This window comes from Dermacentor andersoni, chromosome 10 (genome assembly GCF_023375885.2).
Source record: "Dermacentor andersoni chromosome 10, qqDerAnde1_hic_scaffold, whole genome shotgun sequence".
Taxonomy (NCBI): domain Eukaryota; kingdom Metazoa; phylum Arthropoda; class Arachnida; order Ixodida; family Ixodidae; genus Dermacentor; species Dermacentor andersoni.
Genome location: NC_092823.1, coordinates 56,022,735 through 56,145,490, shown reverse-complemented (window position 1 = coordinate 56,145,490; position 122,756 = coordinate 56,022,735). Strand labels below are relative to the sequence as shown.

Below are 122,756 nucleotides of genomic sequence, written 5' to 3'. Positions count from 1 at the left end.
ACGCAGAGTGTATTCTAAAGTGCACCAAAGAGTTATACACGGCGCACTTTTGATCACGATGAAGCCAGACGCGGATCGAATTTCTCAGTCGTGATTGCCTCCTTTGTGCAAGTTGCACGAGGGAGCCAATCGCAGTCGGGAATTTCGATCCGGCTCGTGTTTGATCGCGATCAAAAGTGTTCATGTGACACCGGTATTCGTGGGCCTCTTCGATTATTCGCCCTTAAAAGTCCCAGACTCTCTGAGACGCTGCATACACAACGCTCATTGGCTGAAAGAACCTCCTCAGACAGTCCGGGGCTGCCATATAGAATAATCGAAGAGGCCCAGTTAGGGTGGTTAGACTAGCCATTGGTCTAACCCACGGTCTAGACCAACGTTGGACTAGCCCATATGTCTATGAGGTGTTTCCGGCTGTTGAAATCGCTTCCACCGCGTTCCACCAGCGAAAGCACAGCCTTTAGGATGCGCATTTTAAATCCAGAGGACGTAATTCTCAGGGACGTGGATTTAAATATCACTGATTCCGGAGGTCATGCGCTGAATGGCTGCAGTTCCACTAGATGGAAGACACTCGCCTTCAGTCAATCATAAAAAGAAAGGCGGGGATAATGAACGCATGAACAATAGGCCACTTATTATATGGCACTTATAGGTGACGTCCAAAACACGATTTCTATGACGTGTTTTCGGCTCCCTCAATCGCGTCTGGTGCCTTCATCGAGCAAAAGGTAGAGTGCATTGGATTAAACAGCCTTTAAGACCCACATTTTAAATCCAGAGGGCGCCACCCTATCAGTCGTGAATTTGGACGCCATTGCATGAATAGCGATACGCCGCGCGACTTCGAAGAACGTTCACTTGACGTGCCGCTCAGCAGCGCCTATCGTACCTCTCACATCAATTAGTGCGCAAACAGTGATGAATGATCATTACACACTCATATCACACACATTAGTTTGTATGGAGAGACCGTTCATAATTTAACCAAGCGAGGAAGTGCGAAAGCGAAGCGTCGGTACAAGCCTGCGGGAATAAACCGAAGCCGGAATATTTTTTGTCGACAACAGCGACACGCAAGTGCGGGCTGATGAACTTCTTTAAATTAGAACTTTTTAAAATTAATTTCTCTTTTTATTTTATTCCGATAACAATTATGTGGACACTCCAAGCGCATTTTTACCGTCGCCGTCGCCGTGATGTTCCATATAAAGTACAAGGGCGATAACACTGTCGCCGCGCGTAGTGGGCTGTATGTGCGAGGGAAAGCACGCAAGGGAAGCCGACGATCGCGGCTCAGTCTGGCGCGCGGGTACGAAAAAAGTGGAGAGCAAACGCGCTGTTTTCAGTCGCGCGAAAGGCCGTGGGAGGATGGGATGTCCGCTTACATATTAGGTTATTTGGAACTGTTATTGTAATGCTAGGCTAATTAGAATATAAAAGCTGGTTGTTCCCAACGAAAACAGTAACTTCTGTATATTGATGACGTTCTCCCCAATACAATATGCCGGCACATTCAGATTTCACAATAAAATCAGTAATACAGAGCTACACGCAGGTAAGTATTTGTCTAGTAAAACGAGCCATGATTAACCAAAAAGGTTTAACACGTGAGAAGTGTTCGAAAAGCGCTTCACAATTTTTATCGTTTATTTCTAGTTTTGTCGTGTGGCTTCACATTCATGATAGAATGTAGTTTCCACTCCAGCAGTTCTTAACTTTCTTGTTTTGTACGGACCCGTGCGGTCGCGCGCGCCGTATCTCAAAAATGATCTGCAGACGGCTCATGCCTTCGTGCGCCCTGTGTGCTCGCCGCTCTTGCGTGGAAGCGATAGACAGCACGAAGGTCACTTCGCTCGCTGCTGCTGCCGCGCTTGCTCACACCAGCATTTTGACAGCGAGTGTCCGCGCTCATCGAGTGTGATGTTCGTCATGTTATCTCCTGCGCGCTGACACCATATCTTTGTTAATTCAGTTAGTAAGCGATAAAAGTACTATATTTACTTCGCATAGCTCTCTGCACTAATTTGATATCGCAATGGATGCTTCGCCTTGAGAGCGAAACTGCGACTTTTTTCATCGCGGGACCGTAACCGGGACCGTGCACATACCGCGGCCGCTTATGCTGGAGCCGCACTCTTTTGCCTCTAGCAATATGGCCGCCGCCGGCTTTACTCGCTCCCGTAGGCGGCGGCTGGGACTGCCACTCCAGAGCGTTGGCATATAAGCTATTATATGAAACTCTATGCTTAAGCAGGAACCCGATGAATGGATGGATGCTATGAGCGTTCCCTTTGAAACGGGGTGGTAGGTTGCGCCACCAAGCTCTTGTTAATATATCGTCTAATGTAAAAATATTTCACATAGTGTTCTATGTTAAAAAAGAAAAAAGGAAATGAAAAAAACGCCACGATGAATTCCCACGACCAAACTTTCTTAACCCCTATTGTGAACTTTGTTTTTGCACGCCTCCGTTGTTTGTCGTTCCCTACTTTCGTTCCACTAATCTTCCAATCGCTGCTTACTAATCTCGACTGCGGACATGTTTACTTTCCCCCTGCTCTCCCTGAACCCAAGGGCTTCAAGGATGCCAGAGATCCCTTAATCGACCGCTGGGCTTCACATTCTAATAAAACATGCTCCATTTCTCGCTTTATTTATTTATTTATTTATTTATTTATTTACCTATTTATTTATTTGGTCATACTGTTAACCCTCCAATGAGGGTCGTTACAGGGAGGGAAGAAGAACATATACATTTCATAAGCACTTCAATGAGCAATCATGAATCAGAATTCAAAATTTGTGCACCATTTCTCAAAAACATATCGACACCCAGCTCACATTGTTGCACGTTCGCACTCTTCACAATATCACTTAGCAGTTTGTTCCATAGTTCAATTACATCAGGAAAAAAGGAATACCGATATACATCCATACGTGTTTAATAGGTTGTAGTACCCTGCTATGGTTTTTTCGTGAACCACGTTTTAGAGGCGCTTTCACATAATGTTCTTTATTTATTTTTAATGCGCCTTGCATTATCTGCAAAAACAGTTTGAGTCGATGTTTGATTCTTCTCATTTCCAGCGTTTCTAATTCACACTGCTGTATCATCTCTGTAACCGAGTCAGTACGGCGATACTTGGAGCATATAAAGCGTGCTGAAATCCGCTGAATCCTTTCCACCTTCTTTTTTAAGCATTTTTGGTCAGGGCTCCACACAGCATTCGCATATTCCAGAACTGGTCGTATAAACGTTTTGTAGGCGACCAATTTAATTTCTTTAGTCCCATCTGGAAGCTTTCTCCTAAGGAAGCAGAGCTTTTGGTAAGCCTTCGAACAGATATTCTCAATGTGAATACGCCAGTCTAGATTATGCGTCACTGTCACCCCTAAATATCCGAAACTCTGTACCTCGACCAAGGCATTTTCTCCTATATTATATTCAAATCTGATAAAGTTCTGTTTTTTACTTACGTAAGTGTATGTAGATTTTCAAAAATTAATTACCATGCCCCAACTTTGGCACCCCGAGTTTGATGATTGCAGGCATCTGTTTAGTTTAATGTGATCTTCCGCGCAGGTTACACGCGTGTAAATTAAACAATCATCGGCAAATAGTTAAACTTTTACAGACGGATGAACATTAGAAGGAATATCATTAATATACAATAAAAACAATAGCGGACCTAAAACAGACCCCTGCGGCACTCCAGACACAACTTCACACTTCCCCGATTCACTTTTCCCGATTCTGACCCTTTGATAACGATTTGTTAAATATGCCTGAATCCGCAATACTATATTTTCACTAATTCCTAGGCTTCTCAATTTGGAAAGCAGTTTATGATGTGCAACTTCATCAAATGCCTTCGCAAAGTCTATACATACAACATCTATTTGTTGGCATTCATCTATAACTTTACAAAGGTCATGTACAGTTTCGACTAACTGTGTCACTGTCGAAAGGCCAGATCGGAAACCGTGCCGAACTGGGCATAATAAATCGTTTTTTTTTTCTAAGAAATACAGAATATGTATAGCTATTGCATGCTCTAGGACTTTACAGCACACAGAAGTGAGCGAGACTGGTCTATAGTTGTTTGCACATAGCCAATTGCCACCTTTAAATATCGGAATGACGGTGGCATCGCGTCAGTCCTGAGGTACTGAATGATCCCGCAAAGATTTTTCGAATAAAAGCTGCAAATAATACGACATCCATTCAGCGTACCGTTGAAGAAATGCCGTCGGTATTTCATCTGGGCCACACGATTTTTTTTGCGTCCAACGTAAGCAAATGTTGGAACACCTCGTGGGTTGGGTTTCCTTTGTAGCAATTGCTACGAGCGGGTGGATGTCTGATTTTCCCTTTATTCATTACTTCTCTCCACCTTGCGGGTTTCCGCAGAACTACTACGTCAAACTCTTGCCTTTGCTTCGTGTTGTCGACAAATTCGACTTCGCCCGCCATCTGCCAGCCGCCTGGTTAGCTCAGATGGTAAAGCGGCTGCCCCGGAAAGGCGGTGGTCCCGGGTTCGAGTCCCGGACCAGGACGAATTTTTCTTCAACTATGAGGCTTTTCTTTCGAGGAAACCGTATGGGTTTCCTTTGTAGCAATTGCTACGAGCGGGTGGATGTCTGATTTTCCCTTTATTCATTCGTTCATTGTGGACAAGGCACCGGTATTGGGCGCCTAAACGTCAATCTGTGTTTTGATTTTTTTCAGTTGACGAGTGACGTTTATTCAGCCACAATCGCATTAACAGTTTAAACCGCAGCTGGTGCAATTAAAGCCTCTCCATCGACGCGAAAGTAAACAACGCTAAAAAACATAGTGTCACTTCCACTCGGAACAGGAAGCTGAAGCTACGTAGGTTCCGCTTGACGCCGGAAGCTAAGAGACTGAGTGGCAGAGGAACGTGGAGGAGGGTAGGTTGGCGGTATACAACCTGGTCGGCGGAAACGTGTGTGGAGGGGCTTTAAGGTGGATAACCAAGGTATAAACGTGTAAAATCAGGATGGAACATCTTATTAAGATACAAGAGCCATATTTGCTCTGGTGCAACAAGAATGTAACAAGTGATTGGTATACAGGTTTTACAGTGGAGCTGTTAGGACCTCGCTGGGTTTCTCATTGCGTGCGCAGCTTCGCCTGGCTGGGGAGAGAGCTCAGAGAGAGTGAAAGTTGAGTATAAAAATAGCATTGCGCAGCACAGTGATGCGGCGTAGGTCGGTGGAGCCTAACGGGGGAGAAGGAGCAGCGCGCACGTGAGCAAGGAACGCAGCCCTGATGCGTTCCGTCTCCTGTGGTGCGCAAGGCACGGAGGTCAGGCGAGGGAGGGGAGTTCTACGGCGGCAGCAAGGTAGGTTGCCTCGATGTCCACCTCGCCCGCCGCTCCGTAGAGTGGAGACAACCGCGGCGTTTACTGCGGCGTTGGCCACGCGAATCACGGACGCCGTAGAGAGGCGTTGCCAGCGCTCGTGTGTCCTTGTGCGGTTCGGCACTACTTTACTGGCCTTCCCCCAGCTCCAATGGTCTCTGGTGTTTGCTATAGCAGAGCCACGCATAATTTTTTTAGCTGCATCAAATTCAGAAAAATTGCCTGTGGAAGGTATCACAATTTCAACCAATTATCTATATTACTTGATGAGGCGGCCATTACTTCTGCGACGAATCAAAATGCTTAATTAAATATTTACATAATTCCGCTAATCAACTTTCGAATTCATTACTTCACGTCACACATTTCAATCTACTAATTGCATCTGTGAGTATGCAAGGCATATCGACTTGGTACCAGATGTGTAGGGACGCAGGATTGTAGGCTGCAGCTTTAGCAACCTCCTACGTAATAATTGCACGAATGTGTGGGCTAAAAAAATTTAATTCGCTAAATGGTTTCTGTGTTGTCAGTATGTATACAGTGTTCCATTTATCAGTTTTATATCATTTGTATTATTTCTGTACCAATTTCGCGGTGTTGAGCAAAAACCATGTCTTCTGGTCCTAGCTAACCGTCTCTTTATCATTTTGTTGTGTGACTTCATATCACAAACACCGTGTGTTGTTTCAGCTGCACGGAATTTTATAAAATGGTAAATTTTTTGAGGTTATCTTTCGATATTCTATCAGGTTAAGTGTCTGTGACCACTAGGAACTCGGTATCACGCAAAGTATGGCAGATAATCAGTAAGAATATCCAAAATAACTGTTAGCAATTATAGAGGGAACGTTGCAATTCGGGAATTGAGGACCCAGAATCATATTATTAACTCAACAAAAGCTTCTCTAAACAAAGTCGTCTTGGATGCTAAAGCCTGCAGTACCTTGGCACTGCATGCATGGCAGTACCAAAATAAATATGAAATAGCGCACCGGTGACGTCAATAGCTCCATCCTCTCCAATGTGAGGGCAGACCAACAGTAGCGCAAGCTTTTGCTAGCACTGGTTTCATCATGGCTTTCCCGCTTTCTTTTCTTTTTTATGATGACGCCAGGAATCGACGCTAAGCGTGCTCTATTCCGTTCCCAATCTTGTGGCGGTACCGCAGCTCGGATAATCACGTTTGCCAATAGCAGCGAATAAAAAAAAAATGCTTTATGGATCAGGATGAAGAGAACCCGTAATCGTCATAGCATTGGCGCCCGCGAAGCAGGGAAGTAGGTTTTCTCATAGGGTGGGGAGATCAGAGTCTCTGACACGCTATTTAATTTTCGTTTGGGTTCAAGGCCAAATTACAAGCCAAATTACTGCACGCCGTAGTACCTACGCCGAATTTTGTGAAGTTGTTGTTGGGAAACACATGATTGTTGGGCTTCAAATTTGCAAATGCAATATTGCCATTTAAATTGCCAATTAAAACTTTGTTAAAATATTTTTGTTACTTGTGAGCCATATATTCCACGGTGCTGCATCTGTATTGGCTGCCAAGCCTTATAATCTGATAGTTGATGTGCAAATGCCCTTATCACAAGTTATCACTGCAGTGCCCTGTGTTATTTGGTGCAGAAAATAAAACGGCGTGTATACTTGCTACATTCGCGATATTAAAGTGGAAAGTTGGGCGAGTTGGTATACATTCATAATGGTAACAGCGCGAACAAAAACGACGACGGAGTGAAAAGACACAGGACCAGCGCTGACTCGCAACTAAGTTTACTGAAACACACATCAGGAATGTAAGCGACACAGGCGATCACATGGTCAATCGAGAAACGCACAACCAGGCCATGTGGATACAGGGCATCTGTTACCGTATCGAGCTGTCTAGGTAAATTAATTCCTGCTGAGAAAGCGCGATCGAAGGCTGACTAATGCACCACGTGCGCTTTCGCTCAATGTGGGCTGCGTCCACGACTAATCTGGTGGATATATCAGTATGAATAAAGGAAAAAATAGACATCCGTGATGTCTGTTTTTCCCTTTATTCATTACTTCGCTCCACCTTGCGGGTTTCTGCAGAACTACTACGTCATATATCAGTATGCTTAAACAAAATTGTTTGTCTCTTTGTGCAGAACCAGGCCACGTGTATTCACGTGGCCTGGTTGTGCGTTCCTCTATTGACCATGTGATTGCCTTTGTCGCTTATATTCCTGGTGTGTGTTTCAGAAAACCTATAGTTGTGAGTCAGCGCTCGTCCTGTGTCCTTTTATTCCGTCGTCGTTTTTGTTCGCGCTGTTACCATTATGAATGCATTCGTGGTCTCTGCGAACGAAAGTGAAAGGGGGGGTCCCCAGGGGACATGCGTGGTATCTAAGGCGGCTGCTTCGGTTGCTTTTTATGAGCTTGTTCTTTATTGAAACGTATGCAGTTCTGTATGTTGTAAGCATGATAGCAAAAAATGTACGCACTGTTCGCTGCACTTTGCTGTGTGCTTGTAGCCTCTGCCTTATGGGGGTATGAGCCATTGCACTTTTTGCTTGCTTACGGGGGTATGAGCCATTGATGATGACAGTGTCGACATGCTGTTATGTATGTTGCATGCGTGATTCCAAAGAATGTAAGCACTGTTCGCTTAACTTTGCTGAGTGCTTGTAGCCTCTGCCTTACGGAGCTGTGTGAGCTATTGTATATTTTGCTTGCTTATGAGGGTATGAGCCACTGATGGTGATAGTTTTTTGTTGACGCAGAATAAAAATACATGGAATCCTAGCCATATACAGCTTCGCTGTAAAAAAATAGCGAGAGAGAGAAGGAGGGGGGAGTTGCTTACTATGCGTTTCCTAGACAAGCAAGTCGTAATATTTTCAGAATGCTTTTCTTTCGCGCAGCGTGGTCGACGCTTCGATCAAGTACCAGAAATGAGAAGCTCTTCGATGACAGGTAGCCCTGGTGGGGAGCAACACTGCCTCCAAGTTTTACGCTCGCGCTCGTCCCATCTTCATCGAGCGCTGGGCTTGGGCGTAAATAGAAACACGCTGGATGGTTACAGCAAAGAGATAGAGAGAGAGAGTGGTTGCGTAGAGGAAAGTGGCGGTGCTTCTGCTTCCCTGCAGGGAGCGTGGCTCGGTGCCCGTATGATTGGGGATAAAGGAAGAGAATGGAATGGTCGAGGCGAAGCTCTCCTCTCCTGCTGCCACCTTGTCTCTCTGTTTGGGCTGCAGGAGAGGAGGATGGCACTCCTCGCCACCGGCGCTCGCGCCGCAGAAAATAACACACATACTACGAATCGGTTTATATGTAAAGCCACGTATACGTTATATAGCTCAGATGTGACTGTTAAGGACCCTGTTCTCCACAGAATTCCGCAATGAAGCGGCGAACGTTAGCTAAATGTGCAAGATGTAAGCGCCTTCAAGCGCATAATTCCTTTAGTAAAGCGAATGGCTTTCAGGAAACTTTGACATTCGCTCACATTAGCGATAACCGTTAATAGTTTATGAACAACATTTCTTTATTGGGGTAATTGTTGGTCGAACGTTTCACCCAAGCGTAACACCCGTTCTTGGGCAACGTTGATACGCACAACATTGTTATTGGCCTGCCCCCCGAAACGGGTACGAGCCAGAGTTGAGAATCATCACTATCAGACTACTGTTTCGTCGCAGTGAAGACAGTTCTTTCGGGTTACGTGCGGACCTTTGATTCTCGTATTTGTTTACTCACCTGTTTACACTCATATTGGTTCCCACATGCTTGACGATCAAGTCGCTTTCCGGGGCTTGTCGCTCAATTTTCTGTCGCTTCGCGGAGCACTCTCACCTCCGCCACGACCATCGCCATCGCCGCGACAGCCGGACGGCGGGCGGCGGCGGCGGCAAGATGGTGGTTGACAGGCCGGCTAATACAATCTCGTTCGCCAAACGGCCGCGAAGCGACAGCACCTTCAAGACGGCCGACGACAGCAATGTCGTCTACGTCAGCCTGCGCTCGGTGCTCATCTTCATGGCTGGCATCACGATCAGCATCGTCTTGAGCATGGCGCTCTTCAACGTCGTGGCGTCGCGATTCACGACGCCCGGAGGAGTGGAGGTCGACTCCCCGGCGTACCCCCCGCTCCGAGACGCGATGGCGTCTGCGCACGTGGCGCCGGTTTCCAACGCCGCGCCGCCGTCCCGGACCCCCGCGGCCACGCACCGCAAGAAGGGCTCCGAGAAGCGCGGCGCCGTCGCCAAGAGGCACAAGAGACACAAGAAGCGGCGGCACAGCCGGCGACGGAGCCCGCACGCGAGCGGCAAGGAGGAAGGCGAAGGCGACGCCTCGGAGGCGGAGCACGGAGCCATGCGGGCTCGGCAGGACGCCCCGGACTCGGTGTTCGTCAACAACTACGACTCGTGGAGGGAGATCGCCGACGAAGGCAGCGGGGAGCGACGCCGGCGGAGCGAGTGCGGCCGGCCGCAGTGCCGCTGGCTGAGCCGGTACCTGACGTCCAAGCTGGACTGGACCATCAAGCCTTGCCACGACTTCTACTCGCACGTCTGCTCGGCCAAGTGGTTCACGTCGTCGTCGCCGCCGCAGGCGGCGGCGGCCGCAGAAGGCGAGCGAAGGGACCAGCAGGACTCGCTGGACTTTCGGACGCAGGCGGTGGCGAGCCTCATGAACGAGCTGGCCGCCTACCTGAGGAAGAAGGTGTCCGCCATGCCGTGGGAGCGCAACGCGGCAGCGTTTTTCACGGACTGTCTGCAGCCCAAGACGCCGCGCACGCTGAGTAGCATCAGGCCGCGATTTCCCATCTGGCCCCTGGAGAAGATAACGTCGGTCAGCACGCTGCCCAAACTGGTGGCGTACGTGGCGAAGTTCTTTCGGGCGACGCCGCTGCTGAAGACGTACGTCGGGGATTTGCGCTCTACGCTAAGGAACGACACGCTCTACGTGGACTCGCCTGTTCTGCCTCTGGCGAGGTAATATGAAAGTTTTTCGGAAGCTACAAGCAAGCGTTTACTATCCCGATATTTATGCACCCTAAATCGATTTCTTGTTCGTGAATGACGCGTAGATAGATAGGCGATCGAGCGCGTTGAAGCTCTTCGTATATTCGGGATAGACACTCGCGGCTGAGCTGCTCTCATGGGCTAATTTATTGTCTGCATATAGCAAAATACGCAGCAAGGATACAGCTATTTTGCGCCTGAATCGAAGGTAGAGGTCGTGTCCGCACCGAGCTTCCCCAGCTCTGCACTCAACAGAATGCACACTCATAGATAAAGGGAATAGCAGCGCTAGTTTAGTCCATCCATGAAAAGTATAGTTCTGTTGCATTAACTATAACAGTGTCACGAGCTCCTTACTTTACTTGCGTGCGTTTATTGTTATTCTGGCATTACCAGGTTCGTACTCAATGGCACACAAAAAGCAGGTATGTTGGTTTATTATGTGTCTAGAATACATCGCCATACCATTTTGGTCATGCCATCTTCGTCGTACCATTGGAATCATTTTAGCATCGTCATCCTTCCATCATAACGTCGTCGTTATCACATGGTCGTCATGACATCGTTGTCATCAATCCGTCGTCATCATATCACGGCAATCAATGCATCCACGTCTTGGCGTCGGGGTCATTTTATCGTGTTCATTTGCTGTATTGATTCCAGTGTCATCATGCCATCGTCCATGCGTCGCCGTCATATAGTCATCTTCAAGCCGTCGTGGTCGTTCTGTCGTCGTCAAGCATGGCATGTGCATCGCAACGAGTTCGTGTTGGGCGAGGCAGTTTCCTGCGGAAGTGCGTCCAGCTGGGTCGCGTGGTCTCTGCTTGCAAATGGTCGCCAAACAGGAACATCGTTCTACACAAGCACCAATGCAAGCTTCGCCTAAACCGATTCCCACAGCGCGTGGGATCCGCAGATTTTTTTTTTTTTTTCAGAGGCTTCTAAACCACTTCACACTTGATTATAGCTGCTGCTTACCGCAGTCTCGTGCGTTCCACATCAGTAGCTCGATAACTGGCACACCCGACGCCTTAAGGACCACCGAGGATGAGGTCGATTCTACGCAACTCTCATAAAACGGGCGTGCCCGGAATAGAAGGAGAGTTACGCCTCGGTTCCGCTGGCGACAACTAGAACGAAGCGCACAATGGCGTTCAAATATGGCTTACTCTCCCACAACCGCGGTAACTCAGTGGCGGCGGCCGTATTTCAACGGGGGCGAAATGCGAGAACACTCGTCCACGTCAATTTATGAGCAAGTTAAAGAACTCCAGGTTATAAAATTAATCCGTACTCCTCCACTACGGTGTGCCTCATAACCAGATCGTGGTTTCGGCACGTAAGACCCCAGAATTGTTTTTGTTTACTATCTCTCTTTTCACGGCACCTGTTTGAAAAAGTATCTCAGCCCAATATCTCAAAAAGTCACGTACCTTTACACTATTCTGTGCGCATGCTGCAGATTCCAATACCTCTACCCGATGGCCAAGGAAGAAGACTACAAAAAAGTACTGCGAGCGGCACTTCAAGGCCGGCGAGCTGGTGGCTTACCGCAAGCCATCGTGAAGCTGGAACTCGCACTGGCCCGCATCGTCTCACGAGATTTCGTTACCCTCGCCGACCGCGCCGTGGAGACGGAGAACCTCCTCACCGGCGACAAATTCTGGGACCCGCTCGTGATGGCTCTGGTCGAAAACCGGCGCGAAATCCGAGTCCTGGACCACAAGTACCTCATGAACCTCATGTCCGTGCTGCGAAACGCGACGTCAGCGCTCGATGTGGCCAACCTGATCATCTACTCGACTCTCACCCAGATCGCGCCGCTCATCCAAAACATGTCGTTCCTGACGCCCCTTGGTCTCGAGCAGACGGTGACTGGCGTTCCCATGCAAGTCCAGGGCTGTCTAAGCCTCACCGAAAAGGCTTACCGACACGGGATGCGGCTCCTAGCGCTGAAGGCTCTGGGAGTCACAGAGTGGTCTCCGGAGAAGCCCAAAGCTCGAGTGATAGATAACATGATCGCCGACCTCAAGAAGAGTCTCAAGAAGTACGTCCGCGTCTGGTTCACCGAGACCGACAGTCGGAGAGACGCGTTGAAGCGGCTCAGGACTCTGAAGGTAGATCTGCTCGGGGCCACGCCTCACGACGAGCTCACGTACGCCAGGAACGAGAAGCACTTCAACAAGCCGCGGCAAGTGGCTAGCCTTCTCGAAGAGGTGCACGGTCGCGACCCCGGCTACGGGGGCGACTTCTTCCCGGGGTCGGTGTTCTCGACCGAGCCCAAGTACATAGCCGAGACCCACACGCTGTACTTGCCGCCGGCTATGTTCGGGCTCATCAACAAGATGCATGAGTTCGACGACCCGCTACTCATTGTGCCATTGATCGGCGCGCCCATTCTGAAGGCGATGCTCGCCGTCATCGATGGCCGGGGTACGCAGACGTTCATTCGCGACTCCACGGTCAGCACTCACTGGTGGTCGCCGACCGACGACGCCAAGCTGGTGAAGATCAGGTCCTGCTACCGAGACCTGTACGCCCTCTCGCTGAAGGACATGCTCATAAACAGCAACCAGCAGGCCTTCTTCGAAGAGTTCATTGCTCAGGGCGCGTTGCTCGACCCGCTGCACAGGTTCTACAAGGAGAAAGTGTCCAAGTACCACTCCGACGGGCTGCGTATAGAACCGGAGTTCACGGCCGACATGCTCTTCTACATTGTGTACACGATGGGAATGTGCGAACCGCGGGGCGCCGAGCGTTACAAGGTCAAGCACAGGATGGGCATTCCTGCCCGCATTCTGGTGAACGCGCACCTGGGCAGTAGCGAGCGCTTCAGACGCGCGTTTAAATGCAAGCACAGCGACGAGATGATGCCGCTGCATTCATGTTCGTACTGGGATGAGCACTGAACGCTGCCCCTTCATACGGGACTCTCTCCCAGCTCATGTCACGTGTGCATCGAGTGTGTTCACCATGCCGGGTCCCTATACCCCATTCCCAAACCATCCATTTTCTTGCTCGAACCCTAGCTTTTACAAAGAAGGGCGCCATTATGCGAAGCTCGGAATAAAAGCGCGGTGATTTCATGGATGCCATCTGAAGAAATAGGCATGCGATTTATCCAATGCCATTCACTCACCTTTCGGCTATATTGACGTATCCCGCGAAGTACTGTGTCATGACTAAACCTTACGATAAGGCGCGATACTGGAAGAATAAGAGGGAATAACGCTGCAAGCAAGTTTTCCTTTCTTTTAATTTATCAACAAGCTGCGTAAACACATTCCATCACAGGGAATATTACTGCAATAGCAGTATCACCGCCATTAACCACTCTTGAGAATGATTGTAATTCATCACCGACACCTACAAATAACAAAAAAAATCTGCAGATATTAAACCTCGCAACAACGAAGAGTTTTGATTTTACTCACTCATGTACAGAAAGGAAACAGCGCGCTTATTCATACGTCGCAAAACAGTGTGACCACAAAAGCAAGAGTCAGAGTAACACTGCGCACTATTGTAATTCATCACCGACACCTACAAATAACAAAAAAAATCTGCAGATATTAAACCTCGCAACAACGAAGAGTTTTGATTTTACTCATGTACAGAAAGGAAACAGCGCGCTTATTCATACGTCGCAAAACAGTGTGACCACAAAAGCAAGAGTCAGAGTAACACTGCGCACTAAGGCGAAAAAAGCGAGACATCTACCGCATGCTTTGTCCAACGCGCACACAAAAGTAAATGATAAGGAAAGCTTCAATCCCTAAACAGAGCAACAACACGCCACAAGCATAACCACAAATGGCTTGCCTTGAGCCACCAAAACTTTAGAGTTTAAAATATACCCGGCTCTAACCAGGAAAAAAAAAATGTGTATGAAGCGTTTCTTTGACAGTGGTAGCCAGAGTTCGTCCCAACCACTGAGTGACTGAATCCGCATACCTGTTTTCACGAAACAAATGTTTCTTAACTGGCCCACACCCAACAGGTGATAAATCACCACTGTTGGCAGTATAATTGCGGAAGTGTGTAAGAAACAAGTGGCCAAGCAATTACGTCACTAGTCATTGACGTAAAAGTTCTGCGGAAACCCGCAAGGTGGAGAGAAGTAATTAATAAAGCCCTGCCATCTGCTAGCCACCTGGTTAGCTCAGATGGTAGAGCGGCTGCCCCGGAAAGGCGGTGGTCACGGCTTCGAGTCCCGGACCAGGACGAATTTTTCTTCAACTGCGAGGCTTTTCTTTTGAGGAGCCCGTATGAGTTTCCTTTCTAGCAATTGCTACGAACGGGTTAATGTCTGACTTTCCCTTTATCAATTAGGTCACTAGTCTTAGGACATTTCACAATGAACAAGTATAATGTGATCAAATTTTACATACTCAATTGCTATAGCAATCATACGGCACAATTTAATTAAGCGTTTTGATCTAATACTTAATTTACTGAGAAGCGAGTATTTGTCATTTAGTTAGGTGTTTTAACAATATGAAAGCACGGAAAAGCCCCGAAGAACATTCAAATAAGAGACATGCGTGACAGCACAGGCTGTGAAATACTGAATAGTAAGCCTGCCTAAGAAATTCTAAGAGAAATTCGTTCTGTACTACCGTTCGAAATATCCATCGGGACATCGTGCGATTGTTTATCTTCGACCATTAGACAACAAAGTAACGTGCAGGTTCGCAGAGAAGGTACTGAACACATTTCACCATACCTGACTTCAAATGTCAATTTCTGCTGTGCTTTATTTATGCCTCTTTTTTTTTTTCTGCCTTAACAAAACCGCGAATTCGGTAGGTTTTGATGGCGGCCTGCAGTGAAGGGCGCAAGCACACGCACGTGCAATGTATTGTGAAAAAACAAATAGAAGACACACAAAGGGAACTAAACATTGCATGTGCATGTGTTTGCATCCTTCAGGCACTCATTAGGATATACCAAATTGCCCACCAACAAGTTCTACTTGGTAGGTTTTGGGCTGCCCTGCAGTGCATACGAACAAGCCCTTGCAGGCTCGGCTGCTTGTTGGTTGATGCAAGATCTAGTTTCCACAAATGTGCGCAGTTTCGGCAACAAAACTCGCGTACCACTTTCGTACTAAGAAGATTCCAACGTTTTCAGCAAACCTGCATCTGGCAGTTCAGAGAAGACGTCCCGTAATGTTCCTGCGAAGGAATTAACGGATGTGGATTGGTCCTGTCTTTGCTAGGGGCGTACCCCGATTGGCGGTTCCTGCGATTAGCATTCGGTATAACCCTGCCATATCTTTGCACGCAGCGTTTTAGCCAGGAAACAGGAGCAGACAAACAGAAGTTCGTTCTTGATCAAACTAGGTTCTCTCGTCGACGCTTGCTTGGCCCCCATAGCGAATGACGACCGCAGAATTAAGGTCGCATTTTAAGGAAAGAGAAGCGATGCGCATCACCAACGAAACGAAGTATTCCTTCGTTTTTTTTTTCTCTCTCGCACGTACACGCACGTCACAATCGGTAAGCAGCGTGCCGCGGTATGATTCCATGGACACCAGGAAGGCAGGATACGACGCGGCCCGCGAAAGCTAGGACTTGAAAGTACGAAAGTTGGACCCTATCATGACTCTTTTACTTGCATGCTTGGGCGAGAAGAGGAAGACTTGCGACAATGTGTTCCTGCGCTGTGGAGGCTCCACACAGAGGAGGTGAAATGACAATGACGTGCTCGTGCTTACAAGGCACTTGTGCCCCGATCTTTCATTCGCATCGCAGACATCTCCGCTGCAAGGTATTGCAGAAAGAGAGAGAGAGAGAGAGCGCGTAAACACACCTATGACTCCAGAGTGAAAATAAAACGGATGTTGGATGATGGAAGAATTTCATGCTACGCCTCGTATATACCATCTAATTCAGCTCAGTCATCCGCAACATAAATCTTAGGATTGCGTCAGCAATTGAAAAAACAGCCCCTTCAGTTTAGCCTTCGCAACCCGCTCGTGGCGCCACCGTCTTCATAAGGTACGCGAGCCCGAATCAAAATTGATCGCAATAACTTACTGAACGAACTACTGAAAGTGCCTTTGAAAATCAGCTGAAATCGCCGAGAGAAACCACTGGGCGGCTTTCTCAGCTGAAATTCTGACAGACTTTGTCTCCGTGCGCTATTTGGTGCCGCGTGACCAACATGTGGCACTGTTGCCGTATCGATCCAACTTCACACGTTTTGCGGTTGCTTCACACGTTTTGCTTCATGCGGTTGGCAGCGAAACCGTTCGTCAACGTCGCTCACCTTGCACAGCGTGGACCAACGCTAACTGCTGTGGCGCCATCTGCTAGGCGGAAATCGATACACTTTTCCCACCTTGTTGCCACCTCTCTAGGCCTGGCGGCCTCGAAACCCACCATTGATCTCAATATTAATTACGACAAAACATCGCCTATACGTTATGCTCGGCGCGAGATGAGACATAGCGATGGCTCATCGTACTGTTTATTCTTCGCTTTTACGGCGGAGAGCAAATAGGCCGCCTGCATGAGCCCGTGCACGTTCTTACGCAATCACAGTAACTGGGGCGCGTGCCATACCGGTAAACTCCGCGCATGGGAAGTCATGACACCCTGTATTGGTAACCGCAAGCTGGTAACGCTATGCTAAAACTCTCTGATGTAAAACGTGCCAGATCGTACTTCCTTCATAGCAGCGTCGCTTTCACCCACCACCCACACATAAGTAGATCGTTAGCGAAGACATCAAAACACGCTGTTAAAATGCAAGAAAAAAATTGAAGGAAAAAATTAATGTTGCTTCACGCTCGAATATAACCCTTAAATATCTCACTGAGCGATTCGAAAGTGCACAGTCCCAATTTCCCGGAGCCTACAACGAACGCTACTCATGCTTCGCCTTTTGTTTTTAACACACGCGACATGGAAGCAAGTTCAACCTATAAAAAACTAAGAAAAAGAAGAGCACTGTTATTTAATTTCTTGCAAACGCAGCCTTTATAGTCATTCTTATCAAACATTTTCACGTGATGCATATCCCACGTATGCAATGGTCTTGACGGTGTGTTATTCCGTGCGACCTGATATGTTTACATTATTGGAAGGGAAGGATATGTAGGATAAGAGCTCTTTTTCTTTATCGTCACGGTCCAAGTGTGATAAAGGTCCGCTTAATGAATACCGCTACACATGATTACTATTATCTCTGTTGGAAATAACAAGTGTCTATTGTCCTGCGACAGATATGAACCCCACTCTTCTTGTACTCCTGTGCATCTATTTGATAAGCTTTACCTTTCTTGACCACGACGTGCCTTTTGCGAATGAAGTTGGATATATGACATGTATCCATATATATGTCATATATTGGATAGAGCTGCCTGAGAACGTCATTTTCTTCGGTGTGTTTCAGTTATAAACCATATACACAGTTTTTTTTTGCAAATATTGGGCTTACTAAGGGGTTTTCGACATATCGGTCATACTGACCTTTTTTGCGATAAGAAAGCAGCACAAGCATTATACTGTAATTCTCAATATTAAGTACTTTGAAAAGCCAAGGCCAGCACTTGAGCGAGAACATAATGTTTCTCTATCTTCATCAAAAGCTGACACAACATAGCAATAAAGCAACTGTTAGCACATCTCACATTATAGAAATGGCACACTCCCGATTTGACTCGCCATAGTTTAAGTTTGCTCTACCTTTCTCCGCAACTGAACCCGCTACCTGATATTCCCCGAAGGCAAGAAACACTACTTTAGCGATGCTTGGAGATTGCATTCACCGATGCATTTTCATTCTTGATAGGAATGAACCAATAGCGCCAATCGCAATACATTGTTGCGAAGAAACTCTAAAGCACCTTCTATGCCACTAAATGTCCTTTAAAGGCCATCCGCACCACTATATACCAGTTAGGCCGGAAGACCTTTCGTACTGACCATGGTCTTGAGACCACGGTCTCACCCATCACAGTTGCAGAAGGCCACAAAAGCGCTGCGGCGGTTCCTGAAGCCAACCGGACTGTGAGGACCGTCTGTCACACAGCACTGACAATTCCAGTAAGTCGTTGACTCAATTGCACACCGACTCTCAACTCCCTCCTCTTCTTTACTCTTTCCCTCTCCTTTCTCCAATGCAGGATAGCCAGATGCCTTCAGTGCTCGTGAACCTCCCTATTTTTCATTTATACTGTTCTCTTTTCCTGTAATATCTTACATGGCTGAAGCAGAATCAGTCTGAGTAGAGAATGTGAGTTGGATCAGCCTCGCCAGCAAGCTGTCTGTGATGTGGTGTTTTGATCCTGATGAGGAGGAACGCACGCGAGAAATAGCAAGCAAGAAGTTTCGCAAGCAATCAACCGACAGGAACAAAGACAGTCCTCTCACTGTGGCATGCGGTCACCAACGCCGTATCGAACATATCTGCTACCCAACAGTTCACGTCTGTACAAAATTTGATCGAGAGCCTAGCCGATGGTCGCCACATGCAACAAGCAACAACAACAACGACAACAAAAACGTCTTGTTGAAAACTGCAGAAAGCCCCTAGAAACGCAGCCTTTTATGGCGTCAGATAAAAGGGGGAATAGTACGTAAACCACGATGTTGCCTTGACTTTTTCACTGATATCACAGTGTGTATTTCCTTTGCCAACAGGGCGCATTTTAAATAAGGTGAGAATTGTATTGTGTAGACAGAGCTTGCCAGTTTTTATAAATTAGGGCGGTGAGTTACTTTGGCTAGTGGAACAACAAAACTATGTTTTGGTTGTATACATTTATCTGTGTGTCAAAAAGAGGCAAGAAAGACGCCTTCGCATTGCACCAGGGAACTGACGTTTCTGGAAGCTTTTAGCGGTTCTTCACGCCGACGACACTTTCTTTTCACGTGGAAATTTAGCATGCTGGCGACCATCGGCTAGCGCTAGCACGAAGCACCAGAAACTTTGTTCGTGGCGCGCTAAAGTTCCAACTACACATCCGCGACTCACGTCACGTGGTACATGCCATCGACGAGGAAGTCCATCTTGGAATAGTGCCTCCTCTGCCACACGTCTAGAATCCTTCGGCCGATAAGGCCCATAACGACAAAGATAAGGAGCAGGCCGAGACACAGGCCTATCACTAGGCTGATCGAAGGCGATGCCTTGGGCATCAGGTCGACGTTCAACGTCGTCGGGGCGAAGATCTGTATGGGTCCCCTGATGTCGCCGGACTTGACCGCGTCGGTCGCCTTCTCTGTCGCGTTCGGGCTCTGGGTAGGGACGCTGGATGCGTTTGTTGACGGGTTCGAGGCTTTCACGGGAGCCGACAACGGGGACCACCACGAGTCGCCGTCGAACATCTTCGTGGGAAGGATTTTCTTCATGGAAGCCTCAAGAGCAGACGACACTGTCGTAGTGGTACTGGTCGTCCCTTCAGTTGACGACGACACTTCCGGCATATCGGAAAACGGAGGCGGAGACATATCGTCGTCGGCAGGCGTGGTAGAGGACGATCTGTAGAACGATTCTGTCGTTGATGCTGTACCTGAGGGCGACAGTGACGTGCTAGAAACGTGATTGGCACTATCTGTAGACGAGGTTGCTTCTTCGTGAAGTTCGGAGTGAGTCCTAGACTCGGCCACGTGGTTTAATAGGTCTAAGATGCTGCCAAGACCTAAAGGTTGGTGCGTCGTAGAGGTTGAAGTTGAAGCGTTCAAACCGGACGCTGTAGTGACGTCATCCGTCGTCACCATCGGGCTGTTTGCGTCACTATCTTCCGTGTTGAGCTTTGGAGCGGACGTGGAAGTCGTCGTCGACTTATCGCCGCTGGCTGCCATAGTGACGTTGGCTGTCGTCGCTTCAGCTACGACGGGTAACGTCGTATCGGGAGTAGGTGAAGTCGACGACGAAATCGGCGTGGCGTTAGTGGAGGAGATATTTCCCGTGTGTACTTCGATGTTACTGTACTTGGGCCAGCCGGCGACGACCCGCCTCAGGAAGGCCGTCGCCGTACGGTCCAGGCTAAGCAGCCTGGCGGACTTCTTGAAGATACACTTTTCAGGTGGGTTGCAGTTAAACAAGGCGCAAAGTACGGTGCCTTTGTCTTGAACCTTGACAGTAGCAACGCTGCAATCATCTGCAAAAATGCAGAGAAAAAAAAACGATGGCGTGAGTATACTGAATATATATATATATATATATATATATATATATATATATATATATATATATATATATATATATATATATATATATATATATATATATATATATGCAATAAACTTCCCCTTTAGAACTCGTATGTGATTGTGTTATTTCGCCTAACATTAGAGTTAGCGGCTGTGCAACAGCAGAACAATGAATCCAAGATATTTTATGGATAAAATGTCGAAAACAATATATATATATATATATATACGCAAACGCTAGGCGGGGTTGCAGTACACTATACATTTGACCATCAACGTTGCTCACAGCACCTATGCGGTTTTTCTGAACATATATTTTAAGCCCAAAGAAGAAACACCAAATATTTGCGCGAGATAAGAGAATTTCGTCTTTCCTATGTACCCTTTAGTGCAATATGATAGTCGGAACAGCCTAAAGAAAATGGCGTGGTGGGGAGTTCAGAGACAACGCATTTGTTTAACGGGAACGACACGGTTGCTGGTGGGAAAGTGCCGGAGTCGAACACCAAGCGCAATTAGCCGGGGTATCCTAAACCCTCCGTTACACAGGTCACTTCCTTGCAGATATCGCGCACTGTACCGGTGGAATGCTCCACTACGATACGGCGGCGGCGGTTTCCACGTGCCCATTCTCGGGTATTTCCGCGTGCGTAGGAAATCTGACCCTGGGAGTGTTAACCAGCGCCACTCATGGTCATGGCGGCGGGCGTGTGGACATCCGCGTGTACGAAGAACGCGGGTTTCGCAAATTTCACGGCGTGGCCTCGCATCGCGGGATGTCTTGAGCACACCGGCACGGAGTGCAGGCACCTGTCGCTCCTGCCGTGTCCTGTCGTCAAGCTTTTCACCCATCGCGTAGTGACACGCCAACCTTTATCTAAATGCATACCATCCTGCAGCAACGTTAGGCCTTTTTTTTTTTTTTTTTGAGCGCAGTAATTTTTTACAGCCGGAGAGGCCGCTGTCTGAACTTTCGAACAACACACACGACAACTAATCATACGCGACGGCAAACCGCCAAAAGCACTGCCTGCAACATGACGCACAGTTTTTTGTTTCATTGGAGAGTTTCAGGTTAGGGAACGCAAGCGAGTTGCGTACGTAAGAACTAGGGGCGACGGCACTGCGCATACGCAGACCCAGACGTAGGGGGTCTGCGCATGCGCTGCATCGTGGCCCCTACTTATTGCGTGCGCAAGCCGCTTGCGTCCCCTATTGTTCTCGTGCGGCCTTCTGACGACGTACGCGATGTACGCCGTTACCCAGCAGATAACTTTTACGTTTTTATGTTTATCGGCACATAGTGAGAGTGACAATGCGGACACGTGTACAGGTTCCTCAATGCAATGTATGTACGTTGCTTGCATACCAAAAAATGAACAGTTGGCAGTACCGCGCTCGTGGTGTGGTGCTTCTTTGTTGTGTCCTCGTCTTTTCGCGCAGTCAAAAGGTGTAAAGCGATGCTCGAATGATTATGTGCGTTAGGAATCCTTCGCCAATTCAACTACTCGCTACTGGTTGCCGTTATGACCATGTACGACCGTGTAAGCGTCGTTCTCACTACGTGCGCGCACTGCGAACTAGTCTCTCTTCGTTGTCGCTGTTCGTCACTTACGGCACGAAGCAGTGAGCAGTAGAAAAATGAAATAAGAAAGAAAGACAGAGAGAGCACACAAATCTACGCATGCGATTAAATAAAAAATTAAGCGCGCTTGGGTAGTTCGTATACTTCTAGAAGCAACAGTAACGGGAAGACAACAGATATATCTTTGAGCTATATATATATATATATATATATATATATATATATATATATATATATATATATATCCTCACCTTCACCGTCTGTGTATATATATATATATACACACACACAGACGGTGAAGGTACGGATCAGCCCGTATAATTTTGCAAAGCTGTACACGTACTCGGCGCTGTCAAATAATTGTCCCCGCGATACAATGTCTTCCACCTAAACTCCGGGAAAATGATCAGAGCTATTTCACCATGGCCGAGCCTAAGCCGTACACGCTTCAGAGACATGCACGTATACGAGCGATTCTCGTCCCTCCGTCTCCCGTTCTTTCTACGCGCGTATATACCTCTCTTGCAGCATCGGTCCACGCACTCCTGCAGCTTCCCGGACCTGGTCGGCTCGATCAGGCTGACGTTGGCGCCGGAAGCCCTCGAGGCGGTCTCGTCCAGCGCCTCGCCCGTCTGCCACACGCCCGGCGGGTCGCACTGGCTCTCCGCGCTCACGGCCCGGGCCACGGGCCACGAATGCGTCAGCACCAGCATGGTCGCGACCACCAGCACGAGACGGTGCACGGAGCTCGACGACGCGGCATCGTGCTCCATATGGTCTGGAAACGAGGAGAGACGAGCGAAAACGTTTAATTTCTGTCTCGATATGGCCGTCATCTGGAATATATCGAATACTTTTTGGAGTAATTCTCGAATAATGAACTTCCGTTTTCACCGTTAATGTAAAACGATCTTCACCATGATAGTGTGTTCACAACGTTAGCAAGTTTCCGTCATTACACTGTACGCCGTGAATCATTGTTTATTAAACGCACGAATGGAGCGTTAGGAGCAAATAAGCCGTTTGTTCGTACCGTCAGCATTCCCTGGAGAATGCACTGGTTTTGCCGACAAAATATATCTGGCTCTCTAAGTGGCCTAGCGCGCTTCACTGTGTAACATCTCGTGTTTTATGTCTACTATAAGCTCGTCGTGATGACGTCGCACTTTTGAAACGTATACTTCTGCTCCAATTGTATGCTTGATCGCGCAACGATGGCGATGCCACACATGGCAAATCTATTCAATAACTATTGGTACTCACGAATAGTGACCATTCCATTCTAAGACCGAATCAAACAGGGCAACGTTCGATTAGTTATTCGAAAATATCGAACATTTGCGCACTCCTAATCACACGTGCACCTTCCCAATTAGCCGCTTTCTGCTCTCTTACAGAGACAGCAGTTAAAAACATTTTCGAAAATTAGTTTGCTGGTCCGTCCGGCCATTTACCGCTGCGTCGTCGTCGCCATCATGGCGTCGTCAAAACTGAGGCCACATTCTCAGTTTCGCCCGCACCTTACGGCGAATTAGAACGAGGCTTTGCCCATCAACGTTACTGGCGATGGATCACGTGCTACTATGACAATGTGCCGGGCGTCCTATAGCAACTTCTTCAATTGTTTTTCTTTTTTCATTAGTGCACGGAGAACAAGACTAAGAATATTACACTGCAGAGATAAGATCGCACAAAGTCACACATAGTCCAGGTAAGCCCACATGCGTCCAACGAGTGCATGCAGTCCGCCGGAAGTTCCTTCGCAGCATACTGACTTCATACATAAGCTGCAGCATCACGAAATGAAAAAATAAAAGAATTTGGTATATCACAAACTCTGTCCCGTGCAAGGTCCGTAGATCAGTTTTGCAGGCTGTAAGGATGCTAAATTTCGGGGGGAACATACCCTAACAAACGTTTAAAAAGTACCGAGATCCCACCAGACTCGGAGGTCTTGCACCGTCTTTTTCTTCGTTTGTACAGTCTATGTGACAACGCGATAAAGTTAAATTATGGGTTTTTGCGTGCCAAAACTACGATACGATTATGAGGCACACCGAAGCGGGGGACTCCGGATTAAATTTGACCGGCCGGGGTTCCTTAACGTGCCCAATGCACGGTACGCGGGCGTTTTATGCATTTCTTTAATTATGAGGTTTTACCTGCCGAAACCATTTTCTGATTACGAGACACGCCGTAGTGGAGGACTCCGGAATTTTCTACCAGCTGGGGTTCGCTAACGTGCACCTAAATCTAAGTACACGGGTGTTTTCGCATTTCGCCCCCATCGGAATGCGGCCGCGGCTGTGGCCGGGATTCGATCCCGCGACATCGTGCTCAGCAGCATAACACCATAGCCACTGAGCAACCACGGCGGGTTTTATGCATTTCGTCCCTCATTGAAATGCGACCGTCGTGACCTGGATATGATACCACGTCCTCGGTCTTAGCGATGATGTCAATTATAGATCAGTTAAAGCTACTAGAGCAGCACTGATAACTTGTTCTCGTGCATGATTGTATGTTACTTGACGAAGCGATTCTAGAGCAAATAAAAACGAACCCAAACACAAGACCGAAACCACGGACGCTACACAGATTTATTGGATGTGCAATTTTTTTTATTTCTTGGTTGGCCTTTTTTCTTGTTCATCTTATTGACACGACAGTCATTTGAATCGAGGGTCCGGTCGTAACGTCTTCGTAGAGCCATTAAGCAGCAGATTCCTGCGATCCCCCCCCCCCCCCTCCCACTTCTGTAAATGAAACCCTAACTTGCAGTCTCTCTCTTTTTTTTTCCTCTAGCGAAAGAGTAATGAGGAATCTCCCAGTAAGTCGGCATGCAATCGAGAATGTTTCACGTGTCATTTCGCTACGGTTTGCGTCATCACCGAAGGTCGCAGGATATCGTTTCTTTTTTTTTTTTTTCGCATGTCACGCTGCGCGCTTGCTCGTTCCTTTTGCAAGACACTCGCCATTACGGACCCGTGATCGAGATTGCCCAACGTGTTCATAGCGCCGAGTTAGCACTTCCTAGAAATGTCCCACCGAATGCTGACCCCGCACGTATCGGCAGCCGCTTATTGGCTCGTAAAAAATGCAAACGGCCGCATCGATTCGCTGCTGACGAGGGCGAACGCGATAACGTAGCGTTTCGCTCCCGAAACGGACATGAAATTAGAAGAAAACGGAAAGAAGACGTACTTTAGACATGAAATACAAGCTACAACGCGGGATATAATAATGGTTAAGAAATAGATATTACAACTAGTTCATACTGACGTCATGCCGCGTGGCAACCCATGTGAGGAAAAAAATACTAGCTGATTTCCGTGTTTTTCATAAATTAAACTGGTCACTTCAGGGCGCATTGATGGCGTTAGAGAGACCACGTAACACTGCGTTCGATCAGGGTATTATACCTAGAGCAGACTGTAACAGCGATAAATAGGCTTCGTTATCAGCGTTGAAGCCTTATTAAACTGTAGTGGATCTACTGCCCTAAATTTCTTCTAGCGCTACCAGAAGGCTCTGACCGACCAGTCGAAACTGTCATTAGTGATGAGAGAGAGAAGTAGAGAGAAAGAGGCGCTATTTCGCCACCACAAACATTCAGGCTTCGTCTACATAGATCGGAATGTAACGATCCAATCTTGAAAAATCCATAGATTATTATAATAACGTTGCGGTGATACGTCCCCACACATGAGCCCTCCATGGTGCGATAAAGTGCGGCAAACGGGACGGGGTAATGGCGCCATTCAAGACACTTTTCCCTTGCTAGGCGAAGTTCCCCGTGGCCGAAAAACGTTCGGTGACACATTAAGCGTTATATAACGGGAAGGGGTCTTCTCGAAGCAAGAAGAAACACCGTGGGCAGACCCCACTAGAGTAGGGTTGAAAGCGGAGGGTGGGGTATGGCCATTTCCTCGCTTTCTTTAATGCCGGTGTCCGACCCGTACGCGCCCTCTGTCAGCGGACACACTCTGGCCTTTCGCCAGTGGTCCATATCTTTCCAGCACTTAGACATTCTTTCCACGTCATCTCGCCTCACGCTCTTGTACAACCGCATAAAAAAAAAAAAAAAAGAATGCAGGGAGGCCTACGCGGCAGTTCGCAATGCGAGCGATAATGCAATAAAAAAGTGCCCCCTCCCAAACCTCCCTTCCCATCTCCAACCACCAGAAGGCAGGTGATTTTGTCGTGTGTCTCCCGAGAGAAACCTTAGGGGAATCACGGCCAAGGCTTCCCCGCCCTAAGCGCTCGAAAGGCTGCGTACGGTGCGAAGCCAAATGGAGCGGCCGTACTTAGGTGCAGTGTGCAAGGGTTGGGGTCGGGCATGAAATAGACGGTAGCCGGCCCATGCCGTCGTCCAACTCATCCACACTGAAGACGTTGTTGAAGGGAAGGACTTGTTCTCATCGAGAACGAGGAACATGGGATTTATTTACAGTATCTACATGAGAACGTTGCAGTTCATCAGTCTAGCATGACTGAAAGAGAATACACACTCAGCAGCCGCGTAACACCTAGTTATAAACACTCTCTCCTCCCTAGGTCCCTAGGTGAGGGAAAACGGCCGTTCAACCTTCGACCAATCGGAGCGTCCAAAGTCATCATAACCGACCCGCCGTTGAGAGGGAGGGTTTACACACTCACTTCCGCACAGGTTTCGCTGCACACACCGAGGTGAGAGGTTTCTCACAGACAGAGGTCTTGACCCGAGCAGGCGCCTCTTTGATCCCAGAGCTGACCCTGCAGACAGTGGCCGCCGCGTCTGTCCATTGACTGACCACTTCTGGGACCCGGGAGACCGCACCGCAAAACATCTCCTTCCAGGAGTTCCCCCGCTCCAATCAAACCGTGAAGGCGACGGCGACTCCACTAACAATACTTGATCCACCGACCGCGCCTAGACATAGTGGCGCCGATGGGCTGTTGACGCCGCGCATTGTCGTCCTTACAAAGCGAGTCGCCGCAGCAGACTGGCAGAGTTCGGAGGTCGCTTCTCCTCTAGATCGCGACCCCCGCAGCTGCGGCGGGCTGGTAGAATATTGTAGGTCGGTACCTCTGCAGGCCGATCGTCACAAGCGTTATACCTGAGGCCCAACTCAGTTTTTTGTTACAATTTTACATGAAGGAAAATCTGGCGCCACCGTCTATTTGGGTATTGCCTAACGGGGGATGTACCACCATAGAGATGCCGAGATATCGGCGAGCGAGGCTCGTACCGAATGTGGCTTGGCTTAAAATACAGTCATTCGCACGCACATAATGCTTCCTTTTTAAAAAAAATGAGATCATCATATACGTTATTTGTTTCCCGTAATACATCTATCGTTGTCGTCTACCCCGATTTCAGACTTGAAAGTGAAGTAAACGTAAGCCGGTGCCCAGCAATAGAAGACGTCACTGCGATTCCTGCGCGTCAGTGATTGCTAGGTGCATCCTAATTTTCCTTCCAACTTTAGCGGTCGCTCGTACGGTGCAGGATCGGCACAATTTCTCGACCAAGCACAAGTTGTCGCTGTTTAAAAAAAAATGTTCTTTTTTTACCCGATAATAAAGACAAATAGGCATTTTACGCGCTTGTTTAGTAAAGGATAAACCATTGCGACAGGTACAACGCTGTTATATCGTCAGACACATCTTCACGTCGTCTCGGCTCTTTGAAAAAGCCGCCCGAATCCCCAAATTCCCAAAGCCGCTCCATACTGGCATTCCCCATGCATACAACAGCACACCGAAGCCACTCCCCCCCTCCCCCGAATTATAACAAATTCTGTGGTCGAACCGGACAGGTTGGAAGCAGTACATCTCCGACAACTTTTAACTGAGGGCAATATTTAGCACGCGCAAACACTAACACATACAAGAGAAAGAAAGAAAAAAGAAGCATTGTAGCAGCGAGAGAGAGATAGAGAGAAGAGATCATTAAGAGAATGGAATAGACTGTCTCATGATATCGCGGGTATTAGGTCGATGCATTTACTCACTTGCCGTCAATGTCGTGTTGCATAGTGATATTTATTTATTTATTTATTTATTTATTTATTTATTTATTTGGCAATACTATCAGTCTCCTCAGAGGTTTGAAGGTGCATAAAATTTGCATTTCTACATCTTACCTATATATAAAGAAACATATTAATGTACAATCATATTCGAACAATTTCAAATATCCAAAGTCATTTCAATTATGGTAACTACAATGATGAAAATATTGCTGTATATACCAAAATAAAAGAAAGGCTGTAGACATTTCACAACCAAAAAGTCGCACAACTCAGTCAAACAAAATAAAAAGTATCTAGAAAAATCCTCAAAGAATAGAAATGTGGTGGAACTGTCAGTCGTTTTGTGGTTACAAGATGAGCCAAGAAGAGAGAAAAAATAATGATGATGCAATGCATCTGCGCACTAACTGCGAAGAAAAAAGACGTGTGCGCGTTAATTTCTTGCTGTGTACTGACAACTTTCTATAATCAGTTTTTTCGTTGATAGCCTCAAGGTTGCAGGATTGAAAGGTTAATTGCATTGTTGATTGCAACAATGCAAAGTTGATTGCATTGCATTGTGGCATGCGTGTTGGCGTAATCTAGTTCACGTTGCCGCCTCCTCCTACGGATGGCGGGGCAGTGAGCAAAACAATCAAACAGTTAACAAGTTACAAGTTTGGAACGTCCCGGAAGTAGTTTCTTTTCTTTAATTGTATACGCATCTGACCTAGGAGGAAACCAGAAAAACGACTAGCATGAAAACATTGATAACATGGAAACATCTCGTTCGATGTCGAATAATGATAGCCCAGGAAATACGATTGCTGGGCGAAGTGAACGCATGACCATAGAAAAAAACTTGCAAACTCGATGTGGCCGCAAGAGCTGAATATTTATTCGAAGAAGGCAAAGCCTTTACATATCCAGCCTAGAATAGGCCTGCGTACACAAATACATGTACTACATATCACAATATCATGGTCGATCATGCAAAAAAAAAAAAGGTGCTGTTTCTTTTCCATAACGCAGGAGAGGGCACGCTTACCCAGCTATATCTCCACCCTTTCTAATCTAATGTGCCTCTGTTATTTCTCTCTCCTTCTTAGTTTTTTTTCTCTCTTTCCAGATGAACCAACTAGCCCTCCCCAATATGTTATTGAAGTCTTCTCTGTCGCGCGACTGAGGGAAAGGAAGGACTACGCGACAACAAGAAAGATATTCATCGGAGGTCCAAAAACCTCACAGGGCTAGCAGCTAAGCCGGTAGATCCAGGGATCACGCACACGTCGTGTCTGTATGGCTGCTCCGTCGGTGACAGCGGCACCTTTGACGACAGCGGCATCCCGTTAATGACAGCGGCCGGCGTGGCGGTGATAATGATAATGGACAGTGCTCTGCCGGTGTGTCCTCCACGCGACAATCAGAGTGCGCGCGCTGGGGCACCACTAACACTGTCTCAGTGAGTCACCAGACAATGGGCAGCAGTGAGAGATCATTCGCAGTAGTCTGAACGGATTAAAGATATAGCCCCCCCCCCCCCCCTCCTCTGAGCAGAGAGTCGAAGGATCCTGTTCGCATCCCAACAAAAAGAGATTAGCTCTCAAGGCTCTGCGGGATGTTCACGTTGACAGCGACCTGATTAATCGCTCGTGATCAATTCTCTATACTCCCATTCATGCTTGTGCTGTTTATGTAGCCCTGCACTATTTCTTTTTTTCTCTATTTTCTACGTGGGTCGTCGACTTGCTCTGCTAGTATCTTATTTCTTTATAGACTTGTTTTGATGGTCTTTTCTTATTTCATTGCCTTATTTCTTGGCCGTTTTTCTTAGCTAAGATTTTGGTGTACTCGACCCTTTCTGTGGCCAAACCACCCATATTTTATAGCAAATAAAGAAGAAGGTTGCGCACCAAGTCCTCGTCGGGGCGAAATAATCGGGACAGGATATGTAGTTTTGTTATAAGCGGTATTTCGTTAAAAGTATGTGTGTTCTACAATGGTCATAACGATGAGGGAAGTGCATTGCAACAGTTCGCGCACTCGTAAAACGTAGCGCCTGACAATAAGGCTACACCCAATAGCAAAGACGGATTAAGAAATTTCGTGGCCCGGGGCAAACTGCATCCTTGGGGCCCTAATGGCGATGACGACTTTGATGATGATGATGATGATGATGATGACGACGACGACGACGACGACTGGTTTAAGACGCTGAATTTTTCTAAGCCCACATGTTGCGTTCGCTGACCAGTGATAAAATATACATCATCTTTATGCGTTCGGGACACTAATTTCTTGGCGTGATTTATAGTATTATTTAACGGTTATTACCTGACGTACACGTCGGTATGTTTAAGCCGTCAGTCCGTCGCTAATTCCCAATTAGTCGATGTGCAGCATTGGCACGCAGCACGGACCAAAAATACAGAAGAGCATATTCTTCAAAAAAGAAACATTTTATTAGGCATTCAATCTTCAAGTTACAAAGGCATAACATTCAACAAAACGCACGCACAAATGTACATACATGCATTACAATATACGTATGTACAGCGTGGGCAGCAAACATGCTCAGAAACTTTTTTTTTTTTTCAAATGGTAGAGCGGTACCCCTGAAAGTTGGGGACCCGGGGCTGCAGACGCCATATCCCCCACCTATAATCTAGCACTGCCCAATAGACAAGATAGCAGCGGCATTCCGATGAGGCCAGTCAGGCAGCTGCCTAATCTGGCACGCGGTTATGATCACGTGATGCAGCCAAAGTCGCAAGGAACCGCCACCACGTGGCGAAGCATGGCCTTCGCAGCTCCCTCTGCCTGCCTTTTCGACACGAAGGAAAGCAAAGTGTCACCGCACAGCCGCACTAAGCTGTATGTATGGTGCGAATTTCTCGCTTGGCACCTCGCACTAAGCGCTGTTAAGAATGGCCGTACGGGGTGGCAACGTGCCAGCTTTCAGCCCGCTGCACGTGTTCCAAGCCCACCAGACGGGGCGCCCTTCGGAGAACTGCGAAGGGCCGGCAGCCACGTGGCGCGCGATCAACTCCGGAAATTGGTACTTGGCCGAGCCATCCGGTACGGAGCAGAGTTCCACGAAGCCCTCTGACGTCAACACCGAGAGCTGTGCGGCACTGAAACCTGTGTGTGTGTGCAACACGAACGTTTCCGCCCACTGGTACTCCGTCCACGTGGACCTCGAAGAGTGACGCCGAATGATGACGTCGAACTATGACGTCAAGCGGAGAGCTTATAAGCAGCGTTTGCCGGCTGCTAGAGTGTGCTCGTGTCGTGCTCGTTGCCGGGAGCTGAGTGCTCTGTCATGCTCGAAATGTAGTAGTGAGCTGCGTGCTCGTAAACTGTTTGCTGTATGTTAGTTTTGCGGGCTCCATATGGGAGTCGCGCTAGATTGCCAATGTATCCTGCTTAAACTGTCAATATGTAAATAAATCCTGTTCACCTAGTTCCTCTCTACGACCTTCAACTCCTTCAAATGGTGGCAGCGGCGAGTTAGTCCGACGACTTCTACATCTGGTCGACAGCGGTAGGACCGTCCGAGAAATCTAGTATCTGGTTGGCAGCGGTGAGATCAGCCTACGGCTCCTAGACCAGCCTACGGCTCCTAGATCGGCCTACGACTCGGAAACGGCAACGGCAGCTGACGGACGTTGGCACATGGTGACCGACCGGCATCCTGATCAAGTTGGAGGCGACTTGAGATTGACCACCTCTTGCAACTGACTGGATACGGCGGGGAAGGACTGGTGATATGGTGCTGCTTCAGTGGGTAAGCGTTTGGTTTTGGCTGTAAGATTTACCAGGCTTCAATTTCACTGTGTTTTTGGATTTGATTCGCTGGGATCTTTTACTTGTATTTTGATTTGCGTGGGTATCGCAACAAGTATTGTATGACAGCAGAGCCAAAGCTTAAAGTAGCGACCATGGTCCTAATGTGTTTGACGAGAGCTGACCTGTTGTGGTTGTGTGAGGAGATCGGGGTAAACGTAAATGAGAACTTGAAGGAATCAGAAATTCCTAAGACAATTATCGAAAGTGAGAATGATTTGAAATTCATAGAGCAAATGGGCAAACGAATTCTAAGTAAGAAACGGGAACAGGAAGCAATTAGGCAAGAACTGGAAGACCTTAAGCAAGAACAGGAAAAAGCAAGGCAGAAACTGAAAAGCATTACACAGGAAGAAGGCCTAACAGAAGTAACGAGGCAGTACATTGATGCATTGAACAATGAGATTCAAGGTTTTGAGCAGTTAATCGAGCGAACCAACCAGCGGATCGAGCAAGTCAACAGCGGCTTGAGAAATCTGTAGGCTGGACGCAGCGAAAGTGGGAGGAAGTAGACAGCAGATTTCAGTCGAAAGCCGACAGAAGTAGTACTACCTGTGAGAATAGCAGCACGTTCATAGGTGAACTCGAAGTGCTAGCAGCTAACGAAGCCTTAGTGGCAACAGAGGCCGTTAAAGGCCAGAGTGAGAGCGACGAGGTGCTGTGCCAACAGAGGACTGTAGAGACAGCTAGGCCAGCTGCGAACAAATTGGCACAGTTACCGCGCGTGTGCGTCGCATCTCATGGTAGCGAGGTCGTTAGCGAGGTACAGAATACTACGGACTTGATAGACGCGAGCACCCATGTCGAGTCAGATCTGCGTGCAGAAGTGAAGTGCGAACTGGACGATGCAGTTGAGAATAGTTCTCGGGGTGGCGAGCTCCGTAGCTCACGAGACAACTGCATTGTTCAGGGATCGGTGCGGCTCTCCGCCAGTCTAGATAGCCTAGATAGGGATGATTCAGTTGTTAATCATTCGGACTGTGCGCGTGAGACAGCGATCGATACCGACGGGCTGTGTGCAGATGCGCAGCGTGAGCTGGGCAATGCAGTAGAGGGCAGTTCGCAAGAGTGCGAGTTGCATAACTCGAGTAAAGCCTGCTGCATTGTGCCAGAGTCGGTTGAGCTGTCCGCCAGTCGAGGCAGCCAGAATGTTGATTTAAATGAAAATCAATCAGACTGTGCGGGTAAGAGACCGATCCGGGCCGACGAGATGTGTAACGGCCAGCACGAGGCGCGAGATGACGGCATGAAAGAGAGTTCGAGGAGAAAGCGCCGCAGAAAGAGGCGCCGAAAGGATCGGAATGCGGTGGCTAATGTAGCGAAGCCAAAGACGGCGACAGGCGCAAAAAGGCAAGGCGCGAGGAAAAAGGTGCGGTCGTCACGGACGATGTTGACGCATCCTAATCGTTCGAGCCACCGGTCAAAAGGGGACCGAGAAGCATGTTCTGCACGGACGCGGACAAAGGGCACGGGGCAGTTAAATTCCTCGTCGTTCCGTTGTTCTCTTCGAAGCTCAGCGTGCAGTACAAAGAAGCACAAGGTGGCAAGACGAGACCAGGTGGGGAGTAGCGACGCGGTCAATCGAGGACATGCTGAAAGCGAGGCGCGAGGACGCAAATTGGCAGGGGACTCTAACGTCTTGGGGGAGCTGATAGTGAGTCAGCCCTTTTGTTCTTCCCCCGTAGCCAGAGTAGCTTTCGGACCGCGACCACCTCGAGTACGGCTCAAAAGTATGAGTCAGTTGTAAATGCTTGGAACGGGAGGCCAAGGGAGCTTCCGTGGAAGTAAAGCATGTTGTTTTGTTTTATTTTTGAGCACTCGGATAATTTTCGCGGTCTAAGTTTCTTTCAATATGTAAGGCATGAGCTCTGTTTATGTTTTGTTTGAGAAGCTCGAGATTTGAAAGACGCGTTTTAAGTAAACATGTAGTTTCGCGAGGTGTTCATTAATAAGTATATAGGCTTGCTTTTTGTGTGTGTGAGTAACCTGAAGGTCAAGGTTATCGTTGAGAGGCCTATCGTAACGCGCGTGTGTGTTATTTAACCTTCTTTTTTTAAAGTGTTTTTTGAATTTTCTAAGGTTAAGCGCGTAGATTTTCAGTAAGTGCACGATTTGCACTGAGAAGAGCTCTTAAGTCCATTAGCGCGTGTCCTGTGTGGACGGAAAGAAGCAGATTTATGTCTGGGTTGCTCGTGTGTGTTGAGGGCAGCCGTATTCTGACTTCTCTAGTACGCGTGCGTAGAGCTAGTTATTAGAAGACACATTTGTTTGAAGGTTCCTCTGTGATGCGTAAGTTACGCAAATTTGGTTGTTTGTTTAAGGAACGTGTCCTGTGTGGAGTAAAGGAACAAATGTGAGTCAGCGTGATGAAAACATTGTAGGATGCAAGCACGTGTTCGGAATAGGGACCACAAAGCTAGCGCGATTGTGATTGCGTACCTGTGGAGTTGGCCAGACTGTTCAGTGGCAACAGTACGTGAGATAAGTACGCCACTGCGATAGGGTAAGAACAGGCTGTTCGTGAAGTTAGGCTGCTTATGTTATGTTTGGGTATTGGTGTTTGAGAGCCTTCGGTTTAATTCTGCGTAAACCTTTACTCTTGTGCAGCACGACAGTCAGGTTTGGTCGAACTGAAAGGGGAACGTGAACGCTCGCTTTGGCGGCACGAAATTTTGGGGCAAAATTTGGGATTCCCAGTTGAGTGACTTGCATTGGAATTGTGATAGGAGGCCTGGTGGGTTAGCAGCTGATTCCGGGCGTTTGAACGCTGAGCGGTATTGTGTTGCCGGGTCGGCTCTTCTGTGCCAGTTGTTGTAAGATGGTTGAAGGCATTCCAAGTACGCAGGGGTTGCAGAGAGCAAAGCCATCGTCTTGCTCGCCATCCATTCTCTTCCTGCCCAGCGGTTGCCAGCACTGGCCAGGCGAGATTTTCCGGGCCTTGGAGTAGCTGTTAAGAATGGCCGTACGGGGTGGCAACGTGCCAGCTTTCAGCCCGCTGCACGTGTTCCAAGCCCACCAGACGGGGCGCCCTTCGGAGAACTGCGAAGGGCCGGCAGCCACGTGGCGCGCGATCAACTCCGGAAATTGGTACTTGGCCGAGCCATCCGGTACGGAGCAGAGTTCCACGAAGCCCTCTGACGTCAACACCGAGAGCTGTGCGGCACTGAAACCTGTGTGTGTGTGCAACACGAACGTTTCCGCCCACTGGGACTCCGTCCACGTGGACCTCGAAGAGTGACGCCGAATGATGACGTCGAACTATGACGTCAAGCGGAGAGCTTATAAGCAGCATTTGCCGGCTGCTAGAGTGTGCTCGTGTCGTGCTCGAAATGTAGTAGTGAGCTGTGTGCTCGTAAACTGTTTGCTGTATGTTAGTTTTGCGGGCTCCATATGGGAGTCGCGCTAGACTGCCAATGTATCCTGCTTAAACTGTTAATATGTAAATAAATCCTGTTCACCGAGTTCCTCTCTACGACCTTCAACTCCTTCAAATGGTGGCAGCGGCGAGTTAGTCCGACGACTCCTACATCTGGTCGACAGCGGTAGGATCGTCCGAGAAATCTAATAGCGCAGTATGGTGCCGCTCCACTTCAAAGAACTCAGCATTTAAGTGCACGGACTGCACTCAGGACGTCACCGAGCTTCGAATAAAGAGATACTTTGAATAAAGCGGTTTCATTATAAAGACGGTCTAGTGAACATCCACATGGCATTCAACGGAAACCAAAGATTCAACCTAGGGAATTTTTCAAAGCTTCTCCTGCACGTCAAAGCGGTCCAAGAATGAGTAGGTACTTAGAGATCCGTGACGTCACGCTGGCGTGCAGGCGCTGGTGTTTCCGCGCGAAATTCGAGGAAAGAACGCTTAACCTTCTTTTCCCGCTAATAACCAATCTCTTTCCACCAAATTAAGGATAATAGCATTCTGAAAGACTAATTCACCAGTATAAACAAATTGATTGGCTGGCCCTTTCGTGACACCTTAACATGCCTCTTTATTCCAGGGAGGTTTAAAAAAAGTTTCAGTTTTTGACTATCGAAAAGTGCCACCGATGAGCCCAACGCCTTCCTTGCTTTATTCCCACCTGAAGTCATCGAAACGTCCAGTCCACTTTTGGCCGCACGCAATGCGGTTCTTCTGGCGCAATCGAGAACAGTTCGTGGCGACGCGAGGAATAAAACGGCACATATAGTGAGAGAGAAAATGCGTTAAGGGCGATGCAGACAAGAAGGCGGGGTCTTCGCCAAACGGAGACAGGCTGCGTGAACAGATATATCAAAATCCGGATACAAACCGAGAAGTTGAGAAAGCAAGGCGCCAGCCTCGTGAGTTTCGCGAAGTGCGCGCTAGTGGAGTGGGGCACACCCTGTTCCGGGCGACGAAGAAAAAGTCAAACACGAAGCGCTCGCAAATCGAGGGCCGGTGCAGAATTGAAGACCGGCCGCGCAGCGCGGGAATGGGAAATTTCGCGTCGGGGGGAAGGGGGGGGGGGTCTCGGCTCTGAAGGCGCTCGCCTCCCGAAAGGGCAACGTAAATTGAACGTCAAATTTGCGTAGAATGCGAAGATCCAATGCGGTTCCCGCACCCACGAAATCATTCAACGAGCGGCCCACAATGGCGCGATTCTCTGCTTTCCTTTTTGTTATCCGTGTCTCATTTTTTTTTTTCCGTTCTGTGTTCTTGCTTTCAGATAACCTAGCGGGATCACAGATGCCACTTGACAAATTCTGTGACGATATCGACTGCCTCAGAATGCTACAAATAAGGGATTCAAGATTTGTGGGGAAAAAAAAAACAACAAGAACGGGAGCTTCAGCTGAGAAACCTCTACACCAGCAGCAGTAAACATCACAACGTGCACGATAATCACCACTACGATTGTAATCAATGAATTTCCCAATGTTTTACATTCTACATTACACCAACTCTAAACTACCCCAACTTTCTAATTCACGGTTGCAGTATCTCTATTAAACGGGCCTGTATGCTTATATTTAACTCCGTTATGACGCTATGCCGCGTGGTAACCCAAGTGAAGAAGAAAAAACAAAAGAACTCTACACTCTGTGTACCCGTATATGATCTTATAACTTTTGCCCAAGTTCACTCGACAGGAAGAAACGCTACAATGTCGGTTGCGAGTAGTAAGCTTCTTTTTTTTTCACAGACAGACGAATTAATTCATTCCTAATTGGCAAGGCGGGCAGCGCCAATTACAACACATGGCCATAAAAGAAACTGCGAAACACCTCCTGTGCGACCGCCCATCATGCGAAGATGAGAGACTTGCCCTTGGGACAGCCAATTAGTCGAATTAGATGACATACCTCTCAAGAACATCCTTGGACGGTGGTTTCGTGCGCCTCCGAAGCCACAACAACGCTGCTGCGCTTCTAGAAATGCACCAGTTTCTAAGACCGCTTGCCTGAACAACGAGCCCTCCGTTGCGTGTGTTGGGGTATGCATACTTTGAGCTTCTCTCCGTCCACTCATCTTATAGCCTCCTTTCTCCCTATCCCAGCGCTATACCCTGACAACCGGGCACAGTCTGATTACGCTAGCTACCTGCCTTTTCCTTATCCCGTCTCTCTCTCTCTCTCTCTCTCTCTCTCTCTCTCTCTCTCTCTCTCTCTCTCTCTCTCTATATATATATATATATATATATATATATATATATATATATATATATATATATATATATATATATATATATATATATATATAGGTCACTGACTTTTTAACAATTACTCGAAATAGTAGAATTGAAGTCAGCCAGCACTCAAAGCATAACCTTCTGACAAACGTTACGCCTAGCACCAGTACTCAGATATGCCGTGCGAGAAAGTGCCGAGAAATGCTCTGCTGTTCCAGTTTGAACTTTCCTCTACCGAATTCTTTATTCCAAGTCATGGGTTAAATTTCTTGAGGCTATATCATTCATAAACGTTTCAGTCTTTTGTTTTTTTCTTCATCTATATAGAAAGTCTGTCATAAATGTTGCTGTTAGAATCACGTGAGTTTAATACTAGCGCCATTTTGACCAGCGAAGGCGTTGTGAGGCTGTGAATGAAGAGAGCTGCAGTGCACTGGATTCGAGAGCCTCGTTTTTCTTTTTTGTGCCGTGTCATTGTAATTTTTTTTCCCTTTAATTAATGCAAGCGCAGAGTGTTAACACGTTTCCTTCACAACGCCGAATTTTCCCGCCGAAAATAACACACAACGCCGAATATAACATTGCGATTCTATTCCCAAGGCGTTCCCTTTCGAGCATTTATAACAGTGGTACAAGCGGCGCTCCGCCCGCGCCGTTTACACCGGGTTCCGCCGGTCGTGAGCTGTACATTATTAGGTAGGAACAGAATAGAGAAAAAAGGAATGCGTATACATTACACTGGCCCAGATTTCTTTTTTCTATAATTCTGCCGGTTTCCCGTCTGTTCCAAAACCACCATACGATTACGAGGCGCGCCGTAGTGGAGGACTCCGTATTAATTCCGTCTGGCTGGGGCTTCTTTATCGTGCACCTAGGTCACTGCCTTTTGTCGCGTCCCCCAAGGCATTTCTTTGAGGAATGTCTTGAATAAATGAAAGAAAGAAAGAAAGAAAGAAAGAAAGAAAGAAAGAAAGAAAGAAAGAAAGGGAAGAAAGAAAGTGCACGAGCGTTTTTGCTGAGGCGGCCCCATCAGAGTGCCGAGGCCTGAACACTGGGCTATATATATATATACATAACGCGGCGGCTGTCAATCGTTTCCGGGCTTCAGGATTCTCTCGTAAGTGTCATCATGCATTCACCGTTCATTACTGAATCTACAACGGGCACAAAATCAACGAATTTCAACCACAGTCTGTTAACACCGACTGCTCATATACGGGCTATTTAATACGTGGTGCAATTACTTTCGCGTCTTCGCACATTGCTAAAGATGCATTTCTTTTCTTGCCTGTTTTGTAATTTCGTCTTCCTGCAATTTTTAAAGAAACCTCGAACTTTTCAGTGTTCACATCAGAGCTTGTGGTGTAGGATTTTCTTCAATATCCAGTTTGCCACTGTACCGTATATCCGACAGCAAACCCCGACATTTGTTCTTGTGCCGCAGGCCACAGCTACGGCGCTATCCAGTTCACTGTCTTATTCTGTTGTTCTCTTTTTTTTTGTGCTCGTTTGATTTTCCCAATTCAATATCCCACAACTCATATTTGCCATAATGACGCTTATCAAGGCGTCAGCCGACGACAGTCATCAACATAACTAAGATGTCAGTGTGCCAACCAACAGCTTTTACAAAAAATTAAATCACGGGGTTTTTAACTATACAGCTGCAACGGTACCGTGACTTAGTTGGGATGATGTAGGTGGGGTGCTTCGGCTTAATTTAGAGAACCCAGGGTTTCTTTTTTTTTTCTTGAGAAGAAAATAAACAGAAAAGTTGCTGTCGCCGTTTGCTGGCGACGGCTATCCCTGTTCGACGGCTATCCCTGTTTACTTATGTAATATAAAGTAAACATAAGTGCTTTCAGCAGGTAATGCTTAAAAAGTAATCAAAACAAAATAACCGATCACCTAACACAATAAGAGTTAAAGTCTCTTTCGAGAAATTATCATTTGCGGCGATGTCCGTGAACAAGTGTTTTAAATGTACAAATGAGAGAATCACCCACGACGCAGTAGAGTCAGTAACCGTCACAGATTCCGGCGTCTTCAAAGAAGGGACGACGCGCTTTTCGTCTTTAACGTTCAGAAAGACCACGCGGTACAAGAGCGTTTCTGCATTCCGCACCTCCCGTTAAAGTGCGACCGCCGCGGCTCGGAAGCGAACCCGCTACCTTACTCAAGAGCGCAACGTCAGAGCCACTGCGCAGACGCTGCGCGTAGTGCCATTAGCTTTTTTTCCTGAACGCGCTCGCCGCACAATGCAAACGGAGGCTAAATCGTATCACTCGCAGCCGCAGTAGCACAGCCATCGTCATCATCATCATCATTGCAGTTACCATTGCGACCGCCATAGTCGTCGTTATCGTGAACAATAAGCACTTACACGGCGCTGTTATCAGACTTCGTCGTTTCGCCTTAACACACACAACCGCGCTGTCGACAGGGGCGCGAACGTGTACACTTGGCACTGCCCAACAACCGTCCGTCATATCTACTAATGCCCGGCAACCGAATGATGGCCTACCGTTCGCGACGGAACACAGCCTCCGGCAAAGAAAAAAAGAAAAATACAATATGAACAATGCGCAGAAGTTAGGGCATTCACGTTTCTTCTTTTTACTGTTCTCCTTTCCCCCTCCCCCTCCATTCTTTCGTATTTTGATACCGTTCTGCAATAACCTTCAGTTTCCCTTCTGTCTTTCCCGCAGTTTCCCCGTTATTTCCCGTTATGTCCGCCATCAGTGAAACAGCCGACGCTGCTTTTTTGGCTGCTCTTTCGCGCCGCGCCCGGCTGTTCCTGATTCGCTCAACCCGCCCTCTCCGACTCGCGTCGGGGTCACCACCGCGTCGCCAGTTGCGTGCAGTACGGCGGATATGAACCCGAAGCTGTACGACAGAGCCAATTTTTACGGAACGTTCGAGTCGTAACAAAGGGCGACCTTCATTTATGCATTGTCTTGATCAAAACTTGTGTCTTCTCTCTCTCTCTCTCGCTCTCTTAGTTTCACTCCTCCATCCACCTCCCCACGTGTAGGGTAGCAAACTGGACAAATTATGGTTAACCTCCCTTCCTTCCCTCCCTCCCTTTTCTATTTATCCACTGTAGTTCAATATTGCACGGTATCTCCCTGGATTGAACATGCAGCAGTCCCGTTAAACCCGGCCAGAAACTGCAGCTAATAATCGAATATTCCGAAGCCCCGAGGAACAGAGGGATTATGGAGAGATTTGCCAAGGTTGAAGACTGGGCGTGCTTGTATATCGCATACTATAGACGTTCGATTGCGCTGCACTTCGACGGCTTAGTATTGGTAGATAGTCCTTCTTTGTAAAATTCTTTTTGTGTTCTTTCGTATTTGTTGTTCTCCCCTTGAGTATCTTCTTGCATTTATTCCGCTGACAAGGGAATGAATCGATAGTTGCAAGTAGCGCTCTGCTGAGTGTGCTTCCCTTCTGTGTGTCCCATCAAAATGTTGTGCAATCCAACATGTGAGATGCCGTAGCTGAAGCCTCCGGAGTACGTTTGACCATTTGAAGTTTGCTAACAGGCACCCAATACTAGGTGTACGATCTCTCTCTCTCTCTCTCTCTCTCTCTCCCCACCCCTGCATTATGCCTCATGGGTAACATTGCCACCGAGTACGGGAGTCGAACTGTCAACCTTTATCACACTGCGAGGACGAGATCGCACCTTGTCGCAACCTTCGGATTTTCTCCCTGCCTGTATTGTATTTTTCTTTGCCTTTGATAATCTTTGAGACAAATTACTACTTAACCCGTTCAGTGTGACCTGAGGTACCGGTACGTTTCCGCGCGTGCCTCAAAACAAAAACGTAGGAGGCAGGAGACGAAGATAGGAATGTGGGGACCATACCAAGGGTGCATTTGCCTGCCATCCATGTCATTTTTTTTTCCCTTCGACATAACCATAAATAAGCCGTTGTGTTGACCTTACAATAAACGAGAGGAAAAAGAAAAGCGACACTGGGATGCGTCACTTCCGAAAAAAAAAGAAACGACACTGAAAGGGTCAAGTGCGTATTTCGTTTCTGGTCGTTTCTGCTTTCTTTGTTTTGTGGCTGCGTTCTTTCAGCTCGCACGCTTCCCTCTAATTCGTGTGTTCTCAATGCCCTCGTCTCCCTTTCCATTTCCTATTCTGTGAAGGCCAGAGTTTTCTTTTTTTTTTTCAGTGTCGATCTCTCATCGCGGCTTGCTGGTGGGCAAGTTCATTTTTTTTCATCATAATAAGCTTCTGTATAACGGCGCGAAAAAAGTAGTTGGACAAAAAAAAAATGCGGCACACACGGACACAGAGTGCTTCTTTCCGTGGGATCCGCATCCCGCGATACACGTCGTAAGAGATACATCGCGCTACCGTACAAGGCACAGCACGTGGATGGGTCTTAAGCTTGCTGCTGAGCCGGAACTTTGGCTTCAGCGATGGTAGCGCAAATGCGACGATCCGCTACTGAGGGTCTGAGCTGTATATCTACCTCTCACGGTGCAGGCAACACGGCAGACAACTTTCGCTTCAAGGAGGAGACAAAGGAGAGGAAAGACAGGGAGGTTAGCCAGTGTAAGTACCGGCTGGCTACCCTGTGCTGGGGAAAGGGGTAAAGGGAATAAAAGAAGAAAGAAGAAGCAGAGGAAAAAAAGGAAAAAAAAAAAGAAAATTCACACAGTAACGCGAAACTGTGCGCTATAACGTTCAAAGGCGGTCGCACAATTTGCATGTCCTTAATAACTTCAAGAAAGCCCTTAAGGTCTTGAGTGCCGAAGCCCATCTGGACCAATGTCCTAGAGCTTTTTCCTCTGTAAAGGGGCGATTGTCCAGTTTTGCGAGAGCGGTCACGAGCACTTTTCTTCGCACTTTGTAACGGGGACAGTCACAAAGGAGGTGCTCAATCGTCTCCTTGCAGCCGCAGGTGTCACAAGTAGGGCTGCCGGCCATTCCAATGCGGAATGAATAGGAGTTCGTGAATGCCACGCCGAGCCACAGGCGGCACAGAAGTGTTGCTTCCGCTCGTGGCAACCCTCATGGTTGCCACGAGCGGAAAAATCGTTTTTCTCAGCAACCAGTGCCTCGATTTTGATGGGCTTCGTCGCACTAAAAAGAAAAAGAAATCTTAAATTTCGCTTCAAGGCATTTCAGCGTACTTTAGGAAGCAATCTTTGGCGTTCGTTTCGGCACACAACTGAGGGAAGAATTTGTGGTTACGCGTAAAAGGACACGGAAGCTTCTCATGCTGTCCTCGTGCAGTCAGAAACGTCCCGCTCGGGAGAGAGCAATTGGCAAGTTGCGGCCTCCAATTTTGCAGCCAATCACGGCTTTCACCCTGAATTACCACAGCCCGACGGAAGCAGGCGTACGATGTATTCAGACACTTACGCACGCACTAAGCTTTCACGGCGTTCGTTTCTCACGTGCCGAGGGCGTTTGCACGTGCCCGAGCTCCGAGCACGGTTCTTAAGTTCGTGAATCGCACCCCCCCCCCCCCCCCCCCGACCACGAAAGCGTTCAGACAATAGGTAGGAGGGGGACAAGGCGGATGAGAAGGAGGAGTAGAAGGAAGAAGAGAGAAAAGATTCGTATCAAGAGCAAGCTTTTAGCTCGAGAGCTCCTCTGTGAGTGAAGGAGACGGAGAAATCGTTTTTCTCAGCAACCAGTGCCTCGATTTTGATGGGCTTCGTCGCACTAAAAAGAAAAAGAAAGCTTAAATTTAGGGAGTGCAGAAAGCGTATTTTCGATTTACGCCATCACTCCTTTAGAAATAGTCTTAAAAATTGCAAATATTCAAAAAATCAGGTTTGAAAATTTGTAGCACGGTACTGTGAATTACACGTAACAATGCATCTAAAGCAGACAAATTTGATGCATCATACACAGCCCTGGAATATGCCGCTCATTTGTGAGTAGGGCATTTGCCAACACCTCGTAAACGTTGTAACAAATCCACACATGCTGTAAACACACGTCAAATTTGTTCACTTGAGATGCTATATAACTACTGTAGCTGTTTAGAGCACTGCGACATCTGGTGTTGATGCAGATTTACGGATTTATAAACTTGTACGCGCTCAATCTTATTTTTTAGCGTACCCATTTTCATCAATCTTCGCAAGGATTGGAGGTACCAAATTAAAATTCGGCGCCCTAAATATTTGCTAGACTTTAAGGTTATCTCTCAAATGCAACAAATTTAATTCAAGTTGTTCCAGTAGCCGTCTAATGGAAGCATGTCTGCGTTTTACATGAATTTGAATGGGGAAATCAGACTTGGCCCTGAGCTGAAGCTTTCATGAAACAAAACAAAAAAAGAAAGGGAAAGAAACGCCAACGAAAATGGTGATGCGATGTAGTGCATAGGTTAGACGTTTTGGCTTTCAAGCCTTGCTTCGTCGACCACACCCCTCTGGTCAGCGTCCAGTTTTATCCTTTCCGTTGTGGTAGCACACAGTTTCTGTTTAGAGTTTCTGTTTGTCCCCGTTACGCAGTGCGAAGAAAAGTGCTCGTGACCGCTCTCGCAAAACTGGACAATCGCCCCTTTACAGAGGAAAAAGCTCTAGAACACTGGTCCAGACGCGCTTCGGCACTCAAGGCCTTAAGGGCTTTGCTGAAGTTTTTAAGGACATGCGAATTGTGCGACCGCCTCTGAACGTTGTGGCGCGTAGTTTCGCGTTACTGTGTCAATTTTCTTTTTTTTTCCTTTTTTTCCTCTTCTTCTTCTTTCTCCTTTTATTCGCTTTACCCCTTTCCCCAGCACAGGGTAGCCAGCCGGTACTTACACTGGCTAACCTCCCTGTCTTTCCTCTCCTTTGTCTCTCTCTCTCTCTCCTTCTGTTTAGAGCGAGTTCCCCTTTCACCTCCGGCGTCTGGCAACCACGAGCCAGCCTGATATGCCACGTTCATGCGTTATACATAACGGAGGATGCAAAAAGGACAGATGAATACGTTGACTATCTGCCCGCTTATCGTTTTCTATACTGCTATAAGCAATAGGCCGTGTCAAAAACAAGCTCATCTGTTCGTACAAATACCAGTGATAACTGTTCCCCCATGTCTCTTTTTTTTTTGTTTCTTTCTTTTTCGCGGATTGTAGGTTCTTTTTAAGTTGGTATTGATATAATCACACGTTTTGTATCAGTTACCTAACTTTTTTGGGCAAATACCTGTTTTTCTTTTCGTTTTTCTATTTCATTCATCCTTATTCTACCCTTTATTTCCGCGGGTGTAATTAAACAGTCCTCTACACTAGTGCGCTAGTTTACTTCCGTCTCCATGTGACGTCTCAAGTTCGCTTCAGGCTGTGCTTATTTTTTATCCATGAGCAGGCGGTCCCTCCTGCAATTTTTTTCTTTGGGACCACCTCCCACATAATATTGCATTTATGTGGATTGATACGTTGCGTACATGAAAGTAAATTGCACCGAATTAAGTTGATCGTTTCAGGCGCCCGCGGTCTCTAATCGTTACTCTACTATAGGTGACAGCAACGAGTCATTCCGAGTTCGCCCTCGACCGGCCCGAAATTCTATGTTGGAAGTTCAGTGCTTTAGAAGAAAATTAACAAAAACAAGTGCACGCTGCGGTATGAGTTGATTCCACACCGATGACACTGTTCCGTGAGCGCTCGTAGTGGAGGCTTATGGAACATGGTTTTCCCGCGCTAATTTAGGCGGGAGAGAGCGAGATGCGCACGACAGACGACCGGTTTTCCCGCGCAAGTTTAGACGGGACAAAGGCAGACGTAGCTCTTTGCATCTCGCCCGCGGTAACGTCTAAATTTACGTTGAAAAAAATCACCTTCCACAACAGTTGTAACCAACTCGCTCATCTTATTTGCTTGATCGTAATAGTGAAAAAAATAAATTCTAAACGTGCGAAGCACTTCGCGCAAGCAGCGATGCGTACGTTGAGCGTTAATTAGCTTGCTTTTCAAAGACTACTCGAAGAATTACTAAATAGACTCATTCAAGAATTTATGCCTCCGTGGCAAAAGCAATCGCGAGGTACTCGCTTAATTATCGCAGTTTCCCTGATTTTAAAGCAACGTCGAACGATTCCTCTATAAAACACCCTGCACAGACCGCAAAAACAGACCTATGTAAATTCTGCATTCACGAGGGCCGGGTTTAGTGGGAGCGCCCATTTACTGGCCTTCCGACACACGCCCAGACTCCCCTCGCATAAAAAAAAAAGAGAAGTGGTGCACATTATAGTCGGGACGAAGCGTATAGGTCAGCGGTGAAGAGGCTTGCATTTTTAACGCGTGACAACGTACGGCCGACGTGACAGGCATCCCAGCTTGAGGTCCGCACCGACAGAGCAAGGACAACCAAGGAGGCGCACAGGCCATGTGTGTGTATAAACGTTGAAAAAAAAAAAAGAGAGAGAGAGAGAGAGGGAGCGAGAAAAGAGAGAGAGGGATAATGGGTAAGCAAGAGAGAGAGAGAGAAAGGCGGTAGGTTGACGGCAAAATGGCGAGGGGAAAATCGCCGAGTAAAGGGTAAAAGGTTACGGCCACTGGGGTGGCTTATAACCTAATTTCCACCGGCCGTGTTACGCGAACGGGGGACCACTTCGGCAGGATCGATATTTTGGAAGCGAGAACAGGAAAAGAAAGACAAACGAGAAGGTCGGCAGGTGGACACACATACGAGGCCGACCAGCGAACGGCCGCCCCACGTCTGGCCACGACGCCGAGGAGCGAACAGAGCGCCGACATTTACACCGGCGTCGGTGAACTTGAAGCACTGCTCTGACGGCCGTAGCGGATGGCAAGGGGGGTGGGCGGGGGTGTTGAGATAATTGCCTCTGTCACTGTTTTCATGCACTCTCGTAATCCCACGCTTCCAACAGTTCAGACGATTGCCGTGGACCGTAGTGTGGAAAAAAGAAATAACGTGAAAGTGAGACGATGAGTACAAAAACATCTTCATCCGGTTTTTTTCTTTATTTAAGCCACTTTATGCGCGTTTATAATTAGTGGCAGTCACCCTCTAGAGTCGATGCGGGAGTACGCTTATCAAGGCCAATTACCCACAGGGGATCCGGATCGTGTGAAGAAAACTTACAGATGAATGAAAATGGGTTGCAGCGCGTACGGTAGTCATTGCCAAATCACGACCGCGAGCTTGCCGCTATCGGGTCCAAAAGAAAAGTGTACGATATTGCATTCTACTGGTGCTAACGTATGGGGAAGAAGCTTGGGAGGTCAGCAAGGAAGCTCGACAACAAGTTAAGGACCTACACAGAGAGCGATCGAACGAAAAATGTTAGGCGTTACGTTAGGAGACAGGAAGGGAGCGGTGTGCATCAGAGAGCCAACGGGGTTAGCCGATGTTCTATAATTGACATTAAGATAAGTCCTGGTGCTTGTGTGAAAAGACTATTTGATATTTAACCTTTAGCCCTGTGCGATTTATGACGGAACCACTGAAGAGATGAGGAGTAGCCGGCGCCTTAAACTGTGCGCCAACATCTCCTTATATCATATCAATAAAAAAAAAAAAGAGGAAGGAATGAACTTGGCCATGCCATGTAATGTGTAAGACAAATAAAAGGTGTTCCATCAGAGTTACAGAATGGGCGCCTAGGGACGGCATGCACTGCCGATGGCGGCAGAGGATTAGGTGTGGGGTCGCATCAAATTAGGAAACTTGCAGGCGCCGCTTGGAAGCAGCTAGCGCAAGGCTGGCGTAATTTCAAATCGCTGGGAGAGGCTTCGTCCTGCAGCGGACACAAAAATAGGCTGATAATGATCATGATGATGCACGCGTATTCGTTTACAAGTACGGAAGCCGGAAAGCATTACAATTTAACGATCAATGCAAGCGTTGCATGCAGTGAAAGATCGCGGTGGAACTTTTCCACCATCTATTGCTACTTTGAACTGAAAACGTACCTTGGAAATGTTCTTCGGGCGGGCTAGGCTTGCTACCCAACGTTTCTAATCGGGCGAGGTGTGAACAGTGTCATGTTTACCAACTGCCCCACCTGGCGCCATATATTGTAAACGGTCGCGTTGGGTTGGCGGGCGTTTTGTTGCCTCGAGTAGAAGTAGACAGGCCTCTGTTTGCTTGGTTACGTTACAGAACGACAATTGTGATAGTTTCCAGGATATATATATATGTATGTATGTATGTATGTATGTATGTATGTATGTATGTATGTATGTATGTATGTGTGTGTGTGTGTGTGTGTGTGTGTGTGTGTGTGTGTGTGTGTGTGTGTGTGTGTGTGTGTGTGTGTGTGTGTGTGTGTGTGTGTGTGTGTGTGTGTGTGTGTGTGTGTGTGTGTGTGTGTGTGTGTGTGTGTGTGTGTGTGTGTGTGTGTGTGTGTGTGTGTGTGTGTGTGTGTGTGTGTGTGTGTGTGTGTGTGTGTGTGTGTGTGTGTGTGTGTGTGTGTGTGTGTGTGTGTGTGTGTGTGTGTGTGTGTGTGTGTGTGTGTGTGTGTGTGTGTGTGTGTGTGTGTGTGTGTGTGTGTGTGTGTGTGTGTGTGTGTGTGTGTGTGTGTGTGTGTGTGTGTGTGTGTGTGTGTGTGTGTGTGTGTGTGTGTGTGTGTGTGTGTGTGTGTGTGTGTGTGTGTGTGTGTGTGTGTGTGTGTGTGTGTGTGTGTGTGTGTGTGTGTGTGTGTGTGTGTGTGTGTGTGTGTGTGTGTGTGTGTGTGTGTGTGTGTGTGTGTGTGTGTGTGTGTGTGTGTGTGTGTGTGTGTGTGTGTGTGTGTGTGTGTGTGTGTGTGTGTGTGTGTGTGTGTGTGTGTGTGTGTGTGTGTGTGTGTGTGTGTGTGTGTGTGTGTGTGTGTGTGTGTGTGTGTGTGTGTGTGTGTGTGTGTGTGTGTGTGTGTGTGTGTGTGTGTGTGTGTGTGTGTGTGTGTGTGTGTGTGTGTGTGTGTGTGTGTGTGTGTGTGTGTGTGTGTGTGTGTGTGTGAGAGAGAGAGAGAGAGAGAGAGAGAGAGAGAGAGAGAGAGAGAGAGAGAGAGAGAGAGAGAGAGAGAGAATCGCGTTGGATTTCGGATGTCCCACTCGAAGTTTCCACGTTCATTTCATTTTGTTATAGCTTCCCTTAGAAACTTCTAACTGCTCGTGCAATAAATGTCCTCAGTTGGTTAGCGTTCTGTCCTGTCTTTTACATGCGATAGCAAGTCCCGTTCAGCGTTTGCAATGGTTCGCGTCATGTTGTATGAAGTCTCTAGTGTTTTCGGTATGTTTAAAACACACACGAAAAAAAAAAGAACACACCTCGGTGGTCTGAGCGATGCCCCGCCAACGTTATCAAAGCGTGACGGGCCGGTCGTGAACGGCGAATTATTAAAAAAAAAAAAGAATCTGGCGAAAGGAATCGTCCCATCTCGTGTTCTTCTTTTTTTCTTTTTTTGTGGCGTACTGGGGGCAGAACAAGAGCTGCCTCAGTATGATGCCTTGGACCCGCTAGCGTTATGGCCCCTGTGCCGAAACTGCAAAGTCTCACAGCGCAAATACCTCTAGCTGAAAACCTTCCTTACCTGGACCCATTAAGTCCGGTGGCGTCCGTGCGGTTTATTTTCAGCGATTCATTCCCTACGGTCGCCGCAGAGGTTAAGCGCATAAGGCGTTCTGCTTCAAAGCACTGCAGATCGCGCTTTCCATTTTAGGTCGAAGCGGCCGCATTCCCATGTTGGAGGAAAGCGAAAGATGACCGCGCACGGAGATATAGGTGCACGTTAGAGGAGCCGTAAAATAATCTGCAGCCTTCTGCAACCTTGAAACACCGTCTCATCGAAAAAGATATAAAAGAAGAATGGCAAACCTATCTTATGTTGCGTTATTGGTTACGTGAGTTATGGGACATATATGTTTTTTCGATAGGGTGGTGGAAGGCATTTGGAACACATTATTATTATTATTATTATTATTATTATTATTATTATTATTATTATTATTATTATTAGAAGTCGTGCCAAGTGGATGTGCCGTGCGGGCTCACCGGTTACAATTCGCAAACTTGCAATTCGTGGCGTAAAGTAATTAATTGAAAAAACTAGTTCGTGATAAATTTGTTAATTGGTCGATTATGCGTTTCCATTTCTCGCTCGATCGATGTCTGCCGATGCGACCGAACTACGATTATGCGCTAGCAGCGTGTTCATTTTGGCTGGTTGGTACATCCTGTCAATGAAACAAAGCAAAAATAAATTGTGTATGATGTGAAAAAAAAAAGAAAGAACAGGCCGCATGGATTCCCTTTGCGCGTTTGACTACTTGGATACTGGTTCACAACATGTGGTACGTGGGCATTTGAGGCCGTCCGGCCATCGCACCAAGATATCATATTATATATATATATATATATATATATATATATATATATATATATATATCCTATTTGAGAGACGGGGGAAAAGGGGGGTGAGGGGTGGAAGTCAACCAGACGGGCACAGGGGAAAGAGGGCTAAGCGATGCAAAGAAAGAAAGGAGGAAACACGCTCAGGGTGCGTTCATCCAGAGCTGCCCACCATATAAAGTAAGCACCAAACACTGCGCATGCGCCGAAATGCCCCATTGGGTTCTCACATCTGACATTATTAATTACCTGACACTTCAGGTAATTAGCCAAGAAAGCGCGTCTTCCGTTGCTGCAGCCCGGAAAGCTCGGGGCGACCTACATTCTTCCCGCTTAATTAATTCTCTCGTTCTTCGAGAAAAAGAGAGAGAGAGAGAGAGACGCCAAGATTGAGCGTGCGACGACACTGCATCAATCCCCTCTAGACAGAAATCGCACCCGTCCGTTGTAGACTCCCATAGGGACGTGGACACGTCGGGTTTAGTTACTCGAGAACATTTCAGCAACGAGGAGAAAAAACAGACTGGACGCTTTCCAGGGGCGACGGCGACAAGAGAGCACTTGCCAAGGCTCCCCTCTCTCTCTCTCTCTCTCTCTCTCTCTCTCTCTCCATTTCCTCGTAGCCCGGCGACCACAGCAGCGGCGCAATCTGATTAGGGTCTGTCCGGCTGTTTACACGAAGCCGTCGCTGTACTATCGTCTCGTCATTTCGTTGCTGCCACTTGTGTGCGCCTGGGGGCAAGCGTAGAGGGGGGAGGGAGAGGGGCAGGAAGAGGAGTTGAGGGGAAAGCTATAACGGTTCGGACGCGGAACCGCTGTGTCCAACGGCCTTTGCACCGCGTGCACACTCAATAATTCCGGCTAAAACAAGCGACGCTGGACCGCGTACCCCGCCGTGTCTGGCGGGGGTGGATGTTAAAGGAGAGAGAGAGAGAGAGAGAGAGAGAGAGAGAGAGAGAGAGAGAGAGACGGCATCTCGACAAACGCGCAATCTATTATGTTTCGACTACCGAACCGAGGCTCCGAGTGGGTCGGGGGTGGAGTCATTGCCCGCTGGAACCCCCTGCTGCGCCCGGCGAGTCGATCGTAATGAATGGTATTACAAGAATAAACAGACTCCACCGCCGTCACTGTACGCATTTTTTTTCTTCATTACTTCAAACCTGCGCATTGTGAGGTCGGCCTTTCACGATAACGCAAGAGTTAAGACACAAGATGTCGAAAAAAAAGAACGTTATCCGGGCTTTCGATAAAGGAACACGCAAGGAAACATCCAGACGACAAACTTTACTATTAAGGAGCACTAGACAGAACATCAAGCTCAAGTGTGCCATGAAAAGCATTCATGTTCAATTTAAACTTCGTATACGGCAGCAGCGGCCCTACCAGCGTGGACTTTGTCAAGACCTGTGGTGAATCTATCGATTCCCGGAGTCGGGAAGAAATCACGTATACCCTCGCGCGGAATACAACAGCTTACTTTAACACATATATCTGAAGAGTATGCCGCTTCCATACATACATTTACTGACGGGTCGGTGTGAACAACCACTTCAACCGCGACATTCGTAATACCGACTATGAAGATCAGTCAGCGCTTCCATTTCGTCCACCAGACATCAATGGCCGCAGAGATTGTTGCAATTCGGGAGGCGATTCGTTATATATCAGTGGAGCCGCCTCAGAATATAGGACTATATTTTGCGATTCCAAGCCGGCACTTCAAGTGATCGATTCTGCCCTTAGACGAGCACCTTACTATGTCGTTACTCAAGAGGTGATCGAACCACGTGACATGACTAAACCACAAACCACACGAGTGTGTTAGAGGCGTAGACTAAAAGGCTTGCTTCTAAAGGAAGAGTTGTACAAAAAGTGTTTATGTGAAATCTGTGTTGGTTGCGACAGACTGCCTTCGAATGTATCGCCCTTATGTCGTCACCTTGAGGTTGAAACGCTATCCAATTTTTTAGGAGAGAAACATTAGCTCGTTTCGTCTTTCGTGCAATGTAAAGTCAATATTTTGGAGTAATGCTCCCCGTAATTGTCTATATATGTATATGTAGTACAGTTCCTTTAGGTAGTTAGTCTGTAGAAGCTTTAAAAGAGACTTGTGTCATGTAGCGAAATTCTACTCTTTCAACTAGACTACTATAAGAGGCGAACGTTATTTGCACGAGAAATCAAAATACATAATCGACTAATTACCAAGGTTTCGCTAATTCAGTTTTAATGAATAATTTACACCATCCATTGCAATTTGCAAATTGCAGTCGGTGCGTTCAATGGATGAATTCAATGGACGACACCAGTTTGGAGATAAGTTTTTCCGAAATGCGCGTATGTCATACATTGATGTCCCAGTTACCTCTGGGCTTCAATGCATAAAAAAGCGGCTTTCCAAATTAGTTCTAAGAAAATGTGTCTTGAGGACTCACTGGCTCCAGTTCATAAATTGTCATACGTGCCCTAATGTAATTACTTAAAACGTTTTTTTTACTAACATTTTGTTAATTAGTCGATCGTGTATTTTGATTTCTTGTACAGGTAATGTCCTTATCTTCGGTACAGTGTGGCTCAATGAGTAGATATAATTGTTCTATACGCCAAAGACCCTTTTTTTAAGTTATTTTAGAACAAGGGGAAGAAAAGAAAAGAAACACATTATTATATGCAATTCGGCTTTCACAACTTTTAGTTTCGTAAAGCTGACTACGTGAGCCAGCAACCGAGCTGCTATACCAACGGAAGGAAGCGCTCGGGGACCGGAATTCAGCACACCCGCAGTAAGTTACACTTATGGTCAGCGAAACGGGGAAGTTAGTGCTGAAGGTCAATATCGGCACGATCCTTACCACCGCACAAATTCAATGGTTATCTCTCTCTCTCACTGCGCGCAAAGGAAGTGATGGGGGAGAGAAGGCCATGGCGATGCGACCTGTAAGCCAGTAGGAATCCGGACAAATGGTCAGGCGCAAGGGCGGCAGACTGAAAGGATCAGCGATCCAGCCCGCCGTTCGATCTGCTGGCCGTTTCCAAGACAATCGATAGTTATTAGCTGCAATGGCCTGCAAGGAGGTCATTTTACCGAACTGCGATATTACAGCGGGTCAAGCAAGCGCTGACGCGCTCGCGAGAATCCACTTGACATACAGTGCGCAGTCGGCATCAAAGTTTTACGGGCCACGGGGATTCGAGAACACATTCTATATCCAGGTAGTCTGCGAGCGTAATCAGTTAAACCGTGCAACATTTATGTCGTACGTACATGCTTCATATTAATGACTGAAAATTACTTTTAACGCTGACCATATCTGTGAAATTTTACTGCAAGTAAATTTTAAGGTATTATTTACAAAAGAAAATCACAGGGTCGCTTACGTTATCCCTATAAGACAACTTGAATGCGAAAGCCCAAGTATCGATGCATTAAAGACGGACACATGAGGTATACAGCTCCCTTCGCTTAGTCTACTTCGCTTAGTCATCCCCCTTAATTCGCTTATCAAAGATCGTGTGTTCGAATGCCTTCATTACCTATACCTTAATTACCTGTGCCTGAACCACCAAGCGAAATGCGAAAACGCCCGTGTACTTAGATTTAGGTGCACGTTAAAGAACCCCAGGCGGTCAAAATTTCCAGAGTCCTCCACTACGGCGTGCCTCATAATCAGAAAGTGGTTTTGGCACGTAAAGCCCCATAATTTAATTTTTTTAATTACCACCAAGGGTGATGGGTTCGACTCCCAGCAAAGATCCAGGGTTCGACTCCCACCAAACGCCGGAGGTTCGACTCCCACCAAACGCCGGAGGTTCGACTCCGACCAAAGGTCGTAGGTTCGAGTGCCTTAACTCCCTGTCTTAACACTGCCTGAATCAACTTCGCCTTCATTAACACCAGAGGTCGTGTGTTCGACTCCTACAAATGGTCGAGAGTTCGTAGCCTTTTTTGTACGTTTCGTGCCGTCGACGCGTTTTCGCTCGAGGACTTTGTAGGTCGACCGACTGATGAGACGTACGAGGCCTTCGCCTTAATAAACGAGCAGCGAAGGGCGTCGTGGTCGGCGAGAAGCAGGCGCGAGCGAGCGAGACGATTCGAGTGTCATCTGGTGCCCTCTCTTCGCTTCAGGAGTGCCCCTTGCCGCTACAAGGCCGCTGACACGCCGTGAGGTCGACGCTTGAGTGGTGTTGCATTTCTTTTTTTGGGGGGGGATGGAGGCTACACTTCGTGGTGTCGCAGAACCCGTGCGACGTTGACAATTGGTTGCTAATGCCGTACAATGCACCGTACGTCACGGCCATATAAACTCTGAATAATGAATGCCTGTACACGTTCAAATAACGCATCCACTTCGACACTCCATCGTTATTCGTTCTTTATATTTTTTTTATGCCTATGCGTCTCGAGTGGAGCAGGACCTAACGCGGCCAACACGGCAGCTGTCAAACGCCCGCAGCTATAGGCCACACCCGCAGTCGACCTTCCGTCGCGATCGCCATCACCTGCCTTCTCAGGTGACGTCATTTCGCGTCGTTTCCGGTAAAAGAAAGAAATGCCGGAACCGGTATTCCTTAATGCGCTATCGCGGACGGAACACGCGTTACCGCCCCGAATGTGAATCAATTTTTTCTTTTCATCGCGGTCTTCGCATGCAAATTAACGCAATGTGGCTTCCGCAGTTACTTCGGGTACGGGTGTGATTACATGTCGCAGAGCTTTGCTACTCACTGGGCTGTTGTACTGTGACAGCAGTTTAGAAGCTCGAAGACTGGTTTCGCGGTGTCCGTATGCGTTCTTTCCGTTACGACGAAGGCCGTCGTCGTAACCGTCAAGTCGCCGTCGTCAGGCCACTTTTTCATTCATTCATTCATTCATTCATTCATTCATTCATTCATTCATTCATTCATTCATTCATTCTGAATATTCATTCATTCATAACTTCATAAGAATACAAAAATATTAAATTATGGGGTTTTACGTGCCAAAACCATGCTCTGATTATGAGGCACGCCGTAGTGTGGGACTCCGGAAATTTAGACCTCCTGAGGTTCTTTAACGTGCACCTAAATCTAAGCACATGGGTGTTCTCGCATATCGCCCCCATTGAAATGGGGCCGCCGTGGCCGGGATTCGATATCAGGACCTCGTGACCAACACTATAGTGTTACGTTTCGCCTACAACGCGCGGTAATGCCGGCGCGGATGCAACGGACGCCGGGGCTTTGTTCAAAGCGGCGGACATTTTGGCCCGTCCGACGCCGCCGCAACGCCTACCCGCCAAGCGTGCCCAGGCGTGTTTCAGTGCCACGTGTCTTCGTGTGTGCGTGTGTGTGTGTGTGCCCTCGCTTGTCAAAGCGCGGCAGCCGGGGAGCGGAGTTCCCCGAATGAGGAGCCTGGACGTCTCTCGGCTCAACTGTTCACGCCGTCGTGTGGGTGAAGGTTGGCGATGCGTCACTACACTCGGTTCAGCAGGTCTCTCGGCCCAACAGTTCGCGCCGTCGTGGGCTCCTGCTGCGCCGTCCCGTGACCTTCATCCCGTGACCTTCCCTCCTTCCCTTTTGGACCGCGACGCCGGGAGTATAAGAGCAGCTGCCCCCGGACGCCAAGAGAGAGGCTCCGATTTGTACTGTTGAGTTACGTGCTCTCCCGTCTCTCCACTTCGGTCGAACTGACCGGCCGCTCTTTTGCTATGTTAGAATAAACAAGTTGTTCTGTTACCAGTCTTCTCATGCTTTGCCGGGACCTTCGGATGCTTCCAGTGCCCCAGGCCGACAGGCCAACGCTACCCTTGGGGCTTGCGACCCATTGGCAATAACGGGCGTCAGCACCGAGACCCCAACAACTCGGGCCAGCGGTGCGATTACAACATCTGGTTGCCAGCGGTGAGATCGCGACAACGGAGGCCAGCAGCGAAGAGATGCGGTTGACTGTATGCTGAGCAGCACAACGACCATCCGGGAGCAGCGCAACGAGCCCTGTGTGATGACTGGTTGCCTGCAGCGGAACGACTGCGCTGAAGTCTTGGCTGCAAGGTTTGGTGAGTGCGGGACTTTCTTCTTCTGAGTTTTGCCAGGCTTTTGTTAGTGTTAGAAACAGAGCTGGTAATTGTGGTTGTCGTTGCTACCGGGTTAGTTTGCGGCAAGACAATAGTAGGCAGTAGAGAAAGCAGCATTCAGAGCAGCCATGGATTTGAAGTCGTTGCGCAAACCGAAATTGTTGGAGCTTGCAAGAGAGTTGGGTCTGGATGTCTCAGACAAACTCAGAAAACCAGAACTGCTAAGGGCTATTCTTGAGTTAGAAGCTGAGGATGACGAGCTGTCGGAATGCCTTGAGACCATTGAGGAGAGGGAGGAGCAAAAAGAGAAACAGGAGCGCAAACTTAAAGAACAGAAAGAGAAAGATGAGCGCGAACGTAAAGAACAGAAAGAGAAAGATGAGCGCGAACTTAAAGAACAAAAAGAGAAAGAAAAGGAAGAGCGTGACCGTCAACACGCTTTGGAAATGAAGCGTCTCGAGTTAGAGATGGAACGCGCTCGTAATGGAAGTCAGGCACACGGTGCAGGAGAACGAGTATTGTTCAAAATGACTGACCTGATGCGGCCGTTTAAGCTTGGAGAGGACATTGGTTTGTTCCTGGTTAACTTTGAGCGAACGTGCGAGAAGCAGGGGTTCTCTCGGGAAACGTGGCCACAGCGCTTGCTCACTTTGCTACCCGGCGAGGCGGCCGACGTAGTCGCTCGCTTGGAGAGAGAGGAGGCAGAGGATTTCGACAAAGTGAAATCGAGTCTGCTAAAAAAGTACCGGCTGTCAGCGGAGGCGTTCCGTCGGAAGTTTCGGGAAAATGAGAAAGGCAAAAGTGAGTCATATACAGAGTTTGCCTACAGGCTTATGTCAAACATGCAGGAGTGGCTCAAAAAAGAGAAAGCGTTTGGTGACCACGAGAAAGTTCTGCAGTGTTTCGGGCTAGAACAGTTTTATAGTCGGTTACCTGAGAACGTGCGGTACTGGGTCTTGGATAGGCCAGACGTTAGTACGGTGGCTAGAGCCGCTGAGTTAGCCGAGGAGTTTGTGACGCGTCGGGCTCGTGGAGCTAAGGACGGTCAAAAGGGTGAATTTGGCTCCAAGTTTGAGAGGCCGAAGTTCACACCCATGAGAGCAAAGGGGGATACACGTAGTGCGGATGCGAGTGAAAGCAGTCCGACCGAACGTAAGGAGACGGCGGCAACCGAAGCCGAACGCAGAAAGCGGTTCGAGATGAGGCAAGCGCGCGTTTGTTATACGTGCCAGAAGCCGGGTCACTTTTCGGCGCAGTGCCCAGAAACAAAACCAAAAGTCGTGTTTTTTTCATTAGGCAGCACTGACGAGAACATCAAGCTTCTCGAGCCTTACATGCGAGACCTCCTCGTGAACGGGAAAGAGTGCCGAGTGCTTCGCGATACCGCAGCTACGATGGATGTCGTTCACCCCTCTTACGTAGAACCCGATATGTTCACGGGCGAGTGCGCATGGATCAAGCAAGCAGTGGAAGCTCATAGCGTGTGTCTGCCGGTAGCAAAAGTGCTTATTGAAGGACCTTTCGGAGCACTTGAGACGGAGGCCGCAGTGTCATCTATGCTGCCCCCCCAGTACCCGTACCTATTTTCGAACAGGTCCGATCACCTCCTGCGCGAGAAGGGGCTTTTGTTTGGTGAGGCTAGCGTTCAGGCCTTAACCAGATCGAAGGTTCGGGAGCTCGCTGCAAAGGCGGTAGTTGCGGGGCCGACGTTGTTGAACGATGAAAAAGGGTCAGAGGCGCAGCAAGCTGGTATTCAGGGCACGCCCGAACGGGATAAAATTGAGCCTGTAGCGTTAAAGGCACCAGATACTGGAGAGGAAATTCCCGATGCGGGAAAGTTAGAAGAGCTTCCGGTCGAGCTTCCGGGACTAGGCTCAGTGACGAACAGGAAAGACACCGATCAAGTCATTAGTGACTTAATAAGGAAAGCATCGCTGTCGCCTGAGCAGAAAACCGAACTACACCAGCTCTTACAAGAGTTTCAAGGTCTGTTCTCTGAGAGGCCTGGTAGGACTTCTGTCCTTACTCATGACATAGAACTTACCTCCCCAGAGCCAGTACGATCCAAGGCGTACCGGGTGTCACCCCGCCAGAACGATATTATGGAGGCTGAGGTAAAGAAAATGCTACAGCTCGGTGTTATTGAAGCGGGTGAGAGTGATTATACCTCCCCTTTGATTTTAGTTGAGGTACCGGGCAAGGAACCTCGTCCTTGCGTCGACTACCGCAGGCTTAATTCCATCACTAAGGATCAAATTTATCCGATCCCTAACATCGAGGAGCGCCTTGAGAGAGTGAGTAGCGCTCAGTTTATTTCCACCCTAGATCTTGTCAGGGGTTATTGGCAGGTTCCACTTACAGAAGAGGCTAGTAGGTATGCGGCGTTCATTTCACCCATGGGGACATTCCGTCCTAAAGTTTTGAGTTTTGGTTTGAAGAACGCGCCATACTGCTTTTCAAGCCTCATGGATAAAGTGTTGCGGGGACAGCAAGAATTCGCTTTACCGTATCTAGACGACGTAGCGATATTCTCCGCATCCTGGCCTGAGCATATGGCGCACTTGCGGGCAGTGCTAACCCGCCTGCGCGATGCGGGCTTGACAGTCAAGGCTCCCAAGTGCCAGTTAGCACAGGCCGAGGTTGTCTACCTCGGACACGTGATTGGTCGGGGTCGTCGCCGCCCCTCTGAAATAAAGGTGGCCGCTGTGCGAGACTTCCCGCAACCGCGCACGAAGACCGATATTCGGTCGTTCTTAGGTGTCGCCGGCTACTATCAGAGGTACATCCCCAGGTACTCTGATATCGCGGCTCCCTTGACGGATGCTCTAAGAAAGACAGAGCCGCAAACAGTCGTCTGGGATGAGACGAAGGAAAGAGCTTTTAGCGCCCTAAAGAGCGCCCTAACAAGCCAGCCTGTGCTACGATCGCCCGACTACACAAAAGGGTTCGTTGTTCAGTGTGATGCTAGTGAGCGAGGCATGGGCGTTGTACTGTGCCAACGGGAAAATGGAGAAGTAGAACACCCCGTCCTGTATGCTAGTCGTAAGCTGACGAGTCGTGAGCAGGCGTATAGCGCCACCGAGAAAGAGTGTGCGTGTATCGTGTGGGCCGTTCAGAAATTGTCATGTTACCTAGCTGGTTCAAGGTTTATCATTGAGACGGATCACTGCCCTCTCCAATGGCTGCAGACCATCTCTCCCAAAAATGGCCGCCTCCTGCGCTGGAGCCTCGCTTTGCAACAATATTCCTTTGAGGTGCGTTACAAAAAGGGGAGTCTCAACGGTAACGCCGATGGCTTAAGTCGAAGCCCCTAACGTGGGAATCAGCCTCAAAATTGCTTGTTACTGATGTTTTTCTTCCTGAGGCAGGATTTTTAACCTATTGCTTTTGTGTAGTGTTTCAAAGTGATGATGTGCTTTTTAGTGCAATTTTTTCGATTTGTGGACGCGTTCTGAGTGCTGCTAAACTACTGTAAGGAACTAGGCAGCAGTAAAAAAAGGGGAAAGAGCCTGGCAGGGCTTAGTGAGGGTTGTGCCGTGCTTGCTGACTGAGCGGTTGACTTTTGGCGTGGTTCTAACGCTTGCCGGAAACGAGAACAAAAATGTCAACTCTCCCGAAGTCACTTTGCAGTGTCCTGTGTGCACCTGAACGTGAGAACGAGGCCTTCTCTGTGCGCTGCGCTCAAGAAACGCCCAAGGACGCCCAACTTCGGTTATGAGCATCATCGAGCGACATCCCTCCGGACAGCGGATGCAGTCCCCTGACCTTCGGGATCTCCTTCCCCCGGCGGGGCGGTCTGTTACGTTTCGCCTACAACGCGCGGTAATGCCGGCGCGGATGCAACGGACGCCGGGGCTTTGTTCAAAGCGGCGGACATTTTGGCCCGTCCGACGCCGCCGCAACGCCTACCCGCCAAGCGTGCCCAGGCGTGTTTCAGTGCCACGTGTCTTCGTGTGTGCGTGTGTGTGTGTGTGCCCTCGCTTGTCAAAGCGCGGCAGCCGGGGAGCGGAGTTCCCCGAATGAGGAGCCTGGACGTCTCTCGGCTCAACTGTTCACGCCGTCGTGTGGGTGAAGGTTGGCGATGCGTCACTACACTCGGTTCAGCAGGTCTCTCGGCCCAACAGTTCGCGCCGTCGTGGGCTCCTGCTGCGCCGTCCCGTGACCTTCATCCCGTGACCTTCCCTCCTTCCCTTTTGGACCGCGACGCCGGGAGTATAAGAGCAGCTGCCCCCGGACGCCAAGAGAGAGGCTCCGATTTGTACTGTTGAGTTACGTGCTCTCCCGTCTCTCCACTTCGGTCGAACTGACCGGCCGCTCTTTTGCTATGTTAGAATAAACAAGTTGTTCTGTTACCAGTCTTCTCATGCTTTGCCGGGACCTTCGGATGCTTCCAGTGCCCCAGGCCGACAGGCCAACGCTACCCTTGGGGCTTGCGACCCATTGGCAATAACGGGCGTCAGCACCGAGACCCCAACAACTCGGGCCAGCGGTGCGATTCCAACAATAGCCACTGAGCAACCACGGCGGGTTACAAAAATATTGAGAAAGAAGACAAACCAGAAACAAACGTTACTCAATGGTTACTCAATGGGCGGCGACAAACCAAGAATACAACAGAAACTCCTTTCGAAGACAGGAAAAGTGAGCTAAAGCAAGCAACGCGTTAAGCGTACATTAAACCTTGTGCACCTGATATGCGCCGGTCAACAACAAGTCGCACCGATATAAGCACGAGACGTGCCCTGGTCGAAGCATATGTGTAATGGACTGGTATTATGCTTGTTTCCACGGGCCGATTTGGGTATCCAGGTGGCGTACACGCCATCAGGTCCTAAAACACTGGATCGCTTTGTTCTGCAGACGCTGAGGCAGCAACGTCAGCAAATTTTTTTTTTTCTGTGTCATGACGCCACGATAATGTCTATGACGCCAGATCTGTCATTTCGAGACCAAGTGTAGTTTCACAGTAATGTGTATTTAGCGTCCAAAACATGGCTTCTGTCACGTGTTTCAGGCTCAGCAATCGCTTCCGGCGCATGTACCCAGCCATCGCCTCCTCGTTGACCCAGCAAAAGCGCGGCTTTTGAGATCAACGTACGTTGCCCGGAGAGGGCCGTCGTTGGGGCGTGGATTTCGACACGGCCTATAGGTGTTTTCCAATCTTCACGCTAGCTGTCCTCCTATTACAGTTTGCATGGGTTCGAAATTATGTCTCAGCGGGCCTTCAATATTCTTTTTGTGACCATTTGATGCTGTAGATTTCCGAATCGAAGTCACAGTGATGGTAGCCTCTAAGCAGCCAAAACGGATCTCTAAGGTTACGCTTCTGTGGGCTGCAAGCGCCGGATGTGACCTGCAGAGCCAGTATTACTTCATAGCCGCCATGTCTTAGACACCGCCTATTGACACTTTTCAATGGTGGTTCTTTTTTATTCGCTCCCTGTCTTACCGGTAGCGACTGACATATACCACCCTGATCATGGCGTCAGAGATCTGGTAACAAAAAAAAAAAAAGAAAATGCAGCTAGCCACTCCGAAGAAACCACTGGCCATGGAGCTACCTAGCAGGCAGCAATACCACGCTGAAATTGCCCGGTCTCTGGACGAGCGATGAATTACTCCTAGAGTGTTCCCGGCGACAGCTCCCGGCAATAGCAGCGCGACATCGTTACCACGGCAGCGGACAAATGTTCTACCCCCTGCCCTGTAAGTCTCGGCTCTTTGGCCGAAAGACCAAGACAGAGAAGGGCTGCGAGTGGACGTGCAATATCGGCGCCGCAGAACTAATCGGGACGCGGCAGGGCTGAACGTTTCAATATAGCACCGGTCTGACCTTTCTAGAGATAAGTCTCCTTACGCCTTGCTATACGTATTTTAAGTCGACCATATACGCAAAACGGATCGCCGAGCTAATTACTTGATACTCGTTCATAAATTCCGCCTGCTATCGTGGTAACTGTGTGTATTTACCGTGTTCCGCCGCTGAATATGAGATGACGAGATCGGCTCCCGGTCATGCCTACCGTACTACAGCAGGAGCGGAAAGTAGAAACGCTTGCGTATACTTCAACTGAAATGTCGCGTTTTACTAGCTGGTCAAACATGAACCCGGAGCCACCCACTGCAGCGGCTCTAGGAGCCCGCGCGTGAACTATGGAACGTTAGATCCGATCAGTCAAGACAGTGTTGCGCTGTTTGTCATTTCTTTCTTCTGTACGAGCAGGGTGGAAGTAAAAATAAAAGAGGCAGTGAAGGAAAACTAATTAAAGAAAATATGTGTCGTTTCTTTGAGTGCATGGTTGGCAAAGCCTTCTTTCATTTTTTTTTTTTTTACAATGTTAGGCAACACATGTACCTGCATAATTCCTTATGTCCAAGGCGGTCCGCACATACTGTTGATTTGTTAAGCTATCAACCATGCTTATTTCTTTGCTGCTGGGATATGCTCACTGTATCGAAACGTCGGCCTGAACGCTACGTTGTGCGTTCTGTCCGCGTAGCGAAGTATTTTCCCTTCTGCAATCCCCTATGCTGTAGTGACTTCGGGAGAAAGTAGGGATGCGAATGTATAATATTAAAAAACAAAAAAATACCACACAGAACCACGCCTTGCCATAACGGCACTGAAGCGATTCTTGGATTTTGGAATATCGCGGCAACATTTTTGTAACATTGATAAATGTTTCTGCGATCGAAAAAAAAAAGGAAGCACCAACAGTGCCAGTCGATCTCTCTGCTTCCTTCTGTTTAACTTCGCCCACTCTGTAAAGCCTCGTGGGTCGTATGCTTAGCCGATCGAATATTCGAAAAAAGCGCCGCTATATTGGGGATCCCTTGCGTATAGCAGCAGATTAGCACAAAAAACAAAAGAAAAGAAAGTGAGCCCTTCCACGACAAATGAGGAACTGGAATAAGGGCCTGCATTATGGAAAGAGCGAGCACAGGATTTAAGCATAAGACATCGGGCTACGACGCGCGGCCCTTGTTCATATGGCAAGGCCTAGACAAGTGTGCACGCAAGTTTAAAAACGAAGAGACAACCAATGCAGCTCGTGGATGCTGCGTCACCAAAAAAAAAAAAAGGCGATAAATCACGGCCACGCTGAAAGCCTTTCTGACTGCGACGCGACGCGAAAACATGTTGATGCATCGGAAAGCCAGGCCGATAAATCACTCAAGCTCTATAGTCTCTCTACAGTGCGAGATTATGGGATGCACGTCGTTCGGCAAACGACGAAAATCAGCTTACAAAGGGTGCTGCGCTTGGTCTTTACGTTCCTCACGATAAAAAAGTGCCTTGCGTAACGTGCAAAATACAGAAAGCATTTCCGTGCACTAGAACCCGCTTTCATAGATAAAGAAACTGGACAGAAGAATAACTTAGCTATATATATATATATATATATATATATATATATATATATATATATATATATATATATATATATATATATATATATATATATATATATATGATGGGCATAGCTACGATTATTTTTTTCTGTCGGTGTTGTAAGTTCGGTAACAGCAAAATACGGAAAGAAAGAAAGACAAAGCTTATTATGCCTCACTCTATCTGTATAAAGGGTGCGTAACGTCACCGGCTCAGCGGCTATGGCGTTACCGCTCCGGTGCACGAGGTCGCGGGTTCGACTTCCGACCACGCAAGCCGCATTCCGATGTGCGCGAACTCCAAAAAAAAAAAAGAAAGAAAATAACGGTCTTGCGCTTTGCTTTGGATGCACACTTTAAAGAACCCCAGATGGTCGAAATCAATCCGGAGCCGCACAGCTCTACGACGTACCACTTAATAGCCCGTCAGTTATGTAGGACGTTAATGCCCAGTAAATATACTAGGAGACATACATAATGCCATTCTACAGTTTGTCGTAACTGCATTTGCAATTTACCGACGCAAAGATGTACGCATGAATTTAGTGAGCACTTCTTTAATAAGCTAACAATGATTCAATAAAAACATCGTCAAAGGTTCAAAGCTTAAGCCAAGGGCTTGAATCTTCAAATTTCACGGACGCGGATTCCGAGAACGTATGTACGGTTACAGTATGGTGGAGGAGGAAAAGGAAAGAAGGAAAGGTAGGGAGTTCAACCAGAGGTACGTCCGGTTTGATACCCTACACAGGGGAAGGGGTTTAAGGGAAGAAAAAGGAGAGGCAGGGAAGAATGTACTATCGGTGTGAATACGTGAGGATGTCCACAACTTCACGCCTATAATCAGGCAGTGAGGCCAGCCGCTTTCACGAAACGTAGCAGTGGTGGAAGTTTTAAAATCCAGGCCTAGCTATAGAGAAACGGAAATTATGACGTATTGCAAACTTCTCGCTACTAATGAACACAGGTCCTGTACACACACTACTCAGGTGTCCCACCCCAAATGAATGGTGCGGCTTTTTTTTTTTCTTTTCTTTTGCGGTTAGACGCCGTTCAATCCCTCAATGCAATGCGGCGTTCTTTAATCACCGGCCACAGTCCCTCTCTTTTTATCACCAGCGCCTATTGTGTGAACCATTTTGGCAAGCGGAAGCTGAGAGTTCCAGAAACGCGGGTAAGGCTGCAACTTGTCTGGAATGACGAAAGTCAAAATTGAGCGATTGCAACTTGCCCCATAGTACAATTTTTTTTTATTTCGTCTGGCGCCCGTAACTGGCATGGAACGACAAAATCGTAGTGTCTCGGCAAAACTACAACTGAGTATGTCTAATAATAAATCGAGATAGGTAAGTGCAAAACTAAGCGAAAGCCACTTGTGCAATAAGTCAATTTATCAACGTTTCGAACCTGTACAAAACAACATGCTCGACAGATTAGCAGCTGATTACGACCATACTGTCGCCTGTCACGTTGCCAAAGCAAAGTCTGCGAAGCAGCTGTCGCTACCCACGCGTCGTATACCGCTGGAGACCAAATTAGCAAAAATTTCATTGTTTAACCAAACGCTTCGGATCGGGTTTTACTGGAACGACGTCTATAGCAGCTGTGTAGTGCCATATTAATAGCAGTACGTTGCTGTGAAACGACTTTGAACAGAAGAGCTTAGAGCGCATTTTTCCAAATTCAAACCGAAAAAAAAGCACATATAAAAAGTTGAGATTTAGCAATATAGATAAAGTTCGTTAAATGCGATTTCTAAAGGTGCGCTCTGCAAGCAGGAACGACTAATAACAGTATAACCCGTCAAACGACCTCTTAGAAAATAGTGCTTACGTTTTTTTTTGTAGTATTAAATGGCTCCTGACGACAATGCTTCAACAGTAGAGGTAAGCTTCAAAAAAATAAAATGCAGTCTCAACAAACATGTCGGAACCTACGTAAATGCGAAGGATTGTATTGAAGCGTTTAGTTCAGATCTATGTAATTAACGATCGTGCGTGCCATTTTGTACACTTTAATTCTAAGCAACGTGAAATATCATGCAATGTTTATGTTTATTAAGTTAAATGCAATGAATCGGTTATTAAGTTTTTTCTCATGCACATTTCTTTCTCTGTTTATGCGCTACACCACTCACAAGCTACAACGAAAAGCAAACCCCAAATCAGGCAGCTGCACACCGTAAGAACTTTTCGCAGAGATGTCACAAGGACAAAGGCGGAATTGTTCGAATATCCCTTCATGTCATCAGCTTTGAATGATTTAACAATTCATTGTCTGTGGAGAGCTAGCGACACAATAGTTGCCAGAATTTTCATTTGAATAAAGAATGAATAAATCCAGTCATGTGTCGATGTACATTGAAGACTGCCTTACAATAGAGTCAGCACACACGCGTTTGCCCATTCCACCTTACGCTTATAGCTACGAATGTCAAATGCCAATCACAACGGTGACTTAGTTTATGTGCCTGTTTTGTCGTGCCGTCCGCATGTGGCAGGATAAATGTGAATGTAATATAATGAATCTATTCATATTTTACAAAGTGTAAAAATAGATACACATCTGTTGCACAACAGTACACCTACGCCTTACAGCCTAAGAATGCAGTGGCGAGCATCAAGCGAGCGTCCCTCACTCAAGTGCATCTATTAAGCGCGTGACAGACGTGCTCGAAATTGGCAGGAATTCATTACGCTGTAAAAATCGAAAGCGTATACTCCTTGCATTTCTGGCACCGGTTATGAGCTCCTCGGATGGCGCGCTTCAAGTCTTCCATTGGGATCAATCACGTGACTCATTTGGTTAAGAAGCTAAGTAGTTTAATTTACATGCCAACTTGTCCAATTACTACATGAGTCATTTATGGCTTTGCGGTAGTACAGATTAAATAATTCAAACATCTCATTTTGCCCATATTTAAGGAATCTCGAACACACTTCGTCAAACAGCCGGCATACCTCCTCGCCTTCATCCCTAATCGGGCCCGCGATTAGGTTGCGTGCTTTCAAACCGAAAACAAGGCCGTCATTTTCGGTGAAGTTCGAGCAGCATCTCGAACGAATTTCGTGAAACGCCCGGTGTAGCATATGTGACGCGCTCTTCCAAATTTAACAAAACCGATGGCATATATAGCGAGCCAGTCGATAAACGACGTCATCGATGATTTCACCTGGACATCGAGTCGGTGCTGCAAACATGCACAGGCACGCACGCACGCACGCACGCACACACACACACACACACACACACACACACACACACACACACACACACACACACACACACACACACACACACACACCAGCACAGGCATGCGGCATCGAAAGAAGCAAACGTACACTCGCTCACAAAATATTGCGGGGTGCGCGAGCGCGTGGCGAAACGACCCTCCTCGCCCGCTAGCGGGGAACGCCTGGTGTCGAGACCAACGCCATCACGCATGCGCGTCCCTCCGAGACTGCAAGTGTGCATGTTTCCGCGGTTCCTCCTTGCGCACCGGCGGTATCCGAATCAAGAGTTCATTTTCGTCTTGCCTGTCTCCTTCTATACAGCGTCTTTTCTGCCGCGCTCTTCTGCGGGAGAACGCCCCGTTCGTATAAGGAAAGAAACAACGAAGATTGGCAACGAAAAGGTGCAGCGCAGAAAGAAAAATACTTGTGTTCACCCCTGGGCCCTATGCGTCAGCGCTCGTGACTCGACAAAAAGCGGCCGCAGCGGCGCGCGCAAGCTTCTAAACAGGCTTCACATAGTTGTGCCCGTCGAAGCCGCCACAGCGCCAATCGCAAGAGGGGAAGCTCGCGGCTGCATTCGGATATCGCCGGCGCGCAAGGAGGAAGCGCGGAAGCAGGCACGCTTGCAGTCTCGGAGGGACGCGCGTGCGTGCAGGCGCCGGTCTCGACACCAGGGGTTCCCCGCTAGCGGAGGAGGAGGGTCGTTTCGCCACGCGCTCGCGCGCCCCGCAATATTTTGTGGGCGAGTGTACTGTACACGTCGGCGGTCGGGCGGCCAAGAGCTATCTTTAATTCGATGCGAACAAACGCCAGGCAAGCAAGCACTCGAACTTTCCACTCCAACGGTCACCGTTGCCTAAACGGGCTGAAACACCGCGGGCTTCCTCGCAGCGTCCAGAGGAATGCTTTTCCGCTCCGGAATTCGCGCAACATAGTAAAAGTTTATGACGGCACAGGCTCACGTAGTTGAACCCGCAATGCCACTGTAAATAAAGAAGACGTCAGAGAACAGCCGCGCTGAATCCGAACGCTTCGCCGAAGCGTTCGTCGCGTCAAAGCTGGCAACAATTTTTTTTTTTTATTTGAGATGTGAGTCACATTGGACTGTTGGAGCAACGAGGGAACCGTCGCGTATCCGATTTCGGACTGTCGTTGCCTTGGGCCCTGCTCTCTGAGGTTACTCACTGAGGACGTCGAGCTTGATGGTGGCTTTCTTAAAGGACTGCTTGGAAGCTCCCACAAAACTTGACTTTTCTTCCCCTACTACAGACTGAGAGAGGTCACTATCTCCCGCATCCTAATGCATCAGCCATCTCAGTCTCGATGCCAATGATCGTAGACTGAGATAGTGATGATGATGGGACCTTCGAAATCTTTACAAACGAACGTAAGTAATGCTGGCTAGCTGACTGCTGGTATGTTAATTAAGGCTTACCAGCGCATAATTAGATAGGACACAGAAGACGCAGCACGTAGCGATAGCGCCACGCGATTCCATGTTCGCGTTTATATGGGACATGAAACCAAGGTGCACCAATTCGCCCAAAGCCCAAACTGCTGAACTTATCTTACTTACAGAGGTTTTTTTTTAACGCTTGGTTTTACAGTGATAATTTCTTATCGACTCGCTCCTCTTCTGGAGCTGTCGATAAGCCGTCGTTCTTTCGGCGGCAAGGGGCACTCCTGAAGCGAAGAGAAGGGCACCAGATGACACTCGAATCGTCATGCTCGCTCGCGCCTGCGCTGTCGCAGATCACGACGCCCTTCGCTGCTGGTCACATCCGTGTTACAAAAAAATGTGCAATATTATTCTGTTATAAGCGGATCGTTTCTGTTCAGCAAACTTAAAAGCACCTTTTCTTTGTTTTAGTCGCTGCTTAACACATTCATGCCACGCCGAACCCGTCGGGTGACCTTTGAACCTTGTTGTTCGAAGATTGCGAAGCCCAACGTTGCGGCTGTCAGGAGCTCATGAAAAGGTGGCCCATAGAAACAACGTTGGCCGCGAGCCTTGGTAGGAAAGCCACTTCGTTAGCGACCACGTACATATGGTATGGCTCTCGTTTGAGTGGCAATTGTTCGTTTGCCGTTAACGATACGTAGCTGGCTGCCCATTGAATTGTTGGCATTCGACAGCAACGGCTTAATTGGGAATAATGTGAAAAGTTAGACGTTTCCTTTCGTGTTCTTTAGAAACGCTGAACAGGAAAAAAAAACCATTTATGTCTAAGTGCGCCGCATTCAAAACATCCCCTCAAAAAAAAAAAAAAAAAGGAAAGTGCTTGCGTGTTTAATCACGTTATACAAAGTTACGTTAGCGAGAGAGAGAAAAGAAAGGATAAGTGTTTGATTCGTTCATGCTAAAAACTGCCTTGGAAAAAAAAGTAACCATTTCCTACAGAATTTGTACTGCAACGTGCGTTTATTGAAAAGGATTATTTAGAAAAATAAACCTAAACTTTTTTTTTACAACGTACGGACAAATGTTACTACAGTGTAAATCAGCATGTAACTGAAGTTAATATGAAGTTGGTAGAAATTTTAAAGAAAGTTAATAGACATTTTCGTAAGGATCACATCGTACAATATGCGCAAGTGAAATGAACTGTGAAGCGAAGTAATTCCCGAAACCAGGTACCTTCTAACTCACTCAAAACAAAAAGTACATCGAGAGCCGCAGTTTTAGCAAACAATGTTTTCCTGCAAAGTTAAGTTCGTGCGCTTCCATCACTTTTGTTCGCAGCACTTCGCTTCGACAGTTGCTTTGCAAACGCCATTGTCGGAACGCGCCGAAAGAATGACAACTGTCATGGGGGCGCCGTGAAATAACAGTCGCATGTCAAGCCCCCCGTCGGGACTTCGAAAACAAACCGCACTTCTTTGAAACGAGAACATGCCATGCAAAAGCCTGGAATGACGAGAATAAAGAGGCAGTTGATGTTTCGTTTAACACTTCTCAGCAGTGAGGAAAAATGAAGTGCCGATTAACTGCTGCCTGAAAAATCAATACACTTCACCATAGAATTTGAGGGCTTACTTCTTGCAACTGGTACTAAGTACAAGGATTCTGGCAAATCGATATGACATCACTATTGCCTGGTCTTAAGAACGCAATTGAAACACGCGCCTTAATTCTAAACTTCATTAGTTAGAGGATTTCTTAAGGTTAACATCGTACTTCCGCTTGTCGAACAAGTGGTATCTGCCCCTTGGAGTGACCCAATCAGAATCACAGAATCAAGATTACTCTGTGAAAGAATCGCGCTATCTGGCACATATTTTTTCACACGTCTCTTTGGATTACACAAGATCACGTGGTGTACGACTGCAGGTAAAAGAGATCCCAACGTTACAGCCTCAAACGTGCAACTGTGAGGCATATGTATCCGCAAGCCGCAAGCCAACAGCATGCACAAAGAGGAGTAACGCCACAATTCGCGAAATATTAGAGGTGGGCAAACATTCCAAATTTTGAATACGAATCGAATAATTTGCAGTAGCTATTCGTATTCGAAAAGGAACTATTGGGTATTTTTGAATAATCGAAACTAACCGAATATTTCGCAACAACCGACTGTTAAATTGGGCTTCCTGTTATCCGTGTGCTACAATATGTGTCGCAAATTATCACAAGTGACACAGGCGACGAAATTTTTCCAGGTAATGCAGGAACAAAACTGCTTATGCAAGTTTTGTTTTCGGTTTGGCCTACATGACACATAACCAGCGATTTTTCCATGCAGTCCATGCAGTCCATCACTTAATGACCTGCCAGTCTAATCGTGCAGCGTTTTTTTTTTTTTTTTGCAATATTCACTACTGGCGTGGCACGTAATCATAATGAAATAAATGTTCTTGCTGTAAAGAAATGCGTCCGGGCGTGACTATTCGATACTTACTATTCGCATTCGAAAAAGTTCATGTTCGCCCACCTCTACCAAATATACAGAATTCTTTAGTCAGTGTGTGTGTTAGCCCTCGGAGACGTTAAGATGACGCTTTTGCCAAGTACGCACACGCGTGCGACTTGCTGCGGCATTTCAAGCGTCCCCGGAAGCGTTTTAGGCTCAGGCCGCTGCAAATGGAAGTAGGGCACGATTTGATTTCTTTGATAGCAAAAAAATATAATAATAATAGAGTTCGAGAGTACCCGAATACTGTGCAGTGCACTTTGCAAGCGAAACGCAAGTGCCAATCACCGCTAGCGTTACTTTGCTCGACAAACACGATCACGGTGGCCCGTGGCCATGCTTCAATAGCTTCAGTGAGCAGAGATGGCAGGCGTCGTGGCAATAAGCAAACATTCCGAGGCTAGAGCACGCAGCCGATAAGGCAGCAATTATACGCTTCGTACGCGGCCGCTGCAAGTCGCTGGAAGCCAAGCTTCTACGCAACGGTCTATGCAACGATGCCTAGCTATTATTAGTGTAAAATGTCACCGTCCATACAACTTTGCCGCGCAAGTGTATCAATGTAAGTAGTGAGAAAACACGATTTAGTTGCGTGTTCTAATGGGACACCTCCAGATTTTACCTCGTTACACCGAGTCCTGCGTTTTGTTTGATGGGGACGACAAAAATCGAAAAATCTCTTGACGGGACCTTATGTTTCCTTTTTTCCTAGCAAGCAGTGATCACAATTAAGTCAGCCAAATTTGTGACTTGGTCGTTTTTAACCCTGTATAAGCGAAGAGCCCTTCCGTAAACAGCGCTTCAGCTTGCAGACGGCTAGAGGTTGCACTAAGCGTAGCAAGCGGCCTTACCACTCAAAGACCTCAACCTTTCGTGCACCACCCCACCTTCAACGTTCGTGTAGTGTACAGTAGGCAACAGAAGCCACTCCGATCACGCGCTACGCATGATCAATGGCAATCGCAAGAGCAATTAATGCCCGCTGCGCTCACCTTTTAGTTTGCACTCCTCGACGTCGAAACAACAACGGCCGTGGGGCGCTACACTAGAGAGGCAACCACCGTCGACGCAAGCCGCCGCCGCGTCTCGCTGGCACAACCAGTTTTCGCGAGCCGGCGCGAAGGGGGTGGGAAGGAGGGGGGAGAAAAAGTTGATCCGGCGAAAGGAGGCTTTGGTTTACTCCAAAGATGCACGGTGCGTTGATCTTCTCGGCCCAAACACACTCCGAGCGGCGTCGAGAAGCCGGCGACAACGGGCACTTCACTGCGTGGCGCAGCTCGTCACGTCTGGACGCACGGCACAACAAAGCAGACGACAGAGGAAGTGGGAGGGAGGGCGACGAAACTTATCGCCGCCTCCGTGCTCTTGCACGGCGGGCCGCGGGAATTTGCCGCTCGTGGCACGCGCTCGCAAACTTGCCAGCGATGAGGTGTCGTCCCCGTCGCGCTAATCCTGCAATTGGGTCGTTCGACGCGCGAGCGGCCACTGCTGCGACGAGATACGTGATCGCTTTACAACACGACAGCAACGGGGCGCTTCTCTTGCTCTTGCAGCACCACGAGAAGTCCCGGTACGTGCGGTAGAGGCGACGGCGGAAAACCACGGTCCGCTCAGTCGACAGGGGCCTCTCTCTCTCTCTTTTTCTCTCTCACTTTTTTTTTAGACCTCACGCTCTTTTTCTGCGCTCCCTTCGGTTTTCCACATCCTCACCGCCCCTTTCTCCAGCACCGCCGCTGTCCCGGCATTCGGAGGGGTGCTTCATTGCTTGCTTCTCTTTCGATCTCCTTCGTTCCCATTTTTTTTTTTCTTCGCTTTTGGAGAGCGTGTTCGGTAGGGAGAAAATATAAATAAACTAAAAAAAACGGTAACTTGTGGTGCCGCCTACCGGCCATAGAGAGAAACACCGCTGCCGCAAAACAGCCTCCAAGATTACCGAGAATTTTGCCATCTCGGAGGCATTCGTGGATGCCCTCTGGCCGACAATCTCTGAGTCTACGAGACCTTTTCGAAGCCTTCAAGATTGCTCATTTTGTTATTTGTTTGAAATTGTGGCCTCCAAGATCAGCAACCGGAGAACAACAACCACGGTCTCATGAAACGGCGGATCTTTTACGAAAATGTTGCTGGATGTGCCATTCGGGTATTATTGTGACGCTTATTCGTGGCGCATAAACGCCGGTCGGAGATATCGCTAAAGATTTCACAAAGTGATATTTGCTAGCAGAGTCTGGCAGCATTGCCTCAGCGCGTACATATATTTACACACGCGACGCTAAAAGAAGTCTGTAGGCGAAAGTGCACGTAAATGCCGTAAATGGATTGGCTAGTAGTTCTGATAAAAGGAATATGAAATGCGTTTCATGAACGTAGAATCAATCCTTGAAATCATACAAAGCGTCACACCTTTCAGCATAAAAACATCCCAAATGAAACATTACGCCTGAGGCAATCCTTCATAGTATTTGTAGTAGTAGTAGTAGTAGTAGTAGTAGTAGTAGTAGTAGTAGTAGTAGTAGTAGCAGCAGCAGCAGCAGAAGCAATCCAGTATACAAATAGCTCAATAAAAATTATGCCCTTAGGAGCCATTTCATAGAAGTGGTAGCAGTAGTGCTAATGGTAACAGTAGTATATTCGTGCTAGTGGCATTAGCAGCAACAGTAATAGTGAGCCGTACAACTGTAACCTACATTAAACGTTGTAAACATAAACTACACCAACTCATCTGTTCTGTCAAACCATATCAAATGTTACGTCTTTAGTCAAACCTACATAGTTAGTACTGCTACTGCTGCTACTACTCCTAGTAGTAGTAGTAGAAGTACTAGTGGTATTACATTCTTAAACAAATGTGCACCCTTTGGGTCGTATCTTGCTATACAACAATAATCGTTTTTTTGTCTTGCTTGCGTTTCCTTTCTTGAAAACGCTGCACTCGCTACTTTCCTGTCGAGAATGGTCTGTCGTGCTGATAACGCGCATGCCGTTCGTGACTTGGAAGTACCGGACGCGCCGCGTTAAAGAAAGAAAATGCGGACAAGACAGATGACGATTACTGTTGTGTGGCCAGCTACGACCCAAAGGGTTAATTTTGTTTAAGAGTGTAGTAGGAATAATAAGGAAGATGAACATTTATTGTTATTGGGACCATAGCGCTTAGGTGACGTGGACAAAGATGAACGACAACGACTGCAAACTTTATTTGATTTGTCCACGTCACCTGAGCGCCATGATCCTAACAGCTCTATCAAACTAACTAGCCCAGAAGTCTGTAATCCAGTTATTATGACCGAAGGATCTGGACGTAGAATATAAAAGCGTTCAGTGGCACGCCACTTACGGAGACGTCATCGCTGTCTTGTTTTTGTTTAGAACTTCGCGCAATACCTCATTAGTCGACCCACTTCCGCGCCGGCGGAGCGGTCTTGCCTGACCCTTTCCCAACCTTCACACACATCTTGATTCTTTCAGTCGCTGCGCAATCTCCTTGTTTTGACAGCGGCAGTTGGTTGCGACCGCACAAGTGTCTATGGGTTAACGATGAGCTTGAAGTTTCTCGAATGCATCAGCTGGGCATGCGTCGGGCATTTAACACTTAATTCAAGGACAAAAGGCAAGAAAGAAACAGTACAACAAACACAGCAGCGATTTCTATCATTGGATAATTAACACCGCGCCTTCGACGCTACATAATGCTCATTGCAGTGCCAGATCAACTCTGCGTAGCTATTGTCAACATACACCAAAGTATATATAAACTGGTAGCGAAGCTTCCATAGAAGCCCACATCACATGAAAATGGCGGCTCGTTGCAACCGTCGCCATCTACGTATCACGGGGACAATTAACAGAACGAAAAAAAAGATAAGTGCCTTCACAACAGGAAATGGTAGTGACGTTAAGATCTTATGCTGCTTGGCGCCAATGTTTGAATTTCTTCAGCGTCCGGCATTTCGATCGCTACGCCAGCAGTTATTTTTATTTCGAGGCTGACGCGAGTATCGGTCGCACCTCAGCTGGAGCGCCAACGTGTCATTAAAATATAGGAGTGACGTATGTCTTAATGTGAACTTAATTGGGCTGTTATTGACGGCCATTGCTGCAGTAGGTTCCTTGGGAAGGTGAACGAATAGGATGGAAATAAAATGCCGCAGAGGTTTCAAAAGCAACTTCGCTTCTATTCGTCTAGATGCAACCAATATAATTGGCCAAATACCACATGTTTCAATGGATGGAATGCACTATGACCAGCACACAGTTGTAATGTATAGCAACATATATACGAAAGCTTTTAACAGAATCATTCGCAATGCCATGCGACACCATGTATTCATATCCAACAGTTATCAGACAAGGCAATATTGTCCCACATTATCATTTAGAAAATAGTCGATTTACTCATTTTGCTGCCCGTCGGAGACTCAGAGCTTGTGCTACGGAGAGTGAACAAACATAACGCGACGTTTCTTCGCGGACCGTTCTGCATTTATCGTCTCGTCGAGACACAGCGCATCGGATGCCGTGGCGTGAACTCGCACAATAAGGAAGAAACCTGCACTTACTCGTTTCGCCAATGAATGCGGTGCGCCAAGGCCACGCAAAACTTGAAGCGAAGCGCACGCTACACTTTGAACAAACGCGCAAGGAAATGACAAAAAACAAACAAAAAACAATCGGATGAAACCACCGCGTTCAAGTGAGCAATTAACGCCATTCCACACGACATAATAGCTGGTTTGCACAGTCTTGCAAAGTCTTGCGCTAGAATCCCGGGTTGATGGGGGTCACCAAGAACGAACTAATAAATTGTAAAATTGAAAAAAAAAAATAACGTTTGTTGTTTCAGTACAGCAAAAATATTTGAAACGGAATATTTACTCGTATGAGAGTAGTCTGATTTAAAATTTCCGAACATCTTTTTTTTTCACATATGTTTTCTTGTTTCAGTGTTTCCTGGTATCCAAACTCGCATCCACGAATTTCTTTATCGTTTTAAAATTTGCCTGCTTGCATTTTCCGAGAACAGATGAACAGATGACGCCACCACATCTCCTCACTGCTCATGCGCGGCTTCTTTGTGGACAGCACCCTAATTATGTTATTTAATTTGCAGAGTATCACCAGCTCTACTTCCATTCAGGGTTTGCTTACAGGACTATATTTGAACGATATGACATTCACATACTTTTGTATAACAGTGTTTCTTTTATTGCACAGTATAGGTATGAAAAGCTCCTATTCCTTAACGCGTAGGCGTATGGAATGCCTCTCGGATAAACTAAAATGTTCATTTTTTACATTCATATTTACCTTTACATTATATGCATGTTCTATTGTGTCTGCTGTATGTGCGTGTTATATGCACCTCAAATGAGCAGCCTCAATTTCTCAAGTGTGTCCTAGGATAAGCACTAAGGTCCAATGGTAAGGCGTTATCAGGACTTAGTGTGTACGCGACGTATACCAAGCTGTCTGTATCTATGTAAAAGGCAACGTGTGTGGGAGTGGGTGAAGCTTCTCTCCAAAGAAATCGTGCTTCTTTCACGCATATATGATTGCGCGCATTTTGGTATTAAAAGTGTTTGCTTACAAGTATTGTTTGCTTGTATCTATCTGCCTCGTGCTTTGCACTGTAGGTCACACAGTTGTTTGCTGCTCTTCTGCCTTTATCTTTTCTACATGTTTGTTATTGTGTTGTGCACGATAAGAATTTGCTTAAAAGCGAGCGCTTAGTTTTCTCATCTTCTCTATCGTCTTGCCTCGCGCGCTGTTGCTCTGTTTAGCTCAAACATTTACAAACGGGCCCAAGTTGGCCCTTCATCGCGATCCTGGGATAGCCAGGTTCAAATGAAGTTTGCCTTACCATTCGTCTACAGTTAAGAAGCAACAGCGTGCTTACAAAAAAGAAAATAAAAAATATAGGAGTAACGTTTTGAATGTAAGCTTCTTGAATGTTATATTTTCTTGGCGGTTTTACCTTGAGGGCGCAAGAAAAAAAAAACAATTTTGTTGTTGATGCCACGTAATTACCGATCACATCACTAGAGCTCGAACCCGTAAATTTTCCAATTGATTCGAGTAAAAACGTGTAAAAAGAAGTAGCTTCGAATATCTAAAGAAATGCTGGGTCTTGCTTCATTCTTGTACCAGTAAATGAAAACTGTCACATGAAGGTTTTATTCTAAACACGCTTCCCTTTTATCCTTAGACGCATAAAATGCTGTCCGTGATAAGCAGGTGAAAGGTGTTTAACTTCTGTTCTAGTACATGACACTGAGAGTAATGGAATAAACGAAAAAAGCAGTTTTTTTATTTGTCGTAATGTGAGATTTGCTGCAGCGAATTACTTTGAGACTATGAGTCAACTGAAGAAGGGTATAGTCATTAAAACATGCTAAGACCCAACATTTAGTGAAACCTTATGTCGCATAAATCGATACATGCATGCAGCAACTTAAATTTGAGGAAACCTCGACAGCAATTTAATTAGCTGCTCAGCCATAGGTTTATTAGCGCTCGACAAATGATGTGCTCCACTTCCTCATTCACTCACTAGCCCGAGGTTCATACCATTAGACCATGGACTACCAAGTAGCACGAGTTGGCGTCAAAATGGCTAGAGACGCTCACAGAGAGGCATACAGACAGACAGGCACGCAGACAGGAAATCCCCGAAAAGTGCGTGAGGCACCCAAATAATGCTAATCGCATTAAGAATGCCTAGCTGACACAACATGTTAACTAGCATTCACCTCCACCGAAGGAACGGGACCCAGGCCTCCTCTTCCTTTGGCGGAACACATGCATATATGGACGCCAAGCATACGGGAGAGGGTCAGAAGGAGGTGAAACCTGTGATATTTTTTTTTTATTTACACATACTGCAGCCCCATATTTACATATTGCAGGAGTAGGTTAGACAAGAAGAAGTCATACAAAAAACAAGTAAACAAGTAAATTTAAAAATTGACTGCACAACATATTTACTGCACTACATATTCATGTGGTGTAGTCAATATGTTGTAGGGCCATCTAGGCAGGACAGAGACTAACATTGCGTCCCGCTGCGAGCATTCGCAAGCCAGTCTGCGTGATGCCTTGCCCTTCGCTTCTTTCTTGATAAGAAAAGTTCCGGCAGAAACCATCTCAGAGGTACTGTCGACGGTAATGCAATTAGCACTGAAGCAACGCTGGCGACCCGTGCCCACTGGCGCACACCCAGTGACCCACGTGGGCGTGAAATATGTCCATTGAAGAGCGGAACATACCCAGTGTCACAAACAGAGTGACCCAAGTTCGCGGGGACGAGGTCACACACCGAAAAAGCATACATATCGCAAAATGGGTGAAGTTCACAAAGAACGCTCATCGCATTAAAACATTGTCATAGGGTGGTTTAAACATGGTTTCTTTAGCACAGCAGCCCGAAGCCCATAGACTACCCAGTGCTCGAAATTGGCGCGGGAAAAGGATCCCTGCAGATACTGGAAAGTGCGTGAAGTATCCTAAGAATGTCAGTTGCATTAAAGGTCGGCCTAATAGGTAACGTTGCGCTTGGCAAATTCGGCGCCGTCTGCTTGGTGCCTGGTAGGTTTTACTCGATGGTAGGCTTCATTCGACTTGTTCACGTGATCTCCCAATCGATCTGTGTACATTTTGTCTCCTTTAGAGGCTTGTGATACCTGGGTTGCCTATTGCAACGCATACGTTTATTGTCTTCGCGTCACAGCGTGACAATGTTGCAGTGTTCCCGTTGCCTGTCGGACCTGTTGAGCGTGCGCTGAGCACGCCCAACGTGGCGTTGGAAGACACGAGAACTTACAGCGAGAGGATCACGTGTTGGTCCGACATTTTATGACTTCAATTTTATCCCTTGACGCACCCTCCTATAGTTTTTTCAGTCCTGCGTGTACATTGCGACGGGAGGATACTTGAGACTACTTTGTTCCTTAGCAGTGTCACACCACCCAGCGGATTTTCTTTAGTCCTATTGGTATTATGTATTGTTTATCGACAAAAATAGGGCGGTAATGTTGTCCGCGAAATTTACCTAGGCACGTACGTTTTTCGCCCACACCTTGACGAAAACACAGGGCCGAAATTGAAATTGTCAGTGCAGAATGTGTGGAATAGAAAAATATAAGGAGAGAACTAATCTACGATTGCTATTCAAAGATGCGAATAGCTCAAACGCGTCATGTACTGCGTCTGCGCTCCTCTCTCGCGCTTCCCTTCTGGACACGTTGCGCTCTCTGGCGGCGCCGCCGTGAAGTGCGCGCCTACCCAGTGGCGCATGTATACACAAGTGCCCAAGTTGACGTCACAGAGGTTCATTGAAGAGCGGCGCACAGCCAATGGCGCGCATATCCAGTGGCCCACACTAGCGTGAACAGCGCATACTTTAGGATGCACTACCTTCGGGATCGGCTCACATTTACAGACCGCATTTATTTCCGGCATCAACCCACGTTCTTGGTGGAATAGCTACAGAGACGGAAGGCAAGCTGGTCTCACAACGCGAGGAATGCTATTCGCATTAAAAAAAGTAAATAAACGTTTAACGCATTTTTCTTACATAAGGTAACTTCTTCGCGGCTAGCTTTATGTAGTAAAAAGCATATTAGTCCTGTTTTAAAACGCATTCCACAGGCACTTCGCCATTGAAGTAGGAAAAGGCTACACTGCTTCATAGTAGACGTATCTTTCTGTTACTTCATAAATATTTCTCATAGCGCACTTTCGGTGGATTCCTGCAAGCATTAAGCACATTCTATCTATCTATCTATCTATCTATCTATCTATCTATCTATCTATCTATCTATCTATCTATCTATCTATCTATCTATCTATCTATCTATCTATCTATCTATCCATCTATCTATCTATCTATCTATCTATCTATCTATCTATCTATCTATCTATCTATCTATCTATCTATCTATCTATCTATCTATCTATCTGGATCATGGGATCGTTCACCGTCTGCGGCAAGTTGTTTTTTATCCACTTGCATTGCCTTCGCTATTTATCATTTCTTTAATTCAAATAATAAGTACAAGTAATCTTCCCTATGTTGACCTTGTTGTCTTTGTTTGTTGTCTTCTCATGATATATTTATCTGCATAGTTATATAGTTCGTTAATTAGCCTGTTTGTTTGTTTGCCTGTTTTAAGCCGTCTAAATAATCGGACACTATCCAGGAAAATTGTTCTAAAGTTCAAGAAAGCGGCATATTTGTGAGAAAAGCACTGGCAGCACGCAGTGTTACTTTTCGTTGCATACCGCTGTTCGACGTCGACAAAACAGCTGTTGCGCGCGGATATGTATACCCTCATATGTATTTGTGCTCGTCTGTCAGCTACTTGACCGACAGGTGCCCGTACACGTCTCAGTGAACACGACGCCTGCAAACATGGAGCGCCTTTATTACTTTTTTTTACGAGCCTTAACATCCGGGAGTTCTTGAATGGGGGCCTCCAGGCTATGCTGCCGTTGTCATCGTCTAGAAAAAGGAAAGGTGTGGTAAAACAAAACAAGTAACTAATGGTACGTCAACAGCGATATGCGAAAGAATGCTTCTACAAAGACCGGCGTTTTATTTTTTCTTATGATCATAGAAAAAGGAAAAAAAAGGAAAAAAAAGGAAAAAAATTCTCGCGTATTGTTGCTCAGTTCTTGCTCACATTTCGCAGTAAGATCGCAGTTTATGGTCCGTATTCCTTTAAAATAGAATTTGGCACCGTTATACTTGCCTGGCCTATGGTCTGCCAAGAAAGTATATGCAATTTTGCTTTCGTACGCGCCCTCGTGATAAGCACAACCCCCCCCCGCCCCCCCGAGCAGCGGAAACGAATCTCGAAGGCCGGGCTTATACGGAGACGTGCGGACATCATAACCGCCATGTTTTGGACATCACTTGCGGCGAGAGGCCTAGACGAAGGCAACTGGCCAGGAAGCATTCAAAACAAATAAAAAGAAATGTGGAAACACAAGCACATGTTAGATTCGTCACATTGCGTTGCACGGGTACGCGAAAGCGCATGCGCGCGCGATTTTCCTTTACGCTAATGACGTAGCAACGAAATGGGCAAACTCATAGCATTTCATTAACCTTTTCACGAAATCTTCACTCCACATAGATTCCAACATGTGCGTTAGGTCTGCGTAATTTTCCTCCCTTGAAAACCAGGAAGTAGCTTTGCCAAGTGTCACACGATCTGGACCATAACATCCGGTCTTTCAGCAAAATTCAGGCAAGGATGGAGGAGTGGTAAACGCAAAATGTTTTTTTCCCACTATGCTAAAAGAAAAAGGCAGGCACAATCATCAATATTATTACATCATTATCATCATCATATCACGTTTTCATCATCGCACACTATTTGCTTCAACGTATACTGTAACAAGAAAGCTTCGAGAGAGAGAGAGAGAGAGAGAACCCTTTAATGAAATGCAGAGATTGTAGCCGATGTATGCAGGCATCGCTGACATGCTACTCTACGTGGGGAAGTGAATGCTGTCTATTTCCCTACAAGCGTGGGATTTGTCGAATTTTTAGCAACCAGTCTGTAACAATGTGTGGGATCGGGCTAGTTGGTAATCCATATAATAAACAGAGCGCAACAGCGGACCGGTGACAAAAAAGAAAGGAACGAACGAACACAAGCGCTGACTTCCAACTGAGGGTTTATTAAAAAGCGCAGCGAATCTGTAACGCCCATATATTGCTAAAGGCTTGTGCCGGCGACAAAATATGGAACAAGTTAGTGCGAAGTGAGTGGAAGTGGATCTTGTGATTATACATCTCCACGGCGTACTGTAACAAACCAGCCGCATGGGTCATTCACAGAAACGGCAAGAGAGCAGGAACCATCAATGTAAATCACTGGTAGTGAAGAGATCAGGTTGATCGTGATATGGTATTAATGGCCATGGTTATAGACTACAGAGCTGAATAGGTTGAGCTGTAGATATTACTGGCCCCGGCTGCAAATAAACAAAAAGAGGGGGGAGAGGAGTACTGTCTGTTATTTTGGTAATCTTGTATATGGATGTCTGAGTGTTCACCATGGCTACCTAGCCATCCATGACGGAAGGTTTTGTGCACAAAGTAGGAAACCATACCATTTGAAAACACACGCACAACCGCAAACTTCCAATTGAATTTTATCGATCGGCAGGACGAAATTTATCCAGAGGGTATGACGCACTTCCGGTTATCGTCAAGAAAGAGCTTTTAACAAACAAGTGGACTGCAACTGACCCATAGGGGGGGGGGGGGGGACACAAATTCACCCACAAGACTGGCAGGGAGAAGTCATTTATGGCCGCGGACCTTGCGATAGTTTTTAAGTATTTTTTTGTGTGAACCCTGTCGATGCAGAACTCACACGATGTATTCTCAGGCGATCAATTTCTGCAGCGTCAATTATCTGCCTTGTCCTCCGGTTTTGATGTTTGGAAATCACCAAACAAGCTTTAAAAGAAACGGGCTGACAACCGTAACCTCGGTAATGAATTCGTAATTTCCCTGCACTGTCGTATAAACGTTGTAACCGTGCTCGCGAAGCCAACCATTTGGGCACCCTCCTGATCGGCCACACGAAAAGGGCATCGCATAGAAAACATTCTCCGCGCATGCCACATACGGGCTCAAAATCACCAAACACTTCGTTTCTAAGGGTTTTTCGCCATCGGTAGGTAGCTTTCGCTAATTATGTCGCGCACGACGATAGGCCGTAATTTGCTCTTATTTTTTTTTTTGGGGGGGGGGGGGAAATACGGCGCACGCCTTTTCTGGCTTCCTTTCTTTCTTTGTCTTTTTTTCACAATCCCGAGCCCCTTCATGGCGAACTTTCTTTCGTACCTTACAAAAGAGCGTGGTACCACGAAAGTGGTACCACTCACTAAAGTGGTACCAGCTTATGAGGCCTTAGTAGCGATGGGGTTGAGCCGCTAAACACGAGGGCGCGGGGTCAGATTCCGGCAGCGGTGGCCGCGTGTCACGTGACGGGGACGAAATACAACGACGCCCGTGTACCGGACATTGACTGCCCATTAAAGAACCTCAGGTGGTCAAAATTATTCCAGAGTCCCCCCCCCCCACTACGGCGTGCCTCACAATAATATTGTTACGGGGATGCTGGGAGTATAGAAAGACTTTATTTACGATATATATAAAAGATTAGTCAGAGTAGTTAAGATAGCTGACTACCAACAACACGCAGCAGCCAGCGTCTCGCGATCTTCTTCTTCCTCCCTTTTTTTGATCTTTCCGTAACAAAATCATGGTTCGGCAAGTAATACCCACAGAATAATATTATTATTATTCATTAATTTCTAAAGCGCTGAAAAAAAAAAACGAAGAAAACCTTTATTCCGACGCACTCGCCGACCATCTCAGGTTGGCTATTTCCGACATTTTCCGCAATGATTTCGAGGCGTTCAAATAATGAAACACCCTCCCGAAGCCGGTAGATATTCAGATTTCTCTCTTAAATGCAACAAATTTAATTCAAATTGGTTCTACTCGCATTAGACAACGCGGAAATTTCCACGTTTGACACGCAATTCGAATACGGGAAATTGGAGTTTACCCGGAGGCAAAGGTTTCTCTTGAACACGGCGCTTTACGGTGTTTTGCGTACAACGAAAATTCGCGCACGTTTTTTTCTCCGCCCCTGTGTAGGATGGCAAATTCGAAACGCACATCTGGTTAATCTCCCGGCCTTTCTTATCTTTCTCTCCTCGGTGGAGCCTAGTGAGCGGCGTTTCAAGGAACTTCAAATGCTACAGATTGATACGGAGTCTTTCGCTACGGCGTCTTCTGTAGCCCCCTGTGGGCGCTTTGGGAAGTAAAGCCCCATCATTCAATCACTATTGAGGAAGTGGTTTCACTTGGGGATCAACTTTCCTTATTCAAATACGTGTAAAAACGCACCGATAGACAAACGCTGATCCGACTTGAATAAAATCTGTTTCGTTTAAGAATAAATTTGCTGAGGTATACCGACTGTAGCAAGCAGAAGTTTGATTTAGGGCATCATATTCTCTCGTAAACATTTTCTCATAAAGCCGGGAAACCGTGACGGCGCACTTGGGACTGTAATTTTGCGCACTGTGTTTTTTTAAACATTGTTTTAATTTCTTTTCTAGCTTTTTTTTTTCATGATACGCGAAAGTTAAAGCTATCCTGAGCGCCTCATCATCGAGCACAACATTCTTGCGCCCGCAGATGCTGACGCTTATCGCACCCCGCTAGTTAGGTCACGAAACCTCTCGAGTCATCCTGCATGGTGAAACATTGTAAGATGCGGCGATAAAAATAAAAAAAAATTATGGGGTTTTGCGTGCCAAAACCACTTTCTGATTATGAGGCACGCCGTAGTGGAGGACTCCGGAAATTTCGACCACCTGGAGTTCTTTAACGTGCACCTAAATCTAAGTACACGGGTGTTTTCGCATTTCGCCTCCATCGAAATGCGGCCGCCATGGCCAGGATTCGATCCCGCGACCTCGTGCTCAGCAGCCCAACACCATAGCCACTGAGCAACCACGGCGGGTAATGCGGCGATAAACGAATGCAGCCGTATATCTTTCAAAGGTTGCTTAGAGGCGCTTGAGTAGCGGCGAGCGCGCGCGCATCTATTTCATATTTCTCGTATTTCCCGGGCTTTTGTTTTTTTTTTCTTGGAAAAAACAACCAGGCACACTTCAGCACGAAGTAAATGCTCGATTAGGAGGTTAATTAGGGTGCCCTACAATTTTATAAAAGACATGTTTGCGATTCAAGCAATAATTAAAAAGTTCGCTAATTAAAAACAATGGATTAATTAATACTTCGTAATGAGAAAAATACTGGCTTTCAGTACGCACGAATGCCGCTCCTATGCAGCCGGTACGATTTCTATAGAGCTCTTGCTTTTTTTTTTTTTTAAAGATTGGGCCATGTTAACTGGGACACCCGGTATATTTGCCAAGTGACAAGAGTTGAAAATTCAATTTCGCAGTTACTTAAAATATTGCAATGTTCAAGGCCTTGGATTATCAAGGTCTTGGTATTGAAATCATCGTGTCTTGTGAAATTTGCAAAATTGTGAAATTCTCATCTGACATTGCCAGAATTTGAACGCCCTAAATAAAAATCCGCTCCCCTGTGTCGGTCGATTTTTAGTTCTTTTAGATGCCGCAAACATAATCAATATCCGTTGCAGTGGTTGCCGAGAAAAAATACGATTTAACAGAGACACAATAGGAGACTGCGTAAACGGATAGCGCAGCTCAACAAAGAAATAGAAAAGCACGTGCGTAAACTGCAACAACAATAATTGGAACAGAAATGCGTGGAGATGGACGGTCAACTCACCACGTTTTGCACGTGGCAGGTACTACGGTACATGACTGATCCCGCCAACACCAAGACCACACACACGCAAGGCATATACAAAATCATACACGCTTACGGGGGAACGGAACAGCAATTCCTAGGGGATGCGCAACGCCTTTACATATCCCAAACGCCACCGCAAATATATCCGGACTACTCGGTAGATAGCAACGCCACCACAGACGCGGAATTCTCCGTTGCCGAAATCCAGGCGGCCCTCGTGAAACTCAACACCAAGTCGGCCCCTGGCCCAGACCGAGTATCCAATAAGGCACTACGCAATCTGGATTACGGATCGATCGAGAAACTCACAAAATACATTAACGAGCGTTGGGCGCACGGCAAGCTACCCCAGCAATGGAAAGAAGCAAAGATCATACTGATACCGAAACCCGGCAAGAAATTACAGCTGGAGAATCTGCGCCCAGTCTCCCTCGCGTCTTGCGTGGGCAAGTTGACGGAGCACGCCTTTCTCAATAGACTCACGGATTACCTCGAGGACAAGGAATTATTTCCACACACCACGATTGGGTTCAGAAGACATCTCTCCAAGCAAGACGCCCTTCTGCAGCTAAAACATCAAATCATAGACAATCCGGGGCGCTCGACGAGAGCCATCCTCGGGCTGGACCTGAAAAAGGCCTTCGATAACGTTCGCCACAATGCCATATCGCGACAAATAGACAAGCTAAATCTCGGACTGCGAACGTACAACTACGTCCGAGACTTCCTCACGGGAAGAACCGCTCGCATGCAAGTGGGACAACTAGAGTCAGATCAAATCAACATCGGGAGCTCGCGTACCCCGCAGGGCTCGGTGATCTCGCCGATGCTCTTCAACCTCGTCCTGCTGGGGTTACCCGACCGATTTCTTCAAATCGAAGGACTGCATCACACGCTTTACGCGGATGATATTACGATCTGAACGACAACGTTCGCATCGACGGAGCGATCGAGCAACGTTTACATCAGGCCATCCAATGCGTGGAAAGCTACCTCGTGGGCACGGGACTCACCTGCTCGGCCGACAAATCCGAACTGCTGCTATATAGACCGGTCAGAAAGGGGAGCCCACCTAAAGGCTACACCCCCCCCCCCCCCCCCCGGAAAAGCAAGAGATCCAAATAACGGCATCAAACGGCCTACCCATCTCGATGGTAGACAAGATCTGGGTACTAGGAATGATGATAGAACACAAGGGCGGCAATGGCGAATCACTTCGCAATATAACGGCAAAGGCCACCAGCATGGTGCAGCTCATTCGACGCATCACCAACAAACACGAGGGCATGCGCGAAGGCAGCGTCATACGACTCATACAAGCCTTCGTCATTTCCCGGATAATGTACACGGCAGCGTTTCACAACTGGACGGTAGCAGAAAGAAACAAGCTCAACGCCCTCATACGCAATGGCATACAAATGTGCGTTGGGACTTGCGCCCGGAGTCAGCACCACCAAGCTCTTAGAACTAGGCTTACACAATACGCTAGAGGAAATCGCGGAGGCGCCACAAGTGTCCCAACTCGAGCGCCTATCCAAGACCCGCCCGGGCAGACACGTGCTTGAAAAGCTCGGCATCACATACCACATTCAGCACGGCATCAAAGCAGAAATTCGAAGAACCATACGCGAGCAATGATACGTACCCCCCATTGCCTCACAACATGCACCCCCAACACCTCACGGGGAGACGTAAAGCCAGGGCACAACACATGAACCAAAGTTACTCCAATAACAAAGACGTGGTCTTCACCGACGCAGCCCGTTATCGAGATAGGAAGCTTTTCGTGGCGGCAGTTCCTAGCCACTGAGGCAGCCACCTTACGAGCGCCACCGTGAACACGGAACATGCCAAAGCGACATACATGATCTACGATTCGCAAACGGCGATTCGCAATTTTACAAATGGGCGCATCTCGCAAGTGGCGTATCACCTACTCCAGCGACATCCCATTTGCTATGCATTTGCTATGCATTTGCTATGGATCCCGGCACACACTGGATTGAGCACCCCCAACGAAGCGGCTCACCGCGTTGCTCGAGGCCTCACTCACCGAGCATCACCGGAGGAAGAGCCCCCACGGGGTGCTGCAAATGGCTGGGCGTGGGAGGATCGTATGACCAGGTTCCACGACATCACGACACACTACCAGTAACAAAGACGCGTATACCCATTCCCTCACACTAGGTTAGACAGGACGCAAGCAGTACACTTCAGACAATTACAAACGGATTCTTACAGAAACTCCAGACTCATGCACGCCATGTATCCAGACATGTACGCTACAAGCAGATGCACATCGTGTGGTGAGGTTACCACACTTAATCACCTGTAATGGGAGTGTCAGGACTTAACAAACAAGGCGGGCAGTGCCGACCCCTGCGTCTCTTCCACCGCCAGCCTCCGCTCGCGCTGGAAGACCGCACTGCTCAGCTCGAACCTGACAGCACAACTCTGGGCCGTCCAGCGAGCCGAGGAAGCCGCTTCGAGACAAATTCTAGGAACCGCGCCCACGGCGGGTGCCCAGACCCACTAAAAAGACGCCGGACTCGAATCTTATTGATTTGAAACTGAAGTTTACGCTCGCTCTGGTCATGTGTACTTAAACAGGAACTGCTGAGGTGAAGATTCCTTTTAACAGTGCTACAAACTATATGCAAGAGCACGATATGCAAATGAGGATTCGCATACCTGTTAAGGGCGAAGCACTTGCAGGCTTGTCCGTGGCAAGTTCCACCATATCCCGTATTCTGCATGCAGAACTGCTCGCACCTATGGTTGCCCGACAGGCAAGGCACTTCTCCTGCGGGTGCGTTAGAAGAGCACGTGCTACGCTGATGTTCTGGCAACCCACGCAAACAAGGAATGTGTTTCGATCAAGAAATCGATGCTGACTAGCAAGCGCAATGAAAAAATGTGTGCAATAATGGTTACAGCAAACGTTTAGAAGGAGAGTCACATTAATTGGTGGTATGCATTGCAGCATGCTATATTTGTACAACATTGAGAGACAGCTGCTCTACTAATGTTAGTATTCTTTTGATTTGTATACATTAATTTCTTGTGCGTTCTGATGTTCCTGAAAGGTAAGTCCAGTCAATGTTTTTGTTCCCACTGTTGCTTTGGCTGTTGCGCTGCGATGCCGTTGTGGGTGTACTACCTGTAAAAAAACTCACTATCCTGAAAAAAAAAAATGACAAGCGTACAGATGCATAGGAGTATATGTGTACGAGCTGCATTGCTTCCTGGCTACGTCGCAGTTGGAATCGCATGGTCGTATCAACACGATACGAACGGGGACCCTGCTACAGTGCAACTCCGCAGTGGACATAGATTAGGCTGATGATGATGGATACTGATCAAGCATTTGTCTAATAACGGCCAGCGCTGTACCCGTCTGTCGTTCGTCTATCCTTCCTCACTGAAGTAGCAAAAACACCGTATTTTCTTCAAGTAAACAAGGACAAGTAGCTGCAATAAAACATTTCTTATAACTTATTAGGTGGCAAATACATGCTCATCAAGAACCAACCGATCTTTCGGAATACGCGCCGGGCGCATAGGCTGCTGCGACTGCTCTGACATTTCCCGAGGTCTCCTTGAAAGCGACTTAGACACGCCGAGTGGCCCTGCAGGACGTCACCGTAGATGTTTGCGCCGCGTTCGGCTATGCGAACTGCAGACCGCAAATGACGCGTCAGCCACAGTGCAATGTGTGCGATGACTTAACTCGTACGTTTTTATGCGTCTGCGCGTGCAATGCGGCCTCAAGTGTCATACTCCAAAATCAGCTTTAGGAGGAAGCTTTAGCTCGGGCCCAAGTTCTGCGTGGCCTATTCAAATACACGTAAAATGGAAAAACGCGTTTCTGAGATAACCCCTGGACCGATTTTAATGAAATTTGCTGCATTTGAGAGATACAGTTAAATTATAGTGACAGTTTGAAGCGGAATTTCGATTTGTGGGTTTAATTTTATTGAAAGAATTCTTAAAAACTTGAACTTTCGATTTATGGGTTTAATTTTATTGAAATAATTTTTAAAAATTCGAAAGCTCGAAAAAATAGAAGCGCGAAGTTTACAAATTAATAGCTCACCATCAAAAATAGATGTAGCGATTCTGTAAGCGGCATCTATTAGATCATTTAAAGCGAACAAATTCTGTATGTCAATTTATATATCACGCGAATTTGTTACGTTGTGTTCAAGGGTTTCGCAAAAACTGTATTTACGCATTACTAAGTTTTTTTTTAGATTCGTATGTAAGATATAAATTTTGTCCGCTTTAGATGTACTATGAGACGCAATTCGTATGATTGGGATACAATTTTTTATTGCTGAGATACGGAGTTGTATACTTGATAGTTTTGTTTTCTGAAAATTGGTAATTTTTGCCAATTTTTAATAAAAATTTGACGGCCTAAATCAAAAGGTCGAAACTAACAGTCGCTAGATTTTAGGTTTTTCTTTTAAACGCGACAAACCTCGTCAAGTTTGGCGCGGTAGTTGCCGAGAAAAACGAATTCTCCTTTTACACGCATTTAGATAAGAGCACCCGAGCTAAAGCTTCCTCTTAAGTTTCCCCAGCACATCCTTAGAGTGGCGCCATGTACAGAATTTTGTCAAAAGTACACGGGCCGCGTTGCCTGCGACAGCGAGGCAGACTACAGGATGTTACGTGAGTTCCTGTGGTATGCAACGAATTTCAAAGCTCTGGGAAACAAACTACCTTTCGCACTAATAAAGCAGCGCCACGAAGTTGAAACATACACGGGTACGGAAAGAGCTCAGGCGAAGTGCATCTAACACCTCTTTAGGACCCGCCGTGGTTGCTTAGTGGCTGTGGTGTTGGGCTGCTAAGCACGAGGTCGCGGGATTGAATCCCGGCCACGGTGGCCGCATTTCGATGGAGGCCAAATGCAAAAACGCCATTGTCCCGTGCATTGGGGGCACGTTAAAGAACTCCAGGTGGTACAAATTATTGCGGAGTCCGCCCACTACGGCGTGCCTCATTATCAGATAATGGTTTCGGTACGTAAAACCCGATAATTTCTTTTTTTTTTTTCTAACAACTGCTTAATAAAACAAACAGGGGATGTGCAACGCACGCCACAAGGCCACGCGCAAAGGGCAAAGAATAATGCGCAAACTAAGCTTGACACCTACGGCTTATCCATTAGAACCTTCCTACGCAACTCGTTAAGCCAAATTCTTAGTTGTATTCACACTCCGGCTTAATCAGTTGCATAGGAAAGTTTCCAATAGATAAGACGCATGTGTCAAGTTCAGTTTTCACATTACTCTTTGTGCATGGTATTGCAGCTCGCATTGTACAGCCCCTGTTTGCTTTATTAAACACTTGTTAGATGCGTTTAGTCTGTGCTCTTTTCGTCCTGTCTATGTCTCAAGTTCTCGGCGCTGCGTTACAAGTATGATATTCCAACTAGTCCCAACGCAAGCCTTAGCCAATGTACCTTTCGTACTCAGCATCTTCTAGAGGTCGGTAGCATCAGGAGTGCCACGGGCATCGCATCACACAGGTGAAGGCGTGGAGTAGCCCCGTATACTTCCGATAAAGGCTCTACGTAAACCTTCGATCGGCGCTGGTAGTTGTTCGTATACCCAGCGAACGCACTCCTATAGCTCCGTGCTTCTCAAACGATCCTCTAATCCAAGCTCTTCCTCCACACAACGGAGTATACAACGTAATTGAGCACAGCGCCGATCCTCGACTGAGTAAGACGCTACGCTTCCCGAGAATTGCCATGGAGCGTCAGTGAATTGGTTAGTGACCACTTTTGTTGAAGGATGGCGCTGCCATCCATTTTCTCGAGCAGGCTTGGTGACTATTTTTTCACCGTACCGTTTCAAAGGGAATGCCATTAAATCATCATTGTCATCATCGTCGTCGAGGATTTGCACAGTGACACCCCTACGTAATATTGCACCTTCCAGAAGCGCTTGGATTTAAAGTGGACGGAAGCATGTACCGGTCAGCAGTCAAGAAAAGCAAGAGACGTTTAGAGTACTGGGGGTGAAAAAAAGCGGAGAAGAGATTGATACAACCGGATCCGTTACAGATATAGGTAGCGGTACATGATAGATAGAGAAGTCTTGAGGAAGACAAAAGATTAAGGAGATGTATACAAAAATGGTAGAATAAAAAGCACGTACAGCATACCTGAATAACTGTAACGGGAGTCTATCTTTAGGCATTCCGGTTGCTGCAACGAAGACACAGCGCGCATCTTCTGCGTGCTAGCTGCTCTCGACCGCCACGTTTTTCAGCGACAGTCAACCATATAAAGATGACTGGAATTCTCGGGAACTGTGGCTGCACATATCCTCAACATATCATCTTTGAATCGTGGCCGAGTGCAACGCTGCATTCCTTTCAACATAAGGGAAACTTGAACGTGGTTCTCAGTGCATGAGACGTCGTGCGGATAATCACGCGCATTTCGGGGCACACGTGTCTCACGATTTACGCGCTGTGCGCGTAAGACCCGCCCGATCCTTGAACGCGAAATCTACGTGCGTGAAAACGCAACGATTCACCGAACGATGTCCCCCCCCGTACCAACGACACCTTCCGTTAAATTTTCTAGCACTTCCAAGAGTCTTTGAAGTCATTGTCGCATGACAAATACCCACGCTGGCGAAATCACTCAGACTCAGAGCCACGTGTGGGTCAAAGTGAGTCCCTCTAAGTCAGAGTGGGTTGCGACTCTGAGGTCTGAGGGAGACGGAATGAGTCCAAGATAGGCGGGATCGTGAGCCTAAATTAATCTAAGGGAGTACAGGCATACCTGGCACTGTGGGTCGGAGCGAGTATCAATGAATCGGAGTCGATATGTGTCTGAGTGCGTTAAAATAACAATTTATATCACGTGTGATTTCAATCACGTTAGAGTTCGTGAGTTCGTGATTGTGAGTGCACACGGTCCATGTTCCCGAGTGGTTCTGGCTCTTCGTATCCATGAACCGAAGTTGAGAACATGTTTCTGAAAGCCCGAATTAGTTCGGTGGGTTCATGAACTGAAGCGAGTCTGTGGGCCCGTACGTCGCAGCAAGCCTGCCTTAGCGTAACTTAAATTAGTCTAAGTAAATTTGGCGAGCTCTGTTTCCTGGTGGCTGAGTGACCGGACTGAGGAAAACCAGCACAAAAAGCAAATAGGCAATTGGGGCAGAGAAATGGAGAACCACGCCATTATGACGATGGAATGACGACAACGCAGTCATGACAAAGGAAAGACGACAACAGAATGATGGTGATGGCGGGAAGACGGCGGCGTTACAAAGGCGGTGTGATAACGACAAGATGACATCGCAGTGACGACGACAGAGTGAGAACAGTAGATCGACGACGACGGCATAACAATGAAGGAATAATCAGAAGGGAGAGAAGGCGATAAAATGACGACGACGGCGTACTTGTGATGGAGGTCGTGCCAGTCCGCGCTTACGTGCATACGTCAGCTGTCGCTCAGGGTCTCCTGGGTTCACACTATATATCAAAGGCAGGTTTGTACAATGTTCGGTACCGGCCCGTTGTGCAAGACAGTACCTACGTGTAGATACAACCGCCAAGATGCCGCACAACCCAGTAGCAGACAGCAATAGCAACAGCAGTAGCCACGCCGAATCCAAAAAGTTAGGCAAAGAAATCTTCGCTATAACATAATTTCACGCCTAGAACAAATAGACATACGAAACGACATAAAGGTTACAATAAAAGGTACCAATTCGTCGCTGAACTTCTATCACTATTGCAGTGATTCAGCAAGCTTGGCGAATAGGTTTCCGTTAAAAATGAAAGTCATCATCATCGTCATAATCATCATCATTATCATCATCATCATCAGCCTATATTTATGTCCACTGCCGGGACGAAGGCCTCTCCCAGTGATTTTCAATCAACCCCATCTAACTGTATAGCCTGTGGGACTATATACTAGTCCAGGTGCAACCAAATTGGTAAGGCCCACTAAACCTCACCAAGGACACTCCCTCAACAGAATAGTACCGAATAAGAAATTGGCCTCCCAAATGCAGTATTTGGCTCCAACCCTACTCACGACTCTTGCAAAATGAAAGTGCAGGGCGCAAAACGGGAACGCGGATGAGATATATAATGGACGACCGCTCGTTCAGTCCTCCACCTTGTCCTCGTTCCCTGTTTTTAACTGTCTACTTTCATTATGATACATCAGTATGTCTCGAGCAAAAACTTTCCTCACTCCTTTCCTCGCTCATGCGGCCTCCAAAGCCAGGCTGTGGTCCCATCTGTGGTCCCATCTGTGGTCCCATCTGTGGTCTCATCTGCGGTCCGATCTGCGGAGGGAAGCCTGGGAACATGGTGGACGGGGTGCACACGCACTGGTAGCCCCGACAGCGCCCTCCAGCGCCGTAGTACATCGAGCAGCTCGCCTGGCACTCGCCGTTGTTGCCGTACCAGCACGGGTCTGCACCGGGCACTCGCACGCAATTGTGTCACAGTAAGCCACCCCGGCCAGGACCCCCAGATACCCGCCCTCCATGCGCGCATATTCGCTCAATATACACGTTGAAAGTAAACCGAATATATTGTTTCAAACTACTAAAGGGGTATACATAAGAATAAGCTGTGTATACATACGTAAGGAGGATAGTCATTGTTATCCCGCCAGAAGAAATGTACTAATGTTGCCGACAACAAGGACCAGTTATGAAAAACAAACTATGTATACCAGGTAATGCGATTAATTAATGAACTGGAATGCACCTTCGACTTTGACATTGCGCCAGAAAACCAGGTTAACGAAACCTTGTTTGGATGATTGATGATTTACGAACGCTAGAGAACATTCGTCAGAATTTATGTTGAATATTTACTATTCTTAATGTACCTAGGCATGGGTGCACTGCAGTCTTTCTCTTCTTTACTACACTGTATCAAAAACTGGGTCTATTATTAGCTGTTTTTTGTCCGTGCCCAATATCAGTTTGTTATTTTTCATGTTGTTCAACGACGCGTCACATGTATTTGTTGCAAACCGCGGGTGAGAAGCCTCTGTAAGGCGAATAAAGCGCCTTTTGGTTCTGTTCATTTTCTTGCGTGTGTATGCAAGGTGTCCCAACTATCATGTAACAAGATTTAAAAACATGCGAGTGCCACGTGGCTGGACAGAACCAAGGTAATGCTGTTTGCCGTCGCTTTGAGACACTCAGATCAATTTTTTTTTATTCCACCTAATAACATAATTAGTCTTAATTAATGCACCAACTTCTCAAATTTTATAACCACATGAAAAGAGTCAATGAGAAAATTGCGGAGCGATATGAGAAACTCCTGATACAGCTTTCTGCTGCTCAATAAGCGCTCCATAAGAGTGTTTGCCCGAGCGTGAAAGAAGCCCGCGAATACACGAAAAATTTCCGCGTGACTGAAGCCACTCGAGGCACTTTGCGTGTATTGGAGGTCTTCTTTCATGTCCATAGATACCCACTTTGCGTGGGTTAGCTGCGATGACACTAACGCTGTGATCGTTGTCGGTGATTTCAATGTGGATGCCTCTGGACCGAAAAAGGAGTGGTTTACGCGATTCGTGTTGCAATCATATCGCTTGCGATATGCCCCACCAATCCGGTCCAACCGATCACCCAGCGGGGTGCGTCGGTCGATTTCACATTATCAAACAATGTGTTTGCAGTTGCGAGTATGGCGATCAGTGTATATCACAGCGGCCACAAAGGCATTGTGACCGCGGTTACTAAGTGAAAATGAGTGATGCCAATAAAGTCTTTACCACAAGTTTTCTTACCACGATGTTTACAGCTCCGCTGGTCATCCACCTTTGCAGGGCGGAATGTCCTTGATTTCTTTTTTATCTGCTCGAACTAAAAATACTAATATTAACTCTGACGCCAAGGACAACATAGGGGAAATTTCTTGTGCTTAATAAATGAACTAAAGAAACGATAAATTAACGGAAATGAAAGTGGATGAAAAAACAAGTTGCCGCAGGTGGGGAATGATCCCACTACCTTCGCATCGTTCCCCACCTGCGGCAAGTTGCTTTTTCATCCACTTTCATTTCCATTAATTTATAGTTTGTTTAGTTCATCTATTAAGCACAAGTAATTTCTCCTATGTTGTCCTTGGTGTCAGTGTTTGTTTGCTTCTTATGACATCACTGATAAAAATCGGGCCCCTCGGTTAACCCCTTTTCCTCTCGTTTAATATTAACCCAGGAGACAAACTTTTCTCCGATTCCTTTCTTTGTTGTACAAACTTTTTTTTTGTTATGATGTGACGCGCTTACTTCGTATCAACACATGAACGTGGCTTCTGGTAATAGCATGGTAGTGTAGCGTGACTCACCTGATGCACCTGCGTTTTGTCCTCGGACAACCGTGACAGCTGCGCAGTAAAAGTGGTGGAGAAACAAAGTTAATTTATGCGTTAAGGTTTTGCAGTCACCGTGATCATCATCAACTTATGTTTCTGTCCACTGCAGGACGAAGGCCTCCCCTGGTGAACTCCAGTTAACTCTTTCTTGTGCCAGCTGACATCATGTTATGCCTGCAAATGTTCTGATTTCCTCACAACGGCTAGTTCTGCGGTGTCCTCTATTGCGCTTACATTTCCTTTGCACCCATTCTGCAACTCTAGCGGACCACCGGTTAACTACTCTATACGGGGTGATCATTTTTAGGTTTTATGGTATTTTGAAAAATCGCCTGTTGCAGATAACATATTTCTAGCCCCGGAGCTGCATTGTTCAGGGAGGCGGACATAAATTACACGAAATATTGAAACATGTATTCAAACAATTAACAATATTTATCTGATTAACACCTTAATTATTATACCACACATACGGCGATTTACGAATTTTAGCCGGTCAGCTTGCAGGTCGTATCCTCACGGAATGAATTTCCAGAATGACACCAGTTTGGAGATATGCGCCATCAAACTCGCCCTGATGCAGCATTTTTGTTCCACTCACTTTTTTTTAAAACAAAACGCTCTTTTATGTATTGAAGCACCAAAGTAACTGGAACGCCCATGACTTTCATTCTGCATTTTGGGAAATAATATCTCGAAACTGGTGTAATCCTGGAAACTCATTTCGCGTGGGTGCGTGTTGAAACTCACCGGCTACAATTCGCAAATTGCATTATGTGCCGTCAAGTGATTACGTGATGACTTAATTAGTGACATTATGTTAATTAGTTCAGTATGCGTACCAATCTCTCCCGCTAGAAGTGTACGTCTCTCCGAATAATCCAGCTCACGGACAAGAATTACGCTACCTGCCACAGGCGGTATGTAAAAAGTTCCGTGAAATACAAAAGTGATCGCCCCACGGCCTGCCCTATTCCATCTCTCCATCTTATCGTCATCTAGAATACCTGCACCCATATTTTCTCTCTGAGTCACACTGCTGTCTTCCCGTATCGTAGTTTTTTTCGGCAAGGAAGGAAAAAAGGAAGGAAGGAAGGAAGGAAGGAAGGAAGGAAGGAAGGAAAAGGTGGAGAAGGAAAGGCAGGGAGGTTAACCAGTTTAGCTTAACCGGTTTGTTACCCTACACATGGGAGAGAGATGGGGGCGATGAAAGATGGGGAAGGGAGAGAGAGAGAGCACACAGCACAGCACACACACATTGTCCGTTAGAGTCCATCAATCTGGCGCGGTACGTGATATCACTGTCACAGGAAGATCGGTAAGCCTGTAAGAATAAAAACACAACACGCTGCGTGCGGCCTCTTTTGCTACAGCGGAGGCGCGCTGGAAACTTCGCGGGCTTCAGAGATTTCGAGACAAGATGGAATGATCGACAGTCATAGGATGCCCCTCGTAATATATCAGATATACGAAACACACAAAAAAGGCAGCGCTGTCAGTTATGACCGACTCTCACCACGCAAAGTCGCGGTTTCGATTACCGGCCACTTCGATTTAAGAGAGATCGTAAAAAGAAAAATGCAGATTCACTGTGATTTGTGTGCAGTTAAATAACCGCACTTGCTGGCCAATCTATTGGGACTTCTCCAGCACTGTCGAATTTGTTAAGCAGCGATTTTGGAGCCTTAAACCCTCCTTCCTGCGCAAAGTAGAGGAAACGAAGCATAGAAGAAATTACCTGTGTTTTTTTTTTAACTGAAAGGTGTTTAAATATATACGAGGTTTCAGTTTGTGATCAGCTTCACTTTTTTTAAGTAAGGGTCAAGGTAATTACAGACCCTAACTTCCGTGCTCTCAAAATACTGTATCACGTGACAGCTGCGGTTGAAACGACGTTCCTCATCCGCCTGCCATTATCGAGATTACTAGCCAGCTATCATTCCTAAGGCTCTAAAAAAAAAAGAAGTTAAATTCTGGGATATTTTCTTATTAATATTTTTTTGACAGAATCACGGTTCACTTGTGATACACACCGCAGTGGAGAACTCCCGATTAATTCTGACCAACTGGGCTTTTTTAACGAGCAGCTAAATCTAAGTACACGAGCGTTTCCGCATTTCGGCCCCATTGAAGTGCGGCCGCCGCGGCTGGTATCCAACCCGCGACCTCTCTATAGCTTACCAGCGCAACCCCATGGCCATTAAACGACGGCGGCGGGTATCATTCCCAAGCCTAGATCTAGTGAACGTATACACACTGATTCCGAAGAAATGGGTCATGGGCTCGGCTCTCCTCAGCGGTACGTTGCTTTAGCTTTAATTTTCTTTTTTTCTATTTTAAGCATACGAGGATTATCGCAAATTTACCCCAGTTCATAGTAACGCCCAGATGTAAACTAAACAAAACAAAGGCACTTATTTCCCCTACGTTATTTTTCCATGGCTTCATAGGCCTGTATTAAACAAAACAAAGGCACTTATTTCCCCTACGTTATTTTTCCATGGCTTCATAGGCCTGTATTCAAGTATACGACTGCTCCATGAACACCTCCGATATTCCAAATCTTCGAGCTGTTTTTTTTTTTTGTGTGTGTGTGTGTCGAATCCTTTAGTTCGACGCCGTCCAGTCTCACCGAGTGCCGCCAGCAGCAGGAGAGCAGGAAGTCTTCCCAGCACCGGAACCAGCCGCCGTGGCCACCTCGTCTCCTTCGCCATTGTGAGCAGGACGCGGATGACAGCCGAGCGGTTTCCGGCTGTCCAGCTGACGCCAACGCGAGCCGCGGTCCTCCGGTTCCTTCCGTCACGAATCTCTCGCACGCGCAGGCGTCCGCCGTGCCTCAGCTAGCGGCGATGGTGCGGCGCCGTAAATTTCTGGCCGCCTTTCTGCAATTTGCAAGCACACGCAAGGCCTCACAGTCACGGCCAATCCGCCGTAACGCGACTGATGATATGCGTGTCTGCATCGTGCAAGTGTATGGTTAGAATGAGCGGGTTGTGGGGTGGGGACTGACGGAGGTGGGGGGGGGGGATGTTGTCATAAGTTGTTTGTTTGCGTACGGGAGTGGCGACGACGCGAGAGGCATTTCCATTCGCTGCATGGACGTTAAGAAAGGAAACCTTGTTGCGGAGGACTCCGTCAAGATCGGTGCCTCCGTCGTGCGAGTCGCCCACCTGAGACACCTCGAGCTCGTTTGCATGTCAAAGTGCTTCGAGTCGCCGTGGTCTTCCGCTATGTTGCGGCGCGGCGACGCCGTACGCGTAGCCCCGCGGAGCCGAGCACGTAGAGACCTGCATGCAAGCCTCTCGAGACAGCTAGGCTGCGACGATACGCTTGGCGCCGGCGAAGCCGAGGCGCTCGCCGGTGAGGGTGTTTGCTGAAAGGACGCCGTAAATTCTCAGCAGGAACCAGCAGCTTTCTCGACGGACCAGGAACGGCTGGTTTTTCCAAGAGAAGCTCCAAGTGCTTTAAAGGCGACGGACAGGGAAAGGCGAGTTCTTGCGACCACTTGGAAGTTTTGAGAACCGTGCTGCTGCCGTCAGGTAGAAGCGTGTAAGCTCCACAGCTACTGGCCTCGCAGTATTTTTCTTTCTCTTCCTTTCCATCTTTCTTTGAGTACAGCCTGCAAAAAATTCCAGCCGAGCACGTGCAGCGTGTAGCCCAGAAGGACGGCAGCGACACGAGGTGCATACAGAGTGTTCTCTAAAGTGAGCGAATACGAAATGCTGCAAGACAAACAAGTGTGAACGTCCGTGACAGTCATTCAGACCTTCCTGCCATCATTTATTTTTATCTCCGACGGCACGGGACACGAACTTCACTATAGTCTGCACTATATATGTGTCGTCACGTTCAATGAACTTTTTTTACTGCACTTCGTGATGACAAGTGAAAGTTTATCCAGACGTCGTAACCGTGGTACAGCGAACATGTCGTTGTGGATGACACAGACGCAGCGGGAGAGGCCTTCGCGTACGGTTGAGTTACGCGAAGGATCATTTTTCAGTGCAACGGCTGTACTCGTGCATCCAGAGAGTGACGCGAATATGCAACGAGAAGCTTTCCCGTTAAGCTCGCTAAGCATTCTTATGCATTGCGTGGACTCAAACTCGCGTGGCCTCGTGGATAATATTTTCGGTGTATTCTGTACTCTTCGAGATACATCTATTCTCAGAGAAAAGCTGAGAGCTCGGCCTGCTACACAGCATAGGGGAAGGGAGAGGGAAGTTAAAGGAGAGAGGGGGAGGGAGGCCTCGATGTTTATGGTGAAGATGGCAGTGAGTGAATTTGAACGGCAAGGACTCTTCAATGTCTACAAGTTAAACTGCTCTCGTGTAAGAATTCGATGAAAAGCCTTTAAAACATCACGCCGACAAGAATACAGCTTTAGTCATGGTAGCAATAGAACCTTTCCAGACCAAGGTTGATTGGTAAATTTGAACAAATGCTGTACCGATAATTGACATTGCGAGGCATATCATGGGCAGATGCACAAGGCGTGTTCCGTAGTATAGGGTGCCTCGCACTCCTTGCAATGAGGATTAGCATGCACGACTATTCCGGTGGTGAGCCTGCATTATGTGAGATAAACAGCGCAAAAGACGTGAACAAAGAACTAGAAGATTAAGACGCAAGTGCTGACTCGCAGTTAAAGTTTTAGGCGGGAAATAACGGGTATAACTACAAGAACGTGCAGCAAAACTCGTCTCACAATGACTCTCGACGGTAATTTGAATAGCATCCGAGCAATGTAACGACAGAACGTGTTGCTGAAGTCACGCGTATTTTACACGTGTGGTGGCAACACTGAAACTTTCGCAGCTTCAGCTATACGTAACATACTCCACTGTCGTCCCACTTTGCTATGACAGTCGCTTGCCAAGGTCGCCCATGAGCATGGCGGCATGACAACGACTGTATGACGCCGACACAGTGACGATGGAACGACGAAGAAGGAATGACACCGATGGAACGACAAAGGTGGTAAAGCGGGGGGATGCTGGCATGATGACAATGTGATGCCGATCCTTAATATGTGCGATGGTGCGACGACCGAATCGTGGCGGCTAAAGCGACGAAGACTGTATGGCGACGATGGCGTGAGGATTACGGCATCACGACAACCGGATGAAAAACCTGGAATGACTGCGATGGCATGACAACGGCGGCATAACCTTAATTAAGCGACGACAGCTTGACTACGACAGAATGACGAACAAATGATGTCGATGGATTGGCGAATGTGGTATGACGACGGCAGGATGATGACAAAAGAATGACATTGGTGAAGTGATGAAGATGGTGAAGCGACGGCACGACAACGATGGCTTGATGACAACAGTGTGATGACAACTGCGTGAGGACGATAGCTCACGACGGCGGCATGACGAGAATCGGATGTCACAGTTACAATCGCGACAATCTAATGAGCGCGGCGGTTCAAGACGATCGTTTGGCACCGAATACGTGACGACGACTGTATGACGACGACGCAATGATGACGATGGTGCAACAACAGGTTGAGGACAAAGGGATTACGACTAGTGTACGATGACAATGGCGTAACAATGAGTGCGTGATGAAACCTGTATGACGATGATGGCTTGACGGACGACGGCATGGAAGAGTCGGATGGCGAAGACGGTGTGACGACGATGGTTTGATCCCGACGGCATGGCGACGTAGGTCTGGCAACCGATGCATGATAGCCACTGTATCGCGATGATGGCACGACAAGGCTAGCATAATCGACTGAGTGACGACAGTGTGATTGCAATAGAATGACGAAGAAACAATGAAGTCGATGGAATGACAGAGGCGGTATGACGACTATGGGATGTTACTGAAGTGACGACAATGATAACACGACAGCGTCACAACGATGGCATGACGAGAGTCGGAAGACAAAGCTGGAATGACGACGAGTGTGCGACCACGGCGGCATCATGATGGCGGTGTGACATGGAATGCATAAAGGCTGTACGGCGATGATGGCTTTACAACGACGATATGACAAGAGTTGGATGACAAATTTGGAATCACGACGTTGCAGTTACCGGGACGGCATCACGACCAGGAGCCCATACCTAGCGGCCGCAGCTACTAGACAACTTGGGCAACTGGGCCCTATTGTCAGTTGCTCCTAAATGTAAAAATATATAAAGATCAGAGAGAACCACATCCCAAGTACGTTCAGAAAAGGGCGACATTGAGTCTTTTGCCCACGTCTATCGCACTGTCCTTTATTATTTTTTTTTTCAGACCATGAATGCACAGAAACCCGCCTTTCTAATCCTGATGTACCTGGTCGGGTACGATTGAGACAGGGCTAGCTGGTGTTCCATTTCTTTTACGCTGTTTCGCACTGTTTAACAGGACATGATGTACCCAGCCTGCTCATGCGTAAGCCTCCCTCGGGCCAACGTGAACGGTGTTTCCTCCAGGTCGTGTGTTGCGCGAACGAATTCGCTACGTAAATAGAGATCACAATTCTAATTCACAACGTCACCATCCGTACAGTCCCCCTCGCGCTTTCGGCAATGTTTTGGGCGACGTGTCAGAGCGCACATTTGACGAAGGAAAAGCTTGTACTATACGTACGTCTGCAGCAATGAGGTAGTTAACGAAAAGACTCACGTACCACAGCCGTACCGTCGCCGCGACTGGAGCTAACTCCTGCGTCGCAGGTTCTGGCAGCGGCGTCTGGAACGGCTTTTCCCAACGCCATCAGACCTGCCTCTCACACGTTTTGCATCGCCATTCAATGGCAACGAAATGAGTTTTTCTATTTAGCATGTCTCCAGACCAAAAGCGTAGGAACAAAGAGGTTAGTCCCACAGCACGTTTTGAAGCCGCCACTCTGCCAGACAGCAGCCACTGCCCCTTCAAAAACACCGATCTGCTACAACTGTACAGAGAACCACGGAGACAGTTGCTCTTCGCTCGCAGCTTTCTTGCGTACAAAGCGGGTCTTACCAAGAGGCTCGGTGTGATGGACGGCAGACGTGATTCGCCTGCTTAAGCTTCTAGCTTTAGGTTCCACCCGAAAGGAGACGCAACCTGTAGCAGCCCTCTAAACCCGAAGGCGCTCGGTCAGGGGAATAGAAAAGAGAGAGGACGAACACTCCAGTACGAAGAGAGAAGAAGAGGAAGAAATATGTATTCGGAAAGCGCAAGTAAGCAATAAACACGAAACCCTTATGTGACTATGTGACGAGACCGCTTACGTCGGAATACGCAGTGAGCTGAAGTAAGATGGCGGACATAGAGCTCAGGCTTATACGCACGGTGCCCTTTTCATGTCTGCATACAGCGCCGCGGAGGTTGCAGCACAGCACATGGTACTTGCCTATTGAGACACACGCGCGAAGTAGTCCGGAAAGCAGTCGATCTTACGCTGAACAAAGTAGTTCCACTGATATTAATGGCTTTACGAAATTGAATTCGTTGAGAGCCTGAAACTATGCTACTTGGAGAAGTAGTACAGCAGGGTTGCTGCGGTATCGCTGTGGTTAGGTTGAAGATCACTGCACTCGGCAACACACATGCACGAACTCGTCGTAGGCGGCACCGAGGCCGGCCACTAAGTTCAACCCCATTGCGCGGAAGTTCACAATATCGAAAACGTGTCCTCCTTGCGCGTGGCCCAGCAGTGTATACTGGGCAGCAGGCAAAGGAGAGAGAGAGAGAGAGAGAAAGAAAATGCTCTAAAGTGCGGCGGCAGTTAAGAAATAAGAAGAAAAACGAGGAGAAAGCACGACGAAAGATTAGCAGAGACGACGGAGAGAAAGAGGGAATTCAGGGATCACGACGGAGTGAACTGAAAGCACCGCGATGTGTGTGCGTTTGTGACCGCTAGCTTTCCTTTCAAAGGTTGGCGGCCGCTTTCTAGCACACCGTGTCGTTTCAGCGTCGTGACAGCAGCGCGAGGACGACAGAATGATTAGTCGCGCTCGCGGAAGCCGCGGATAAACATCTTACTTTTCTTCTTTTTTAATCACTTTCTATCTTTTTTTTTCTTTTTGGCTCCACCTGGCAAAAGAGACTCGGAGACAGTCTGGAGACGCGGAATCTCCCAGATGCTTTGGCGATTCACGGGAATAAATAAACGGCGCGTCATTTTTTTTCCTGCTATCAAGTATGCGGCTCGCATTTTTCATTTGATTTGCTGCATTTGATGATTAGATGATTTCAAGTACACTCATTCGTTTCCCTGGTATAAACAGCATGGAAACATCCACCGCTGTGCTCCCAGGATATGGTGTTTCACTTAACGGTAATCTACATGAGAGCGTCGGCCCTTCTGAGAGTACGCGCAAGTCTATTATGCAAAAAAAAGTTGTCAACACGCGCTAGAGTGTTCGCGACAGGTGAGGGGAGAGTGGTAGGGGCGGAGTAAAGGAAAAAAATATAATTAAGACCCGATCCCGGTCAGTGCTATCCAAGAGTGCGTTTAGCATACCTTAGGAGGTGGTTATTTGTGGCCCTATACGTTACATTATGTGTCATCTGTGTCGCATCCCCTTACCACCGTACCTAGCGCGTACGCGGGAGCCAACCTAAACTTCGAGGACCACTACCTCAAGAACTAGTTCGGAACCCCGTGAAGCGATGCGACTGTAGGCGCATCGTCTCAAAACGCAAACTGCCACGAGAGAAGCATGCGCAGACGCTCCCCTTACAGCCTTGCCGCCGCGCACTAACACATGATACCACCGGTGGCAGTGGTATTTTTACCAGCCTGCCCTATTTTCGGCATCGGCCGGAAAACTGTGTGAGGCTTACAAGAAATCGCGATTAGTTCGCAAAGAAAGATAAACGCTGTAATAGTTAAACTGCCGAAAAGTGTGGCAGATCGTCTTTAAAGTGGGCATGTATAAACAAACGTGTGGACGTGCAAACGGCAGAGCGACGCGGTATGCTTAGAACGAGTAAAACCACACTCGCAGCGCTTGCACGAATTATGGCAGCTCTGGTTGACCACCTAACGTAGTGAGTGCAAGTGATTCAAACAGTGCGAAAAAAAAAAAAAAAACGAAACCCCCAGCTCTCTTTCGGGGTGCGAGTCAAGAGCTAAACAATGTGGCCAATTAACGTTCCACTGCGTTCAGCAACCTGACAATGAATCTGAGAGAAGAAGACGAAGTGCCTTTCAGGCAGAACGCCGGGTTTCCCAGCTCTACTCCTTGTGTGAATTTCTCAGACTTTGCCAGTGAATTGCTATTTCCTGCACAGACTCGGCAGTGCCCGTGGCGGCTGCCTCCAGGAAGCGCAACGGCACCGACAGCGACACTGACAGCGACGACATCATGCAGCACTATGTTAGCAGTGATAGATAGATAGAAACTTTATTGAAATGGAAAAGCTGGTGCGGAGCCGTAAAGCAAAGAGAAGGTTTGTCAGCACATCATCGAATTCGAGTGCGTCCACCATGAGATCTTCGCCGGATACCGAGGTACTCGCTATCTTTTCCGCGGCAGTTATCGCCACTGACAACCTGAGACGCCTCAACAGGTAGGCCGCGTCTTCACATCTAGAGGCGGTGGTTCAGAATGAAATTAAATACATCAGAGTAAACACACTTCAGAACGTCCGAGCTATTAAAGTTGAACAGGCCGCTGCGTTGTATTCTTTGGGCAAAGTCATGGAACTTGACGGTATGAAAGTCCGCCCTCATATTTCGCTGGGCAAAGAAGTCAGTACTGGCGTAATTTACGATGTTGACGAGACCACTGCCGACCCAGATCTGTCGGTCTTAAGCAAGCCAGCTAAAGAAAACACCGTCATCACAAACGCGTTTTGTCTCGGCCCGGTGTGTAAAGATCGTATTTAAGGGCGAATCCCTCCCATCACATGCATATATATATTAGGTGGGCCACTCCCGACGCGCAGTTCACCCCTTTATATCAAAACCGCTCTAGTGCTGGAAGCGCATGAAGTTAGGTCACGTGAGTAGTTGAAGGGAAAAAACCAGTCATAAAAGACAACGGACAAAAAGAGATGTTCACACCACAACGACTGGACTATCAACTATCAGTTCATAGCCCAATAGAATCATTATCATCATCATCATCAGCCTAGTTACGCCCACTGCAGGGCAAAGACCTCTCCCATACTTCTCCAACTACCCCGGTCATGTACTAATTGTGGCCATGTTGTCCCTGCAAACGTCTTAATGTCATACGCCCACCTAACTTTCTGCCGCCCCCTACTACGCTTTCCTTCCCTTGGAATCCAGTCCGTAACCCTTAATGACCATCGGTTATCTTCCCTCCTCATTACATGTCCGGGCCATGCCCATTTCTTTTTCTTGATTTCAACTAAGATGTCATTTACCCGCGTTTGTTCCCTCACCCAATCTGCTCTTTTCTTATCCCTTAACGTTACACCTATCATTCTTCTTTCCATGGCTCGTTGCGTCGTCCTCAATTTCAGCAGAACCCTTTTCGTAAGCCTCCAGGTTTCTGCCCCGTAGGTGAGTACTGGTAAGACACAGCTGTTATATACTTTCCTCTTGAGGGATAGTGGCAACCTGCTGTTCATGATTTGAGAATGCCTGCCAAACGCACCCCAGCCCATTCTTATTCTTCTGGTTATTTCAGTCTCATGATCCGGATCCGTGGTCATTACCTGCCCTAAGTAGATGTATTCCCTTACCACTTCCAGTGCCTCGCTACCTATCGTAAACTGCTGTTCTCTTCCGAGACTGTTAAACATTACTTTAGTTTTCTGTAGATTAATTTTCAGACCCACCCTTCTGCTTTGCCTCTCCAGGTCAGTGAGCATGCATTGCAATTGGTCTCCTGAGTTACTAAGCAAGGCAATATCATCAGCGAATCGCAAGTTGCTAAGGTATTCTCCATCAACTTTTATCCCCAATTCTTCCCACTCCAGGTCTCTGAATACCTCCTGTAAACACGCTGTGAGTAGCATTGGAGATATCGTATCTCCCTGTCTGACACCTTTCTTTATTGGGATTTTGTTGCTTTCTTTGTGGAGGATTACGGTGGCTGTGGAACCGCTATAGATAGCTTCCAGTATCTTTACATATGGCTCATCTACACCCTGATTCCGTAGTGCCTCCATGACTGCTGAGGTTTCGACTGAATCAAATGCTTTTTCGTAATAAATGAAGGCTATATATAAGGGTTGGTTATATTCCGCACATTTCTCTATCACCTGATTGAGTAGCCTTTACGGAATCCTGCCTGGTCCTTTGGTTGACAGAAGTCTAAGGTATTCCTGATTCTATTTGCGATTACCTTAGTAAATACTTTGTAGGCAACGGACAGTAAGCTGATCGGTCTATAATTTTTCAAGTCTTTGGCGTCCCCTTTCTTATGGATTAGGATTATGTTAGCGTTCTTCCAAGATTCCGGTACGTTCGAGGTCATGAGGCATTGTGTATATAGGGCGGCCAACCTTTCTAGGACAGTGTTCCCACCATCCTTCAACAAATCTGCTGTTACCTGATCCTCCCCAGCTGCCTTCCCCCTTTGCATAGCTCCCAAGGCGTTCTTTACCTCTTCCGGTGTTACTTGTGGGATTTCAAGTTCCTCTAGACTATTCTCTCTCACCTTATCGTCGTGGGTGTTACTGGTACTGTATAAATCTCTATAGAACTCTTCAGCCACTTGAACTATCTCATCCATATTAGTAACGATATTGCCGGCTTTGTCTCTCAACGCACACATCTGATTCTTGCCTATTCCTAGTTTCTTCTTTACTGCTTTTAGGCTTCCTCCGTTCCTGAGAGCCTGTTCAATTCTATCCATATTATAGTTCCTTATGTCCGCTGTCTTACGCTTGTTGATTAACTTAGAAAGTTCTGCCAGTTCTATTCTAGCTGTAGGGTTAGAGGCTTTCATACATTGGCGTTTCTTGATCAGATCTTTCGTCTCCTGCGATAGCTTACTGGTTTCCTGTTTAACGGCGTTACCACCGACTTCTATTGCGCACTCCTTAATGATGCCCACAAGATTGTCGTTCATTGCTTCAACACTATGGTCCTCTTCCTGGGTTAAAGCCGAATACCTGTTCTGTAGCTTGATCCGGAATTCCTCTAGTTTCCCTCTTACCGCTAACTCATTGATTGGTTTCTTATGTACCAGTTTCTTCCGTTCCCTCCTCAAGTCAAGGCTAATTCGAGTTCTTACCATCCTATGGTCACTGCAGCGCACCTTGCCGAGCACGTCTACATCTTGTATGATGCCAGGGTTCGCGCAGAGTATAAAGTCGATTTCATTTCTAGTCTCACCATTCGGGCTCCTCCACGTCCACTTTCGGCTAACCCGCTTGCGGAAAAAGGTATTCATTATCCGCATATTATTCTGTTCTGCAAACTCTACTAATAACTCTCCTCTGCTATTCCTAGAGCCTATGCCATATTCCCCCACTGACTTGTCTGTCTCCGGCCTGCTTCTTGCCTACCCTGGCATTGAAATCGCCCATCAGTATACTGTATTTTGTTTTGACTTTACCCATCGCCGATTCCACGTCTTCATAGAAGCTTTCGACTTCCTGGTCATCATGACTAGATGTAGGGGCGTAGACCTGTACAACCTTCATTTTGTACCTCTTATTAAGTTTCACAACAAGACATGCCACCCTCTCGTTAATGCTATAGAATTCCTGTATGTTACCAGCTATGTTCTTATTAATCAGGAATCCGACTCCTAGTTCTCGTCTCTCTGCTAAGCCCCGGTAGCACAAGACGTGCCCGCTTTTTAGCACTCTATATGCTTCTTTTGGCCTCCTAACTTCACTGAGCTCTATTATATCCCATTTACTGCCCTCTAATTCCTCCAATAGCACTGCTAGACTCGCCTCACTAGATAACGTTCTAGCGTTAAACGTTGCCAGGTTCATATTCCAATGGCGGCCTGTCCGGAGCCAGGCATTCTTAGCACCCTCTGCAGCGTCGCAGGTCTGACCGCCGCCGTGGTCAGTTGCTTCGCAGCTGCTGGGGACTGAGGGCCGGGGTTTGATTGCTGTGTTCATATAGGAGGTTGTGGCCAAGTACTGCACCAGGGTGGCCAATCCTGCTCTGGTGAGAGAGTGCGTTACCGGTTCTGGTCACCGGGATCAGGCCGCACTCCAGGCCTGTTTGTGCAATTTCCTCAACACACGGTTGTTTTTTTTTTCTGGTATTTTCCGGTGGAGAATTGTGCGGCCCGGGATTTGAATCATGGTCCTCTTGCACGGGAGGCGGATACTGTACCGTCCCCGCAGGAGTTAAATTTAAAAATTAATTGTGGGATTTTACGTGACAAAACCACTCAATAGAATGCCATATAGAATGCCAATAGAAGCCCAATAGAATGCCATATTCCAATTTTTCAATGGAATGCGAGAGGCCTGAGATCTTGCATGTCGGATTACCGGCAGTTCGTGTTTGAAAACCATTTTTCTACACTGGTCATCTGTGAACCGAACTTATCAGCCACGATAAGACTATCGGGATATGAACCCTTCGTTTCAACTACCTGTGCCCGTAGTATAATAAGGTTCTGGTTTACATTCGCAAGGATCTTGCACAAGGACCAACTCGTACTTCTACATGACGGTAGCCAATACATCTGCGCTAATTCAGTTCAATTCAATTCAATTCACCTTTATTCAACATGTGAAATGTTACAAAAGAAAAAGTTGTCTTTTACACTTAGTGGCGTCCACGTTTCCCCAACAAGTCAGTTTGATTGCAAAAGACTAAAAGATATGGCTGTGATTCGCGGTCCTCGGATAATAACAGGGGACTTCAACGCTCACCACCAGATATGGGGAAGCTACAGGAAAAATTCAAGGGGCAGGTCACTCATATCATTTGCATCAGGCCACAACCTATCTCTTCTAAATGATGTAAGCCCGAAAATTCTGCGAGGAACAACGTACAGCAGCTGCCTTGACTTGACAGTGGTGTCACGGTACCTGACTTCAAGCGTGCAGTGGTTTACTGATATTAAATCCATGGAAGTGATCATATTCCGACCTATGTGAGAATCGATGGATTAGAACCCACATTATGGGTTGTATTTCGCCAAATCGACTGGTCATTCTTTGAATATCGTGTAGGAGACGCATGCAAGAAACATACCGCACGCAGGTTAGAAGACATAACTGTAGACGCAATGCAAGAATGTAAGCGTTGATTCACACATTCACGGAAGCGTACAGAGTATGGCATTAAACTGGAAAGGCTTCGTGCATTACGTCGCCGAGCTGAAAGGAGTTGCATGCGCATGAAGTTCATTCTTGACCTCAGAGTTGCTCGGCGCATGAAAAAGAAGATACAGCGCCTAATGGGTAAGCTAGCAGATAAAAAAAAATGGAAATACTTTTGCAAGTCACTGGACCGCCGCAAGCCACTATCCTGTGTGCGGCGTACCCTACGGGGTCTTTGCTCATGTCCTCAGCAATGACACAGTTTTAACGCCCTTGCTCTCAAGACTGCCGTGAGATAGACGTTGCAGAAGAATTTCGTGCGAAAGTCACCGGCGGGACCGTTTTACCCCTTGACATGGTCTTAAGCGACGTTCCCGGTCCTCGAGATACAAGCATGGACGCTCCATTCTCTATGGACGAGTTGGAAGCTGCTATGGCGCTCTGTAGGTGTTCGTCTTCACCAGGGCTCGATGGAATAACATATGCTGCTTTGCGCCACCTAGGTCGAGAAGCACGACGAGAACTTCTCACCCTTTTTAATAGCTCATGGAAAGATGGCGTCGTTTCATAGGAATGGAAACACAGCCGCCTGATACCGCTCCTAAATGCAGGAAAGTCGCCGCCGGAACTGGCGTCATATCGGCCTATCGCACTCGCCAACAGCGTCAGGAAGCTCATGGAATGTATGATCCTCATGCATTTCGAATGGTACATTGAACACCGCAAAACTTGCCCTGACTCTACGGCAGTATTTCGACGAGGCCGTTCATCAATTAACAGTGTCGTCGATTTAGTGTCATCTGTAGAGGAGCAAAACTATTGTAAGCGATTACCAAGCACTCTGTCTTGACGTGTAAGGCGCGTACGACAACGCTTCGCGTAAAGCCATCCTAGACGCACTTCTGACAGTTGAACTAGGAGGGCGAGTATTTAGATGGATACAAGACTACTTGACAGAAAGGTTCTTGTTTGTACGTACGGAAGATGGTCCGACTACCGACCACTACACATTCGGAGGCGTTCCCCAAGGCAGTGTTCTAAGCCCTATTCTTTTCAACCTCGTGCCTCTTGGGCTGGCCGAATTCCTACCGGAAACAGCGAATGTCTCAATCTACTCCGACGACGTCTGCATCTGAGCATCAGCGGTCACTCGCGTGCATGTTCGTGCAAGGCTACAGAAAGCAGCAACACCGAAATCTAGCTATGTTTGCACACAAGGCCTAACCAACTAGACAGACAAATGTGCGTTAGTGGCTTTTACACGAAAAGCGATGTCTGGTTATCCAGTATACATTAATGGCCAGCCTATCTCCTACAAAATAAATTATCGGTTTTCGGGTGTCATTGTTGATCGAGACTTCTCTTGGAGCCCTTAGGTTGCCCACTTGAAGAACCTCACATCTACTGTTCATGTCTTCAAATTCATCACCGGCAAAAAAGGGGATTGTCATTGTGCGCCATGCTACAGCTGTACCGAGCACTTTTTATATCGGATTCCTACGCTATGGCTCTCCCGTGCTTGCTAAGACATGCAAGTTAAATCTTCGAGAGCTTCACAGTGTGCAAGCACAGGCACTACGCGTTTGCCTCGGCTTTGCGCGGAGTGCCTCAGCAGCAGGAACTGTTATAATAACTCAAGAGCATCTAATCACGACTTACATTACCATCGACAGGGTTAAGGCTCATATTCGTCACCGTTTCACGGATGCAATCGAGCTCTCTTGCCTGCCTTCCAGGACAACGACCACGGGCGTCATTCTCCAACGCGGTCAGCATTCATCATGCCTCCCTACCATCGGGCTTCACACTCCCGGCACGTTCAGCCTCCGCGTTGTGGTGTTTAAAACAACCTTAAGTGCGCCTTTCGGTTCCAGGGATAAGAAAGTAGACTGACCTACGTACTTTGGCCTTGAAGCAAGGGGCTCTGGATTGTTTGAACACTTTCTACGTTGAGCGAGTCCACATATATACGGATGGCTCTTCCACTCAGACCAGATCAACCGGCGCAGTGGTTATAGCATCCCGATCAATAAGCATCACATGCAAGATTTCTTACGTTACAATATCGGCTGGTTCGAAGCTTCTTACCCTCCGAGGTGCCGTTGATTATATTAACAACCAACCGGCTAATCGGTGGGCGATATTCTGCGACCCGAAGGCGGCACTGCAATGTCTTTTGTCAGTTCTTCGTAGCGGGTCCTGTGAACAGCTTGTGTCGCAGCTACGAGAAGCGCACCATCATATGTATGCGAAAGGACACGACGTCGTGTTTCAGTGGCTCCCGGGTCATTGCTGTACATCCGGCAACGACTTCGCCGGCGAAGCTGCTAGGAAAGCACACGAAGGAGAACACGTTGTTTCTGTACCTTCATCGAGGACTGACATAGCCCTACACTTAAGCAAGCTAGCGCATCGTATGACATTCGAGAAGTGGCACACACCTGAATTCACCCAGTATCGATCCCATTCCCTTGACCCATCTATGCAACTGCAGCTGTTACCTGGGCTTCCGTGAAATGAGGAAGCAATGCTGTACCACTTGCGCAAGGGCGTCACATTTACCAATGCATACAGGTGTTTGATTGGAATGGCTGATAGCGCCGAGTGCAATACCTGCGGTATCGAGGAGACTATAGAACACCTACTGTGCTACTGCCAATCTTTGGAAAATGAAAGACATGACTTCTGCACAGCTCTGAATCAGTTAGAAAGCCGTTCACCTTGAACAAGATCTTGGGACCCCGGCCTCGCGTATCGCAACTACAAAAGGCCACAAAAGTGCTGTTGCGATATTTGAAAGCTACTGGATTGAGCGACCGTCTGTGATCGGGACTGAGTGACCGTCAGTGGATATAGAGCAGAAAACTTTACCGCGTCGGTGATATCCACAGTGGACTTTCTCTTCTCTTAATCTTTCCCTCCCATTTCCCCTTCCCCCAGTGTAGGGCAGGCAACCGGACTCAGTCCTGGTTAACATCCCTGCCTATCATTTGTCATTTCTCTATCTCACCATGCATATGCATGCGCCAGAGGCTCCGGCAAATTGCCTTTTCTGAAAAGCCTAGAGATTCGAGTTCTCGGATACACGCTTCTAAGAAGCTCACGTCTGCTACGGAATTATTTTCATCATTTCCGTATGCATGTACTGTTAAGAACGGCCCAGCTGAGGTGCAAGCGTTGGCAGCCAGTTGCGACAACGGGCGTCAACGCTTCCTGGAGCGCCGCCGCAAACCTCTAGCCACGGCGTCACTAAGTCGCCATTGTGACTGAATGCATTCGGCGGGCGAACTATTGTTACCGAACCCACCAACGCCGTCTTGTTCTGCTATGAGTGGGGGAGTTGCCGCGGGAACGTCGACGAAGGCCCCTTTCCACGCGCCGACCAAGACGCAGGTCAATGGCTACCCGGGCGCGCTACCCGGGTCAGCTCCGAGTTCTACGAAGCCCCTCTGACGTCGGCTCCGGACCGTGCACCTGTGTGTGTGTGTGTGTGTGTGTGTGCGTGCGTGTGTGTGTGTGTGTGTGTGTGTGAGTGCGTCCGTGCGTGCGTGTGTGCGTGTGCGTGTGTGTGTGTGTGTGTGTGTGTGTGTGTGTGTGTGTGTGTGTGTGTGTGTGTGTGTGTGTGTGTGTGTGTGTGTGTGTGTGTAAGCCGTCCTGGGGAGAGGCGGTGGAATCAAGGGGGGACCGAGTGGATATAAGCCGCTGTTGTGCGGATGCTCGACACACTGTCTTAAGCAGTCATGTTGGACTGAGACACTCTTTCAAGCAGTCGTGTTAGACTGACGTACTTTCTCTCGCAGTCATGCTAGACTGATGAACTGCATGTAAATACTGTAAATAAACCCGTATTCCTCGTTTTCGGTGAGAAGCAGTCCTTCCCTTCATCAACGTCCTCAGCGTGGATAAGTTGGACGACGGCATGGGCCAGCTACCTTCGAATTCATGCCGGGCTCCAATCTTGACAACGGGTTACGAGCGATGGGCTTGAGCCCCCAATCCTGACAGTACCAATAAGCTTATACCACCACCATTCCCCAAATGCGCCAGCACTGTGAATCCCGGGATGATTGTAACCATGGCAGTCATTAGTAATAACATTGCGATAACAAATAACAGTTGGAAGGCGATTCAACCTCTAGTTGAAGTCGATGAAAGATAATGTCTTCCTTGGCGAGTTGGGGGTGAGAATGGGGTGCATGAACCATAGGGAGAGATAGAGAAAGCAAAATAATAAGATGAAGGCAGGGAGGTTATTCAGGCTGAGCCCTGTGGGTTACCCTGCACTGGGGAAAGGGGAGTGAAATAGAAGAATGAAAAGAGGAGTTCCCATTTTGCACTGGCATATGCATGATCGAGCGTTCGCCGCGTAGCCATTCACAAGCAATCATATAGGCTGGTGCATTTCTAGAAGCGCAGCAGTGCTTTTGTGGCTTTGTACGTAGCAGGCGCGCGAGGCCACCGCCCCGTCTGTGAAACCCCTGTCACCTAAATGCTCCAAATCAGTCCGAAGGGCAATCCTCTCATCTTCGTATATTGGGCAGTCACCCAGGAGATGTTTGATTGTTTCTTCGACACGACATGTGCTACAATCGGCACTGTCCGCCACTCCAATTAGGAATGAGTAGGCGTTCGTGAAGGAAACTCCTACTCGCAGGCGGCACAGTAACGGTCTTTCCCGTCGAGTAAAACCGGGTAGAAGTTGTACTCTGATATGTGGGTCCATGGCATATAGGCGCCGGTTGGTTAACTCTGGTGTATTCCATTTTTTAGAGTAACAATACGGGCGAGACCGCTGAGGTGCAGCGATGTATCCATTCTCGACAATGGTATCGAGGTGCTTTCACATTCCCCAGTGCCTCACGGGAAGCTTTGTCGGCACTTTCATTGTCACTGATGAAGCAGCACCCGGGCAGCTAATGAGATACAATGTCGTGACCTGTGTCCACCATTTGATGACAGTGTAATTGTATCTCTGCCACCAATCGTTCATGTGGGACGCGGCGCAGAGCTGATTGTAGGGCTACTATGAGTCAGAAATTAGTCCAGTAATTTGGTGACTGTTGATGCACATAAAGCACTGCGCTGCGGAGGGCGGCAAGTTCGGACCCTGTCGATGCTGTGAAGTGGCTGATCTTGAACTTCTTGCAGAGTGATGTCGACGGAATAACAACCGCACCAGTAGAGCTGGTTAGATTCAAAGAGCCACTTGTATAAATGCGAACTAGATTGGAGTACGAATCATGCAGTAGATGTAGAGCGGCTTGATTAAGGGCACAAGTACGCAAGTCGGACTTTTTTCTAACTACTGGAATGGAGAGCCTCATGTGTGGTTGCCGGAGACACTGCGAAGCAGACGGTGGCCTTGGTGCAGGCGTGAAATAAGATGGAGTAGAGAATCGGTAGCAGGCTACAATGCTCAGAAGAGTTGCCTCTGGTTTACTTTCCGAAAGAAAAGTAAGGTGTAGCGACTGGAGTCAGGAAAATTGTCGAAGAGAACCTCTAAGCGTGGTTGTGCTAATATACGTATTGATGGGAAGTTTCCTGGTGATGGCAATTGCTGCGGCTGTTGAAACGCATCGGGGTAGACCAAGGCATTAATCGCTTGGGCTTGCATGCTCTGAAGCACTGCGATATTTTTCTTCCGGGTGCTTGACAGCACCGGAGTGTTGTAACGCAAAGAACCCATGAAGAGCGATTTTCACAGTTGAAGCATAGAACACACCGACTGTCCCTGTGCTTTCCGAGCGATGGCTTTCGAGCTGGGCTCAAAACGTCACCTTGCCGAACTCCATGGCTCGTGTAGGGGTGAGTTTGACCAACTTCTGTGAGTTCAAGGGGTGATGTAGCTCCGAATCTACCGAAAAGTGCGGCCTCCGATTTAGCAGCTACGACCGCGTCAAAGATAGCTTTATGAGGAACATTATCACAAGAGGTCCCTTCACGTCTAAAGAGAGCGCGACGGAGAGGAATTTGGATGATTTCTGTTGTTGAATCGAAGACGCAAGATCAATGACGTCGTCAACCAACGAACGATCACTTTGAAAGCCTGTCATCGCGTCTGAATAAACATTGTAATGTTCAAGGAGTCACTGGAGGCGCGTAATCAGCCGTTCCATCACCCTGCCAACACAGCTTGCGAGAGCAGTATGCCCATATGTTATTAGTTGAAGGGGAGACTTTCCTTCTTATAGGATTATTAGAAGGCTGCTACGCCTCCGCTTAGAGCGACCCACACCGTCACTCCATGAAGCGTTGAGAGTTAATTCTGCAACCCGCAGAGTCTCAACGACAGTGACTCAAAAGGCTATAGCTGTCACGAGGGAATCAAACAAGCCGCCAACACTCCCTTAACCACCGGTAGCACCGCACCGCGGTACCACTACAATGTGATAGCGCTGCAGGGTTGTACTACCAGCTCCGCAATTACCGCCGGTACCACAGGTACAGCATGGTAGCAGGACGCGGTGGTATGGCACGGTAGTACCAGTGGGAGCATCGATACCACATCAATTTTTTTAGAATCAATGCACAATTTTAGACATGCGTTACCTCGGTATCGGCCCGTAAATTAGGCTAGAAGCACACCGGATACGGAAAAGTGCGGGTAACTACCAAGAAAGACATCGGCTTTAAAAACCAGAGAAGTATCATTCCCCTAACATTGTCTCAGCACTCATCAAGATATAATCTGTTGGGGCCGCCCACCACACGGGTTCAAACTCCGACATAGCTTAGCCTTTCTCGCGATTTCAGCACCACTAGCTGCGCAACCGTGCGAAGGATGCAATGAGCAATCTCCACGTACCAATATCGTCGGATGACCGGGACTCGAAATACTAGCGCAAGTCGCATTCGATTGCCTTTTTTATATGCTCACATGTATCCGGAACTTCATTTACCGAACGCGACTGAGCGAAAATGTGATGCGGAAATTGTTCTCAGTAGCTGGGTGTATGTCACGTGAACAATGGTTCAAATCTATACACCTCATCTAGCCCCATTGTCGCCATAGCTCAAGCCGAGTGCACTGGAAGTGTCGCGAAGACATATATATAGGCTCTAAACAATGGCAGCATTAGCGAGTTGTGCCTTTTTATATCCGAAACGCGTTGGTTGTACAAGCAAAAAGGAAGCGCGAAGGACGTCACTACAGATTACAACTATGTCCCTTCGACAAGGTAGCCTGATTGCACTTGTTATCAAGGCATCTGCGTTTCCGCAATATAGACTAGGTGCTTCTTTCTTTTCTTACAGCGAAGCTGTATAGGTCTAAGATCCAGGGTTTCGTGGCGTCTGTGTGCAAAAACTATCATCAAGTGGGCCGATCCTGGTGGTAGCGCAGGCAAGGTCCAAGCCCAATGGCACATACCCTGTGGGCTCGGGGACCTGTAACGTGCCCTTGGACTACCCTTGTGACTACTGGGACCCATACTATCATCATCAGCAATGGCTCGAGCGTCGTCGTCTTTTTCTACAGCTGGCGCCGTTGTGCAAAAAACTGTCATCATCAGCGATGGGTCGCGCATCGTCGTCTTCCACGCTGGCTCTGTTCCCGCTCATCATTCCAGCGTATAATTTCACTTCTGTCGTCGTAATGGGGTGGCCGCGTTTACGAGGGTATGAGCTATTGCTTAAGGGAATATGAGAGAGAGAGAGAGAGAGACAAAGGAGAGGAAAGACAGGGAGGTTAGCCAGTGTAAGTCCCGGCTGGCTACCCTGTGCTGGGGAAAGGAATTCATTGTATTCTGTGACACGCGAATGTGTGTGCATACTTATATCATCAAGATGACCGCAGATCAGGACAATAATACGTTCGTACCTTTGATCAAAATTCTATGCCACCTCTGTGCCATGCACTAAACAGCTTCGCTGGTCATACACCTTCACAGAGTGGAGTGGCTCATGATTTTTTTAGACTATAAAGAATTTTCTGTTATACTGTGTGTGGCCGATGGCACAATTACAATCCTTCATCTGGAGTCCTTGATGAAGCGGACATTGCTTGCACAATAAGTCGATACGCATTATTGACTGAATAACAACATTTCACTAATTAGGCTTGCAACTAATTGATTTACGGCATTCGTTTCACTTTACACATTTGATGAGTTTTCGAGGCATATTCACTCGGAACGAATTCTGAGGATGGCATGAGCTTTGATATATGCACCGTCAACTTACGCTAAGAAATGCACTACTCTACATTCCACTTACCTATAAAAACAAAACGCCGTTCGGTTCCCACTGAAGCAGAAAAAGTAACTTCAACTCCAATGTACCTGTTCGCACACTTTGGGAATGAATACCTAAACACGGGTGTCATCCTGAGTATTCGTTCCAAGAGGACACGCCTTGTGAACTCACCGGCGACAATTCGTAAACTACAATGACCAACAAAGTATTTAGTTAAAAACAGAATCAGTGAAATTTTTGTTCTTAATCGAATATTGTTAAGAACGGGCCCGCTGAAGTGCAAGTTTTGCCAGCCAAGTGCGAGAGCGGCGTCGACTTTTCCAGGAAAGCCACCGCTACGCTCTAGCCACACGGCGTCACTAAGTCTACTGTGTACGGAGAACAATACGCCGTGTCCTCGACCCTCGGTCGGGGGATTGCCGAGATGAGCTCGACGAACCAGGCTTTGTGACGGAACATGCCACCGCCAACCAAGTCTGCTGTGAGCAAGTGTGTTCCCGAGGGAACGTAGTTGGAGGCCCCTTCCCACGCACCGTTCCTGACGTAAGCCCCGAGTTCTGCGAAGACCGTCTGTCCTCGGTCGGGTCCGTGCAACCGGTGCGGAAGCCCTCCCGCTCAAAGGCGGCTCGTGTACGTTGACTGGTCGAACGGTTCCCTCACCTATGGATCGAGAGAGGACCGAGTGTTTATAAACCGCTGTTGTGCGGCTGCTCAGTGTACTTTCTCTCGCAGTCATGCTAGACTGATGTACTTTCTCTCGCAGTCATGCTAGACTGATGAACTGCAATGTCCTTATGTAGATACTGTAAATAAACCCATATTCCTCGTTCTCGATGAGAAGCAGTCCTTCCCTTCAACAACGCCATCAGCGTGGATAAGTTGGGCATGGGCCAGCTACCATCTAATTCATGCCCGACTGCAATCTTGACAACTGGTTACGAGCGGTGGGATTGACCTCCCAATCCTCACAACTGGCTGACAGCGGTGAGACGGACTTTGCGACGTCGTGCTGTGTCTGCGGTGAGTGCTTGGTTATTTCTTTGACTCTCTAGGCTTCATTTTGTGGTTGTTCTGTTCAGAACATAGGGAAGCTATATTGTTGATTGTTAGCTAGGTTGTGTTTTCCTAGATAGGTTTAGCGAGCAGGACCAACGCAGTAAAGCAGCAATCATGGAGTTAAGGACACTGCTGAGAGACGAATTGTTGATGAGGAACTGGGCCTAGATGTACGCGAGGAAATGCTAAAATCGGAATTATTGCATATCATTTCCGAACAGGCCAGTGAGGAAGATATTGAAATGGGATTGGAACTTCACAAAAAGAGAGAGAAACGGGAAAGAGAAAGAGAAGAACGGGAAAGAGAAGAACGCGAGTTAAGAAAAATGCAACTTGAACTTGAAAGCAAACGTTTGGAGTTGTCTCAAGGAAGTGAAGGCGCGCTGGGACGATCAAGTGAGGCAGAATCGTACCGCATGGACAGGCTATTAAAGCCATTTGAGGTCGGGACCGACATAGGCTTGTTCCTAAGCAATTTTGAAAGGACTTGCGAGAAGATGAACTTCGGTCCGAGTACATGGCCACAGCGGTTGCTGTCTATGTTGCCGTGTGAGGCGGCGGAAGTAATCGCCAGACAGTGCACAGGATGCATATGATTATGCGAAAGCTAAGGCTAGTGTCCCGAAGAAATACCGCCTTTCAGCGGAAGATTTTCGGCAAATGTTTAGGAGCATAGGCAAGAAAGATAGCGAGGAGTATCTGGAGTTTGCATACGGCTTAAAGGCCAACCTAGTCGAGTGGCTGAAAAGGGCGGAAGCGTACGAGAGCAGAGACAGGATCATTGAATGCATGCGTCTAGAGCAGTTTTACAAAAGCATCCCACCATCTGTGAAGCTGTGGGTGCAAGACAGAGGAAATGTAAACACTGTGGAAAGGGTGGCTGAATTAGCCGAAGAGTACGCAACGCGTAGAAATCTGAACGCCGAGGACGGTAATTGGGACGGTCGAAATGGACCGCGGAAAGCATTTCCGATCAAAAGGGGTTCGCAGACTAGACGATCGGAGCCTGTAGACATGGCGGAAAAGCCCGCAGAAGAGAGCGAGGAGAAACTTAACGGAGAAACCGCACAAAAAGAACACAAAAGAAAATTCGAGCCTTTTAGACCGATCCGCTGCTATAAGTGCCACAAACTGGGACATATCGCTATGAACTGCGGAAAGCCTAGCGCAGTTTTTTCCTACGTAGATGAAAAAGACGAGAATATGGAATTTTTAAGCCCATATCTTCACGACCTGCAAGCTAATGGTAAACCATGCCGGGTGCTGCGAGACAGTGCCGCCACGATGGACATTGTCCATCCGTCTTACGTGACGGTAGATGACTTCAGCGGAGAAGTAGCATGGATCAAACAGGTTGTAGAAGAACACAGCGTATGTCTGCCCATGGCCAAAGTCAAAATCAGTGGACCATTCGGGGAGCAAGTGACCGAGGCTGCAGTTTCCAAATTTTTGTCACTGCAGTACCCTTACATTTTTTCGAATCGTTCAAATCGGGGACTGCATGACAAAGGGCTTAAACTGGGAGAGGGCGTAGTACAGGCATTGACGCGAGGCCAAGCTCGTAAAATCGCGTCGCTTTCGGCTGAATATGCACAAGCTGCTCCCGCTGAAGCAGCAAAAAAAGATAACTTCAATAACGGAATCCGAGCTAGGCTCGTAGAATGAAAAAACAGTTGAGGAAAGCCTGCCAGCTGACCAGCTCAATGAGAGCGTATTACTAGAGTGTCAAAGTTCACGCCTGCAGGAAGAGCAAGCTGACGCAATCGCAAGCGAGACAGGGTCGTTAATTTCACCGGCCTCAAAGAACTTTGATCAGCTCTTACGTGTGGACAGAGAGTCACTGGCAGCCGAGCAAAAGAATGATGACAGCTTAGCTAAATTACATCACACAGCTAAAGAAGGCATTGCTAGGCGCAACGTGACGATACAAGAGAGAGGAGGATTGTTGAATCGGCACTACAGAGATCGAAAGGGTAGGATTCTTGATCAGTTAGTCGTACCTACTAAGTACAGGGAGGACCTTTTGAGTCTCTGTCATGTAAATGTGCGGTCCGGCCACCTAGGCATAAACAAATCAAAAGAAAGATTGCTTATGGAATACTACTGGCCTGGCTGTTTCAAAGACGTAGAAAACTTGGTAAGATCATGCGACACCTGCCAGCGCTCGGGTAAACCAGGAGAGACATCGAAAGCTCCACTAAAGGTCGTGCCCTTAATAACAGAACCTTTCAGACGACTTGTGATAAACACGGTAGGGCCTCTACCAAAAACAAAATCGGGTTACAGGTACTCGTTTACCATGCTTTGTCTGGATACAAAATTTCCAGAAGCAATCCCTCTGAAAGAGCTCAGCTCCACCGAAGTAGTAGACGCGCTTTTGACAGTATTTGTACGAGTTGGGTTTCCAGCCGAAATTCAGGCGGATCAAGGGTCAGTATTCACCAGCGCACTGACTTCCACATTCTTGCAAAAGTGCGGGGTAAAGTTGATACACAGTTCCATCTATCACCCTCAGCCAAACAGTGTAGAAAGGTGGCATTCAGTGCTTAAGCGAGTTTTGCGTGCGCTCTGTTACGAGCACAAGGAGGACTGAGAGAACTGTCTGCCGGCAACTTTGTTTGTTTTGCGAACGGTTCCACATGAGGCTACAGGGTTCTCGCCAGCAGAACTAGTGTATGGGAGGACACTCCGGTTCTCCACTGAGAATGTTAAGAGAGATGTGGGAGGACAGAGGGGAGAGTCCAACAGTGGTTGAATACGTGCTAAATCTGCTGGAATGGCTAAGCGCAACCCAAGAACTAGTCGGAAAGAACATGAGAATAGCTCAAAAGAACGCCAAATTCTATTACGACAAGAATGTGAGGCTTCGTACGTTTACCGACGGAGACCAGGTAATGATCCTCAAACTTTCAAGAAAGAACAAGCTTGAAGTTCCCTGGGACGGGCCCGTTAAAGTGTTGCACAAACTTTCAGATACTAACTATGCTCTGAAAATGCCCGGTCGCAGGAAGGAGGCGAGGATATATCACTGCAATTTTATGAAGCCGTAGGTAGAGCGGAGCGGAGTCATTAACTATACCATCAAAGAGCCGGATGGCATTAGTACCAAGTTTAAGGAGTATAAGGCGACCTCCAACTCTGAAATCGGCATAGAAGAAGTAGTAAAATATTCGGTAAGCTCGCACGCTCTTAGACCCGAACAGCTAGATGAGCTAAAAGGGGTGTTAGGGGAATATCTCGACAGACTGAGCGATCGGCCAGGTAGAACCGAACTAATAACGCATGAAATTGAGCTGACATCAACCGAACGCGTAAGATCAAAGCCTTACAGGGTGTCTCCAAGACAGAGAGAAATTATGGAGGCAGAGATGCAGCGTATGCTAGAGTTGGGAGTTATTGAGCCTGCTGAGAGTGACTACACGTCACCGCTAATACTGGTATAAACCCCTAACAAGGACCCTCGTCCGTGTGTTGACTACAGGAAGTTAAATGCCATCACTAGGGATCAGCTGTACCCGATACCCAACATTGAGGAACGAATTGAAAGAGTTAGCGCTGCTAAATACATTTCAACTATAAATCTCGCGCGGGGGTACTGGCAAGTTCCCCTTTCAGAAAGTGCCAGCCGCTATGCCGCATTCATCTCACCTGTAGGCACTTTTAGCCCTCTCGCACTCAGCTTCGGGCTGAAGAACGCGCCGTTTAGCTTCTCTAAGTTAATGGATATTGTCCTAAAAGACTTGCAGGAGTTCGCCTTGCCCTATCTTGATGATGTAGCAATTTTTTCGGACAGCTGGGAACAACACGTATCGCACCTCAAACAGGTGTTCTCACGGTTGAGGGAAGCCGGCTTAACGATGAAAGCGGTAAAGTGTAGGTTTGGTTGTTCGCAGGTTACTTATCTGGGCCACGTTGTCGGTCAGGGCATGAGACGGCCGGCCGAGCTGAAAATAGCTACGATTGGAGAATTTTCTCAGCCGCGCACGAAAACAGACCTTCGTTTATTTTTGGGACTTGTGGGGTACTATCAACGG

General features: G+C 47.5%; 3 protein-coding genes across 11 annotated transcripts; 1 reads left to right on the top strand and 2 right to left on the bottom strand.

The window, feature by feature from the left end:
- The first annotated feature begins 8,953 nt into the window (after nucleotides 1-8,953).
- LOC126543779 (endothelin-converting enzyme 1-like) lies at nucleotides 8,954-14,101 on the top strand. Its single transcript, XM_050190891.3, has 2 exons — nucleotides 8,954-10,351; nucleotides 11,844-14,101. Exons 1-2 carry the CDS (start codon nucleotides 9,273-9,275, stop codon nucleotides 13,288-13,290), a joined length of 2,526 nt encoding a protein of 841 aa, XP_050046848.2. The 5' UTR covers nucleotides 8,954-9,272; the 3' UTR covers nucleotides 13,291-14,101.
- Nucleotides 13,620-72,487, bottom strand: LOC126543782 (uncharacterized). Of its 2 annotated transcripts, none has more exons than XM_050190907.3 (3): nucleotides 71,534-72,487; nucleotides 22,650-22,910; nucleotides 13,620-20,495 (listed from the first exon to the last, which is right to left on the bottom strand). In XM_050190907.3, exons 2-3 carry the CDS (start codon nucleotides 22,903-22,905, stop codon nucleotides 19,363-19,365), a joined length of 1,389 nt encoding a protein of 462 aa, XP_050046864.2. In that variant the 5' UTR covers nucleotides 22,906-22,910; nucleotides 71,534-72,487; the 3' UTR covers nucleotides 13,620-19,362. The 2 variants fall into 2 exon arrangements, with proteins under 2 accessions (XP_050046864.2, XP_054918344.2); XM_055062369.2 differs by lacking the exon at nucleotides 71,534-72,487 and adding an exon at nucleotides 39,635-39,832.
- A 7,456-nt stretch (nucleotides 72,488-79,943) lies between these two features.
- Nucleotides 79,944-116,349, bottom strand: LOC140213621 (uncharacterized). 8 transcript variants are annotated; one of them, XM_072284873.1, is made up of 6 exons: nucleotides 116,279-116,349; nucleotides 97,949-98,198; nucleotides 95,290-95,328; nucleotides 93,167-93,403; nucleotides 87,619-87,730; nucleotides 79,944-80,040 (listed from the first exon to the last, which is right to left on the bottom strand). In XM_072284873.1, the coding sequence occupies exons 2-6, from the start codon at nucleotides 98,028-98,030 to the stop codon at nucleotides 80,034-80,036; spliced, it is 477 nt and encodes a 158-aa protein (XP_072140974.1). In that variant the 5' UTR covers nucleotides 98,031-98,198; nucleotides 116,279-116,349; the 3' UTR covers nucleotides 79,944-80,033. The 8 variants fall into 8 exon arrangements, with proteins under 8 accessions (XP_072140974.1, XP_072140978.1, XP_072140976.1 ...); XM_072284877.1 differs by lacking the exon at nucleotides 116,279-116,349 and adding an exon at nucleotides 102,540-102,562; XM_072284875.1 differs by lacking the exon at nucleotides 116,279-116,349 and adding an exon at nucleotides 102,289-102,387.
- Between the last annotated feature and the right edge of the window lie 6,407 nt (nucleotides 116,350-122,756).

What these genes read in the sequence shown, in the direction of transcription:
- LOC126543779 (XM_050190891.3), top strand. Translation starts at nt 9,273, where the DNA reads ATGGTGGTTGACAGGCCGGCTAATACAATCTCGTTCGCCAAACGGCCG. An exon ending in CCTGTTCTGCCTCTGGCGAG is followed by an intron (nt 10,352 to 11,843) that starts GTAATATGAAAG and finishes CGCATGCTGCAG; the next exon opens with ATTCCAATACCTCTACCCGA.
- LOC126543782 (XM_050190907.3), bottom strand. Translation starts at nt 22,905, where the DNA reads ATGGAGCACGATGCCGCGTCGTCGAGCTCCGTGCACCGTCTCGTGCTG. An exon ending in GGACCGATGCTGCAAGAGAG is followed by an intron (nt 20,496 to 22,649) that starts GTATATACGCGC and finishes GCATTTTTGCAG; the next exon opens with ATGATTGCAGCGTTGCTACT.
- LOC140213621 (XM_072284873.1), bottom strand. Translation starts at nt 98,030, where the DNA reads ATGGCGAAGGAGACGAGGTGGCCACGGCGGCTGGTTCCGGTGCTGGGA. An exon ending in CCTGCTGCTGGCGGCACTCG is followed by an intron (nt 95,329 to 97,948) that starts GTGAGACTGGAC and finishes TTTACTGCGCAG; the next exon opens with CTGTCACGGTTGTCCGAGGA. An exon ending in ACAAAACGCAGGTGCATCAG is followed by an intron (nt 93,404 to 95,289) that starts GTGAGTCACGCT and finishes ATTGCGTGCGAG; the next exon opens with TGCCCGGTGCAGACCCGTGC.